The sequence below is a fragment of the Schistocerca gregaria genome, chromosome 2 (genome assembly GCF_023897955.1).
Source record: "Schistocerca gregaria isolate iqSchGreg1 chromosome 2, iqSchGreg1.2, whole genome shotgun sequence".
NCBI lineage: Eukaryota > Metazoa > Arthropoda > Insecta > Orthoptera > Acrididae > Schistocerca > Schistocerca gregaria.
The window spans coordinates 500,200,688-500,317,167 of NC_064921.1; the positions used below are offsets into that span (position 1 = coordinate 500,200,688).

General features: G+C 41.8%; 1 protein-coding gene across 2 annotated transcripts; it reads left to right on the forward strand.

The window, feature by feature from the left end:
• The first annotated feature begins 55,381 nt into the window (after positions 1-55,381).
• On the forward strand, positions 55,382-110,829 carry LOC126328321 (probable pseudouridine-5'-phosphatase). 2 transcript variants are annotated; one of them, XM_049996024.1, is made up of 4 exons: positions 55,382-55,637; positions 63,094-63,312; positions 103,185-103,417; positions 110,519-110,829. In XM_049996024.1, exons 1-4 carry the CDS (start codon positions 55,583-55,585, stop codon positions 110,690-110,692), a joined length of 681 nt encoding a protein of 226 aa, XP_049851981.1. In that variant the 5' UTR covers positions 55,382-55,582; the 3' UTR covers positions 110,693-110,829. The 2 variants fall into 2 exon arrangements, with proteins under 2 accessions (XP_049851981.1, XP_049851984.1); XM_049996027.1 differs by having other exon boundaries at positions 55,384-55,518.
• The last annotated feature ends 5,651 nt before the right edge of the window (positions 110,830-116,480 follow it).

Below are 116,480 nucleotides of genomic sequence, written 5' to 3' on the forward strand. Positions count from 1 at the left end.
CGAATCTACTGAGCTAAGATAACGGTTTTGATTACAGACGAAATTTAACATCGGTGTATGAGTGACTTGACAAATTTAAGCAAATACAAGGAATAGCAAATAGTCAGGCTGATTAGGGAAAAATTGATACAGAACGGGCATGGCACCAAAAGTGATCCAAATCAAAATTTAAAAAAAGAAAGATTTAACTTAAGTAGCTGTCATTAGTGCCGTAGAAGTGCTTCACACAAGGTAGCGGGACAGGGAGAATCCCTAATGCTGGCCAGTAATATCGTGCTGCCGAACTTGAAATTTAGGTCGGGCTAGCTGCACGGATACGCAGAAACAGTAGCTGACCCGTCAGGCGACACCAGATCGCTCGTAAAATAAGCATCATGCGACAAGAAGGTGCCTAGAAGCAGCAACAATTAGTACTACAACACACTTTCAAAAATAGCTGCCTGAGCAAGCAACCCACAATAACGTACAACAGCCGTCAAAGGGCGATTAACAGACTAAACTAAGAATTTCAAGGATAGTACAATTTAAGCACTGACGAGAACCAAGCTAGAGACATAGTTTAAATACATTTCAAATAAAAGTTCTGAACTTCCCTTCCGGATTGAAATCCTGGTTCTATTCATTATATAACGGTCAGATACCAGTACAACAGGGCCCACAGAACCAATTTGGCGCCGGCCGCTTTGGCCGAGCGGTTCTAGGCGCTGAAAACGCGCTGCCGCAACGGTCGCAGGTTCGAATCCTGCCTCGGGCATGGATGTCTGTGATGTCCTTAGGTGAGTTAGGTTTAAGTAGTTCTAAGTCTAGGGCACTGATGACCTCAGATATTAAGTCCCATAGTGCTCAGAACCATTTGAACCCAATCAGGCTGCAGGAACCAGGTAAGGAATCTCGCCTTACAGCACCCGAGTATGCCAACACAGAAAATGTCACGGGTTTCGGCAGCGCACAAAGTGTGCTAATAGATCTAGCCAGATCAGAATCTAATACGTAATTAAAAGAGCACATTAATCATAACTGTTCATGGTAGCACCAGTATCATCGGCGACCGCCGTCACATTCAAACCGCTTGCACAGAGGGTGACAGTAATAATGTTAGGCATTATTTGGCAAGTAGAAACACTATTAAGCGAGAAGGTTTGTTACGGCGAAAATAACTCCGATATCAGAGGTATCTTAAAACCAGACAGTAAAACACTGTCACCGCAATCGTTACACTTGGAAATCGCAACTAAGTTAATTTTCAGGAAATCAACACAGGGCGTGCAGCGAACACCTAGGAGACAGGCTCAGACTCTTCTACACTGAAAAGCCAAAGAAACTGGTTCACCTGCCTAATACCGTGTTGGGCCGTGGCATGGACTCGACTAATGTAGTGCAGGAGGGAATTGACACCATGAGCCCTGCAGGGCTGTCCATAAATCCGTAAGAGTACGAGAGGGTGGAGATCTCTTCTGCACAGCACGTTGCAAGGCATCACCTGTCAGAGTCGTATCTAGTCGTATCGTGGGCCCCATATCACTCTAACTGCACACGCCCCACACCATTACAGAGCCTCCAAGACCTTGAACAGTCCCCTTCTGACATACAGGGTCCATGGATTCATGAGGTTGTCTCCATACCTGTACACGTCCATTCGCTCGATACAATTTGAAACGGGACTTGTCCGATCAGGATACATGTTTCCAGTCATCAACGGTCCAATGTCGGTGTTGACGGACCCAGGCGAGGCGTAAAGCTTTGTGTCGTACAGTCATCAAGGCTCCGAAAGCCCCTATCGATGACGTTTCGTTGCATGGTTCGCACGCTTACACTTGTTGATGGCACAGTATTGAAATCCGAAGCAATTTGCAGGTTTGCACTTCCATCGTGTTGGAGAATTCTCTTCAGTCGTCGTTTGTTCTGTTCTTGCAGGATCTTTTTCCGGCGGCAGCGATGTCCAAGATTTGATGTTTTACCGGATTCCTGATATTCACGGTGCACTCGTGAAGTGATCGGACGCGAAAATCCCATACTTCGTCGCTGTGTCCTATAGCTTGTGCGCCGACTATAACACCATGTTCAAACTCACTTAAATCTTGATAACCTGCCATTGTAGCAGCACCAACCGACCTAACAATTGCGCCAGAAACTTGTTTTCTTATATAGTGGTGGCAGATCGCAGCGCGTATTTTGCCTTTTACATATTTCTGTATTTGAATAAGCATGCCTTTTCTAGTTTCTTTGGCGCTTCAGTGTATGTGATAAAGACCACGCTAACGGCGGTTCCAAACTTTCCGGAAGGCGCAAATTCACAACTTACGGAAGAATCACATAGAGCAGAGAATTAACAATAGAACCCGCTAACGCTGAAAACACACACACACACACACACACACACACACACACACAACACGGCTCGACAACAAGAAAGATGTACCCTTTCGCTAATCATAATCAAAGCCGTCCCCGTTGCAACGGTTCCCTCAGAGGAGTAAATCGCTGAAGACGCTGACCTCCGGCGCGTGACAATACACGTTTCTTCCGACCGACTTCTTTCATCCCCTTATCCGGTAACTGTCCGTTCCGCAATCGCCCGTCTGTCAATCATTCCAAACCAGAAGAGTGGCGCAAGAGCGCCGCCCGGCGACCAAACCAGAGATTCAATCAGATCACAGTCGTTACGAGCCGGACGGCTCAAGAATACGGTGTGAAGATGATGACGACACCTATCAATGCACTTGTGATAGAGGCTATTTACCATGCGATAGGCATCAAATAAACTGGTCATCAAACATGATAGACTGATTGACACTTTTTTACCAAAGCTGTCGATGCAATGCCTAACGAAATATATACTAATGGGCCTAGAAAGAAAGTTCAGCTTTACAGTTCCCTGAGGAGTTCCACTTTTTCCTTGTGTTCTCTAAGGTTCCACAAATTATTAGAAGATCGTCTGCAAAGGCCAAACAAATTATTGTTGCTTTCGATCTACCCAGCTTTATTTACTTACTAACTTTTTATTTTTCGTTCCCTATTAGCCCTTGTCTTATATCTGTTTCCAGAGTTCATTTCAATATAATGATTTGATACAATAATAATAATAATAATATTAGCTGCGCGTGATTAGCCGAGCGGTCTAAGGCGCTGCAGTCATGGACTGTGTGGCTGATCCCAGCGGAGGTTCGAGTCCTCCCTCTGGCATGCGTGTGTGTGTTTGTCTTTAGGATAATTTAGGTTTAGTAGTGTGTAAGCTTAGGGACTGATGACCTTGAGGTTCGAGTCCTCCCCCGGGATGCGTGTGTGTGTTTGTCCTTAGGATAATTTAGGTTTAGTAGTGTGTAAGCTTAGGGACTGATGACCTTGAGGTTCGAGTCCTCCCCCGGGATGAGTGTGTGTGTTTGTCCTTAGGATAATTTAGGTTTAGTAGTGTGTAAGCTTAGGGACTGATGACCTTGAGGTTCGAGTCCTCCCTCGGGCATGCGTGTGTGTGTTTGCCCTTAGGATAGTTTAGGTTTAGTAGTGTGTAAGCTTAGGGACTGATGACCTTAGCAGTTAAGTCCCATAAGATTTCACACACATTTGAACATTTTTTGAATAATATTAATTTCTTTCCAGCAGTGTTTATGACATCGTTTTGCCATAACTTCCAAGAAACTGGAGTTCCGAGAAATGCAGCATCTGGAAAACATGCCTCCGAAAATTGGGAGACTTACGTGATTGTGAAATGTAAAAGGTGTGGTCAGCAGAAGAGGAGAGAGGGGGGTGGGGGTGGATGATACTGTTTCTTTCAGCTGTTTCCGCTTACAATTGTGAATGTCAGTCTTTGATTTTATTCATAGTTGAGGATATTCCTCTTCCTGTCTTACCTTATTGCGCTTTTGCGGTTTGCTGGTTCTGCTAGTAGATTCACGAACTGCATCAGATCTGTCGTTGGCAGCAGGCACGCCCAGCCTGCGAATGGGTCCTGCGCGAGCCCTTGTGTAGTAACGTAAAAACAGTGACGAATTCATGGGTTCAATTATTCAATGCCATTGCTTTTATATCGCCTAGTATGATGTTGTAAATGCTGCTTGGACATGATGACGGTCCGTGGATTGAAACTGGCTAGTCAATAAGGAAATTTTATCAGCAGCTCTTGGCGGTAACTCACGGCGTTCGTCAGATATTTACAAGCCGTGGGGCACTACCTTCTGAGAATATGATGTTCTTGTCATGTATAGCTTAGATAGAACACTAAGATATGTTTCCTATGTGCGATAATACGTAATGTTGCAATAGTGTACTAATGCTGAAGTCTGTGTGTTAATTTGCAGAATCATTTGAAAGTAGCTGCAAATCTGAGCGCTTGCCCAAAAGGATATAAAATAACAAGAAAATTACGAAATCATTATCATTTAGACAAAGTCTCAGGTCAGTTAAGCACTGTAGCTGTTCAACCAGTAAGCGGCGTGACTGCTGGGTGAGTGGCATGTTTCTCGCTAACGAACATACTCATTAGTTCGTTCCGTCTCTGGCTCACAGCCACGCTCTTGTTGGTGCTGCCGCCTGAGAGAATCGGTCTCTTGCCAAAAGTATTTGACCACAAAAGTTTCCGTGACGTGACCTGAAACCCTCCGTTTACTAATGAAATGAAAGCTTTTCCGAGTGCCATACTGCGCTCAGATTTGAAAAACGAAAAAATACCCCTGAGCATTGAGACATAGGGAGCATCCAAGCTTGCATGTACTTCTGAAGGTCTCTGGGAAATCCCAACAGAGGCTTGACCACGTATCCACAACGGTCTCTGGCACCGTGCTTTAAGTATGCAAAGTTACTCTCCGGAGTGAAACTTCGCGTGCCTCACAGCCAAGAGAACGTCCCCAGGGCGCGGTGATTTATCAGGTCCGGCTCGAAAGGACTAAAATACTTGCCCCAATTAAAATCCGAATCACATAAAAATTCCTCTGAACTCTCGTATGAACAGGCCCTAGAATGATATGTTACACATTAGCCTCCGACGACTGCAACATCAGAACGAAGCCCGGTGAATTCAGGTTAACGTGGATGACAGAGGAACCAGATGCCTAAAGTTATATTATGTGCTCACACGATTCATTATTGAGCTCCTTGATGACATGATCAGCAGTTTACATTTGATAAACTACCTACTCCTGTGCTGTCTTTTAATCAAGATGTACAGGAACTCGGGCTGCAACAGGGCATTTATTTTTAACAGTTTTTGTGAAATAAAGGAGCACTAGATAAAACTACTTAAATATATAAAGAATCACCTTGTAGTATAAGCTAATATATCTTACTCGAAAATCACTCAAAACTGTATGTTATATATCTTTTACTTTTTTTCAAAGAAATACTTGCGTATTTCCTGTTCTGTCCTACCCAGGAGGCCAAATGGGTCAAAGCATTTTTTGTGAAAGCATTGCATAAACGTTGAAATTCTTAGGGCTATCAACTAGGACTCAAAAAGGATGACTATCAACAATTTAAACAAGGAACATGGGATCCTTAAAGAAATCGTTAACAACACGGTAATATTTTATTGTGTAACGTTCCCTGGCAGCACACACACTATTAATAAAATGAAATGACATTTAATTGTACTATTTACGCCGCTATGAAGCAATTCGTATGCACTGTAATTGTTTAACAAAAACTGTTATTTAATTTTGTGTAAAGGACGTTGGTTATTATTGTAATATTTTCTGTAATCATATTCTCAATGTATTTATGATTGTAATATTTCTATACTCATAATGTAATTACGAAATATGTTAATATCTGCGATGAAAAAATGTAAAATATAGCCACAGAGTAAAATAATGTAAGATTACAAAGAGACATTCACAATCAGCAATAATATAAAAAGCACTACATAATGTGCATTCTTGGTCGTCTTCCTCTAGAGCTGAGAGAGAGAGGAACCTGTGACGTAGCATTATATGAATGAGTAGAATTCGTTTGTCTGTATCTATCTTTAGCCGCCATTAGAGGAGAAATCATCAAGGTGTGTAATTTCAATTATTGTTATGGTCTAAATACATTATAATTTAACAAAATAGTGTATTACTAATGTAAATTAGCTTGCCCATGTCATCTATAATATTTCTTTAAAGAATTTTCAGCACTTTTAGCGATTATCGTTGGTGTTGCTGGGCTGTGCCGCGACCGAACGATTTGCAGCGGTGGCACATTTAAAAAATTGTTCCGCTATAAAATTAACCAAACCCGTAAATCAGGAGCAGGTAAAATTAGCAGTGAATTATGAAATATTTTTCTTTTACAGCGATCCTGAGGCTGACTGAATTTATTACTGGTTTTACATTTGTGCATTCATAGGCGGATAATTAACGTTGAAGTTGTTAATCTCTTGGTTCTTTCCATTTCTAAAGCAAATAACTTAAACGTATAGTGAAGTGTATTTTGTCAATGATAATCAAACGTTCAGGTCGGCTTGGCAATATTTTACCATTTTATGCTAACTCAGGCAGTCTTGTGTTCCATAGCTAACGCCGGGAAAGAATTCAGTAAATATTTAAAAACCCACTGCATCTAGAAAATGCGTGCCAAGGCCGAAATAAAGAAAAAATTAATTTAAATAAGTTTCAAATAAATGTTATTAATCAGTTAGTTTGAATTTATCAGCATGAGACGGTTGCTAAGGTTCACGTAATTTTAAATGTGCTTAATTCTGTCTAAATGAATTTTTATTACCACACGTAAATAAGGGGTTCTACAACAAAGTTCGTACTGAAAGTGTAAATAACATAAATATTTAAAGCCATTTCTTCCCCCCCCCCCCCCAATTTTTTCATCCATTCATTCACTTTTACATAATAATAAATATTTCATATCTTTTTTTTATCGTCAAAATTGCCATTGTAGCGTTACGCGTACATAGGATAGCTAATCGGGCGCCTAGAATTGCTACGACGCAGATGAATCTGTTGCACGGCTTAATGCTATCGGGCTCAGGTCAAAGGGCGCGCAGCGGACAGCCTGGGTAGTTACTCCTTCCGGTCATCCAGATGCAGAGGCAATGAGAGCGTCGCCGGAAACGGGTGAATCCCAGAGCTGAGAGTTGGGACGGCTGGTGCTCGCTTTGCCTTTGTGCAGAATATGCTCCAGAAAATGGTGGAGCACCAGACAATCTTTAAGATGACCAATTTACAGCTCTTTGAGATTTGACAATAACTCACATCAAATATTAATGCAAACATGAATCCATCTATGATCTCAGAAAAATGGGATAAATTCAATGATACAACAATATTTCAGTATCTTTAAAACTGCTGAAGTTAATGTTTCGCACTGAATAAATATTTATACAATGAAACTCTGAATTAAGAAATTTTAAACGCATTATGCGATTTCAACACACGTTAACACAGATGATAGCATTGCGCTATAGCTATCATGCTACGACCTGTATGTATTTTACTTATATATTTACAATGTCTTTTATATCTGTTTCATTTTCAAATATTTGTTACAACTTCGTATCCCCCACAGTTACACAGCAAATGAATGCAGCATGAATACTTCACATTTTGTCATACTTGTGTTTTTATTTAATGAATAGTTTACTATTGTGCCAGTAATTTTATTTAAATGTTGGTTGCAAGAGCTATTAAAAAACTGTGCTAATTGAAACATGGTCAATCGTGTGTGTTAGCGGACACCATAATTGAAAAGAGTGTAAGAACACACTTCTGTCAAGAATGCATGAATAACTGTTTAAGCAATTTTTAGCGACAATCTGCTGTCAGATAACGTAAGCGCACTTGCGCAAGAATGATCGCTTATTTGTTAATAAACAAACCTTTATTTATAAGTACTGTAAACTCTCTGAATGCGACAGAATGTTTATGACATTTCTTTATTTAAATATTCTTAAAATATGTTAGTTTAGTCTGGGAATTGTTCACGTCGAATCAAATCATGTCTGTAGAGCTTTAGAACGATGTATTTCTGGTGGGGATGGCCTTCAGCCAATGAGAGTCGGACAGAGGTGGAACACTGCTGGCGTCAAGTGGAGACTGAAACTTTTCGAATGAAGAGCTCAAGGGAGCGATTCTGGAGCACTTCATGTCGAGCTCTTGAAGATGGCAGACCTGCCTGAGATAAAGTGCGTAATTCGATCGTGTAGGTGATTGATTCTGGCCGGTGAACGGTCGCTACTAATCTTTAATTTTTGAAGACATTTTATATTTCGAGATGTCGGAATGCGCTCCAGAGTAGAACTAACTTTTGCCGCTTGATTAGCGGAACTAAGGACACACAGTATGAGTTACTATTCTTTGTATCGCTTGCGTCAGTTAACCAATCGTCATGTTGAACTGTGAACTGTTTCGAGTTGGTTGCTCAAATGGTTCAAATGGCTCTGAGCACTATGGGACTCAACTGCTGTGGTCATTAGTCCCCTAGAACTTAGAACAACTTAAACCTAACTAACCTAAGGACATCACACACATCCATGCCCGAGGCAGGATTCGAACCTGCGACCGTAGCAGTCGCACGGTTCCGGACTGCGCCCCTAGAACCACGAGACCACCGCGGCCGGCCTCGAGTTGGTGAATATTTCGTGTACTGTGATGTTTTCGAGAGCCTTTGATGGTAGTTTGGTTTGGGGATTTTCCTATCATTCTCGTATCGTCCTCAGCGTAATTTCACTGCATTTGATAAGGGTATTTTCTGTCAGCATTTTAACTGAATATCGTAGGGTCACTTACTGTTTATTTGAGATGTTCTTTCTTGAATAACCATCATTCAAACTAATTCTCTGTCTTCTAAATTAACTGCAGTGTTAGAATAAAACCCTTCTAATTAAATTAATCAGTTATCTTTTAAGAAACTTCCTGGCAGATTAAAACTGTGTGCCGGACCAAGACTCGAACTCGGGACCTTTGCCTTTCAGGGGCAAGTGCTCTACCAACCGAGCCACCCAAGCACGACTCACGACCCGCCCTCACAGCCTTACTTCTGCCAGTACCTCGTCTCCTACCTTCCGAACTTTACAGAAGCTCTCCTGCGAACCTTGCAGAACTAGCACTCCTGAAATAAAGGATATTGCGGAGATAAGGCTCATTCTGGAATTATCTTTTACTTTATATTCCTGCAATTCTGGCCAATACAAAGTCTGTTTGACTGCTGGATCACAGCTACAAGTTATCATTTGCACCGAATTAGCTCCGGGGCATGAAAGCCGAAATGCGCGGCTCGACGCTATGACTACATCGAGTTACTCTTTTTAAACAGCGCCTTGCACAGCTCCGGTCCCTAAGGTACGTGTAACCATTGGTAAAGAGCCAACTGGTTTGCTCGTATGGACTGCTGTTTGAAAAAGCAGCTGTACTCAGCAACAGTAAATGTTAGGTACTGTCGCACTATTTTGATAAATATACAGTTATTTTCAGTGCTAAACACCAAATTACTGTTTATGTTACTTATTGAATCCCATCGCTCATGCACCAAAGTAATTTCTGTCCTGCAAATAGACAACATAGGATACCTAGTAATAAATTCGATACTCAGTCCTGCCTAGCAAGCCAAGTTTCGCTGTCAAATCTGCGTGGTAAGCCATTTTTTGTGCTAGCTTATACACTAATTATCCGACAAAGACACGTTTCGTTGTTGGACTACAATGTGTCAGGCAGCAGTAGCCGGCCGGAACACAAGCAGCAACAGGGGAGTAACCGATTTTATGACTTTTACGAGTTCCTATATAGGAACGAATTTTATTATATCATCTGTGTGCTTTAATAGATTCGTTTCTTCAGTTCTGCGTGTGAATTTAATATCTAATAGCCACAGTTCTCTTGTTTTCGTTTGCGTCGGAAAGGAAATCGATTTTGTGACATATTACAAGTTCCTAACCAGGGGCAAATTATTTAGTTTCACCTGAGTGCTATCGTAGTTAGGTATTTTAATCGCTGCGTGTTAATCTAATTTATTAGACACAGTTCCTGCGTTTTCGTTAGGGTATACAATAGAGTTGCGCACCACGTGCCAATAGTCCGTTTATCTGCATAATTTAGTTTTCCATGATCTTTAGCATGGACAGAGACTGCGATTGCTGTGTGTAGAAGCGAGCCTAGTTGGTGACACTTCGCTCTCATCTTCAGGCTGTGATGGCTTCGGTTACACAGCTTGAGGCTGCAGTGGATGGGCACCACTGTTGTGGGCCCACCATGGGGATCCAACGGACGTCCAGCAGGTCAGAGTCCTCCGATCGGTCCTCACCGGTGGCAAACCCAGTTACTGCTAGCATTGAGGTTGACCCCTCACCTGTGGTCGAGTGGGAGGTCGCCCCAGGACATAGCAGGCGGCGATAGACTACCCAGGCGGCCACACGTAAGGTCTCTCCTGTTTGTCTGACAAACAGGTTCCAGGCGCTGTCTGTTGGTGACACTGTCGCTGAGCCAGAGGCTGTCGCCTGTCCTGTTTCAGAGGAAAGCACTCAGCCTGCAAGATCCGGACAGAGGGTGGGATTATTACTAGTTGGGAGCTCCAGCGTTAAGAGCGTTTTGGGGCCTCTTAGGGACATGGCTCCCAAGAAGGGAAAGAAAACCAATGTGCACTCCGTGTGCATATCGAGTGAAGTCTTTCCGCGTGTGGAACGGGTTCTCCCGGATGCCATGAAGAGCACAGGGTGCAGCAAACTGCAGGTGGTCGATCACTTCGGTACCAGTGATGATTGGATCAGAAGAGATTCTCTCTGGTTTCGAGCGGCTAACAGAAGTGGTAAAGGCTGCCAGTCTTGCTTGCAAGATGAAAGCAGAGCTGGCCATTTCCAGCATAGTCGACAGGACCGATTACGAACCTCTGGTACAGAGCCGAGCGGAGGCTCAGACGGTTCTCCGACCGTGTAGGCTGCAGACTCCTCAACTTGCGCCAAAGGGTGGTTGGGTTTTGGGTCCGGTTAACAGATTAGGTGTCCACTATACGCAGGAGGTGGCTACACGAGTAACAGGGGCTGTGTGGCGTGGACTGGCTGGTTTTTAGGTTAGATTGTCTCAGGAAAGCACAAGAAGGGCTTCAGACACAAGGGGTGCAGGCCGAACACCGGAAGAACATACATACAGGAACCATCGTTATAACAGCTGTAAATTGTCATAGCTGTGTTGAGAAAGTACCAAAGCTCCAAGCGCTTATAGAAAGCACTGATTCTCAAATCGTTATAGGCACTGAAAGCTGGCTAAAGTCGGATATTAGATCAGCCGTAATTTTTGCGAAGAACCGAACGGTGTTCCGAAAGGATAGGCTAAACACGGTTGACGGTGGCGTGAATGTTGCTGTTAGAAGTAGTTTATCTTGTTGCGAAATTGAAGTAGATAGTTCCTGTGAGTTTGTCTGGGGAGAGGCCATTGTTGGCAACTGGAAAAAATAATAATTGGATCCTTTTTCCGACCTCCCAATTCAAATGATACAGTTGCTGAAAGGTTTAAAGAAAACTTGAGTTTGATTTCAAACAAGTACCCGACTCATACGATTATAGTTGGTGGTGACGTTAATGTACCCTCGATATGTTGGCGAGAATACATGTTTAATTCCGGAAGTACACATAAAACATCATCTGAAATTGTGATAAACGCATTCTCTGAAAATTATTTAGAACAGTTAGTTCATGAGCCCACGTGAATAGTAAACTGTTGTGAAAACACACTTGACCTCTTAGCAACAGATAATTCTGAGTTAATAACGAGCATCAAAACGGATACAGGAATTAGTGAACACAGTGTTGTATTGAGACTGAATGTTGTAACCCCCAAATCCTCCAAAAATGAACGAAAAATATTCCTATTTAAAAAAGCAGATAAAAATTAACTTGATGTCTTCCTGAGAGACAATCTCCAATTCTTCCATATTAACGATATACGTGTAGACCAGATGTGGTTTGAATTCAGAGAAATAGTATCGGCAGCAATTAACTGATTTATACCAAATAAATTAACAAACGACGGAGCTGATTCTCCTTGGTACACAAAATGGGTCAGAACACTGTTGCAGGAACAACAAAAGAGACGTGGCAAATTTAAACAGACGCAAAATCCCCAAGATTGACGATCTTTTACAGAAGCTCGAAATAATACTAATACTTTTTTCAGTCATCTTTCCAGTGGTACGAGAATTAAACTGGGGTAGTTCTACTGGGTTTCCCTTTGTAAAGAGCTTTTACAAACGGAGTTAAGCATTTCAGCTTTTGCTTTGCTATCCTCAATTTCGGTTCCTGTCTCATTCGCTAGAGTCTGGACACTAACTTCGGTGACACTAAACACCTTTACATATGACCAGAATATTTTTGGGTTTTGTGAAATATCGTTGGACAATTTTTCTGCTACGGTAGTCATCGAAGGCATCATGGATTGCTCTCTTAACAGTCCAACGCGTTTCATTCAGCATATCGGTATCTATAGCCCTATGCTTTGTTTTACACCTATTACGCAGTAATCTCTGTTTCTTTGGAAGTTTCTTTACAGTGACCGTATACCATGGAGGTTCGCTCGCATTATGAACTGTTCTACTGGGTACAGAGGGCAGTGCGTACATCATTACTGCTACAACGGCGTCATGGTCACTAATACCAGTTTTGATGTCCTCAAAGAGGTCAGTTCTGTTTCCTGCTATTAGATCTTATATAAACTCCTGGAAATGGAAAAAAGAACACATTGTCACCGGTGTGTCAGACCCACCATACTTGCTCCGGACACTGCGAGAGGGCTGTACAAGCAATGATCACACGCATGGCACAGCGGACACACCAGGAACCGCGGTGTTGGCCGTCGAATGGCGTTAGCTGCGCAGCATTTGTGCACCGCCGCCGTCAGTGTCAGCCAGTTTGCCGTGGTATACGGAGCTCCATCGCAGTCTTTAACACTGGTAGCATGCCGCGACAGCGTGGACGTGAACCGTATGTGCAGTTGACGGACTTTGAGCGAGGGCGTATAGTGGGCATGCGGGAGGCCGGGTGGACGTACCACCGAATTGCTCAACACGTGGGGCGTGAGGTCTCCACAGTACATCGATGTTGTCGCCAGTGGTCGGCGGAAGGTGCACGTGCCCGTCGACCTGGGACCGGACCGCAGCGACACACGGATGCACGCCAAGACCGTAGGATCCTACGCAGTGCCGTAGGGGACCGCACCGCCACTTCCCAGCAAATTAGGGACACTGTTGCTCCTGGGGTATCGGCGAGGACCATTCGCAACCGTCTCCATGAAGCTGGGCTACGGTCCCGCACACCGTTAGGCCGTCTTCCGCTCACGCCCCAACATCGTGCAGCCCGCCTTCAGTGGTGTCGCGACAGGCGTGAATGGAGGGACGAATGGAGACGTGTCGTCCTCAGCGATGAGAGTCGCTTCTGCCTTGGTGCCAATGATGGTCGTATGCGTGTTTGGCGCCGTGCAGGTGAGCGCCACAATCAGGACTGCATACGACCGAGGCACACAGGGCCAACACCCGGCATCATGGTGTGGGGAGCGATCTCCTACACTGGCCGTACACCTCTGGTGATCGTCGAGGGGACACTGAATAGTGCACGGTACATCCAAACCGTCATAGAACCCATCGTTCTACCATTCCTAGACCGGCAAGGGAACTTGCAGTTCCAACAGGACAATGCACGTCCGCATGTATCCCGTGCCACCCAACGTGCTGTATAAGGTGTAAGTCAACTACCCTGGCCAGCAAGATCTCCGGATCTGTCCCCCATTGAGCATGTTTGGGACTGGATGAAGCGTCGTCTCACGCGGTCTCCACGTCCAGCACGAACTCTGGTCCAACTGAGGCGCCAGGTGGAAATGGCATGGCAAGCCGTCCCACAGGACTACATCCAGCATCTCTACGATCGTATCCATGGGAGAATAGCAGCCTACATTGCTGCGAAAGGTGGATATACACTGTACTAGTGCCGACATTGTGCATGCTCTGTTGCCTGTGTCTGTGTGCCTGTGGTTCTGTCAGTGTGATCATGTGATGTATCTGACCCCAGGAATATGTCAATAACGTTTCCTCTTCCTGGGACAATGAATTCACGGTGTTCTTATTTCAATTTTCAGGAGTCTATTTCCTTCTTGAGAGAGGTTCTTCCAAGAAGTTTTCAGAGAAGGCATTTAGTAATGTTTCACAGGATATCTTATCACGCCCATCACTAACGAAACTATAACTTTGTCAAGTAGCTGTTAGATGATTAAAGTCTCCACCGATGATTACAGTATGACTGGGTATTTTACGTAGACGTGAACTGATGTTTTCTCTAAAGTTTTCGGTTGCGTCAGGAGATGAGTATGGAGGGTGGTAGAAGGATCCATTATTATTATAAGCCTTCTCCTGATAATGAGTCCTGCCAAAACAATCTCACATGCAGCTTCAATTTCTGTCTTGGTGGATTCAGTTTCTTGTCTACTAGGACAAATAAACCACCCCCATTTCACATCCCCTATTCTTTCGATATACTCTTAAATTTTATCAAAAAATCTCATTGCTATCTACTTCGACCAGCTTACTGTACCTAGTATTATGTGAGATTCACTGCTTTTCATGAGTGCTTCAAACTCTGGCGCTTTGTTGCGAATGCTTCGGCAGTTTACTTTTAGGATTTTAATATTCTCGTTTGTGGGGGGCATTTCTTTCGAACTTATACTGATACTTTCGGGTTTCCTACAGATATCGTTAGATGGACTGGATGGAGACTCGCCAAATCCAAAAAACTGCACACATGGTCAGCTACCTGAGTAGCAACCTCTAATGTGTAGTGCACACCTGACCTATTTAGGGGGACCCTACAGTTCTCAACCTTATAGCACGAGTCCAGGAAGTCGAAGTCTAGTTTGTCACAGAACCTTAGAAGTCTGTGGTTCAATCATTCCACTCAGCTAAAAACGAAAGGGACATGATTACTTCTGGGGACAGTGCTGCAAATTGTGAGATTAGTTGGAACTTACGCGCTAGGCTGGTCTTCTCAACCCTCTCCGCCAGTCGCTGGAATGTCCTCAGAGCCCAGACGACAGGCATCGTTTGTTCCAATGGGCGCCACAATCTGCATTTGGTTTCACCCTGATCCTTCAGTGGCTGCTGCAACAGCCTCTTCAACATATTGAATGAGAATCCAGGCACATACACCGAGTGCACCTGGTGATCTTTCCTATCCCGTCCTGGCACCTCCCTAATGGGTATCATCATTCGGCGTCTGTTTGAACTACCAGCAATTAATTGACCCATACCCTTTTGCTTTTGCTTCCTCTTGATACCGGACGAAACAGGTTTGCTTGAAGCAGGAGAAATGAGTCCCACTGGTGCAGTTTGGGTTTCAGTGAATAACAGAACTTTAAACCTGTTGGTTATGGAGATCGGTACAACATTCTGAGTCCCCCCTATCCCCATTCGACCCGTACAGAACGCCCGGATCTACCATCGGCATGCCACTCGCAGTCAAGTGGGCGAGTAATGATAGATCCTGTACTTTCTGCAGAGGAAACAGGATCCACAGGCGAGGATAGTGCCTGAGGTACCCCTGGTACCGGTATCACAACACTCGCGTGGGGAAGATAAAATCCTGCTAACTTCATCACTGGGTTTTGAATTACGGGGACGTTCTAGGGTGGACGTTCCCTCCAGCCTTCTATCCTTTTAGGATATTAGACTGTTTTCTGTAAAATTGCCTTAAATGATTAATTATGTCATTTTTTGCTCCTAACACGCTTTTTTCCTCTTGAATTTCAGTATTCCTTTACAAAAATGAAAATGAAAGTAAAGTAATTTTAACGTCCGCTAAAACGTTCCATTAGAGTCATGTGATGTCTGTGACATCACTGACTAGCTCGCTGCTCATACTGTCATAATGTTAATTCACAGTGGTGTCTTGTTTTGGAATTTACGTTTCGGAAAATGGGTTACAAGTGATGTGTAGGGCAATTCTGTACAAATACGTCTACAAAAATTACTGAAAAGTTGTTTCTGAGTGTTCCAGAGAATGAGAAGATGCATAGAACATGGTAGCACTGTACCGGCAAATTGGGACCATGTCGATACTAAACTTAATCAAAAATACGTTGCTCTGTGAAGTTAAAATTAACTTATCTTCGAGATATGATCTCCGACTGTTACAACGAAGGATGGCGTCATTCAACGAAATTAAACTCCAAGTGAAAATTGTCGTTTAACGAGCTATTTCGCTAGCTCAGTTATCAGAGCGGCAAACCGTCGAATTTTATAAGACGATGTCCCTAGATCTCTGGCCCGAATCTAATCTGAAAGAACATTTTAACTTATTTGTAAAATGACTCGACAGTCCTCTCATACGAAAACCTAATCACATTTACAAAACTTTCTGGAGAGGAAACACGATCCACAGGCTAGGATAGTGCTTGAGGTACCCATGGTACCGATATCACAGGTACACAACCCTCAGAAGCTCTTCCAACACACCGATTCGCAACAGCTGCCAATCGCTTTACAGTAGTCAGGACGATTTCCAGCTACTTACGGACGTCAACCAACTCGTCCCGTGTTCGAGAACAGCATTCACAGCGGGGCTGCATTTTGGCTGGTGCAATGTATTGCAAGGCAGTGCAAAAATAACTTTAAATTAAGCCTGCTGATTATCTAGTAATCTGCTGAGCTAAAAAGCTGTTAATTTCCTATAAGAATTGAAACGAATACACGACGTGAGATATCTATTAAGGCAACACAAAAACCTGTGGTAAAAATTAGGCTACTAGTTTCCCAAAACGTTTTGAGATTAATTACAGTTGTTAGAAAACTCAACAACTGCGTTAATTTACGATAAATGCAGGCAGTATATATGGTTGCTCCTCTGTAGTGGAAAACTAGATGTAACACAATATGTTAGAACACCTGCTGCAGGAACTAAATCACAAACGTCAATTCACTACAAATTGCTCTTAGATTGTGCAAGGACAATGGTAGCTTCCGAAGATTCTCAAAAACGCACATTCATTTGCGTTGGTACTCAATGAAATTAACGACAAATGGTGATTTGCTACACAGACAACAGCGACTTGCATGTTTTAGTGCCAGTGTCAACTAAAATATTAAATGGCATTCTGTGATATTCAGCGATGAACCTTACTTCTATTTGTGGCGCTCAGATTGGCACCAACGTGGCCGTAGAATACGTGAAAAGTTACAGGAGGCAGCAGTTGTCAAAAACCATACCTGTCCAACTCCTGGAATTATGGTGTAGGGAGCTACTGGATTTGACAACATGACCGATTCGCTAATTTTTGAAAGGATGAGGCAAGAATGGTAAACTCTGTTGTCATACTTTTCATGACCATGGTAACAAATGGAATATTCCAGCAGGATAATGCCGTACTCCATGCCGTAGTTTGCGCAGGTGCCTCGAGGAATATCTGGATCATTAATTGGCCTCAGCATGTGTTTCAGACATTGGAAGAAATTCCTCAAGATAACATTTAGAAGCTCCGGTATCACAACGAATACAAAAGTGTATTCGTGGTGGGGGCCTCACCTCGTACTGCTGTTGATGGTAGACAGCATTTCTGAATGGAATGAAAGTTTAGGTATTTAATATGCATTATGTAATGAACATCTCCGCAGTAGTTTCACGAATATCGGACCGGTGCTTCATAGTGTAACACTTCCCTCTTCCGTCATTGTATGCGTACCGTCTCAAACCTATACCATTTGAAATATATTACAATAAAAAAGTCATTGACAGACCGGCTAATAGTAGTGTTGTTCTGAAGAAAAAGCTTAATCAAAGTCGCGAGGCGTCCGTACTAATGGCTTACATATAAAAGGTGTCCCAGGAGGAACGGTCAGTACTCAAGGCTATGACAGGAACGATCAGTCGAGGCAAGTGAGTCTAGTAAACGTGGACTCTAAAATGCATACTTTAAGAACCATGAGCGTGGCTTCATCTTCGATAATGTGATACAGATCTCTTCTACCGCAAGTTCTTTGCTTTCCATAGTTTCGGAGAAGGTAGTATGGCACAAAAAAAGAAAAGAAAATTGTCTTGTAAACATGGGCTTTAAAATGCATATCTTAAGAGCTATGAGCACTTTTTCAATAGAAGAAATGTGCTTCACATTAGGGAAGATGAATAAGTGCTCATAGCTATTAACATGTGCATTTTTAAAGCTCATTACTACAGTATCTTGTTCCTGTAATATGAACATCGTCGATTATGAATTTTGAATTTCAGTGTGGTGCTATACAGCAAAAGGTTGCCATTTGATATAGAATATATTTATGTATAAAGAAAGAATGCTGTGTGACTGAATAAGACAGAAAAGCAGAGACTATTATCAGAAAACACCGTCTCATGTAGTTCTATCTTTGATTATGAACTGCTGCCTCTGAAGACTGTGGCAACGTGAGGATTCCACAAGAATAAAAAGAGTTTAGTTGCTGTACGATCTATTGGGATATAACAATACAACGAAACAATTAAACTTACACAGAACAAAAACATAAATAAAGCTACAACAAGCCGGAGCATCCAGTGAAACAGGTTTCAAAAACCCTCCCTGGGGAATGACAGACTTTTCTAACAGCCTCTATTCGAGATTAGATACACTTTCGTCACAAGCTGATTGTCAACCACTGAAAACCCATATGGAAAGGCAATTACAGTAATCTTCTAGTGCGAGAATTTGGGGTGCCAGCTGCCAAAGATGATACAACTTACCTAGAACCATCATATGCCTATTTGAAATCGTGTATTCGTCAACTTAAATTGTGAATTTTTCAGCAGTGAAGGATTGTTGAAGCTGATGTCGCTACGTTATTGCCTCCCTTCACCTACATAGTTTCACACAGTTGCGATGGTTGCTTAGTGTTACATTTTTTACATCTGATCTCCCCCTTTTTTACTTCCTTGTGTTGGAAATGGTATGAACACAATATAAAGATACGACTCTTCTCATCTCATGACGCAGAACTGGGTAACGGTCATCTCACAATACGTCCTGCAAACTTGACGTCATTTTGACGTCACACGCATTATCGAAGACGGAAAAAGCTGTCTATCGACTTACGTGGTCGTACATTCCACAACACGTGAAGCAGATATGACGTTCAAAACAATAACATTCGCCCCAGTTAAAGTCAACTCGAGATTCCACTTTTTCTTTACTGTAGGGTACTTAAATCTCCAAGTTACGGTGTTTACTGGATACATATGTAAAGTTCTGCATTCATATGGACTGAGCTGTGCATAAAGGAGCAATTAAAGTGTTTGCAAGGATTAATTCTGAAACTTACTGAAACAGTTGTTCTGTTTTCCTTAACATGTCTTCATGAACCTCCCATGTGAAACGATTTGATTTACAAGCAAAAAACAAGCTGAAGCCATCCAGTACTGAACACATTTAACACAGATATTCAACATAGTTTTTTAAATTCGGTCAATAACATAAGTTTATTTGTAGAAACTCAGAAAACTATTGCTACTGAGTAGCCGCGCGGTCTAGGGAGTCTTGTCACTGTTGCGGCGGCTTCCCCCGTGGGATGATGATGACGACGTTTGATTTGTGGGGCGCTCAACTGCACGGTTTTCAGCGCACGTATAAATTCTCAACCTTTGATCAGTCCAATCCCGCCACTTTCATGAATGATAGTGAAATGATGAGGACAGCACAAATACCCAGTCATCTCGTAGCAAGTGAAAATCCCTGACCCCACCAGGAATCGAACCCTGAACACCGTGCTCGGGAAGTGAGAACGCGACCGCGGAACCACGAGCTACGGATCGCCCCGTCGGAAGTTCAAGTCCTCCCTCGGGCATGGGCGTGTGTGTGTGTGTGTGTTTTGTCCTTAGCGTAAGTTAGTTTAATCTAGATTAAGTAGTGTGTAAGCTTAGGGACCAATGACCTCAGCAGTTTGGTCCCACAGGAGCTCATCACAATTTTCCAAAAGGATTGGTAGCCATTCTAGCAGACGAATTAAAGCGGCAGCTCATTTAACTTACGTTCTATGAATAAATGCTGTTTCGCCGGACGCTGGTGGCTGAGCGGTTCTGGCGCTGCAGTCTGGTACCGCGCGACCGCTACGGTCGCAGGTTCGAATCCTGCCTCGGGCATGGATGTGTGTGTTGTCCTTAGGTTAGTTAAGTTTAAGTAGTTCTAAGTTCTAGGGGACTTATGACCTCAGCAGTTGAGTCCCATTGTGCTCAGAGCCATTTGAACCATTTTTGAAATGCTGTTTCATAACAACCGCACGTTGAGGATCTCTCGAAAACGAGGCGGTTTTGATAAAATTTCTTATAATAAAATAACGAAAAGCATCATATTGGTGGTTGAAAATGTACTTCAATTGAAGATATTCTCGTTTGACAGAGAAGAGACCTAAAAGAACTAGCTCGCAAATTGTCTTTTAAAATTTTGTAGTTGGTTGAAACTAAATTACATTTTTTATTCTTCTGCGAATATGTCAGTCTTTTCTATGCTTTTTGTTCTGAGTGGCAGTCTGTTTTACGAGATGACAGACGTGTTTTTAAAATTTACTCGGATCTGTTTCATGCTTAATTTGTAAATTATTGCCAATGACAACTCGCTCCTCGCTATAAGATCGAATATTACAACTCATGCTTCCATTTATTTACTAACGAAGTTACAGAATCTTTTAGAAAGGGGAAAAAATAGGAGGCAGGAAGATGTGAACCAGCAACCTTCCACTACACAATTCCACACTTTTTATTCTGCACCACAATGAAATTACGTTGGTTTAGACTCAATGCTGTAACTTAGCATAAAAGATTTAGCCGATGATTAATCAATATGTGATTTTTAATCATAATAATAATTGTAATAAATCGTACCAAGAACGACGTTTTCTTTTTACAAATCTTCGTTACCCTGTATGGCATCAAAATGACGTCATGTGTTCCGGAAGTCTTGTGAAATGAGCATGGTAATAAGAGTTACCCACACGGAACTCGTCAAAGAATAGTTATGTTTGCCAGACCAAACAAATTGCTTGTGGTGCTGAGATGCTATGCCACTTATGTTGTGAGTCGTAACCTTGTCCGTATCAGCATGATAGGAAGGTGTCGTCTGCTGTTCACTGCTGTCCACAGGTATTTTAAAGCGTTAATACTTGTATGTCATCGGATACTTTTGATCGTAATACTCATAACAGTAAGATATACTATTATATTTATTGGTTTATTAGAACTACGAAAAGGAATTAATTAATGTTATCTGATTTGAAGCCTGTAGATTTCGCCATGGGAGAATCTGTTTTGTTTGGTTACTTAGCAAATCCCTCTTTCATAAATTAAGGTTCTGCTTCAAGACAATATCTTAAAAGTCTTGCGGAGAACACTGTCATACTATGTTTATGGTTGGAGCGATTAATACAACATTTTTGTTCGATCCGTCTCCTGAATGTAGCTGGTGCGAGAACTGGCACTTAATCAACGCAGTATCACCAGACTGTTCAGTTGTATGCGTTTCCGCGTCAGATTTCGTCGTGACATCGAGGAAGATAACAAATTTCGCAGCATTCTATCTCAGACGGTAATTAGGTTTCTTAACGGAAGTAAGTGAAAATGTAGGTATTGGTGGAATTTCTTAATATAAATGCCTGAGAACTAAGTACAAGGCGGAATATGAAACATTGTGGACACTGTAGGTTCCAAGTCATATCAACATCTACATCTACATGGATACTCCGCAAATCACATTTAAGTGCCTGACAGAGGGTTCAAAGAACCACCTTCACGATGGTCTATTATTAAAATATCGTATAGCGCGCGGTAAGAATGAACACCTATATCTTTCCGCACGAGCTCTGATTTCCCTTATTTTATCATGGTGATTGTTCCTCCCTATGTAGGTCGATGTCAACAAAATACGAGTACTTTCGCATTCGGAGGAGAAAGTTGGTGACTGGAATTTCGTGAGAAGATTCCGTCGCAACGAAAAACGCCTTTCTTTTAATGATGTCCAGTCCAGATCCTATATCATTTCTGAGACACTCTCTCCCATATTTCGCTTGTCCTGCCAATAAAATGCAGTCTTTGGTTAGCCTTCCCCACAACATTTGCTATGTGTTTCTTTCAATTTAAGTTGTTCGTAGTTTTAATACCCAGGTATTTAGTTGAATTTCCAGCTTTTAGATGAGACTGATTTATCGTGTAACCGAAGTTTAACGAGTTCCTTTCAGCACTCAAGTGGATGACGCCACACTTTCCGTTATTTAGGGTCAACTGCCAATTCTCGCACCATTCAGATATCTTTTCTGAATCGTTTTGCAGTTTGTTTTGATCTCCTGGTGACTTTATTAGTCGAGAAGCGACCGCGTCATCTGCAAACAACCGAAGACGGCTGTTCAGATTGTCTCCCAAATCGGTTATACAGATAAGGAACAGCAAAGGGCCTATAACACTACCTTGTGGAACGCCAGAAATAACGTCTATTCTACTCGATGACTTTCCGTCAGTTATTACGAACCGTGACCTCTCTGACAGGAAATCACAAATTCAGTCACATAACTGAGACGATATTCCATAAGCACGCAATTTCACTAGGAGCCCCTTGTGTGGTACAGTGTCAAAAGCCTTCCGGAAATCCAAAAACGCGGAATCGATCTGAAATCCCTTGTCAATAGCACTCAACACTTCACGTGAATAAAGAGCTAGTTGTGTTTCACAAGAACGATGCTTTCTAAACCCATGTTGACAGTGTGTCAATAGACCGTTCTCTTCGAGGTAATTCATAATGTTCATACACAGCACATGTTCTAAAATCCTGCTGCATATCGATGTTAACGATATGGGCCTGCAATTTAGTGAATTACTCCTACTACCTTTCTTGAATATTGGTGTAACCTGTGCAACTTTCCAGTCGTTGGGAACGGATCATTCGTCGAGCGAACGGTTGTATATGATTGTTAAGTATGGAGCTAATGCATCAGCATACTCCGAAAGAAACCTAATTGGTATACAGTCTGGACCAGAAGACTTGCTTTTATTAAGTGATTTAAGTTGCTTCACTACTCCGAGGATATTTATCTCTACGTTACTCATATTGGCAGGTGTTCTCGATTCGAATTCTGGAATATTTACTTCGTCTTCTTTTGTGAAGGCATTTCGGAAGGCTGTGTTTAGTAACTCTGCTTTGGCAGCACTGTCTTCGATAGAATCTCCATTGTTATCGTGCACAGAAGGCATCGATTGTTTCTTGCCTCTAACATACTTCACATACGAATAGAATCTCTTTGGATTTTCTGCCAGGTTTCGAGACAAAGTTTCATTGTGGAAACTGTTACAGGCATCTCACATTGAAGTCCGCGCTCAATTTCGAGCTTCTGTAAAATTTCGCCAATCTTGGGGATTTTGCGTCTGTTTAAATTTGGCATGTTCGTTCGTTATTTCTGCACCAGTGTTCTAAACCGTTTTGGGTGCCCAGGAGGATCAGCTCCATGGTTTGTTAATTTATTTCGTATAAATCTCTCAATTGCTGCCGATACTATTTCTTTGAATTTAAGCCACATCTGGTCTACACTTATATTATTAATTTAGAATGAGTGGAGATTGTCTCTCAGGAAAGCGTCAAGTGAATTGTTATGTGCTTTTTTGAATAGGTATATTTTTCGCTTATTTTTATAGGATTTGGGAATTAAAATATTCAATCTCACTACGATAACCCTGTGTTCACTAATCCCTGAATCGGTTTTGATGTTCGTTATTAACTCAGGATTATTTGTTCCTAAGAGGTCAAGTCTGTTTTCACAACCGTTTACTATTCACGTGGGCTCACGAACTAACTGCTCGAAATTATTTTCAGAGAATGCGTTTAGCACAATTTCGGATGATATTGTATGCGTACCTTCGGAATTTACGTGTGTTTTCGCCTAACATATGGAAGGTATCCCCCCCCATGTATCATGGACCTTGCCGTTGGTGGGGAGGCTTGCGTGCCTCAGTGATACAGATAGCCGTACCGTAGGTTCAACCACAACGGAAGGGTATCTGTTGAGAGGCGAAACAAACGTGTGGTTCCTGAAGAGGGGCAGCAGCCTTTTCAGTAGTTGCAGGGGCAACAGTCTGGATGATTGACTGATCTGGCCTTGTAACAATAACCAAAACGGCCTTGCTGTGCTGGTACTGCGAACGGCTGAAAGCAAGGGGAAGCTACGGCCATAATTTTTCCCGAGGTCATGCAGCTTTACTGTATGATTAAATAATGATGGCATCCTCTTGGGTAAAATATTCCGGAGGTAAAATAGTCCCCCATTCGGATCTCCGAGCGGGGACTACTCAAGAGGATGTCGTTATCAGGAGAAAGAAAACTGGTGTTCTACAAATCAGAGCGTGGAATGTCAGATCCCTTAATCGGGCAGGTAGGTTAGAAAATTTAAAAAGGGAAATGGATAAGTTAAAGTTAGATATAGTGGGAATTAGTGAAGTTCGGTGGCAGGAGGAACAAGACTTTTGGTCAGGTGACTAGAGGGTTATAAACACAAAATCAAATAGGGGTAATGCAAGAGTAGGTTTAATAATGAATAGGAAAATAGGAATGCGGGTAAGCTACTACAAACAGCATAGTGAACGCATTATTGTGGCCAAGATAGATACGAAGCCCACACCTACTACAGTAGTACAAGTTTATATGCCAACTAGCTCTGCAGATGACAAAGAAATTGAAGAAATGTATGATCAAATCAAAGAAATTATTCAGATAGTGAAGGGAGATGAAAATTTAATAGTCATGGGTGACTGGAATTCGAGTCTAGGAAAAGGGAGAGAAGGAAACGTAGTAGGTGGATATGGATTGGGGCTAAGAAATGAAAGAGGAAGCCGCTTGGTAGAATTTTGCACAGAGCACAACTTAATCATAGCTAACACTTGGTTTAAGAATCATGAAAGAAAGTTGTATACATCGAAGAACCCTGGAGATACTAAAAGGTATCAGATAGATTATATAATGGTAAGACAGAGATTAAGGAACCAGGTTTTAAATTGTAAGACATTTCCAGGGGCAGATGTGGACTCTGACCACAATCTATTGGTTATGACCTGTAGATTAAAACTGAAGAAACTGCAAAAAGGTAGGAATTTAAGGAGATGGGACCTGGATAAACTGAAAGAACCAGTGGTTGTACAGAGTTTCAGGGAGAGCATAATGGAAAAATTGACAGGAATGGGGGAAAGAAATACAGTAGAAGAAGAATGGGCAGCTTTGAGGGATGAAGTAGTGAAGGCAGCAGAGGCTCAAGTAGGTAAAAAGACTAGGGCTAGTAGAAATCCTTGGGTAACAGAAGAAATATTGAATTTAATTGATGAAAGGAGAAAATATAAAAATGCAATAAATGAAGCAGACAAAAAGGAATACAAACGTCTCAAAAATGAGATCGACAGGAAATGCAAAATGGCTAAGCAAGGATGGCTAGAGGACAAATGTAAGAATGTAGAGGCTTATCTCACTAGGGGTAAGATAGATACTGCCTACAGGAAAATTAAAGAGACCTTTGGAGATAAGAGAACCACTTTTATGAAATCAAGAGCTCAGATGGAAACCCAGTTCTAAGCAAAGAAGGGAAAGCAGAAAGGTGGAAGGAGTATATAGAGGGTCCGTACAAGGGCGATATACTTGAGGACAATATTATGGAAATGGAAGAGGATTTAGATGAAGATGAAATGGGAGATATGATACTGCGTGAAGAGTTTGACAGAGCACTGAAAGACCTGAGTCGAAACAAGGCCCCGGGAGTAGACAACATTCCATTGGAACTACTAACGGCCTTGGGAGAGCCATTCCTGACTAAACTCTACCAGCTGGTGAGCAAGATGTATGAAACAGGCGAAATACCCTCAGACTTCAAGAAGAATATAATAATTCCAATCCCAAAGAAAACAGGTGTTGATAGATGTGAAAATTACCGAACCATCAGTTTAATAAGCCACAGCTGCAAAATACTAACACGAATTCTTTACAGACGAATGGAAAAACTAGTAGAAGCCCACCTCGGGGAAGATCAGTTTCGATTCCGTAGAAATACTGGAACACGTGAGGCAATACTGGCCCTACGACTTATCTTAGAAGAAAGATTAAGGAAAGGCAAACCTACGTTTCTAGCATTTGTAGACTTAGAGAAAGCTTTTGACAATGTTCACTGGAATACTCTCTTTCAAATTCTACAATTTGTACAGAAACCAGATGGCAGTTATAAGAGTCGAGGGACATGAAAGGGAAGCAGTGGTTGGGAAGGGAGTAAGACAGGGTTGTAGCCTCTCACCGATGTTATTCAATCTGTATATTGAGCAAGCTGTAAAGGAAACAAAAGAAAAATTCGGAGTAGGTATTAAAATCCATGGAGAAGAAATAAAAACTTTGAGGTTCGCTGATGACATTGTAATTCTATCAGAGACAGCAAAGGACTTGGAAGAGCAGTTGAATGGAATGGACAGTGTCTTGAAAGGAGGATATAAGATGAACATCAACAAAAGCAAAACGAGGATAATGGAATGTAGTCGAATGAAGTCGGGTGATGTTGAGGGTATTAGATTAGGAAATGAGACACTTAAAGTAGTAAAGGAGTTTTGCTATTTGGGGAGCAAAATAACTGATAATGGTCGAAGTAGAGAGGACATAAAATGTAGACTGGCAATGGCAAGGAAAGCGTTTCTGAAGAAGAGAAATTTGTTAACATCGAGTATAGATTTAAGTGTCAGGAAGACATTTCTGAAAGTATTTGTATGGAGTGTAGCCATGTATGGAAGTGAAACATGGACGATAAATAGTTTGGACAAGAAGAGAATAGAAGCTTTCGAAATGTGGTGCTACAGAAGAATGCTGAAGATTAGATGGGTAGATCACATAACTAATGAGGAAGTATTGAGTAGGATTGGGGAAAAGAGAAATTTGTGGTACAACTTGACGAGAAGAAGGGACCGGTTGGTAGGACATGTTCTGAGGCATCAAGGATCACCAATTTAGTATTGGAGGGCAGCGTGGAGGGTAAAAATCGTAGAGAGAGACCAAGAGATGAATACACTAAACAGATTCAGAAGGATGTAGGTTGCAGTAGGTACTGGGAGATGAAGAAGCTTGCACAGGATAGAGTAGCATGGAGAGCTGCATCAAACCGGTCTCAGGACTGAAGACCACAACAACAACAACAACAACGTGGAAGGTAAATTAAAGTCACCACCAACTATTATCGTATGAGTCAGGTACGTGTTTGAAATCAAAATTAAGTTTTCTTTGAACCTTTCAGCAACTGTATCATCAGAATTGGGAGGTCGGTAAAAGGATCCAACTATCATGTTATTCCGGTTGCCAACAATGACCTCTGCCCATACTAACTAACAGGAAGTATCTACTTCAATTTCGCTACAAGTTAAACTACTTCTGACAGCAACAAACACGCCACCGCCAACCGTGTCGACGTTGATGCCAGATGGGACCACTAATATTCATATTTCCTAAGGTTTTTATTGTATTAGACGCTGCGAAAATGTAATTCTTTGAACTATTCCATTGAATCGTGGAATTACTCTTAGTCGATGCTACGGCCAGTAGTAACGACAGAGGAGGAAAATTTTATATAGTCATTATTTCTCGCACGTTTTTTGTTGCAAATAAGATTACATAGACTTTTGAGGAATGCATGTCAATTACACTTCGTCACTTTGGTTTGAATCACAAAGGCATTCATTTTCGGAGTAACTCTGAGGCGGTCCACCTTGTCAGGGGCCGCAGCAATTAAGGTACTCCTGTTTGGTTTTGCTTTCAGTTAGGAGAGGTACAAAATCTCTGGCAAGAGTTAAATTATGTACCCCCTTTCCGCTCCCTCTCCTCCTACCTCCCCGCCCTCCTATATCCTTTATAGTTCATAGTCAATGTTCGACTATCCTGGTTAAGTTTCCCGTGCGTTTCCTAAACCTCTTTTGACGAATGACGAGATGGTTCAGCAGTGGTACGTCCACATTCGATTCCTCGCCGTATCTTCCTCCAACTGGGTGATTGCTCTGTCTCTGACGACCTCGCTCTCGACGATGCCTTAACCCTAGGTAAGATCACTGCGTGAGCAGACATTTATAGTAGGAAGAGTTCAGAACTCGGTCCCCGCGTGGTTCCGTTTAAAACTGATTGAGTAATTATCCTTAATGAATGTTACACCATTCGCAGTTCTCACGTACATAGTTAAACGTGTGTCGATATTGATAACAAAATTTCGATAAACAATAGAGGCCGAATCACCCAAAAATTGCAATCGTTTTATTTCGTGAACGATTCAGAAAATGGAAACCAAGTTTTCTTGAAATGGTAGCAGGCAGAGGGACACTAATTTGTTGTAGAGTAATGCACTTAACTCTTGTATCAAACGAGACACTGTAGCAACTATACTATGTTCTTTTTCTTTTTCTTTTTCTTTTTTAAAAAAAGAGCACTATTCTGTCTGACGGCATTCGAAAGTATTTGAAAAGACTAGTTCAGTGATACAACGCCTGTTGATGGTGAAATTGAAAAAAAAAAAAAGTGGTTCAAATGGCTCTGAACACTATGGGACTTAACATCTGAGTTCATCAGTCCCCTAGAACTTAGAACTACTTAAACCTAACTAACCTAAGGACATCACACACATCCATGCCCGGGGCAGGATTCGAACCTGCGACCGCAACGGTCGCGCGGTTGCAGACTGAAGCGCCTAGAAGCGCTCTGCCACGGAGGCGGGCGGTGACGTTGAAACTTTTGACAGATGTATCGGAGAAAAATATAAACTTGACAGGCAAGATGGACATAATCGGCTACGGTGATACAAGCTCCGCCAGATGGGGATATCATACCAAGCTATGTCGTTATACGCAGCAAGAGGATCTGATTGGGCTGTGCGGCTTGTCCCGGCGGAGGTTCAAGTCCTCCCTCGGGCATGGGTTTGTGTGTTTGTCCTTAGGATAATTTAGGTTAAGTAGCGTGTAAGCTTAGGGACTGATGACCTTAAAAGTAAAGTCCAATAAGATTTCACACAAATTTGAACATTTTGAGGATCTGATCAAAAGTACCCGGACACCTACTAGTGGACTTCTATATAGGGTGTGCCCGCCCTTTCGTCTTTCTGATGGCTTAAACTCTTCTGAGAACATTTTCAGTTATGTATCTGAATATTTATGGAGGAATGACAGCCCATTCTTCCTCAGAAACTTAAACTGATGTTTGGTGTCGGGGTCAGAAATGTGAGGCTTATGAGAGGCTGTTGGACCATTGTATCCTATGACGATGACGAATTCTTCTCGGGCTATCAGCCGAGTTGTGCGTCGTCTTGTCATACCGTTTCGATGCGTTTCGTACCCATCATCTTCTGGCGAAGTGAAGAAGATTATGGGTACGAAACTCATCGAAACGTTGCGACAAGACGACGCCACCACTCGGCTGATAATACGAGAAGAATTCATCATTGGAATGCGCTGAGGAAGACTGCAATCGCATATACCATTACACCCTATATATTTAACTCCATAAGCATAGTCACTGTCCTAGCTGGATTTCTGGTAGCACTTTGGAAATTACGAAAGGTTCACATCCGCTGATTACGTGCAATTTTTTACAGCCAACCTGTGCAATGATCGATGGTCCCAGTCCGTCAGTATATGATGACTTGGGCAGCTGTGTATACGGGTGGGCATGTATCTGGTGGACTTGTCTAATGGATCTGTTACTCAGGTGACATCCGATGATTCGTCCACGTTTACAGCCAGCCACAGAGCTCTCATGTCAGAGCCATGCTGCTGTTACTGTTTCTCAGCTAACAACTCATCAGTACTTCCTTTGTACTGGCAGGTTCGCATCTCGTGGCATCTAGCGGCTAGTTTAGCATTACAAGGAGCTGTCCGGGGAGTTTTGATCAGACGATGTAAGCCCACACTACTAAGATAAAACGTATTTCGTCTTGGTCCTGCTTTACATGACATAGATATAGGGTGAGATACAATCACAGGAAATGTATTCGCAGTTGCGAACATGAACTATCTTCTGCTGTATACTGGAATTACGACAGTGAAAATTTGTGCCGCACTTGAAATCGAACCCAGATTTTTCGCTTTAGGCGAACGATCGCCTGAACCACTTCGGCCATCCGATCACGAATGGCCATCAGACCCAATACTCGATATGTCGTCATCCATGTGTCACAACGTGCACTCGTACGTTACGTATATTCCTGTTAAGGAAGGACGTTGAGAGAGTCGAGAGCTTGGTATTCGCGAATAGATACGAAGTAGCAGTGCCTGTATTACACTACTGGCCATTAAAATTGCTACACCATTAAGATGACGTGCTACAGACGCGAAATTTAACCGACAGGAAGAAGATGCTGTGATATGCAAATGATTAGCTTTTCAGAGCATTCACACAAGGTTGGCGAAGGTGGCGACACCTACAACGTGTTGGCAAGAGGAACGTTTCTAACCGATTTCTCATACACAAACAGCAGTTGACCGGCGTTGCCTGGTGAAACGTTGTTGTGATGCCTCGTGTAAGGAGGAGAAATGCGTAGCCTATCGCGATTGCGGTTTATCGTATCGCGACATTGCTGTTCGCGTTGGTAGAGATCCAATGACTGATAGCAGAATATGGAATCGGTGGGTTCAGGAGGGTAATACGGAACGCTGTGCTAGATCCCAAAGGCCTCGTATCACTAGCATTCGAGATGACAGGCATCTTATCCGCATGGCTGTAACGGATAGTGCAACCACGATCCCTGAGTCAACAGATGGGGACGTTTGCAAGACAACCATCTGCACGAACACTTCGACGACGTTTGCAGCTGCATGGACTATCAGCTCGGAGACCATGGTTGCGGTTACCCTAGACGCTGCATCACAGACAGGAGCGCCTGCGATGGTGTACTCGACGATGAACATGAGTGCACGAATGACAAAACGTCATTTTTTCGGATGAATCCAGGTTCTGCTTACTGCATCATGATGGTCGCATCCGTGTTTGGCGACATCGCGGTAAACGCACATTGGAAGCGTGTATTTGTCATCGCCATACTGGCGTATCACCTGGCGTGACAGTATGGGGTGCCATTGGTTACACATCTCGGTCACTTCTTGTTCGCATTGACGGCACTTTGAACAGTGGACGTTACATTTCACATGTGTTACGACCCGTGGCTCTACCTTTCATTCGATTCCTGCGAAACCCTATATTTCGGCAGGATATTGCACGACCGCATGTTGCAAGTCCTGTGCGGGCCTTTCTGGATACAGAAAATGTTCGACTGCTGCCCTGGCCAGCACATTCTCCAGATCTCTCACCAATTGAAAACGTCTGGTTAGTGGTGGCCGAGCAACTGGCTCGTTACAATACGCCAGTCATTACTCTTGATGAACTGTGGTATCGTGTTGAAGCTGCATGGGCAGCTGTACCTGTACACGCCATCCAAGTTCTGTTTGACTCAATGCCCAGGCGTATCAAGGTCGTTATTACGGCCAGAGGTGGTTGTTCTGGGTACTGATTTCTCAGGATCCTTGCACCCAAACTGTGTGAAAATGTAATCACATGTCAGTTCTAGTATAATATATTTGTCCAATGAATACGCGTTTATCATCTGCATTTCTTCTTGCTGTAGCAATTTTAATAGCCAGCAGTGTATTATAAGAAGCACGATGCAATGTTTCTTCGTACATGTATGCGTGTACGTACGAGTGCAGGTAGTGACACACAGACGACGACATATGGAAGTTTTGGTCTTGCCATAATTCGTGCTCTGAAAGCCTAAGCGTTTAGGTGACCACTGGCATAAAGCGTTAATTCCGGGTTCGAGTCCCGGTCCGGCACAAATTTTCATTGCCGTGATTCCAGTACACAGCCGTAGGTGGTTCACATTCGCAACTGTGAATCCATTTCCTGTCTTTCTTGGTGGCTGTAGTCGCTTCAGTGCCTGTTTCTTCGAACATGTATACATCATACATCTTGATAACACCAGCACTGCTGTTTCGTATCAGATATAATTATTGCTTATGGAACTACATGCTAGATTTCTACCATAACAGAAGCTTGGGGAAAGTATCTCAGATGCTTACACATACTAATGTTTAAAGGAATAGCTTTTATAGAAAAAAGTAAACAGTGGAAAGGATCGATACAACCGAGGAGCCTGGCATGAGGGCACAATTTAGCGATGTTTACGCCACAGCTGCCGTTTCCGGCTTCATTGCCCCACAGTTTAGCACGTTTATCGGTGTACTGCGAAAGGTTTCAACAAGAACATTAGCAATTGTTATATCACTATATTCTTGTTGTCAAGAGCTTTCCAATGCCGTTAAAAAAGCACGTCTTTCGTTAAATAAAACCCACATCTACTTCAATATCTCGGTTGATAGAAGAGTTAAGAATGTTAACCATACAACAAAACTGAGTGCTGCCCCGCCTACTATTATCTACCGAAAAATTCATTTCTGTGTCCTGAACCGTTCACGAGATAAAAGGAGTGCAAGTTTCAGGTGATTCATTTTGTGTTGTAACGCTAGAGACGGAGGATTCCTCTAGAGAAATACCAATGTTCCAGTTATCTCATCTGCCACACTTCAGGAAAATAAAGAGCTCTATTGATTGAGAAACATTCATAGCCCATGAACGTATTGAAATTCATTTCCCACTGTTTGGTAACACGATGTCAATCTTATTCGCAAAGTAAAGGTACCAATTCCTTATATTCGCAGGGAATTGGTTTCCTGTTGATGCGAGTAAATATTATCTGTTCTCTGGATATAATCTTTCACTATTGCCAAAATTAATATAACAGGAACATAAGATCGGCGTGATAAACTCAGTATTGGTCTGCAACACTGACATTTGGAAGTGTGACTTGACAGCGTGAGCCAACACGACAAATTACAGGAGCAAGAAGAGGAACTTTATCACTATTTTAAACTGACAGTATGCGAATGAAGAAAGTGCGTAAGAAAAGGCCTGTGCTACATCCGTAGCAACGAAATTGTAGCAGAAGGGCAGAAATTACAGACAACTATCGTGTTCGTAACGATCAGCCTAGTTCACAGCAGGAAATAATAAAGTTTGCGGGTTATCGATGGCTTCCATCAATCATCCAATCCTCCGTTTGTTTGCGAACCACTGCATGGCCTCGTGATGAACGCACAGACCCACTGTTTCGCCAACAGCAGGCCCGGCCGGCGGAAGTTCTGATTTATTATTACTATTGTTTATTGTCTTTCGGAACGTTCCGATACAGCCATCTCAACACGGGAGTTTGTTTTGTTTTGGTAATTCAGAGTGTACATTAGTTTAAGTCGTACCCTGGTTACGAAGTTACATAGGCTTAACAAACGACAGATATCGTAATAAAACAAATTTTACATCCACAGAATACTGAAACGAGTAAACAAGTAAAAAATGAAACACCGGATGCTCAGAGGTAGTATGCTACAAGACTCCTACTGGTAACACAATAAAAAAATGATAAAACGCCACTGGTACACGTTTGGGACATTTCCAGTTCAATTTGTATTAATGACTATGTATCTAAATTGACTGTTAAAGATTCTCTTGGATGTCCTTGAAGAAGCGTTTGAAAAACTGCGGATAGATAACAGAATATTTGTGCATGTTTGTAAGGATCATCTAGGCAGAACATGAGAACAGTACGTAACAACCAGATCTACGTTTTACAGCCATGCGTATAAAAACACTTGTATTCAGACACATACATGTTGTTGTTGTTGTGGTCTTCAGTCCTGAGACTGGTTTGATGCAGCTCTCCATGCTACTCTATCCTGTGCAAGCCTCTTCATCTCCCAGTACCCACTACAACCAACACCTTCTGAATCTGCGTAGTGTAGTCATCTCTTGGTCTCCCTCTACGATTTTTACCCCACACGCTGCCCTCCAATACTAAACTGGTGATCCCTTGATGCCTCAGAACATGTCCTACCAACCGATCCCTTCTTTTGGTCAAGTTGTGCCACAAACTTCTCTTCTCCCCAATCCTATTCAATACTTGCTCATTAGTTATGTGATCTACCCATCTAATCTTCAGCATTTTTCTGTAGTACCACATTTCGAAAGCTTCTATTCTCTTCTTGTCCAAACTATTTATCGTCCATGTTTCACTTCCATACATAGCTACACTCCATACAAATACTTTCAGAAATGTCTTCCTGACACTTAAATCTATACTCGATGTTAACAAATTTCTCTTCTTCAGAAACGCTTTCCTTGCCATTGCCAGTCTACATTTTATGTCCTCTCAACTTCGACCATCATCAGTTATTTTGCTCCCCAAATAGCAAAACTCCTTTACTACTTTAAGTGTCTCATTTCCTAATCTAATACCCTCAACATCACCCGACTTAATTCGACTACATTTCATTATCCTCGTTTTGCTTTTGTTAATATTCATCTTATATCCTCCTTTCAAGACACTATCCATTCCGTTCAACTGCTCTTCCAAGTCCTTTGCTGTCTCTGACAGAATTACAATGTCATCGGCGAACCTCAAAGTTTTTATTTCTTCTCCATGGATTTTAATACCTACTCCGAATTTTTCTTTTGTTTCCTCCACTGATTCCTCAATATACAGATTGAATAACATCGGGGAAAGGCTACAACCCTGTCTCACTCCCTTCCCAACCACTGCTTCCCTTTCATGTCCCTCGACTCGTATTATTGCCATCTGGTTTCTGTTCAAATTGTAAATAGCCTTTCGCTCCCTGTATTTTACCCCTGCCACCTTCAGAATTTGAAAAAGAGTATTCCAGTCAACATCGTCAAAAGCTTTATCTAAGTCTACAAATGCTAGAAACGTAGGTTTGCCCTTCCTTAATCTAGCTTCTAAGATAAGTCGTAGGGTCAGTATTGCTCACGTGTTCCAACATTTCTACGGAATCCAAACTGATCTTCCCCGAGGTGGGCTTCTACTAGTTTTTCCATTCGTCTGTAAAGAATTCGCGTTAGCATTTTGCAGCTGTGGCTTATTAAACTGATGGTTCGGTAATTTTCACATCTGTCAACACCTGCTTTCTTTGGGATTGGAATTATTATATTCTTCTTGAAGTCTGAGGGTATTTCGCCTGTCTCATACATCTTGCTCACCAGATGGTAGAGTTTTGTCAGGACTGGCTCTCCCTAGTCCGTCAGTAGTTCCAATGGAATGTTGTCTACTCCGGGGGCCTTGTTTCGACTCAGGTCTTTCAGTGCTCTGTCAAACTCTTCACGTAGTATCGTATCTCCCATTTCATCTTCATCTACGTCCTCTTCCATTTCCATAATATTGTCCTCAAGTACGCCGCCACTGTATAGACCCTCTATATACTCCTTCCACCTTTCTGCTTTCCCTTCTTTGGTTATAACTGGTTTTCCATCTGAGCTCTTGATATTCATACAGGTTGTTCTCTTTTCTCCAAAGGTCTCTTTAATTTTGCTGTAGGCAGTATCTATCTTACCCCTAGTGAGATAAGCCTCTACATCCTTACATTTGTCCTCTAGCCATCCGTGCTTAGCCATTTTGCGCCTCCTGTCGATCTCATTTTTTAGACGTCTGTATTCCTTTTTGCCTGCATCATTTACTGCATTTCTATATTTTCTCCTTTCATCAATTAAATTCAATATTTCTTCTGTCATCCAAGGATTTCTACTAGTCCTCTTCTTTCTACCTACTTGATCCTCTTGTAAGTAAGCTGTTTACGTTTTCTTATTGGTAACGCCACGTAGCGCTCTGTATGAAAAATCACTGGCTGTGCTGTGCGCAGTCTGTGGCTAGTTTGCATTGTTGTCTGCCATTGTAGTGTCGGGCAGCGACAGCTGGATGCTAACAGCGCGTAGCGTTGCGCAGTTGGAGGTGAGCCGCCAGCAGTAGTGGACGTGGGGAGAGAGATGGCGGAGTTTTGAAATTTGTAAGAATTGGTGTCATGAAGTGCTATATATATTATGACTAGTGAGGTAAATACATTGTTTGTTCTCTATTAAAATCTTTCATTTGCTAACTGTGCCTATCAGTAGTTAGTGACTTCCGTAGTTTGAATCTTTTAGTTAGCTGGCTGTAGTGGCGTTCGCTGTATTGCAGTAGTTCGAGTAACGAAGATTTTTGTGAGGTAAGTGATTTGTGAAACATATAGGTTAATGTTAGTCAGGGCCATTCTTTCGTAGGGATTTTTGAAAGTCAGATTGCGTTGCGCTAAAAACTATTGTGTGTCAGTTTAAGCACAGTCGTGTACAGTTTTTCATAGGGGACGTTTCATATGTCGACCTTTAGCCGAGGATACCTCACTAGAATCTTCTGATTTTTTCCTTGTAGTTTGTGTAATTAGTGTAGCTTTTGTTTATTGCTGGCGCGTTTTCATAGAGAGAATTTCCTTTATAGTTGCAGTCTTTCATTGTTGTACAGTAAAATAGTTGTGGCATGCATGTAGTTTTGCACAAAGTATATCGCAGCTGCGTTTGCAATTAACTAGATATTATTTTCAGTGATATGTTAATGTGTTCTCTTATTTTTGCTTTTCAAATTGTGCTTTTTTGTGTTGTCGTGTGAAATATTGTGACAATAATGGCGTGTGAAAAACGTAATACTAGGCTCCAAAGTAAACTGAGAAATGACATTGAAGACGAAAGCAGTGTGTTAGCGCCACCATGTAATGAATTAACTAATGTTCAAAGTAGTAATTTGGTAATTGTGCATAGGGAAATGGAGTGGGTTGCAAATAATGGTGTAGGCAGTGAAACAATTAGTGAACAGGAAAGCGTTATCGATCGATCGGTCGGCAACAGCTCGCCTCAGGGTTCCGAAATGACAGGACACAATATTGCAAATACTGTAGATTCAGGTTTTGCGTCCTCACCGTTTTCTCAAATAAGTCAAGACACATTTTCTGTTTTTCAAACTGCGAATATTGCCGGTGCAAATGCATTGCCAAATAGGACTAAGGAACATGTTTCAGACATCAGTGCATTGTTATTACAATTAATGCAACAAATGGGACAAAAGCTTCAAAAGTTAGACACAATGGAACAAAATCTTCAAAAGTTAGACACAATGGAACAAAATCTTCAAAAGTTGGACACAATGGAACAACACCAGAGACAACAGTTAGACACAATGGAACAACACCAGAGACAACACTGCAAAAGCTTCAAAAGTTAGACACAATGGAACAAAATCTTCGGAAGTTAGACACCACACTCGAACAAACACTTGAAGATTTAACTACTGAGTTACATAACATTGAATCGAAATGTCAAAAAATCTGTAATGACGTAAAAACACAAATTTGTGAGCATTTTCAACCTATTTTTTCGCGGCATGAAAACGCATTACAGAATCATGAAGCAGCCATAAAAGAACTGCAAACTATTGTTCGTAAAAATCACGACACCTTGCAAGCTAAAATGGACTCAGTTGCATCCACCGATTCGGTTACGCAACTTGCAAGAACTCAGGAAAACTTAAAGGTCACAGTAGATTCGATTTCAACACAAATGGACACTCTGAAACTTGGTTCAGAAAACACACTGAGGAAATGTGTTCACTATCGGAGAAAGTAGCCGAACTTTCAGATCAGTTCACTAACTTATCTATAAAGGTAGATGATGATCTGAATGATACAGAAGAGTGCGAACAAATTAGGAAATTCAAACAAAATCAGAATCAAATTAATACACAACACCAAAGAGAAATCCGGGAAGTGCAAGATCAGCTGACACAGGTAATACAAGAATTACGTATTTCAGAGGACACTCTCGCTCCAACACGGGAACAGGAACTTAGAAATACGGAAAAGCCACAAAATAATAACACAGGGCATTTCGAAAATTATGAAAGAAATTGGCAAGGTACACCGAATTTCGAGATGGAACCGCCGACACGACGTAACAATGACCGATATGCTACCCGCTGACACGATGATTTTGACTATAAGCTGTTCATTACTGCACGTAAATTCAAAACATTTAAGAATTCTGGCAACGACATTCATCCACAAGCGTGGCTCCATCAATTCTCTCATTGTTTTCCTCCCAACTGGTCATTAGAGCACAGATTAGAATTTATGTGTGGCTACTTGGAGAATGAACCAGCTGTAAGAATGCGATCGGTCATTCACGATTGTCATAGTGAAGGAGAATTTTATCATGCCTTCCTCTCATCATATTGGTCTCAAGCCACGCAAGACCGAGTAAAACATAGCATCATGATGATGAAACACTTTGAACAATCTGGATTTTCCAGTCTTGTCAAATATTTTGAAGACATGTTGCATAAGAATCAATATCTTTCAAACCCATACAGCCCTTCAGAACTCATCCGCATTTGCTTCATGAAATTGCCGGAACATTTAAGGAATATTATTTTGGCAGGGCGTTGCAAAGACGACATTGAAGCTTTTCAGCGACTCTTACAAGAACTGGAAATTGACACTGACAATCACGGAACGCAAAAACAGAAGCACAATAATTACAGGTCATATCCGTCGCAATTCCGCGATGAAAGAAATAACAACTGGACACGACAAGGCTATTCTCACAACACAAATCGTGACGAAAACAGACACCACCCGTATGACAACCCCTGGCAGAATAATAGTTACAGAGGAAGATCGTATTTCCGTAGTAATGAACATGACAGAGACAATCACAGAAACAGACAATATGGGAACCAGGACTATTATTATTATCAAGGGAGACAGAAAAACTTCAGACGCAACGGTCCAGCGCGCAATTACGATTCAGGGAGTAATTCTCCACCACGTGGCCGACAAGAAAGAAACCATGGAATCTACCGATAAAATGACAGACCTGAATTGCATCATAACTGGCGGGATTCCTACAGGACAGGGCCCTCTCGGCAAGGTGAATTTGTAGAAGTTAGGTCTCCTAATCCCAGTAACGACACGCGCCAACAAAGAGATAACAGACAATGACTCGCACCGCAGGCAGCCACGTGCGCCGGCTGGCTGAGAGAAAAATAACCTTGAGAAAAACTCCAGTATTCTTAACCGATGTATACCACATGATAATTGCGTTGAGGTTGAAATTCTGCGTACTAGGAAGAGTAAAGGTTTAGACCACATTTCACATGTAAAACCGTTTATTGAAAGATAATCTGCTTTTTAACTTTGTCTTTGCCATAAAGCTGTTCACATCACGTCACTAGTATACATTGTCAGTCTTAGAATCTGTTAATATGCAACAATATTTGAAGTTAAATATCCAGTCTAGAACTTACGGAACATATTTAGACAGTATTTACGAGTGCATTGTTATTGTGAACAGACGACACAGTGTTGTTGTGTGTGTGTACATCCTTGCTTGTTAGTGGCACGATTACGTAACGACCATAAGGCTCACATACTTAAAACATTTACCAGTACTGCTAATGAGATTTTAATGCAACATTTTGGTTTACTTGAAAATACATTCTTTATTTGAAGTACTTTCTGTGAGATTAAAGATGACTTAGCATTTGGTTTCTGTGACAGCTACACGATTTTATCACGACTCTACTAATGAGTGACAATTTACAATGTTGCTTTTGTGGCGTATCTGTTTTATATCTGCACAGTTTTTCTGAATTATTCTGGAAAGTGAAACATGTTTTACTAGTAACTTTTGTGGTATAACTACAATGAGACAGCCTTTTCCGTAGCACAACAATACGTTACATTATAGTACTTTCTTGATCACGATAAGGTACGTAATAACTACGATATCTATACGCAAAGCATTTCACTTTTGTTTATCAAGAGGTAAGTACATTGACTTCTGTAGAACTTAGCTTTCGGAGGACGATAACTACGACACTTCCACAGAGATTATCTTACAACAAGACGCACAGTTTAGCGCTACAGTACACGTATTTGAGTGATTAATTTTGTACTTAAAACATTTATTTTTAAAGATGTTTGAAGTACAATGATACAAAGGTTTTCTGTGATACATTTCATTCCATTGCTGTAATCTGTAACACCTGAGGATATAATTACATTAATCCTCAGGGGGGTACACGCTTACTTTGTGTACCATGTGTATGGCAAGCACAAGAAGCCCTAGCTAATATGGTATTTGCTTATACAACTTTACACATCGGTACCATATTTCTCTAACACATAAATTACACAGATATCTGATTATTTAACTGAGAGAGACAAACATTTTTTTTTACTATGTCAGTGACAGATGTGTACGAAATTACACAACTGGATAGCTTTACACTTATGAAATTGTATTTTGTCTGTGCTGTGTGAACCCTTCATATTTTTCGGAACCATTGTGATACTATGAGAGCTTTGAATGATGTATTTGGTATGGGATCATGATTTTTAAACTACGTTTGAGGTAGATGACACTTTTGACATGACCAGAGAATTTTTTTTTTTAGGTTTTGAAATTATTGGAGGAAGCTACGAGGATTTTGAGATTTGACTGAGGTGTTAAGATATTATTACGATGACTATGTGCATTATGCTGCTGAGGTATGTTTATGATCAATAAGCTGATGCTATATGAGGAATTTGATTATGCTACTTATTCATTATGATGAAACATTGAAGAAGTGTCTACGAATATGTATATGTGTAATAAAGCAAGGAATAATGAGTAGTGGTTAGGGACTCTGGTTTGTGAAAAAGGATGTTGGAAACCGAGAATCGTACTTTAAGAGTTATGAAATGTGTGTATATGCGTGAATGTATCACTATGCTGGCGAAAATTTTTTTGGACACTATTCTATTTAAAGGATTTTGTTTCCACATATTTGTAACACAAATTCTTGACCTGTGAATTTTTTTTATATGAGACTGTCACTGTAGCGGAAACTACTGTCGTAATTTTTCAGTAAGAAAGGTAAGTGTCCACCTGCACGTAATGCGTCGTGGGCACCCAGCTGGGTGACAGCCACCTGGAAACAAGCCATTAGTGTGTGCCTTTCAGAGGCACAGGTGGAGAAAAAATAAAGAGGCCATTATCTTCGCTATTGACATCGCATCACATCGCAAAAACGACACGCTCATTACTTGGAAAGATATTTTCTTACTTCTGCATACCTGACAATGACAAGCGTCTTTCTACGAGAGTTGAGTGAATTTGTACTAACTTATGAAATGTCACATGACTGTTGAATGATATTTTTATGCTTTGCCTTTCATAGTCGCTTGTTTCATTTCATATATGTTTTCCAGCTGTGTTACAGCATTGGTTTTATAAAATAAAATTAAATGCATCCGCTAATGTGAAAACTTTCTGTCGACAGATCTATTAAATAATTATTTCATGATCCACATACTTCGAAAAAGGAGCTCTTGGAATGGAAAGAGCAATAAGAAGCGACTAATAACAGTAATTGTATATATAATTTTCTTTTAAAGTACTTGGTAATTTGTTGTAGCATTAGTTTTTGTGGTGCACCACTTGGACATAATTGCATAGACATTACGATGTGAATAGACATTGTCCTTATCTGCATTGTTGTCTTTAGTGTAACATTTTTTCTGCTTGAGCTTTGTCATGTTTAGGTATAAGTTATAGCATTTGCTGCTGCTGTTTGCCATTCATATTGCTACTGAATGTCACTTTGTATTACTAGGTTAAGCCGATTTTATTACTGATTTATTTTTCTTGTTTGCTGCGCATTGCCTTATATTAGTTGTAATATTGCTGCTTTTTTGCCAGTTTCCAGTTTTTTATCTACATCTACATCTACATCTATATGACTACTCTGCAATTCACATTTAAGTGCTTGGCAGAGGGTTCATCGAACCACAATCATACTATCTCTCTACTATTAAACTCCCAAACAGCGAGCGGGAAAAACGAACACCTAAACCTTTCTGTTCGAGCTCTGATTTCTCTTATTTTATTTTGATGATCATTCCTACCTATGTAGGTTGGGCTCAACAAAATATTTTCGCATTCGGAAGAGAAAGTTGGTGACTGAAATTTCGTAAAAAGGCTCGCCGCGACGAAAAACGTCTATGCTGTAATGACTTCCATCCCAACTCGTGTATCATATCTGCCACACTCTCTCCCCTATAACGCGATAATACAAAACGAGCTGCCCTTTTTTGCACCCTTTCGATGTCCTCCATCAATCCCACCTGGTAGGGATCCCACACCGCGCAGCAATATTCTAACAGAGGACGAACGAGTGTAGTGTAAGCTGTCTCTTTAGTGGACTTGTTGCATCTTCTAAGTGTCCTGCCAATGAAACGCAACCTCTGGCTCGCCTTCCCCACAATATTATCTATGTGGTCGTTCCAACTGAAGTTGTTCGTAATTTTAACACCCAGGTACTTAGTTGAATTGACAGCCTAGAGAATTGTACTATTTATCGAGTAATCGAATTCCAACGGATTTCTTTTGGAACTCATGTGGATCATCTCACACTTTTCGTTATTTAGCGTCAACTGCCACCTGACACACCATACAGCAATCTTTTCTAAATCGCTTTGCAGCTGATGCTGGTCTTCGGATGACCTTACTAGATGGTAAATTACAGCATCATCTGCGAACAACCTAAGAGAACTGCTCAGATTGTCACCCAGGTCATTTATATAGATCAGGAACAGTAGAGGTCCCAGGACGCTTCCCTGGGGAACATCTGATATCACTTCAGTTTTACTCGGTGATTTGCCGTCTATTACTACAAACTGCGACCTTCCTGACAGGAAATCACGAATCCAGTCGCACAACTGAGACGATACCCCATAGCTCCGCAGCTTGATTAGAAGTCGCTTGTGAGGAACGGTGTCAAAAGCTTTCCGGAAATCTAGAAATACGGAATCAACTTGAGATCCTCTGTCGATAGCGGCCATTACTTCGTGCGAATAAAGAGCTAGCTGCATTGCACAAGAGCAATGTTTTCTGAAGCCATGCTGATTACGTGTCAATAGATCGTTCCCTTCGAGGTGATTCATAATGTTTGAATACAGTATATGCTCCAAAACCCTACTGCAAACCGACGTCAATGTTATAGGTCTGTAGTTAAATGGATTACTCCTACTACCCTTCTTGAACACTGGTGCGACCTGCGCAATTTTCCAATCTGTAGGTACAGATCTATCGGTGAGCGAGTGGTTGTATATGAGTGCTAAGTAGGGAGCTATAGTATCAGCGTAATCTGAAAGGAACCTAATCGGTATACAATCTGGACCTGAAGACTTGCCCGTATCAAGCGATTTGAGTTGCTTCGCAACCCCTAAGGTATCTACTTCTAAGAAACGCATGCTAGCAGATGTTCGTGTTTCAAATTCTGGAATATTCCATTCGTCTTCCCTGGTGAAGGAATTTCGGAAAACTGCGTTCAATAACTCCGCTTTAGCGGCACAGTCGTCGATAACAGTACCATCGGCACTGCGCAGCGAAGGTATTGACTGCGTCTTGCCGCTTGTGTACTTTACATACGACCAGAATTTCTTCGGATTTTCTACCAAATTTCGAGACAATGTTTCGTTGTGGAACCTATTAAAGGCATCTCGCATCGAAGTACGTACCAAATTTCGCGCGTCTGTAAATTTTAGCCCATCTTCAGGATTTCGCGTTCTTCTGAACTTCGCATGCTTTTTCCGTTGCCTCTGCAACAGCGTTCGGACCTTTTTTGTGTACCATGGGGGATCCGTTCCATCTCTTACCAATTTATGAGGTATGAATATCTCAATTGCTGTTGCTACTATATCTTTGAATTTGAGCCACATCTCGTCTACATTCGCATAGTCAGTTCGGAAGGAATGGAAATTGTCTTTTAGGAAGGCTTCTAGTGGCACTTTATCCGCTTTTTTAAATAAAATTATTTTGCGTTTGTTTCTGATGGATTTGGAAGAAATGGTATTGAGCCTAGCTACAATGACCTTGTGATCACTAATCCCTGTATCAGTCATGATGCTCTCTATCAGCTCTGGATTGTTTGTGGCCAAGAGGTCAAGTGTGTTTTCGCAACCATTTACAATTCGCGTGGGTTCGTGGACTAACTGCTCGAAATAATTTTCGGAGAATGCATTTAGGACAATCTCGGAAGACGTTTTCTGCCTACCACCGGTTTTGAACAAGCATTTTTGCCAACATACCGAGGGTAGGTTGAAGTCCCCACCAACTATAACCGTATGAGTGGGGTATTTATTTGTTACGAGACTCAAACTTTCTCTGAACTGTTCCGCAACTGTATCATTGGAGTCTGGGGGTCAGTAGAAGGAGCCAATTATTAACTTAGTTCGGCTGTTAAGTATAACCTCCACCCACACCAATTCGCACGGTGTATCTACTTCGACTTCACTACAAGATAAACCACTACTGACAGACACTAACACTCCACCACCAATTCTCCCAAATCTATCTTTCCTGAACACCATCTGAGACTACGTAAAAATTTCTGCAGAACTTATTTCAGGCTTTAGCCAGCTTTCTGTACCTATAACGATATCAGCTTCTGTGCTTTCTATTAGCGCTTGAAGCTCAGGGACTTTTCCAGCGCAACTACAACAATTTACAACTATAATTCCGACTATTCCTTGATCCAAGCACGTCCTGTAATTGCCAAGCACCCTTTGACATTGCAGCCCATCCCGCACTTTCCCGAGGCCTTCTAGCCTAAAAAACCGCACAGTCCACGCCACACAGCCTCCGCTACCCGTGTAGCCGCCAGCTGAGTGTAGTGAACTCCTGACCTATTCAGCGGAACCCGAAACCCCACCACCCTATGGCGCAAGTCAAGGAATCTGCAGCCAATACGGTCGCAAAACCGTCTGAGCCTCTGATTACGACCCTCCACCCAGCTCTTCACCAAAGGTCCGCAGTCGGTTCTGTCAACGATGCTGCAGATGGTGAGCTCTGCCTTCATCTCGTAAGCAAGACCGGCAGCCTTCACCAAATCAGATAGCTGCTGGAATCCAGAGAGAATTTCCTCAGATCCAAAGTGACACACATCATTAGTGCCGACATGTGCCACCACCTGCAGCTGGCTGTTTGTGTAAATTTCTTTGTGCTGCTGCATTGCCTCGTCCCTTAGTTAAGCATCTGAGCTCAGTAGATTTAAGTTAACTTAAGAGGGGGTAGCCTATATAAGAGAATGAGTTGCGATGGATTTGAAGAAATGCACTGAGAGGTTATATGAGAAAAGTACAGAAAGCAAGTATAGATAGGACTTTTTGGAAATAATGAAGAACGAAGGGAGATCGCCGAGAAGTAAAGAAAGTTTTGTTTGTAAAGTACTGCAGTAAAACAAACCCTGCCCTTTCCTTGTGTTATCCCACTATGTGTTTGTGTACCCTTGTGTATTTATGTTCTTCCTGTCTTTATATGTTTAACTGATAAGACTTATGTTGTAGAATTTTTCTAATACTAAGCTAAATTCACTATGATGAGGAATACTGTTATCCTCAAGTATAATTTGCATGAATAACATGTTATTTACTTTGTAAAGATGTTTACACATTATTTATTCTGTTTTGTTCTAATGCTCATGTGTGAAGTTGATGTTTCATAAGTTATTCTGATCTTTTATGTATGTACTTATGTCGTAATTTTTGTAACATTGATGTATTTGCTATTTCAATTCTTTTGTCAAGCCTGTACTACTACAAATGTTATCTGTATTGTTATGTTCTTTAAAGATGTATTTTGTAAATTTGCTATTGTATTCTTATGTTATAAAATTGTAATTGACACCAGTTCATCAAATTAAGTAACTTGTAAATTACATTTCACTGCACACGTTTCTGTTGGTCATAGTATATGGACAATATGTGAGAAGTAGGGACTGATAGTGTTTGCATTAGTGTTAATAATTCAGTAAGGGACTGGATAACAGCATTGCTGGTTCTAAGGACATTTCAAAAACAATTTTTACGAGTGCACAAGTGGTGGTTATGGAGTTGCTATATTATCCGCAAGACGCTTCAATGGTGATTGTGTTCCTGCACAGTTGCAACAGATGGCTGCTGGCCATCTCTACAAGGACTGCAGTGGGTCTACACCTTTTTATGACTCACCAATACCATTATTTCTACAAGGACTGCATTTGGTCTGCACCTCTGGTGGCCCACCAATACCGTAATCTCTACCAGGACTACAATGGGTCTACTCTGTGTTGACCTACCTACCAATATTCTTTAAAACTTCGACTGACTCTGCTGTGGGTTTGCTCTGTTGTGGCCCATTACCTGTCTGCATGTCAAGAGTCAGCACTGTCTTTCCGTTGGAAGGACAATACTACTTCTTCAAGACTGCACGGAAATCCACTACTTCCAAGTGCAATTTCTTTTATTGCTCAGACTTCGAGAAAAACACTGCAATTTTACTTTGATGAACGATCAGGACTGTCTTTATGGACTGCGAGAAAATTTTAGCTTTTGACCAACATTGTATCAATAAGTGTGTGCATTTGATTTCTTTGCTATTGTAATCATAATTATGAAGAAAAATTTTCAAATCTGTATTGGCCACTGCCCAAAACAATTTGTAATTTTTTTTGTGGGGAGCATGGGGGCTGTGTAAGTAGGCTGTTTGCGTTTTCTTATTGGTAACGCCACGTAGCGCTCTAGTTTGCATTGTTGTCTGCCATTGTAGTGTCGGGCAGCGACAGCTGGATGCTAACAGTGCGTAGCATTGCGCAGTTGGAGGTGAGCCGCCAGCAATGGTGGACGTGGGGAGAGAGATGGCGGAGTTTTGAAATTTGTAAGAATTGGTGTCATGAACTGCTATATATATTATGACTAGTGAGGTAAATACATTGTTTGTTCTCTATTAAAATCTTTCATTTGCTAACTGTGCCTATCAGTAGTTAGTGACTTCGTAGTTTGAATCTTTTAGTTAGCTGGCTGTAGTGGCGCTCGCTGTATTGCAGTAGTTCGAGTAACCAAGATTTTTGGCGAGGTAAGTGATTTGTGAAAGGTATAGGTTAATGTTAGTCAGGGCCATTCTTTCGTAGGGATTTTTGAAAGTCAGATTGCGTTGCGCTAAAAACTATTGTGTGTCAGTTTAAGCACAGTCCTGTATAATTTTTCAAAGGGGACGTTTCACTCTTCTGCCTTCACTACTTCATCCCTCAAAGCTACCTATTCTTCTTCTACTGTATTTCTTTCCCCCATTCCTGTCAATTGCTCCCTTATGCTCTCTCTGAAACTCTGTACAACCTCTGGTTCTTTCAGTTTATCCAGGTCCCATCTCCTTAAATTCCTACCTTTTTGCAGTTTCTTCAGTTTTAATCTACAGGTCATAACCAATAGATTGTGGTCAGAGTCCACATCTGCCCCTGGAAATGTCTTACAATTTAAATCCTGGTTCCTAAATCTCTGTCTTACCATTATATAATCTATGTGAAACCTGTCAGTATCTCCAGGCTTCTCCCATGTATACAACCTTCTTTTATGATTCTTGAACCAAGTGTTACCTATGATTAAGTTGTGCTCTGTGCAAAATTCTACCAGGCGGCTTCCTCTTTCATTTCTTTGCCCCAGTTCATATTCACCTACTATGTTTCCTTCTCTCCCTTTTCCTACTACCGAATTCCAGTCACCCATGACTATTAAATTTTCACCTCCCTTCACTATCTGAATAATTTCTTTGATTTGATCATACATTTCTTCAATTTCTTCGTCATCTGCAGAGCTAGTTGGCATATAAACTTGTACTACTGTAGTAGGTGTGGGCTTCGTATCTATCTTGGCCACAATAATGTGTTCACTATGCTGTTTGTAGTAGCTTACCCGCATTCCTATTTTCCTATTCATTATTAAACCTACTCCTGCATTACCCCTACTTGATTTTCTGTTTATAACACTGAAGTCACCTGACCAGAAATCTTGTTCCTCCTGCCACCGAACTTCAGTAATTCCCACTATGTCTAACTTTAACCTATCCATTTCCCTTTTTAAATTTTCTAACCTACCTGCCCGATTAAGGGATCTGACATTCCACGCTCCGATCCGTAGAATGCCAGTTTTCTTTCTCCTGATAACTACATCCTCTTGAGTAGTCCCCGCCTGGAGATCCGAATGGGGGACTATTTTACCTCCGGAATATTTTACCCAAGAGGACTCCATCATTATTTAATCATACAGTAAAGCTGCACGCCCTCGGGAAAAATTACGGCCGTAGTTTCCCCTTGATTTCAGCCGTTCGCAGTACCAGCACAGCAAGGCCGTTTTGGTTATTGTTACAAGGCCAGATCAGTCAATCATCCAGACTGTTGCCCCTGCAACTACTGAAAAGGCTGCTGCCCCTCTTCAGGAACCACATGTTTGTCTCGCCTCTCAACAGATACCCTTTCATTGTGGTTGAACCTACGGTACGGCTATCTGTAACGCTGAGGCACGCAAGCCTTCCCATCAACGGCAAGGTCCATGGTTCATGGGCGGAGACACATACATATAGGAGGAATATAGTAGCATACACTTATAACCTGAGCGTTCTTCATCCTGTTGAATAACAAGTAGGAGGTTGGTTGATTCAGATGATACACATCCTTCGCACCTGCAGTCCGTCCTAGTATAGTATTATTCTAATGTCAGAAGGACTTTCCATGAAGAATCCACTCTAAGTTTCCATCAAGAGGCATTAATTATCATGGACCAGAAAAGAAAAACAATAACATTACTTTTTCTTGCAATGGCTGGAGTGACAACACTGTAATGTAAATTACAGACTTCTTTTCCTTAAATTTAGTGGCTTTCGAACCGCACCCATTCAACCATCTCAGTATTGGTATGACAATTATGACGATACGAACTTAAGGACGACTCAACATCCCGAGCGGTAGTAGTCTCCGACCAGGACGGAAATCGAACATGGGCCTCTTCGCTCAGCATTCCCCAGCGCTGACTGCGCAGCTACCGAGGCGGACGTTTCCAAACCTTAGCCGCGTGTGATATTCACAACTCCCTCACGACGTCCTAGGTTCGTGGCACGGCGTGGTAATGCGGTGGAGGTTGGCATGCATTTACTAATGAAGAAGAAGCGCTAAAAACCTTTGAACAACTATTACGAGCTTAGAAAACAGAACAGTGCCGCTAGTAAGAAAAAAATCTGAAATATCACTGTAGTATTAAAAGAGCCACAGTGCAAAGAAGAACGAGAATTATTCTGTCAGTCTTATTATTATCACATGACATTGCAGAAACCACACCCACACCCACCCACCCACACCCACCCACACCCACACACACACATACACACACACACACACACACACACACACACACACACACACACACATATATATATATATATATATATATATATATATATATATATAGGTTAATGTTCAAGTTCGACAACCAGGTTGCAGCACTCGGTGTCACTTTGCGCAAGTCTTTAAAACCTCCTTTGAAAGCGTGAAGTGGACGGTTTCCGACAATATGTCCTGCTGCTTGTTCCTCGGCAACACAGTCATCTGCGGCACTTTCAGAATAATCCCACTTCTTCAAGCTACATTGAAACGTCCCCTTGGAAAAAATTATACAAGACTGTGCTTAAACTGACACACAATATTTTTTGGCGCAACGCAATCTGACTTCCAAAAATCCCTACGAAAGAATGGCCCTGACTAACATTAACCTATACCTTTCACAAATCACTTACCTCGCCAAAAATCTTCGTTACTCAAGCTACTGCAATACAGCGAGCGCCACTACTGCCAGCTAAATAAAAGATTCAAACTACTGAAGGCACTAACTACTGATAGGCATAGTTAGCAAATGAAAGATTTTGATAGAGAACAAACAATGTATTTACCTTAATAGTCATAATATATATATCAGTTCATGACATCCAGTCTTACAAATTTCAAAACTCCGCCATCTCTCTCCCCACGTCCACCGCTGCTGGTGGCTCACCTCCAACTGCGCAACGCTACGGGCTGTTAGCATCCAGCTGCCGCTGCCCAACACTACAATGGCAGACAACAATGCAAACCAGCCACAGACTGCACACAGCACAGCCAGTGATTTTCTTACAGAGCGCTATGTGGCGTTGGCGTTACCAATAAAAAAACCTAAACAGCCTACTTACATAGCCCCCATGCTCCCCACAAAAAAAAATTACAAATTGTTTTGGGCAGTGGCCAATACAGATTTGAAATTTTTTTTCATAATTACAATAACAAAGAAATGAAATGCACACACTTATCGATACAATGTTGGTCAAAAGCTAAAATTTTCTCACAGTCCGTAAAGACAGTCCTGATCATTCATCAAAGTAAAATTGCAGTGTTTTTCTCAAAGTCTGAGTAGTAAAAGAAAATTCACATGGAAGTAGTGGATTTCCATGCAGTCTTGAAGAAGTAGTGTTGTGCTTTCAACGGAAAGACAGTGCTGACTCTTGACATGCAGACAGTTAATGGCAGACAACAATGCAAACCAGCCACAGACTGCACACAGCACAGCCAGTGATTTTCTTACAGAGCGCTACGTGGCGTTGGCGTTACCAATAAAAAAACCTAAACAACCTACTTACAACGTCTACACCTCACTTATCCTATTCGGATGCGTTGAGTCTCCAACACTCGCGCGGGGAAGATAAAATCCTACTAACTTCATCACTGGGTTTTGAATTACGGGGAAGTTCTAGGGTGGAAGTTCACTCCAACGTTGTTCTATCCTATTAGGATATTTGACTGTTTTCTGAAAATTGCCTTAAATGATTAATTATGTCATTTTTTGCTCCTAACATGCATTTTTCCTCTTGAATTTCAGTATACTTTTACAAAAACGGAAATCAAATTGAAGTAATCTGAACGTCCGCTGTCCGCGATCGTGGTCGTGTGGTAGCGTTCTCGCTTCCCGCACACGGATTCCCGGGTTCGATTCCCGGCGGGGTCAGCGATTTTCTCTGCCTCGTTATGACTGGGTGTTGTGTGCTGTCCTTAGGTTAGTTAGGTTTAAGTAGTTCTAAGTTGTAGGGGACTGATGACCATAGATGTTAAGCCCCATAGTGCTCAGAGCCATTTGAACCAGCCCTTGGTGGACTGATGAATACCACTCAGCAATTGGCTGAGGTGTGCAGCTCTGTGACAGTTTTAAATGCTCCCCAACAGCAGAAAATCTCATAGTCTTTCGATGCATAATCAAGGAGAGCAAGAAAAGGTGATGCCAAGCAATCCGGGAGTCTGTCAACAGCTTCACTTATTCTATGAAGTATGGGAAGCTATCAGGATGATATCTAGTAAATACAGTTGATTTCATATACTGCAGTGCTGAAACAGAGTGTCTCCAAACAACGCCTGGAGACATTGTCCAGACAATGACAGAGCGTTTTGCGGCGACCACTGTCACTGCTATGGGTCCTACAACCATCCATGCTCCATATGGGAGCTGGATTCGGCTCTGTCTGAGGCCTGTTATACTGCACCTGGTCACGACCAAATCCATACAGCATGCCACAGAATTTGCAAAAAGTGTCAAAGGAAACCTTCTTACAATATTTTAATTTGATTTGAGCAACAGGCCAGTTTCCCGAGTCGTGGTTGGAGCGAATTTTGAGGCATCTGTTCAAATCCGGAAAGCCGGAAAGGACCAAACGTGTCACAGAAGTTACTGGATCATCACGTTAATGTGATGTGTAGTGAACATTTTTGAGTGAATGGCCAACTGTCTTCTAGTTTGGATATTAGAGACCAAGAAGCTCCTTGACCGCTCCAAGTGGGGATTCAGTAGATGTCAGTCCACTGTTGACAACCTGATCTGGGTAGAGGCGAATATCTCGAAAGTTTTCCTGTACAAATAGCATTGTGTAAGTATATTCTTGAATATCAATAATATGTGCAATACTACTTGATGGCATATTAAGCTAGGACAGCTAAACCAATGGGGCTTCCATGGCCACTTCTCCATCTTCATTTGGTCTTACTTTAACAAGTGCATTTTAGGTACCGAGTTGGTCACGTGCTGCCGAACAGTTTTGAGCAGTCGAATGGTATTTCCCAAGGATGTGCTTTAAGTGTTACCCTCTTTACCACATTGATAAACAGTATAACGTCTGTTGTAAGCAGTCCTGTACAACGTTTCTTATTGGTGGACATTTTTGCAGTTTACTGTTCCTCTTCCAATACTGCAACTGGTACTCTTCAGTTGCAAACTTACAGTGAAGAGGTTAGAGTAACAGGTAAGTTTGTGTGTGTGTGTGTTAATTTTAATCATTCTTATTGTTCACTAACTTTACCTGACTTGCATATGAGTGGCACATTTTAAAGACTCAGTGAAATTTCTGAGACTCAGTTTCGATTTTAGGATGTCGTTGTTATCACATTTAATTACTTGAAGCCACGGGCACAGAAAGTACTGAATATCACAAAGTGCCTTAACCACAGGTCTTGGGAAGCGAACAGATCACGTCTGCTTCAGTTTTATAGGATTTTCGTGAGATAGCATTTAGATTAAAGGTGCGTGGTATATGGATCCGCTAAATATTCTTATCTGAAGGCTATTGACGCTATCCATCGTGAGAGAATCAGCCAGGCCACGATTGCTTATAGGACCAGCCTCATACCCAGTCTCTGTGCTGAGGATAGGAACCACCAATCAATCTGGTGGCAAATCTGCATTGTGCGTCAAGCATATAGCATCCTCATTGCTCCCAGTTCATCAGCATATCATATGTTTGTACTTCCTGATATGGAACAAACTTTTTCTCCAACTGCCCATGAGCAATAAGCCCATTTGGGATCCATGTGAAGTGTGTGCCACAGTCACTTGGTATGAGGCAAGTACAACTCATAATCTGGGGCTTGAATCGACTGCCATCTAATTTCAAGATTTATCTTTTAACTTTTATTTTTTGAATATTTATTTTAGTGATATTATTTTTCGTTTACTTAAATAGCTTATAATTAGAGCATGACACTGAAGATGTTAAGGAAGTATTTTTACTTTTAGTTATTTATAAATATAGATGTATTATTTTTACAGTGAAAATGTAATGTTTTATTTAAACTACATAAATTTTAGAAATGTTAACACTAAAAGTAATTTTAAATTTATTACGATCCAGGGGATGCTGTATTTGTTTTTGCTACATTATTTTGTGACACTTTAAATGCACAACACAACTATGTAGCTGTAGTCTTGGGTAGGTCTAAACAGGAGCATTCCGTTGGCTGTTTCGTTGTTTTCTCTGGCCATGTCATCAACTCACTGTCTTCGATTCAGAATTATGTGCAATCCTGAGGTTGCTGGAGCAGGTGAGATACTGTGAATGCTGAATTCCTGGTCTCTTTTGTCTTCCGAAGAGTCCTTAAATTCTGCAACGCTTGTATCCAGCAGGTAAAACAGTCCAAAATACCCAGAACGACCTTCTCCACCTATAAACGCTGGAGAAAGAAGTGTCTTTCTTCTGGGTACAAGGGCGGGTATTAGGCAGCCAAGGCGACACGTCCCAATCAACAAATAGCTCTGTGTGCCATTCCACTCACTGCATGCTCATCGCTGGTGTGGTGCAGAGTTATGCATCAGTGGGAAGAAGAGTGGCTGGAAGTTACAGAGAATAAGCTACATCTAGAAAAGTGTACAACTCAGCCGTATCCTACCTCCTTCCGGCCATGCAGACAAGATGAGATCCTTCTCAATCATTTTCGCATAGTACACAGCCATGTAACGAATGTCTTCTTGCTCCGGCAACAGGACGCTCCAGTATGTGGTGTTTGTGCCATAAAAATCATGGTGTGTCTACTTCACGATAAATCTAAGCATCATGGTGATAGTATTCTCTCTTCAGTCACTGCTAGAAAAAGTGTGTTCAGTGCTCTCAATAATCAGCCCAATGATAAAATGCAACAACCACTATCTCTCAACCGAAAAATTGAAACATTTTATATTTCCCTTTCCATGTGTTACAATAGGGATCTGTGAGAGATTTTGTTGAATAGGCGAAAGGACACGCGAATCAAGGAGGTTAGCAAGTATCATTGCCTGAAGTACGCACTGTGATCTCTAGCTACAATGCTCTACCTGTCAGAATGCCTGGAAAAAAATTTCATCTAACATAAAACACCAGTAGATTCGTCTTAGAGAAAGCCTAACTGGACAACTTTATGACTTACGTGTATTTGAGAGAGACCAGTTGACGAAGCTAATTGTATGAAAGATACTGAAAGACGGACAAGTTTCTGATTCCACATAGGTCAAGTACAGCTGGGAACATTGTACAATCGCCAGTTAAAATGTGTTGTTGCTGCTGCTGTAACAGATTTGCTTAGAAAGAGAAACAGATCTAATTCAAAAGAAATATGAAGGGAGAAACGAGATCGGTGAACAAGGAGAAGAGAAAGCACATGCCCAGATACTGGAAGAAACAGAAACGAAGATGTGAACTCTTGCATAATTTTTTGCCAGTGTCTCACGATGATTTTCATTTTTTGGTGAAATTGGTTGTGGTATAACAGTTATGACACAGAAAGGAAAAAATGCACATTAAGTGTAGCATTGTTTCAACCCTTTTTACACAGCTAGAAAACCCTAACTTCAGAGAATCAAAAATTTTCTGCGCCTATTTTTCAACTTCGTCAGAGCCATCATCACTCCATCCTGATTCATTTTTCTGACTTGCTAATTCATTTGACATCGCAGATTTTGTAGTTTTCTGCTTACTTCCTCAACATTTGTTTCTAAGAACTGTAATAGTTTCAAAAGCTTTTCGTTCTCTGTCGCTTTGCTTTTTTGAATAAATATACCGCAACTCTAGATGCATTTCAAACAAACTACATGTTTAGTCTGTGTTGCGTACAAAACTTGTCAAATCTCCAAAGTATTTCGGTGAAACATTTGTAGAGCGCCAAGTCTACTTGCAAACTGACTAAAAAAATTAGGCTGCTTTCGCTAAAGTGATGGAACGATGTGCTACTGCCCATAGATTTACCACTGTGGCAACGGCGTTAAACTGTCTCGACTCTCTCATCGGTGATACACGGGTAGACTCCCCAGAGAACTCTACCTAGAGCAACTCATCGGGTACACCCAGTGTACTGGCACCTTTACAAATGAAGGGACGGCAGGAATACATGTGAGACCTATAACTGAAGGTTTGCAGTTTCTAGTGTGTGTACGGTGCCGAAGTGCTTATTCGCGTTTCACTGGTTATTTGTGACAACTTGTGAATGGACTTTTAGTACGACCAATCAAAAACGATAAAATTAATATTAGTAGCAGTTATGATTAACGACGCATGGAAGTCATAATTGTAAATTCTAGTCAGGTTTTCTACGTTTTTCAGCACACAACGTGTCATGATAACTCGAATTTATAGAATGGTTTCCAATCGATTAACGTAAAATATTTCCGGCGTTTTGCAATTATCAGAGCAATTATATAGTCTACAAGAAGGTTGCCAGACACCACACTTCAATATTTTATTGAACAGTGACAGATCACGCATTTTTCATGCATATTGATATATTATTAAAACAAACGTCACCACAACATAGATCTGTCCGATCGTGCTGAGTTTGTAGTCACTTTATATCTTTGCACAAGGTTGGTATTACTGTTGAACATATGTGATAAGTAGAGCCAAATTTAATTCCACGAGCTGTAACCGTGTCGATATATTGACACGCAACATGCAGGACTTGCTCGTTAATACATTGATCCGTAGCATTCTGATATTTGTTCCGCAGGTCAGTTGCGTTGCGGGCATTGCCACTGGTTATTTACGGAAAGCTACCAAGGCCGCAAGAATCTATGGGGTTCCAACCAGTAACACATTGTATTTTCGATTTGGATGGACTTCTACTTGGTAATTGTTATCAAATAACTAAGTCTACGTAATTTGCGTGTCATTTACAGTCTTTACTACAATAAATTCGAGAGCTGCTGATAAAACAAGTTTTTCTGAACAGGCGTCTACGTGATCTCGCTAAATGTGTAACCTTTACATAATTCTCACTATTATGTGCATAAAATACCGATCGAACTATATGCCGAGAACTGATATAACTATGGAATTTAGGTGTCAAAAACTAACATACATACCAGCTACCAGCGTTATATTGAAAGCGTTTTTCAACGGCACGAATATGACTCAAAGTTACGATAGATTAAACTGCCCATTTAATAAAACCATGACGAGGAGATCATAGAGACGCAAAAATAATTTTCATATAGACTTTGCGACCTTGTCTAGTATACAGAATCGGATAATGTACTGTGGTGGAAAGATAATAAACAGGCTTCTTTCCAGAATAAACCAAAAAAATTGGGAATGTATAGGCTACCAATTCAAAGGGAAAGTAAAAGCAGCATACTTCATCAACTAAACTTTCTTCAAGTTACCAGTATGTACATTGAAGTGACGAAGGAACAAATGTTCACTTATACCTCATGTTGCAACAGTCCAGAATCAAGTACATGATCTCGTTTGTTATTGCCCCTCCCCCCACTAGTCAGAATATGGGCCACAGTGTGTAGCACATTTTTGTGGAGCTAGTCCAGATTTTTTTTATGTTCTTGTAACATTGTACAAATTGTTTGCGGTAGCAACCTTCATTTTTAATGTCGCTGAGAAATACTGAAGTCTCATTCTTTGGGTGATTCAAAAACCTTGGTCTAAAGGAATGTTATACTTTCATAATTTATGTTGCACATTTTATTGTGTTAAAAAGCTAGCTAAATTAATAGGAGATGTTGAAGCAAGAATATTAAGTCTCTTGACATAAAAGTATGAGAAATATTTGAGTAAGCCTACTTAAATAATGCAGACCCAATCTGTATTGCAGACGTTTTGTGTATATTTTCAAAAGAGGCCAAACATGATATGTTGGTCGTAGAAGTTTAATGGTATGTTTTTGGGTTGTCACATATTTAGCTTGTTAGAAATGAAACTATAGTACTTGACCTTACTTCCCAACAGTTTAAGTTTCTTGTGATAGCTATTTTATTTGAACGTGTAGAATATGAAAAACCAATGACGTATTCCTTAAAGAAAAAGTCTATGAAACTCAGCTTCTTCAACACAGGCATTTCACAAAATGACGACTCAAACAAGAACAAACACAGAAATGCTTGTATATCTATTTAAATAGTACATGTCATTTTGTTTATAATAAGCTATTGTAAGATTGATTGGTATTCAGAAGAAGTGTCCATAAGTGGGCTAGTGTCCAAAACTAGTCTTGACCCTGTGTGTGTGAGTAGCACTAAGCAAGATAGTGATAGTTTATTGTTAATGTGGTGTAAATATATAGTTTCTGTTATATCCTAGTTTTTTTATTTTTTCATTTTTTTTTATTTTTTAAATGTGTACCTTGACTCATTCCTCATCCCTGAAAGTTATCCTTATTGCTGAGATCTACAGAACTCAAGGAATGAGAATGTGGACATGCTGGAAAAACAGAAGCAGATATGTATTATAAGGAACTGATGCATTAACGATCTTTTCACAGCTGCTGAGTGAAATGGTGCCAAAGGATACTTAAGTAAATATTATTAATAAGACTCAACCTATTCTCATTTGGAAATAATGCAACACTTATCAAAAATATGCAAAAGTAAACAACCTTATGTGTGTACAATGAGTGAGTGTAGCTATGTCAGAAGGGACTAGATAGTATGCATTTGTTTCACACCCAATTAGTGGGGTTGGTATTCAATTATATTAGTGGAAAATACTGAGGTTTACAATTGTGGTTGGAAACTAAATGCCTTATCTTTGACTGTGCCAGATGCTAAGTTTTAATTTATAATTTTCACAGTAAAGCTTCCAAAAGGATGATGAATTGCAGACAAGAATTTGTTTGTATCAGTGTGGTAAATTAAAGTGATGTCCAGTTTTAGCTCATTGTGTGTGTGTGTGTGTGAGAGAGAGAGAGAGAGAGAGAGAGAGAGAGAGAGAGAGAGAGAGAGAGAGAGAGAGAGAGAGAGAGAGAGAGAGATTGATCCTTTACTTTTTCAGTTATTTACGGTTACCTGTTATATTGATATTATGAGTTTAAGTTTCTGCTAAATAAATTCAGATGAATACCATGAAGACCTAAATATCACCAAATATTTATCCGCACAGAGACATTTGTGTTGTTGAATGTAAAATCATCAACTTTTATTTTATTTAATCCTAGTGATTGCTGGATGTAATACATACCAGCCTGTATTTTCACTATTGTGTGTTCTGATGGAAGAAGTATCATCTACGGGTGTCTTTCTGTGTTTGTCCAAATGGTCTAATTTTATATTTCAATCACAATTCTCTTAGACCATCAGATGACAAAGAGTTCTGTGCTGTTGAAGAGGTGATAACAAAATACTAGAACTCTCAGTTTTCATCATATTCAGAATACAGTCCCCCCCCCCCCCCCCCCCCACTCATAAAACAAGAACCATTACTTGTACTTAGAAAAATTGCTGTGTCAGAAGCCAAATCTTCATCCAGAATACTCGTCAGTTGACTAAAAGATGTTTGGACCCCACACACTTTTACTTGTCTCCTAAGCAGAGAGTGCTGGAAGCAGTAGTGTGCAATCAGCTCGTATGTTATTGGATCCTGAGACAAGCTGCTCCTGTCGCCTCCTCCTCCTCCTCCTCCTCCTCCTCCTCCCCCTCCCCCTCCCCCTCCCCCTCCCCCTCCCCCTCCCACCCACCCCACCCCTCACCATCTCCCAGAGCAGACAGCCTTTAGATTATAAAAATAATGTTATGGTGCAATGTTTTGCAGAATTGGATGGCAAATTGTTAGAAGGACCAGGTACAGCCTTCTTGCTCATTTTTGAAAATAATAATCATTAAACATGACATTTTACATGTTTCAACACTATTCACAATGAGTATTTATTGCAAAGTGCACACTAAAGTTGACAGCATGTGTAAACATTCCAGAGCGGCTTTGAGTTAGCCAGTTTGCACCAATCACAGAGGGATATAAGGTATGTGCAACCTGTATGGGATGAGATACAGTGTTTGTTTGACGGTTAAACCCAGCTATCCTAAAATGGCTGCCAATTGTGTTGCCCTGTTGCCACTGGAGTGAAAGAAAACTGTGACATCTATTGCCAGTCAGTGTTGGGACATTTCTAGCAAGAACCTTGTGGATGTGCCTGCTTATTTACATAGTGTAGGTGCAATGTAACAGTATGCTGTGGTTAATCAGTCATTAATGGTAATTCGTTTATTATTTGTTTAGTCATCCAGGGGTCATCTCAAAAATTTACTGGTTTTGTCGTAATATAGTGAAAATAAACTGCTCAAGATAAGCATACTCACAGAATATATAAGTATGTTTTTATGAGGGTAGAGCATTTGGTTGGCTGTGGCCTTTTAAGAAACAATCCCAGCATTTACACAAAATGATTTAGGAAAACCTACATCAGGGTGTCCAGACAGGACAAACTCCTTCCAGAGTCTTCAATGTCAACTGGACAAGGGGTTCATGCTAGAGATTTTCAGATCTGGTGAAACTTAATGGGAATGTTCCACAATGTATTGGATGGTTATGTACAAAGTTACAACGTGATATCTCCTTCGGTTCCATTTGTACAGTGTGCTGTAGGGAGAGGTCCCGAAGTTTGCACCATCTACATGCATGCCATTGCACCAAGAGAAAAGTCACTAGTTCAAGCCCCCCTGCTTTAAACAAAATCAGAGTAAGCAAAGATTCCAGTGCTGCTACAGCATTCATGGTTAATGAATTTAAAGCAGATGAAGAAATTCCATTTGTTTCAACTACAATGTTAAGATCCAGGCAGAATGTTGCATGTATGTATGATAATGGTTGGTGATAAGAAATGTATGTGATGGTGATGGTGGTGGTGGTGGTCTTCAGTCCAGAGACTGTAGCTCTCCATGCTAGTCCATCCTGTGCAAGCTCCTTCATCTTCAAGTAACTACTGCAAACTACAGTCTTCTGAATCTGCTTAGTGTGTTAATCTCTTAGTCTCTCTCTAAGTTTTTTCTGCTCCATGCTTCCCACCAATACTAAATGGGTGATTCCTTGATGCCTCAGAACGTGTCCTACCAACCGATCCCTTCTTCTAGTCAAGTTGTGCCACAAACTTCTCTTCTCCCTAATCCTATTCAATACCTCCTCATTAGTGATGTGATCTACCCATAGCACCTCATTTCAAAAGCTTCTATTCTCTTCTTGTCCAAACTATTTATCGTCCATGTTTCACTTCCATACATGGCTACACTCCATACAAATACTTTCAGAAACGACTTCCTGACACTTAAATCTATACTCGATGTTAACAAATTTCTCTTTTTCAGAAACGCTTTCCTTGCCATTGCCAGCCTACATTTTATATGTTCTCTACTTCGACCACCATCAGTTATTTTGCTCCCCAAATAGCAAAACTCCTTTACTACTTCAAGTGTCTCATTTCCTAATCTAATACCCTCAACATCACCCGACTTAATTCGACTACATTCCATTATCCTCGTTTTGCTTTTGTTGATATTCATCTTATATCTTCCTTTCAAGACACTGTCCATTCCATTCAACTGCTCCTCTAAGTCCTTTGCTGTCTCTGACAGAATTACAATGTCATGAGCGAACCTCAAAGTTTTTGTTTCTTCTTCATGGATTTCAATACCTACTCCGAATTTTTCTTTTGTTTCCTTTACTGCTTGCTCAATATACAGATTGAATAGCACCAGGGAGAGGCTGCAACCCTGTCTCACTCCCTTCTGAGCCACTGCTTCCCTACACACACCTCGACTCTTATAACTACCATCTGGTTTCTGCACAAATTGTAAATAGCCTTTTGCTCCCTGTATTTCACCCCTGCCACCTTTAGAATTTGAAAGAGAGTATTCCAGTGAACATTGTCAAAAGCTTTCTCTAAGTCTACAAATGCTAGAAACGTAGGTTTGCCTTTCCTTAATCTTTCTTCTAAGATAAGTCGTAGGGCCAGTATTGCCTCACGTGTTCCAGTATTTCTACGGAATCGAAACTGATCTTCCCCGAGGTGGGCTTCTACTAGTTTTTCCATTCGTCTGTAAAGAATTCGTGTTAGTATTTTGCAGCTGTGGCTTATTAAACTGATGGTTCGGTAATTTTCACATCTGTCAACACCTGCTTTCTTTGGGATTGGAATTATTATATTCCTCTTGAAGTTTGAGGGTATTTCACCTGTCTCATACATCTTGCTCACCAGATGGTAGAGTTTTGTCAGGACTGGCTCTCCCTAGTCCGTCAGTAGTTCTAATGGGATGTTGTCTACTCCCGGGGCCTTGGTTCGACTTAGGTCTTTCAGTGCTCTGTCAAGCTCATCACGCAGTATCATATTCCCCATTGCATCTTTGTCTACATCCTCTTCCATTTCCTTATATTGCACTCAAGTACATCGCCCTTGTATAGACCCTCTATATACTCCTTCCACCTTTCTGCTTTCCCTTCTTTGCTTAGAATTGGGTTTCCATCTGAGCTATTGATATTCATACAAGTGGTTCTCTTTTCTCCAAAGGTCTCTTTAATTTTCCTGTAGGCAGTATCTATCTTACCCCTAGTGAGATAAGCCTCTACATCCTTACATTTGTCCTCTAGCCATCCTTGCTTAGCCATTTTGCATTTCCTGTCGATCTCATTTTTGGGATGTTTGTATTCCTTTTTGCCTGCTTCATTTACTGCACTTTTATATTTTCTCCTTTCATCAATTAAAATCAATATTTCTTCTGTTACCCAAGGATTTCTACTAGCCCTAGTCTTTTTACCTACTTGAGCCTCTGCTGCCTTCACTACTTCATCCCTCAAAGCTGCCCATTCTTCTTCTACTGTATTTCTTTCCCCCATTCCTGTCAATTTTTCCATTATGCTCTCCCTGAAACTCTGTACAACCACTGGTTCTTTCAGTTTATCCAGGTCCCATCTCCTTAAATTCACAGCTTTTTGCAGTTTCTTCAGTTTTAATCTACAGTTCGTAACCAATAGATTGAGGTCAGAGTCCACCTCTGCCCTTGGAAATGTCTTACAATTTAAAACCTGGTTCCTTAATCTCTGTCTTACCATTATATAATCTATCTGATACCTTCTAGTATCTCCAGGATTCTTCCATGTATACAACATTCTTTTATGATTCTTGAACCAACTGTTAGCTATGATTTAAGTTTTACTCTGTGCAAAATTCTACCAGACGGCTTCCTCTTTCAATTCTTAGCCTCAATCCATATTCACGTACTATGTTTCCTTCTCTCCCTTTTCCTACTCCCGAATTACAGTCACCCATGACTATTAAATTTTCTTCTTCCTTCGCTACCTGAATAATTTCTTTTATCTCATCATACATTTCATCAGTTTCTTCATCTGCAGAAGGAATGTGTTTAAGGTGATGGTTATATTTTTCTATCTTTGGTCACAATTTGTTTTTAACAAGAATTTGTTGTTAGGACGCCATAAACAAAAGTAAACTTTTAGTGAGTTTTTAATATGTTGATTTATGTTATTTTTGTCGGATTTAGAGACATTTGACTTCTTGATTCTTATCATTTCTTGAATTTTGGGTGCTACTGTCAGTTGTATTTTTACCATTCAATAAGATATTATTGCCACATCATATGAGAAGTCACTTGCATGCTGACTGTACAGCCTTTGAAGCTTTATTTTTATTATTTTAGAGATTCGTATTAGGCTTGAGACATTATATGCCAGGCTTGTTTCGTCACATCACATGCAGTTTGCATTTGATAACTTGTTTAAAGCTTTTTCAAGCTGGAGTTTTATTACAAGACCATGATATCATTTTATCTGTTTTATTGCAAAATTATACATATACTTTGATCCATGACCCACTTACCTGCTTCTGAGTTACTGCTCAATAGGCTATGTTTGTGACTTTTGTACAGTCCTGATATATTTTTGGCAAATTACAGTAATACACATAAGAGTGAGGCAACTTGGTATTGACTTCAGACCTATTTCCATGCTTTTTTTAAACTCTGTTGTGGACTTACACTTCTTTTGTCAGTCAGAGGATACTATAAATGTGCTACCAATGGGAATGTTTAATACTACTAGTTCAAATTACCACCCGCATAGTGGAAGACTGTAATGTAGATAAATCATGTGCTTGTAAGTACGAAACAACACAATACAAATTCTGTCACGCCCATTATTATACTACATTGAAATTAAATAATGGTATTTAACTATGAAGCTTCTTTCTCTGCTCTTTGCAGGTACAGTGTTGAGATGATTTGTATCTTTAATTTTACACACATATTTTTCTTAATATGTTTTGTTATGTATAAGCTTATTATGTTTTCTGCAGATACTGAATCAACATATTTGAAATTATATACGGCTATTGCCGCGAAATATAATAAGGAATACCCATGGTCTGTTCGCATGAAACTAATGGGTACGTTGGAAAGAGATTCGGCAAAAATTATGGTTGAAGATCTTGGTTTGCCCATAACAGTGGATGAATTTTTGTCACAACAAAATGCTGGTCTTCAGAATGTTCTTCCAGAAGTCGACCTTCTGCCAGGTAGTCATTAGAGCTCTGTACTAATTTAAAATATTATAATGACAAAACCCTGTCCGGAATACTTTCCTGCTCCTCTCCCCATGTAACCAATTTCAGCCAGCCGGTGTGGCCGTGCGGTTCTAGGCGCTTCAGTCTGGAACCGCTTGACTGCTACGGTCGCAGGTTCGAATCCTGCCTCGGGAATGGATGTGTGTGATGTCCTTAGGTTAGCTAGGTTTAAGTAGTTCTAAGTTCTAGGGGACTGGTGACCACAGAGTTAAGTCCCATAGTGCTCAGAGCCGTTTGAACCATTTTGAACCTATTTCAGACTGTAATAAGACGTCTTCAGATCCAAACAAAAGGAGAAAGAAGAAAAAAGGTCAATAGTGCAAAAATAATAGTCATGTGACACAAGACCAATGAAGCCATCAGTGTTAGACAATAACATACTGCACAACATCCATAGTTTGTGTTTCGTTGTATAACTATAAACATTGTTGGCCAACATCGTCAGTTACCAAACAAAAGCACTGTTCCAACAGAAATTTTTGAAATTATGGTTTAAATTTTTTTTAGCTTCTAATAACTGTGTGATGCAGACTGGCAGTCTGTTGTAAAGTGTAATACCACTATGGCTTCCATGCATCTGTATGTCTGTTCTTTTTGTTCGCTAAGTATATAGTGGTGTGCTTTTCGGGTATTACAGCTGCTAAAGTCTGCTTTCCTCTGGAAATCTGGAAGGTTGACGATATAAGAAACGTGTCTCTGGAAATCTGGAAGGTTGACGATATATGAAACGTGTGTGTGTGTGTGTGTGTGTGTGTGTGTGTGTGTGTGTGTGTGTGTGTGTGTGTGTGTGTGTGTGTGTGTGTGTGTGTAATTCAGGAGGCGGCTTTTTGGCCAAAATCTTACTTTTTTGTAGTCATTTTGTTGTGCCTGTCTGTAACTCAACATTTCCATTATAAGGTGAGTAGCAATCAGTCCTTTTCATAATATTGTCATAGCAACAAAGGTGATAGATAAGGTAATGTAGCTTCTGACATCTCTGCCCATGATATGACATTCTAAATATACTCCATGCATACTACAAGAGAAAAGTCTTACCTAACGACAGTCTTAAATTAAATCAACTGCAGTTCACTGTGAAAGACTATTCTTGTACACCATGGAAGGCTGTGCGCCATGAGCAGGCATTATATGGTACAGTCTGAGAATTCAGTCATGGATTTACTGCCCTATTTAATGCCCTTCACAACAAATGGTGTCCCTCAGGATTAAAAGTAAAGAGAGCCACTCTCTTCCGGTTGCCTGTAGAACTATGTCAGATACATCAACGAAAACAATCAGTTTTTGTAAATATAATGGGATAAGTAAAAAAATTTACTCACTGAGTTGCAGCAAGAGAAAATGCGCATAAAAGTTAAGGAAATGTATAAGCTTTCCAAGCCAGTGACCCTTCATCTGTCAGAAGGATTGAAGGGGCAGGAACAGGGATGGAGGAAAAGGACTGGTAAGGTTCAGAAAATAGGAAGAGTTAATGGAAAAGTCAGCGAGAACACTGTGTCAGAGGAGATCAACCAGACAGGATGAGAAGGAATGACTGGTTAATGGAGAAAACTGGAGAGTTTAAAGGTGGAAGATAGGGTAATAAGCACGACAAAGCTTACTGAGAAAAATGCATACAATAGTTAGTAAGAGTGGGAAACAAAGTGGAAGACAGATCAGAAAATAAAAGATGTAGAAAACTAAAAGGGAGTGAAGAGAGGGACAGTTACTGAAAGGAAAGTTGAAACCAAAGAAATTAATGTAAATTAGGGACAGATGGGTGGCGAGAACCAAGGACAAGTTGTAACACCAGTTCCCACCTACGTAGTTCTGAGAAACTGCTGTTTGGGGGGGGGGGGGGGGATATCCAGTTTTCGGGTGTGGTAAAACAGGCACCAGCATCATGACTGTCATGTTGTAGATCATGCTCTGCAACAGGATACTGTGTGTTGCCCATGTCACACCCACAATCTATGCCCAGTCATCCTAACTGATAACATGGTGATAATAATACCAATGTAGAAGGCCAAACCATTTTTTTTAAATGTAACAGCTGGTATATGAGATATCTTTTCACATATGAATCTCTGTTTGGTATGCCAGTTGCAGGGCTGGTATAGGTGGTGGTAGGAGGGTGCATAGGGCAAGTCTTACAGTGGAGACACTCACAAGGGTAAGAGCCATAGAATAGGACTTAAGGATCATAGAGTCTGACCAGTATGTTGTGGAGTTTGAGAGGGGCAGGGGAGGATGATGTAATGGAAAGCTATGCTAGGTATGGTAGGCAAAATGTCAGAGTAGACATCATTTCAGGGCATAATTTTTGGAAGTCATAGCCTTGTCGAAGTAGCTAATTAATACATTCAAGACCATGATAGTATTCGGACAGTACTGAATAGCAAGAGGTGTTCTCCCAAATTATTTTTTGGAGGGATCAGTAGCACCAGGTTTTAATGTGGTGCCTGGAAAATCTGCCTTTGAATTAAGCTGACAGGGTAATTTCGTCTGGTGAAGGCTAACGTGAGAATGGGGGCATTTTGCTGTAAAAGGTTTGCATCTGAACAAATGTGTTTGCCTTGAATGCCTGCTGTATGGCAGGGAAAGGATGGCATCAAAGATGTCATTGATGTCACTAACCAGGGGCTGAAGGCCAATGGATCCCAGAAAAGCCATCTACAAGCAACCCATTAAAATATTTCCATAGGAAAGAAGCCATTTTTGTTTCTGGTTGTGCCCCGGTTCTATTTATATGTCTGCTTCTCAAAGGTAAAGTAACTGTTCATAAGTAAGAAGAGGATTAAGGTGAGCAAGAAGGACATCATAGGTTTTCGATCAGTTGTGCACTGGTTGAGGTAATGTTCAACATCAGATGGACATTGTACATGGGGAATATGGTATAGAGTGGTGACAAGCAAGGTGTGTGGTGAGAGTGGAACGAGCACAGATTTCAGATGATATAGGAAATGGTTGTTGTCTGTAACATAGGAGGGGAGGCTTCAGGCTGTACATTGCAGGTGTTGATCAACTAAGGCAGGTATTAGTCCAGTGGTGCTTTGAAGCCAGCAACTATGAGGCAGCTAGAGTGATTGGTTTGTGGATCTTAAGAATAAGGTAAAAGGTGGGAGTATGTGGTTTGGGTGGGATAAGAAGTTATATGGACCTGAGATTTTACGGAGGAACTGTAAGTTACTTTTTATCACATGGATGAGATCTTGATGGCAGATGCTGTATATAGAATTGTCAGAAAGCTGGTATACACCTGTACTTATTATATACTCCCACTGGTCAAGAATCACAGTCTTAGATCCCTTGTCCACTGCGAGAACGATGATGGACTCATCAGTTTTTAGGGAACAAAGAGTCTGGAGTTCTGCAGAGGACAGTTTAGGGTCATACTGCAGGGACCTGAGAAATGATTGTGAAACCGTGCTGGATATTGGGACTTCTTGGAAAGCTGGGAAGGGATGATTCTGTGGTGGTGGTGGTGGTGGTGGTATATGAAGTTGGGCTTTTGGCTGGAACTGGTCAAGGCAGAGTTCAATGTCAGGTTTGCTGTTGAAAAGGTTTTGACATTGGGTCCCAAAGTAATATTTCCAGTTGACAAGACATATGAAGGAAACTAGGTCCTTAACCAAAGCAACTTGATTAAATGCTGGTTTGTGGCAGGAGGGGAGAGGGTCTTAGATCAGAGGTTTAGAACACTGTACCGCCATGACTGGTTCTTGTGATCACTGGTTACCACAGCTCAAGGAAGCAAGGCACTTGTGAAGGCTGGAGGATGTTAAGAAGGTTGACCAAGCTTGGTTTGTTGGAGAGAAGTGGTGGTTGATGGTGCAGCTAGCTGTTCATGGAGCTGTTGAGGGGCAAGAATGGAAACACCACTTTTGATGTCTAGGAAAACGTACATAGCTTTTTTAGGTGAAGCCTAGCATGTTGTTGCAGTTTGAAGTTGGCTTGGTGGATCATACTTTCCAAATAAATGTGAGGGGCAGATGATTGCAGGATTTTGTAGGAGAGAAGTCTTGTGGTGAGGGAATTGGCAGATGAATCATATAAGTCACTGATGAGGTGGGTAAGTGCAAGACACTGCCATATTTGAAACTGTGAAAGGTGCTGGTGTAGAGTGCATTTATATCCAGAAACAGGAACTTTCAGTGTTAGGCCTTTTGGGGTAACTCCCAGGGGACAAGCGCGTTTCAAGTCAAGTCAAGGTCTGGGTATAATATGTGATGATATTCATCACAATGAGTTTTAGGCCACAGTAGGGTACAACAGACTCTTAGCAAAGAAAATAAATGTAGGTATTTTCCAAAAGAGAGATGGAAGAAGAGAGCCTTGCTGCTAGGTAGTAGCTGTGGGAGGTGTGTAGGTCAGATGTCAGATGACATATTACGAACAGGATATCAGGTCACAAGTATTGTGAAACCGAGTACTAACCTTAGTCAGGTGACAAAGACATAGGGAGTTGTATAAAGATTTTGGCGAAGAAGATCAGGTTATTGCAGTAGGTGGAGCAGTGGGCAGCCTGGCTTATGACAGAAATTACAGCAATAAGTGTGATCTGGATGAAAAACGAATAGCAACTACACACACACTTTAGAGATTCATGGATGTTCTGTGGTGCCATGACTAGTCCTAGGTTAACATTGCAGTGGGCATTGTGGTCACTGAGTTGAGCGGGCTCCTGCTGACTGTATTGAAATACCATACAAATGCAGTGCCTGTTGCTACAGTTTGGAGATGAGAATATACTAGATATGGTCTACATCTGAATAGGAGAGACTAAGATAGGTCAGCTGAGCTTCTTGCAGAAAAATGTACAGAGGGCTACCATTACAAAAAGCAAGATCCCTGTGGTTAGTGATGTCGCAGGGGTACCTTTTGTATGTAAGAATCAGGATTCAGCAGCCTGATGTAAAAGAAGTCAGAATAACAGTAGAGATCCACAAAATACTTAAGAATGCACAGAAAAGTAAGGTTAACTTATATCATTAGAATACTAGAGGATTGAATAATAAAGTAGAAAACTTCTTGCCTGTTTTGAAAATTTAATGAGCTCTCAAAAGATAAGACATCCTGTGCCTATCAGAGCACCACGTGACCACATGGTTAGTTTAGATACAGCAGCATACTCGTGCAGAACTACTATGGGAAAACGAGTAGATGTTACCTATATTAAGACAGAACACAAGTTCAAAAACATGGAGACCAGTAGATTTTGTAGTGATCAGCATGTAGAAGTTTGTGCTTGTGAATTAATACTGGAAAAATAGTTCTTTTAATTGTAATTGTAGGTAGGTCCCCACGGAAAGTTTGAACTATTTATCAGGATGTGGATTCCTTACTGTGTTCAGTGTCTGACACCAGCAAGCAGTTAAGAGTTCGTGGTGACTTCAATGTAGACTTTCTTAAGGATAGTAACAGGAAAATAAGTCCAGGTAAATGTTAGTAGGACTCGTACACCAAGGGTTCTGAACAAACTTAATATTGTTACAAACTTAATTATGTATACAGATTGTTCATTCATCCTGGGAATCTAGAAATGTGATAATTATTGCATGTTATTGGTACTGATACAGGCAAGATATACGTCTACCCGTTTCTAAGAAAAGGTTATCTTAAGAGGAGAACAGACAGACAGTTGGATAATAAATAACAAACAAAATGCTTTTTGCATAATACAATTACAAATTTTTAAATTTTTCCTTTGTTTACTCAGTGAAACTCTGCTTCTTGCCAAATATGATGATTCTAGGTGAATGGGAAATACCATGTAAGTTTTGATGAGTGAGTTTGCGACTATCAAAATACATGATGTAAATGGCTGTCCTTTGATTGCACTGGCTTGCAGGTTTACATTTATTACATTACCAAGGGACTATAGATTTTGGTATGCAACAAAAATTTAAAAGTTTCGTCATGATACATCTACTCATTCCTGAGAAAAAGGGTTTTTAAGAGTCAGACAGACAGATGGACGGACAAAAAAGTGATCCTATAAGAGTTCTGTTTTTACCGTTTGAGGTAAGGAGCCCTAACAATCTGGGAACCTTATTTAGATCCTACAAATTCCAGCTCAGCTATTAACCTTCCAACAAGGGTGGATAAAGAAAGTAAAACTGTAATTGACAATGATTTCTTTGGTGAAGCTCTGAACAATAAAATAACTGTTTACTCAGTAACAAATGCTCTCTATGACCATAATTCACAGCTATTTATGATTAATAAGATGCATTACAGTGTGGATACTGCTCTGTGGAAATCGGTTAGAATAATTAACGACTCTGGGACAAGTGTTCTTACGAATAGTTTACAGGAGATGACCTAGAATGAAATTTATTGTGAACCAAGTGCTAAAATTAAATGTTATCTTTTTCATGATAAAAATTCATATCAATATTTGAAAATAGCTTTCAGCAGATGCTAATCAAGAAAGACGGAAACAGCCATGTGAAAAAAACAATGGATCACTTTAGGGATTAAAGTATGTCTTGAAAGACAAAGGGAAATTATCTGTTGGCAAGAATGATGAGAGATGCTGGAGTAGTTGCACATTACAAAAAATATTCAAAACTTCTAGCAAAAGCTTTAAAAAATTTAGTAATTCCGACAACAGACTTACGGCTGTATGGAATGTACTGAAATTAGAGACAGGATAACCAGCCACAGAATAGCCCATCATCGCTATTGAACTGAATGGAAGGGTTGTAAATGATGAGTTACAGTTAGCAAATGTATTTAATAATCTTTTCTTAAATATAGTAGAAAGTACAGGGACAAACCAAACAGTTCAAGTAAAATATCATGCCAGTTTGTTGAAAAAGCAAATCTTATAAAACTCAAACATATGAATACATCACGAACTACTTCTGAAATTAAGAAAATTGTATATTCTCTCTGTTGTGACTCGCCGATCTTTCAAAGTGCCGCCGCGCAGTTACGCGCATCCTCTATATGTGACGCAGCCTGCCAGCCATGCAGCAGCCGCGCCACCTAAGCGGCCAAGCAGCCAGTGGCTGCCAGACTTGGACTCAGTGCTGATTTGAATGTTACCGTGTTCACATTTCTTGCTTTGTCAGCTTGCTCTGTGACTTACATGTTTTGTGTCATTTTTGAAATATATGTGTTCAACTTGACATTATAACAATTGGCAATGAGGTAGTGGATTTTTCCTTTTCATCGTTTACCCACAGGTTTCCATGGATACTTTAGAGCAACTATTGCAAGATCTCATTGAACAACAAACGCTTCTCACATTGGTGATTCATGATTTCAGTGCGGCATCCATTGCAGGCCGTTTCTCATCGTTGTATATACCTCCTTTTCCTCCTTACAACGAGACGACGGAAGACTGGTCTGATTACTAAAAACGTCTTCGACAGCACTTCTTGGATTTTTATGTCACGGATGAACAAACATGTAAGTCTCTGTTCCTTTCATGGATTTCACCTCAAATGTATCGATTGTTGTCGCAATTGGCTCCTTTGAAAGATCCTGGGTCTTTGTCCTTTGCTGAAATGTGCTCACTTCTGTCCGTATATTTTCATAAGCAAATGCATGTGGTGGCCTCTCGTGTTGCCTTTTATTGTTGTCAAAAACAACCGAATCAATCCTATCGCACCTGGGCTGCTGAGCTTCATGGCCTCAGTCGAAAGTGTCAATTTGTTACTGACGATCACAAAGAATCCTATGCAGATTCCATGGTACTGGGTGCTATTACACAGTCGGCGGCCGACAAAGAAGTGAGGCAACGTGCCCTTCAGTTGGCAAATCCGACTCTAGATGAAGTCCTATCCATCGCAGAGTCTTTTGAAATTCCTCGCGCAGCTGGAGCACAAATAGAGGTGTGGGGTGACATCGGTGAAATACAACCTCTGTGCGCTGTTGACGATACGTGTGGCGTGTCCCCGCTGGCCGATGTGTCCGCAGTACACTCCCACGCGCAGCCTCGGCCTAACCGTAAACAGACCTCTCAGAAACTGCAGCAAAACCGCCGGCAACTTCCTTCATGTCCGCAGTGTTTTATGAAACATTCACGCGAGGATTGTCCCAGCGTTGGGCCATGTGTCACAATTGCAAAAAGAAGGGTCATGTGTCTTCCGTTTGCAAATCCGACCGCATACATGATGTTCATGACTGTGACACTGATTCTGCTTCTGTGTTGTCTGTCAGTTGCACTTCTTCCCTTTCAGGGAAGTTATTCCTCACAGTCCAAATCCTTGGTCGGGATGTTCGCATGCAGGTGGATACTGGTTCTGCTGCCACTATCATTAATTCTCGGACATATTCAGTTGGGTTCTCCATTCCTATCACCTGTCACTCGGTAATTACGGACATACAATAAACAGAAGATTTCTCTCTTGGGGCAATTTAATGCTGAGGTATCTTACAAATCCGTCGTTCACACTTTTCCCATATTTGTGGTCGACCAGAGTAACGCAGAAAATCTTTGGTTTCGATGCCTTTCACGTTTTTGTGTTCTCCATAGATGACTCTGTCGATGTCGTCTCTGATGCTATTCCTTATGTTCAATTGGATTCCTGGTCGATGACATTTTTGACACTTTTTTTTTCCTGGGTTAGGCCATGCAAACAACTTTAAAACAACTTTAAAGCTCATATCACACTCAAACCCATTGCTCGACCTAAGTTTTTTCGGTCTCGGCCCTTTCCTGTTGCCCTTCGTGATCGGGTAAAATGGGAGCTGGATCGTCTCACTACTTCAGGAGTCTTGCTTTTTGCCACTTCCAGTGAATGGTCCTCTCCTGTCGTTGTTGTTGCTGAGCCCAATGGTGATATTCGTCTCTGTGGTGATTTTAAAGCCACTGCAAATGCGCAATGCCTCATCGACACTTACCCTATGCCCCGACCTGAAGAATTGTTCACTAAACTTGCGGGAGGCCAGTATTTTTCCTTATGGATCCTAATTTTATCTTGGTACAGACCACAAACCACTTGATTCCTTGTTTCATCCATCAACGTCGCTTCCTGACGAGGCTGCACACCGTCTCCAGCGTTGGGCTCTTTACTTGTCTCGTTTCAATTATGAGATTTATTTCCGGCCAACGGCTCAACATGCAAATGCTGATCCACTGTCTCGCCTTCCCATGGGTCCTGATCTGGCATTCGATAGGGACAAACTTTTGTGTTTCCACCTGGATGTTGCCAAGCAGCGGGTTGTGAACGGGTTCCCCATCACCGGGGACCGGCTGGCGGCTGCAATGGGTTCTGACCCTACCCTCTCCCGGGTTTTACGCTGTATTCAGAAGGGTTGGCCAACTCGTCTGTCAGCTAAGACTTCTGATCCGTTGCGGAACTACTACGCTTTGCATTACCGCCTCACGGCTAGGGATGGTGTTATCCCCCTTTCCACTGAAAATGCTTCGCCGTGTGTTGTGGTACCTGTGTCTTTGTGTGCTTCGGTCTTGGGCCTCCTTCACCAAGGGGACTGGGGTGTGTCTCGCACAAAATCTCTGGCACGCCGTCATGTGTACTGGCCCAGCATCGACTCTGAAATCGCACACATGGTCACTGCCTGCGGCCCTTGTGTGTCACAGGCCGCCACCCCAAAGTCATCTTTGTCACCGTGGCCTTCGCCTGAGAAGCCCTGGGAGCATATTCATGCTGACTTTAAAGGACCTTTTTTAGGTACTAATTGGCTACTCGTAATTGATGCCTACTCTAACTTTCCTATCATTGTCCATTGTACGTCGCCTACCACTGCAGCGACCACAAGTGCTCTCGACCGCATTTTCTCTTTGGAAGGCTTTCCCTCTACTCTTGTCACTGATAATGGTTTGCAATTTGCCTCTTCCAAATTCGTGGATTTTTGTGCTCGTCATGGTGTCATGTATTTCACGGCCCCTCCGTTCCATCCATAGTCAAACAGTGAGGCTGAACGAATGGTCCGCACATTTCAGGCTCAGATGAGGAAACTCCTGACTTCTTCTGCTGCTGATGATGCGCTTCTCCAATTTCTGGCTTCTTCCTATCACACCCCCATGGGCAACCACAGTCCGGCTGAGCTCTTTCATGGCCGACAGCCCCGCACGCTACTATCTTCTGTGGCCTTCCACCTCACGGCCGTGGGTGCCTTCGCTTGGCCGGTTCACCGCCAGCGACCTTGTATGGGTACGGGGATATGGCAGGTGGCCAAAATGGAGTCTGGGCCGCATCTTGAGAGACCGTGGTCGATGCCTGTATGAAATTTAGACAGACACGGGTGTTGGAGTACATCATTCCGACCAGCTTCGGCCTCATGTGCCGGCAACGCCTGTTCCGAATGCCGCTACACCACCTTTGGCTCTCCCTGATGCTCGGGATCTTGGCATCTCTCATTACTTACAACGCAGCCCTCTCACCGTCATCTCGGTGCCAGCACAAGAACGTCCGCCACCAGGAGATGTGCCCATGCAGGAACCGGATGACCACCATCTGTTGGAGCAACTCTACTTGCCTCCTTCTCCTATGGACGCAGACACATCGCAGATGTCTCCTGTTATATCAACCAGACTTGCCACAATGGGCAGAACAAAGTAAGAGCATATGGACTATCAGACCAATTGTGTGATTGGATTGAGGAGTTCCTAGAAAACAGAATGCAGCATGTCATTCTCAATGGAGAGAAGTCTTCCGAAGTAAGAGTGATTTCAGTTGTGCCGCAGGGGAGTGTCATAGGACCGTTTCTATTCACAATATACATAAATGACCTGGCGGATGACATCGGAAGTTCACTGAGGCTTTTTGCAGATGATGCTGTGGTGTATCGAGAGGTTGCAACAATGGAAAATTGTACTGAAATGCAGGAGGATCTGCACCGAATTGACGCATGGTGCAGGGAATGGCAACTGAATCTCAATGTAGACAAGTGTAATGTGCTGCGGATACATAGAAAGGTGGATCCCTTATTATTTAGCTACAAAATAGCAGGTCAGCAACTGGAAGCAGTTAATTCCATAAATTATCTGGGAGTACGCATTAGGAGTGACTTAAAATGGAATGATCGTATAAAATTAATCATCAGTAAAACATATGCCAGGCTGAGATTCATTGGAAGAATCCTAAGGAAATGCAATCCGAAAACAAAGGAAGTAGGTTACAGTACGCTTGTTCGCCCACTACTTGAATACTGCTCAGCAGTGTGGGATTCGTACCAGATAAGGTTGATAGAAGGGATAGAGAAGATCCAACGGAGAGCGGCGTGCTTTGTTACAGGATCATTTAGTAATTGCGAAAGCGTTACGGAGATGATAGATAAACTCCAGTGGAAGACTCTGCAAGAGAGACGCTCAGTAACTCGGTACGGGCTTTTGTCGAAGTTTTGAGAACATACCTTCACTGAAGAGTCAAGCAGTATATTGCGCCCTCCTACGTATATCTTGTGAAGAGTCCATGAGGATAAAATCAGAGAGATTAGAGCCCACACAGAAGCATACCGACAATCCTCCTTTCCACGAACAATACGAGACTTGAATAGAAGGGAGAACTGATAGAGGTGCTCAGGGTACCCTCCGCCACACACTGTCAGGTGGCTTGCGGAGTATGGATGTAGATGTAGATGTAGATTGGTGCATGGGGCCCCAGCAGATTCGACCCCTACGTTTCCTGTCATCTTGACCCTTTATCATCGGGGACACTTCCGTCCGTATGGGAAGCCACCTCCTCGAGACTTTACGGCCAGTCAAAAAAACCTATGGATGTTAGCAATCTACAGGCCACCTCCATCAAGACTAGCGCAAAAAATTCAAAGGGGGGAAAAGTGTTGTGACTCGCCGATCTTTCAAAGTGCCGCTGCGCAGTTACGCGCATCCTCTACGTGCGGTGCTGCCTGCCAGCCATGCAGCAGCTGTGCCACCTAATCTGCCAAGCAGACAGCGGCCGCCAGACTTGGACTCAGTGCTGATTTGAATGTTACGGTGTTCACATGTCTTACTTTGTCAACTTGCTCTGTGACTCACATGTGTTGTGTCGTTTTTGAAATATGTGTGTTCAACTTGATGTTATAACACTCTCAAAAATAAAAGTTCATATGGTTTTTATGGTATTTCCAATAGAGTACTAAGATTTTTTGCAAACCCCTTTTGAAGAAAGGTGGTAGAAAATATGTTAATAACTACCGACGTACTTCACTTTTGACATAATTTTCCAAAATTTTTTCTATGAAAGCCCGTATCAATGTGGGCCTTCGCCTCTGAAAGCCCGTATCAATGATGCTTCATTGAATGATTTGCATGGTGACACTTCTTGATGGCCCACCATTGAAATCTGCAGCAATTTGCGTAACGGTTGCACTTCTGTCACATTAAACAATTTTCTTCAGTCGTCGTTGGTCCTGTTCTTGCAGGATCTTTTGGAGATTTGATGTTGTACTGGATTCCTGATATTCATGGTATGCTTGTGAAATGTCATACGGGAAGATCCCCACTTCATGTCTACCTTGGATATGCTGTCTCTCATCACTCATGCGCCGACGATAACACCACATACAAACTCACTTAAATCTTGATATCCTGCCATTGTAGCAGCAGTAACTGATCTAACAATTGTGCCAGACATTTGTTGTCTTACATAGATGTTGCCAACCTCAGGACAGAGTTCTGTCTGTTTAAATAACTCTGTATTTGAATACGCATGCCTATACCAGTTTCTTTGGCTCTTCAGTGTATTGTGTTATCTGCTGCATGTTTCAGAACCTTTGGTATATGGTTTCTTTGACAGCCTGTTAATCATAACTCTTGAAACATTTTGTTGAGTTATGTGAACATTTCTGTAATCTGTGTTGAATATTACCAAGCTAAAAAGAGTGAACAAGTACTTATATCACAACAAACACACTACTGTACCTTTTGTCTTACTCTATCACTGGCTGACTCTCCCTGACTTGACTTTACCATTTTTTTTTCTTCCACATCTCTGGAACACTCAAATTCGCCTGAGTTTACTTGTAAGCGATACGTACATTTGAAACATTGTTTCGTCTGCATTTCGTAGTTTCCATGGCGTGACACAAACTCAGTCTTGCAGCTGCAGTTATAATCCACATACAGGTATATACATACATGTGCGGTGCTTGAGATAAATTATGTGATGTACTGCTCCAGGGATTTTAATTGGAAACATTTACTGGCAAACCCAGATTAATTCTCTGCACTGCTACCCTATCAATCACTCTAAAAAAAAGGATTACCAGACTCACGTGGGCCTTTGGGGTATGGTTAAACTTCTCACAACTACAAAATCAATAATTAAAAGCCCTTTAGCTATCCAACTTCTTTCAGGAAATTTCCAAGATCCAACAACTGAACTGGAAATTATATGTTCATCTACATCCAACAGGACACTAACAACTCTCACCAATATCATCACAACAATGAAACAGTAATGAAGTTCAAAGTCAATAGGGAAAGAGTCACCCAAAACATTGCTCTTGTTTTAGTGCAGAAACAAATGAAATTTATTGACATTAATTAACTCTAGCCAAGTTTGTTCCTTTTATTCAATATCATCTCCAGCTAGCTAATAACTCCATACTCTACACTGAGATATCGCCTTTTACCGAACAAGTTGATACCCACTGATCCTGAACAGAACTCTTTGCCTGCACAAGGAAATGCACTGTGGAATGCTTTATAGACTTTTCATATTTGACAAGTAACCTAATTGATTGCAGATCATCATACATTCCAGACTTACTCTAACTACTCTAAAAAACAAACTCCACCACACAGGGCTCTTGACTTGTCACCTCAGTCCCATGAGGGCTGATTCTCTGCTTTCACCAATTCCAAAACCTCTCAACAAAATTATTTAACTTATAAGCCTTTCATGTAGTTAAAATCTGGGGCAGAATGTAGGCATTCCTGTTGGCCATTTCCAACACACACCAATAGAACTCAATAAAGAGCAGCTACTGGCTATTTCCCAAAGGCTCTGAGGAAAAATTGGCGGAACTCATTCATCCTGGGAAACAGTTTGTTTTGCTCCGACCACTATCCATTTGGGATGATTAGGGGAAAATCGGCCATTATCTTCAGGATGAACAGTAATTACCTTCCCCCTGAAAGCAGAAAATGGCTGTGGTGACCACAGTATCACACGAGACTAATACTACCCAGATGTGGCCAAAAATGAGATTTTAAACATTATGCTGTGCGAAAATTACTTAACATGATGGACTATCATTACTGTCATACCAAATGCTCATGAGCACAATAATAATAATAATAATAATAATAATAATAATACACAGTCCCTGATACACTTGCACAAGGAATAACTTATCTGAAACCTACAGATCAAACAGACACAGCAAACTCAGCAAAATATCGCCCCATAACATGCCTACCAACAATATACAAAATATTAACTTCAGTCATTACACAGAAATTAATGACACACACAACACACAACAAAATTATAAATGAAGAACAAAAAGGCTGCTGCAGAGGAGCACGAGGATGTAAAGAGCAACTGATAATAGACGCAGAGGTGACATATCAAGCTAAAACCAAAGAAAGGTCACTACACTACGCATACATTGATTACCAAAAAGCTTTTGATAGTGTACCCCATTCATGGTTACTACAAATATTGGAAATATACAGAGTAGATCCTAAATTGATACAGTTTCTAAACGTAGTAATGAAAAATTGGAAAACCACACTTAATATCCCAAAAAAAAAAAAAAAAAAAAAAAATCAATTAATATCACACCACAGCCAATACATAGTAAGTGTGGAATATACCAAGGGAACTCATTAAGTCCTTTCTGGTTCTGCCTTGCTCTGAACCCACTATCCAATATGCTAAATGATACAAATTATGGATATAATATTACTGGAACATACCAACACAAAATCACACATTTGCTATACATGGATGACCTGAAACTACTGGCAGCAACAAATCAACAGCTCAACCAATTACTAAAGATAACAGAAGTATTCAGCTGAACAGGAAAATGTAAGAAAAATAGCATAGTCAAGGGAAAACACACTAAAGAAGAAGATTACTTATTGGATGACCACAGTGACTGCATAGAAGTGATGGAAAAAACAGATGCCTATAAATATCTAGGACACAGGCAAAAAATAGGAATAGATAATACAAATATTAAAGAAGAACTAAAAGAAAAATATAGACGAGGACTAACAAAAATACTGAAAACAGATTTGACAGCAAGAAACAAGACAAAAGCTATAAATACTTACGCTATACCAATATTGACCTACTCATTTCGAGTATTGAAATGGAGTAACACAGAACTAGAAGCACTCAATACACTTACACGATCACAATCCTACAAATATAGAATACATCACATACATTCAGCAACAGAAAGATTCACATTAAACAGAAAGGAAGGAGGAAGGGGATTTATCGACATAAAAAAACCTACATTATGGACAGGTAGACAATTTAAGAAAATTCTTTATAGAATGAGCAGAAACTAGCAAAATACACAAAGCAATCACTCATATAAATACATCAGCTACACCTTTACAATTTCATAACCACTTCTATAACCCTTTAGATCACATAACATCAACAGATACGAAGAAAGTAAATTGGAAAAAGAAAACACTACATGTCAAGCACCCGTATCATCTAACACAGCCACACGTCGATTAAGACGCATCCAACACGTGGCTAAGAAGAGGCGATATGTACAGTGAGACGAAAGGATTCATGATTGCAGTACAAGATCAAACAATAAACACTAGATATTACAGCAAGCATATTATTAAAGATCCCAATACCACAACAGATAAATGCAGACTTTACAAAAACAAATAGAAACAGTAGATCACATCACAAACGGAAGTACAATACTAGCAAATACAGAATATACCAGATGACATGACAATGCAGCAAAAATAATACATCAACAACTTGCCATACAACATAAACTAATAAAACAACACGTTCCCACATACAAGTATGCACCACAAAATGTACTGGAGAATGATGAATACAAATTATACTGGAACAGAACCATTATAACAGATAAAACACCACCACATACTCACCAATAAAAAGAAGAAATTAACACTACTAATCGAAATATCCATACCCAATACAACAAATATATAGAAGAAAACAGGAGAAAAAATTGAAAAATACATGCAACTGGCTGAGGAAGTCAAGGACGTGTGGCATCAGGATAAAGTTGACATTATACCAATTATACTATCAACTACAGGAGTCATACCACACAATATGCACCAGTACATCAACGCAATACAGCTACATCCAAACGTATATATACAACTACAGAAATCTGTAATTATTGATACATGTTCAATTACCCAAAAGTTCCTAAATTCAATGTAACATATACCGTACAGTTAAAGGGAAGTCACGCTTGATCAAGGTCCGTGTCACATTCCATTTTTAACCAGACATAACGTCTGAGAAAGGAAAGAAATTGTAATAATAAAAATAATAACAGTAATGATAGTAACAATAGTACCTCTCTGTGCTGTGCATATTGCATTATTAACTTGTTATATACTCAGTTTAAATTTCTTGATCAGATGATAAATATTATACTTGATCTTATTTGATAATGCAGATGCATACAAACTTTGTCAGTCTTCATTAGCTGCATGAAAGTCAGCTTCAGTTCCATAGCTACATTTGTAGTTGTTCAGAGTCTGATATCTCCTAAAACTATGCTTTATTTGCTTTCATGTAAAACTATTTGATATGAGCCATTTATGAATATAATTTATTATAGTCACAATTGCATCATACATGAAGTTTACCCCCTGTTTATGATGATCATTTACTTGGCAAACGTGTACCCCTAGGAATAACTAAACAAAGCCACGTGGGATTAGCCGAGCAGTCTTAGGCGCTGCAGTCACGGACTGTGCAGCTGGTCTCGGCGGAGGTTCGAGTCCTCTCTTTTGTGTGTGTGTGTGTGTGTGTGTGTGTGTGTGTGTGTATGTGTGTGTGGGCGCGGACGCGGGCACGCGCATCCCTAGGATAATTTAGGTTAAGTAGTGTGTAAACTTAGGGACTGATGACCTTAGCAGTTAAATCCCATAAGATTTCACACACATTTTTTCAGTTTAGTTTTTTTTTTTTTTTTAACTAAACAAATTTTTGGGCCAAGTGTTGTGCACTTATCTACATTCAGAACAAGAATAGTTAAAACAGCCTGACAGATTTTTGGTCAAGGTGTTGTGCATGTGTAAACTATCCAAACAAGAACAACTGGAACAGTCTGACAAATGCTCTGAAAATTGTTAAGTGAATTGTGTTGTCTAATTGGTATTTGTGACAGGTCTAAAACAGATTTTATTTTGAGAACCAGTAAGCAGACAAATCATTATTATTATTATTATTATTATTATTATTATTATTATTATTATTATTATTTTGACTGATTCATTTTTACACTGACAGTTCATGTTATAAGTGAGTAGAACATGAGGCCCAGTGGTTGAATCTTAACTGATGCTGTACTTAATATTTTTCTTTACCTGTGTCTATTATGGAAACCTGTGCTTCATGTAAGTTCCAGATGAGGCCATATTACAAGGTCAGTTCAAAAAATTCTGGAACACTTTTCCACAAAATTTTTCTACACTTCTCTTTCACTTATTGCGCACTGGCTCCTTTTAAATACTCACCTCCGCAAATAATAAAACACTCCCACTGCTGTTCCCACTTCTGGAAGCAGTCTTGGTAAGCCTCTTCATCTGCAGATTTTCTTTTATCTTTCCTGTCATTGCAAATCTTCGTCCTTTCAGTAGGGCTTTTAACTTCAGAAATAGAAAAACTCCTGCAGGAACAAGGTCTGGAGAGCGTGGAGAATAAGGCGTCACAATAATTTTGTTTTTTGTGCAATAAGCTAATCTTGACTCATGAGCTGTGCGACAACATTGGCAGCAACATGATGCATTCTAGACGCTGTGTCAGGCTATCATGACATGATCCAACTGAAATGTTACGTTCTTCTGTGTTCTTTCGGACAGTCAGCCTTAAATTGGTATGCACACTTTCATTGACTTTACTGACATGAGCGTTGTTACTAGACATCGAAGGGCATCCTGAACAAGGCTCATCTTGAACTTCTGTCCGGCCATTTTTAAACTTTGTAAACACTTTGTAACACTGAGTACAGCTTAAGCACTCTTCATCATAGGCTTCCTGCATCATTTTGTGTGTGTCTGTAAAGCCATTATTGAGTTTCGTGCAAAATTTAATGCTCCTTTAACTCTGCCATCTCGAAATTCCCAAAGTGTGTGTTACAATGCTCTATACAGCACTAAACAATAACTAACAGACATACAACAGGGAAACTCGTGGCAGTCACACATTAAACTCAGGCGTGTGCAGGTATGCCAACCACATTTTGCTCCAGCACATCATTGGCATGAAATTACAAATGTTCTGGAATTTTTTGAACAGACTTTGAATGTCAGATCTCTATTTATCTTTAAAAACGATTGTGGTTTAAGTGGGAAGCACTCACAAACCTACATGAAAATGCCCCTTGAAAGGATGCTGTTGTTTAATTTACATTAGAAAAATTTTAATATGGCTAAAAATGGGTTGTTCTGAAGCTGCTCCTTCATGAAACTGAGATTGTGACATGTGTTTACTCAGCCATCACATTCTGTTAATCCCATAATGCAGGAGAGCCTTCCGGGATGTGCAGTGAGTCAAATTATTCATTAACAGACAAAAGCTGGCATTGCACTCAATTTCTATTAAGTACACCATCAATCAATTATGACTACTGCTGATCTACTTACACAGATAATTACTTTGTACTTATTAGGAGCACAGAAACTGTTTTGGAAAAGAAGTGACTGCTCATCCTCTTCTTCTACTCAACTGCTGTTTTTATTTTCTATTTTATAACTGCACTGCTTTCAGGGACTACTGTCAACTAAGTAAATTGGAAAAGTTTGAAACTCATTTTCTATGACAATTAGTGTTGGCCAGTATTTACATCACTATGCTCTACTAGTCTGACAAAGTATTGGTGGAGTTTCCAGTAAAATACTGTTTTTCAATGGCGTTTTGTTCAGTGTGCTCATGATTCTTATCACTAGCAATCATTTCAAATACATTAAAGTAAAAAACGCAGGAACAATAAAGAATAAAAAATTGGTCAAAAGCTGAGAAACTGACAGTTACATGCAGTACTAAGGTTTTAACAGTGAAAGCTGGCCAAATCACTCCTCATCTGCAATATATTATCTGGAAATTAGAGCTCACACAGAAAGATATAGGTGTTGGTTTTTTCCATGTGCTGTACAATTTTGCAATTATAGAGAATTATTGTCAAGGTAGTTCGATGAACCCTCTGCCAGGGACTTAAATGTCATTTGCAGAATATCCATGTAGATGTAGATGTTACCAGTCTACATAAATGGGAATGAGCATTCAGTATTCACTCGTGTCTCAACATGGTTTTATTGTTATTCAGTGATTTTAATGGGAAAAGTTGATGATATTTAACATACTGTTTTCAATGTAAAGAGAAGTTTTATAGGTCAACTAAGGTGCAGTAATTAGTGTCTGCTTTTGCTTGAATAGCTCTAAAGCTTTTTTACATGTTCCATTCACTGTTTTCTTTGTTCAGTTTCTTATTCACTGTACAAAATGCATGATTTTGGCTTTACTGATTATAGGAAATTTAGGTAAATATGAGTGTTTAATTTAAGTGTATTACTTGGTTTCTACTAGCTACCTAGATGGATGAAAGTAGAATTATAAAATCTTATTGATTGCAAAATAATTATAAGAAGTGACCCTTGCCTTCTTAAAGGGACTGTCACAACATTCACGTGACATTGTTTAGGGATATTGTGGAAAACCAGCCCAGGATGGCTGGATGGTGATTTGAACCGTGCACCTTTTGCGTAAGTCCACCTTCTTAACTGCCATACAACTTTGCTCACTTAATGGATCTATGTTTAGGTAAGTGTAATTCTTTTTATGGATGGAGTTATGTGCTTTTCTCATTTTAATGTATATAATCTTTTCCGTGTCTTAAGGGAGACTTGGATCCAAGGTTCTTGGAGGAACAAATTTAACGGTGTAGTAAGTTTGCAGCTGCCAGTTGTGTTACGTACGTCTCTCCCCTGTTCTTACATCTACATCTACATGACTACTCTGCAATTCACATTTAAGTGCTTGGCAGAGGGTTCATCGAACCACAATCATACTATCTCTCTACTATTCCACTCCCGAACAGCGAGCGGGAAAAACGAACACCTAAACCTTTCTGTTCGAGCTCTGATTTCTCTTATTTTATTTTGATGATCATTCCTACCTATGTAGGTTGTGCTCAACAAAATATTTTCGCATTCGGAAGAGAAAGTTGGTGACTGAAATTTCGTAAAAAGGTCTCGCCGCGACGAAAAACGTCTATGCTGTAATGACTTCCATCCCAACTCGTGTATCATATCTGCCACACTCTCTCCCCTATAACGCGATAATACAAAACGAGCTGCCCTTCTTTGCACCCTCTCGATGTCCTCCGTCAATCCCACCTGGTAAGGATCCCACACCGCGCAGCAATATTCTAACAGAGGACGAACGAGTGTAGTGTAAGCTGTCTCTTTAGTGGACTTGTTGCATCTTCTAAGTGTCCTGCCAATGAAACGCAACCTTTGGCTTGCCTTCCCGACAATATTATCTATGTGGTCCTTCCAACTGAAGTTGTTCGTAATTTTAACACCCAGGTACTTAGTTGAATTGACAGCCTTGAGAATTGTACTATTTATCGAGTAATCGAATTCCAACGGATTTCTTTTGGAACTCATGTGGATCATCTCACACTTTTCGTTATTTAGCGTCAACTGCCACCTGACACACCATACAGCAATCTTTTCTAAATCGCTTTGCAGCTGATACTGGTCTTCGGATGACCTTACTAGATGGTAAATTACAGCATCATCTGCGAACAACCTAAGAGAACTGCTCAGATTGTCACCCAGGTCATTTATATAGATCAGGAACAGTAGAGGTCCCAGGACGCTTCCCTGGGGAACACCAGATATCACTTCAGTTTTACTCGATGATTTGCCGTCTATTACTACAAACTGCGACCTTCCTGATAGGAAATCACGAATCCAGTTGCACAACTGAGACGATACCCCATAGCTCCGCAGCTTGATTAGAAGTCGCTTGTGAGGAACGGTGTCAAAAGCTTTCCGGAAATCTAGAAATACGGAATCAACTTGAGATCCCCTGTCGATAGCGGCCATTACTTCGTGCGAATAAAGAGCTAGCTGCGTTGCACAAGAGCGATGTTTTCTGAAGCCATGCTGATTACGTGTCAATAGATCGTTCCCTTCGAGGTGATTCATAATGTTTGAATACAGTATATGCTCCAAAACCCTACTGCAAACCGACGTCAATGATATAGGTCTGTAGTTAAATGGATTACTCCTACTACCCTTCTTGAACACTGGTGCGACCTGCGCAATTTTCCAATCTGTAGGTACAGATCTATCAGTGAGCGAGCGGTTGTATATGAGTGCTAAGTAGGGAGCTATAGTATCAGCGTAATCTGAAAGGAACCTAATCGGTATACAATCTGGACCTGAAGACTTGCCCGTATCAAGCGATTTGAGTTGCTTCGCAACCCCTAAGGTATCTACTTCTAAGAAACTCATGCTAGCAGATGTTCGTGTTTCAAATTCTGGAATATTCCATTCGTCTTCCCTGGTGAAGGAATTTCGGAAAACTGCGTTCAATAACTCCGCTTTAGCGGCACAGTCGTCGATAACAGTACCATCGGCACTGCGCAGCGAAGGTATTGACTGCGTCTTGCCGCTTGTGTACTTTACATACGACCAGAATTTCTTCGGATTTTCTACCAAATTTCGAGACAATGTTTCGTTGTGGAACCTATTAAAGGCATCTCGCATCGAAGTAAGTGCCAAATTTCGCGCGTCTGTAAATTTTAGCCCATCTTCAGGATTTCGCGTTCTTCTGAACTTCGCATGCTTTTTCCGTTGCCTCTGCAACAGCGTTCGGACCTTTTTTGTGTACCACGGGGGATCCGTTCCATCTCTTACCAATTTATGAGGTATGAATATCTCAATTGCTGTTGCTACTATATCTTTGAATTTGAGCCACATCTCGTCTACATTCGCATAGTCAGTTTGGAAGGAATGGAAATTGTCTTTTAGGAAGGCTTCTAGTGGCACTTTATCCGCTTTTTTAAATAAAATTATTTTGCGTTTGTTTCTGATGGATTTGGAAGAAATGGTATTGAGCCTAGCTACAATGACCTTGTGATCACTAATCCCTGTATCAGTCATGATGCTCTCTATCAGCTCTGGATTGTTTGTGGCCAAGAGGTCAAGTGTGTTTTCGCAACCATTTACAATTCGCGTGGGTTCGTGGACTAACTGCTCTAAATAATTTTCGGAGAATGCATTAAGGACAATCTCGGAAGACGTTTTCTGCCTACCACCGGTTTTGAACAAGTATTTTTGCCAACATACCGAGGGTAGGTTGAAGTCCCCACCAACTATAACCGTATGAGTGGGGTATTTATTTGTTACGAGACTCAAACTTTCTCTGAACTGTTCCGCAACTGTATCATCGGAGTCCGGGGGTCGGTAGAAGGAGCCAATTATTAACTTAATTCGGCTGTTAAGTATAACCTCCACCCACACCAATTCGCACGGAGTATCTACTTCGACTTCACTACAAGATAAACCACTACTGACAGACACCAACACTCCACCACCAATTCTGCCTAATCTATCTTTCCTGAACACCGTCTGAGACTTCGTAAAAATTTCTGCAGAACTTATTTCAGGCTTTAGCCAGCTTTCTGTACCTATAACGATATCAGCTTCTGTGCTTTCTATTAGCGCTTGAAGCTCAGGGACTTTTCCAGCGCAACTACAACAGTTTACAACTATAATTCCGACTGTTCCTTGATCCAAGCACGTCCTGTAATTGCCAAGCACCCTTTGACATTGCAGCCCATCCCTCACTTTCCCGAGGCCTTCTAACCTAAAAAACCGCCCAGTCCACGCCACACAGCCTCCGCTACCTGTGTAGCCGCCAGCTGAGTGTAGTGAACTCCTGACCTATTCAACGGAACCCGAAACCCCACCACCCTATGGCGCAAGTCAAGGAATCTGCAGCCAATACGGTCGCAAAACCGTCTGAGCCTCTGATTCAGACCCTCCACCCGGCTCTGCACCAAAGGTCCGCAGTCGGTTCTGTCAACGATGCTGCAGATGGTGAGCTCTGCCTTCATCTCGTAAGCAAGACCGGCAGCCTTCACCAAATCAGATAGCTGCTGGAATCCAGAGAGAATTTCCTCAGATCCAAAGCGACACACGTCATTAGTGCCGACATGTGCCACCACCTGCAGCTGGCTGCACCCTGTGCTCTTCATGGCATCCGGAAGGACCCTTTCCACATCAGGAATGACTCCTCCCGGAATGCACACGGAGTGCACACTGGATTTCTTCCCCTCCTTAGCCGCCATATCCCTAAGAGGCCCCATTACTCGCCTAACATTGGAGCTCCCAACTACCAGTAAGCCCAACCTCTGCGATTGCCCGGACCTTGAAGGCTGAGAATGATCCTCTGAAACAGGGCAGGCAGCTGCATCTGGCTCAGCCAGAGACAGTGCCTGAAACCGGTTTGTCAGACGCACCGGGGAGGCTTTCTGGTCAGCCTCCGGGGACGCCTTTCGCTGCCTGCCACGCCTTGGAACGACCTCCCAATCAACCACAGGCGAGGGCTCAGCCCCACTGCGGGCAGCAACCGGGGCAACCACAGCGGCAGACCGATCTGGGGACAGACGGGATGAGGTTGACATCCCCGTGATACCCGAGTCCGGCTCCCCACAGTGGTGCCCATTGGCAACAGCCTCAAGCTGTGCGACCGAAGTCAGCGCCGATTGCAGCTGTGAGCGAAGGGATGCCAAGTCAGCCCTCATCCGAACACAGCAATCGCAGTCCCTGTCCATTCTAATCGATGTTTAACAACAGTTACTGAAACACGAGTCCGTGCCTAGATAACGAAAGCGGAACACACAAAGAATGTATCAACTAACCTGTACAAATGCCTAACGACTGCGCTACAATCTGCTGAATTTACGATTACAGTAACTAAAACTCGAAATTGCACCTCCTATACGAAACTCTCACGCAATTTAAATAAGAATCTGCGAAGTAAACACTAAAGCGCGATGCTACAACTGTCAAATACTATAATACGCCCGAAATATATGAATTAAACAATGCAAGTACCCAAAAACACGCAAAGAAATTAATTAAACTATCTAACAAATAAGTAAGCTAGGGTTATACGACTTGCTGCTGCAGCTGCTTATCCAACGGCGGCGGGGAACACACTGACTGGCCAACAGACACTGGCCGTTCACAACAAAAACAGAAGACAGACGACTACGCGAATTTGCACTATTCAGGTACTGAGGCACGATGCTACAACCCTCAAATACTATAATACGCCCGAAATATATGAATTAAACAATGCAAGTACCCAAAAACACGCAAAGAAATTAATTAAACTATCTAACAAATAAGTAAGCTAGGGTTATACGACTTGCTGCAGCAGCTGCTTATCCAACGGCGGCAGGGAGCACACTGACTCTTCTTATTAGACAGTATCAGAGAATTAGCGAATTGTTGCTTACGTCTGTGTGTTCATTTGTGGACAATCAATTACTAGTTCCATGCCAGCAAGTTTTCAAAATTATGAGGTTAACAAAATGAACAGAGATACTACACTTTCAGAAAGTGTACGTGCTACAGAAGTGTTTCATGTTACATGACAATAGACAGACATAATGTTATCAACATTGATGGAAAAGGAGAGATGCATTTGTGACCATGCTGTTAAACTTAGAAGAAAATAATCAAGAATATAAAAAAGTTGTATGTTTCCTCCAAGTGGTAAATTGTGATGAATATCCTGCTTAAAGGTGAAAAGAATGTGTTTAGTCTTCATAAAATTTAATAGAACCTTGTGTCTGTTTCATATCCGTATGAGGGTTGCATCTCCTTCTGCAACCAGACTTCAGGGAAAGATCTTTGAAACAATCCCATAAAATTCTGATCCTGTATAAAATTTCTTAGCAAAACAAAAGCACACTATACATTGATGAATTCAATGTATACAGCAGAATATCACATAAATAATTCTGCTTTTAAAAGTTACTTTAAGCAAGCAAATCGTACTGTACCATCACTCTTGACACTACCAAAGAAACATGCAAAATGGTGCTGTGTGAAAGAATTTGATGCTGGTGAAAATTAATAACATTCTAAAAATATTGTGTAACATTAGTAACTTTTTGCTTTTATTTATGATAAATTGCTTGTGCAGTGAACAGACTGACACAGCTAGAACAAAATAAACCAGAGTAAAGAAAAGATCAACCGCCTTTGGTATTCAGAAACATATTCTTGGTTTGAATACGATAATTCCAGATATTTATCAGGAACAAAGAAATTGTTAAGTGTGTCTCCAAGAAATGTATGAGACGCAGTTATTACGGGAGAAAGGGTTATGAGGAGGGGATGGGGTAATATGGTTTGTCATTCTTCTTTGATGAAAGAGGTCGGTTTCATAGATGAGCTACAAGCACCAACATGTGGTTTACAAGCTTTTTTTAGTGTTCGAACTTCATCTGTTTTCTTATGCCATCTCCATTCCAACACCATCTCTCAACTTACATCCAGATTAGACAGTTTATAGCAGTTTTCACACCTATCCATTTTTTCTTGTCTTCATTTTTCTGTGTTTTATATGAACCAATGAGATGTTGGATCCTGAAAGTCTAGACTCTGAAGTTAGTCAGATAAAGTTACGTTTATATTTCCTATTGTTACACTTCTAACACTGAACCTGCACCCATAAAGAAGTTGAAATATTCTATGAAACATACCGATCGTGAGAATTTTGCTGTTCAGACAGTGACAACTTGTCTTCATGCACATTTGTTTAAATTTTATTTTAAACTAAAAATAGTATATCTAAATTAATTGGTAATGCTTACGTATTTGGATAAGACTGAAGACAAAAGAAAAGCATTAGAAACCAGCTGCTTATGGTCTGTCAAGTGTCATTACTTATACCTGTTACTTCACATTGTGTGTGTGTGTATGTGTGTGTGTGTGTGTGTGTGTGTTGTTTGTTTGTTTGTTTGTTTGTTTGTTTTGGTCCTTGGTCGAAGTATTTCATTCAATTTCGCTGTATGGAAACATTCAGTGTCATTGTTAGTCGTACTGATTATTTACAAGTTCTCACATTCTGGATGACTGCTTATGATATTTACCCTTTTACATTGCTAGAAGTTTTGTAGTTAAATAGCTGTTTCTTTAAAAGTTTGATTTCAGCATATTAGTGCAAAATTGTCAGTCCTTGTGGTCTAGTGGTAAATAGTAATTAGCAAGACAGAAACTTGTTGGGACTGGGGATTGATGTTTCACTGGGTTGACTGTAGTGAGGAAGCCAGTTAAATGTCAGATGAGGCCATCCCATGGAGTTGTAGGTTACCTAAGGTACACAAGCTGACCTGTGCGATGATCAGTATGTTTGAAAATGAACATAGTCTGTACATTGCAATCGCAGTGTAGATATTTTTATTGTTCCAAGACGACCAGTTACCACAGTCTTATGTTCCCACCATATGATCTTGTGGAACTTGTCATGAAATTGCCATGTTACATTACATGAACTTAAAGCATAAAATGCATTCTACACACACACACACACACACACACACACACACACACACACACACACACACACACTTATATATATAAAAATCCAATTGATAAACTGCACATAGTTCATAAAAGGCAAACAGATGATAAAATCCGTGCATGATTTTATCATGTCTGTGCATTTTATCAACTGAATTTTTATGGGGATGTGTATGTGGGTAATGCCTTTTATGCTTTAACTTCATGTATGGTATCATTGCAATTTTATAACAAGTTCTATAAGATTACGTGATGGCAGCTTAAGACCATGAAAAGCAGTCATCTTGGAACAATAAAAGTGTCTATACTGTGATTGCAGCATACGAAGTGTGTTCACTTTCATAGAGTTGTGCCCTTCAGGCACAATAAGAAATGGCATATTTTGAACTATGTAGGTTAAAGAGGGAAACGGAAAATGGGAGGTGGTAAAGAGTGACTAGTAATAAGCAAAGGGAGAAAACGTCAGAAATCTCATTTCAAATTCCAGTTTGCAATCAGTTTGACATGTTACTTGAAATAGGAGAAGAGCCTGTACCAGTTTGTGATCAAAGTAGGACGCAGCAGTCTCATAGCAAGGCCAGGTCAGTAGAAAAGTCAATTAGAAAGAAAACATGTGCTGTTAGGTAGCAGTCATGGTAGAAGTGTAGGCTGAATGGTACGTAAAATGCTAGCTGTAGATTACCACGTCACAGGCACTGTGAAATATAATGTGAAGTTTAGATAGGTGTCAGACAATTAAGGGGCTTGGTGCAGACATTTTGATGACAAGGATCAGCTACTTATTGTAGAAGGAGCAGGAAATTTACTCACTAACAACTTAAGAGTGTTGTATTACAAGTGATGTGGAGGAACTACAAGCAACAACATCAGACACTTTTGTGGGCTTTTTGGAGATTTTTCAGTGGATTGCTTTTGACTGAAACGAAGTCTCACATCTTTGCTGTACCTGTTCATGCAGTTGGGAGATGGGTTTCACAAAACATGGCCTGCACCTGAATAAGAGGAGAGGACAGATTAGTTTGAGGATATTGCAGAAAGTGTAAGGGGGCCACGGCCACATGAAGCCGGGACCCTGTGGTTACTGAATTGAGGGACACTTTTTTTTTTAGATTAAAGTCTAGTCATAGACAGGCAGTCTGGAAAGATGCTGGAATAGAACAAGACCATAATTAATTTAACAATTTCCAGAAAAGGAAAATTAGTTTGTTTCATCAGAACATTAGGGGATAAAAAGGGAGGTAGCTGATGGTCTTATATTTATAGAAGATGTGAAAAAAATCTAAAATGATGGACTTTCTGTGCCTCTCTGAACACCGTATAACCACAAGGATAGAAAAGTTAAACATAAGTGATAATAGTCTAGCCCATCTTCATTTACGGTGAACATGGAAAAGGAGGAGTTGCAACGTATATTAAAGATGGACAGAAAGTCAAAAATATTTACCCTAGCAGTTTCTGCATAGAACAGAAACTAGAAGTATGTGCATGTGGGTTGTTATGGCAAAATACTTCTGTTGTAATTGTAACAGTCTAAGATTGCCTCTAGGAAACTTTAATCTATTTATGAGAGATCTAGATGCATTGATCTACCTGTCAGACAAGAAGAAACAGTAGTTCGTGGAGATTTTGATGTAAATTTCTTAAAAGGCATGGGCAAAAAAAGGAAACAATGATTATTTGATTGTTGCAGTCTAATTTCAGTGGTTAATTGTCCATCTCATGTGGCAAGATAGTTGGATCCTGATTGGTAACATTTTTATAGACAGTGCTCAGGTTGAAACAATTTGTGTGTACCCTATTGTTAATGGAATGTCTGATAATTCTACTGCCAAGTTCAATTTATTCTCTGGTAAATTTGTGTTAATAAAGTGGCTTTCCTTAAAAGTTATCCAGAAAATTCATTAAAAAAAGCAGTAAGCCATGGCTAGCTAAGGAATTAAACTTACATGAGTAAGATGGAGAGGGAAATTTATATAACACCAGAAAAGTCTGACATTACTTACATAGTATAAAAAATACTGCTGTAAGGAAAGTCGTTAAAAAGTCAGAAGTATGCATGTTCCGAAAGAAATTAATAATGCTTGTAGTAAGATTAAAACTGTATGGGATTTTGTCAAACAAGAGACAGAACAACCAGTCAGTGAACAAGATATAATAACAATTGTCTATTTAACTACAGTTGACTTCTGTAGAAGTCCACTGTAATTGGGCCCTGCAGTGGTGGACTGCTGTAGAAGCTTGTTAGGAAAGAGACATTTACTTTCCATGTTAAATGTTTTGCTAAGCTAAACTGTTGTGGAAGTAATTCCTTGGTGCTATTTAGTGTGCTTCCTAGAAATTTGTAGTGCAGTATCTGGCCACTACATATTGTGGGCATTCACTTAGCATTGTGGTACATACAATGGATTTTTGGCATTCAGTTAACAGTACGGTGTGAGCAGGCACTCATTTGTTGTTGACATGCACTATTTGTATTGTCTCCTTGCTTGGCTGTAGACACATTATTTTTCATTTCCGCATCAGGAGATGCCATCACAACTCTAATTGAGCCATATTTGCAGAAGGGGTGTATATTATTTTGTAACAATTGGTCCACAAGCCCAGTACTCTTCTCTTGGCTGTATGAATGGGCAACTAATGTGTGTGGTATAGCGTGGCACAACAGAAGATGTGCCAAAAATGTCAGAGAACTTGCAGAAAGAGCAACTGACATTCAAGTCTATTTCAAGGCTAATGTTGTCAATGATATGATGTGACCGTTGTCAACTCTTCATTTAGCAGACATGCAAGAGACATCTAAAAAGGACTACAGAATAGGTGCGAAATGTGTAAAACCTTCGGTTGTAATTGATTATAACAAACCAAAGCGAATCATTGACTGAACTCATATGCTCAGGAAAAGCACCAAATCGTACCAAAAAATCTTCTTCCTCCTAATAGACATGTTGTGGTTCAATGTGTTTTGTCTGTACCAACTGTCACCTGGCAAAAAGCCGTATGTGAATTTCCACTTGATTCAGGAAATGTTGGTAAAACAATGTCAACAGAAGTAGTCCACATGGGGGTTGTAGCTAAATTAATGTCCCACAAAGGATGACTCTGGACTTCATCTTCCTGAACAACTGCCAGAGTATGCAACATTGTTGTTTGCAAGAAAAAATACAACAAATGAAAGCAGCTTTTAAGGTCTGCAAGCAAACACTGTGAGAATTCCCGTTTTGTATGTATTGTGAAGCCGAAGCCATATTCTCTGGCACGAGTATGTAAGTTAGATCAATGTCGCATGTATAAATATTATTCCTATATCTGTTTGTAAAAACCAAAGATAAGCAGCAGATTGTTTTGTTTATTTCAGCATTGTTAACTAGTACATAATTATGTGAACAATGTGTGTAATATTACTGCAGTAACTGCATTCATTTCTGCCCTGTTGATTCATGAATAGTGTTTATAATACACTTATTGTTTGCTTGAAATGGAAACAAAAAGAAAATAATGTTCATTTCTGTAAATGGTGAGATTTCTTACGTAGCGCTTTGTACAATGTGAGAAATGTGTTACCTGATGCTGATTCAGCAATAATAAAAGGTGTGTAGTATGTAATGTAGCTGTTTATTATTTTCAAATAGAAGCCATCCAAGTAAGCACTAGAATTACATATATTTCCGTTGTACCATTGATTTCACAAAAAACAGGCAAAGTGTAATTTCGCTACCTTTCCTTTTTCCACTGTGGCATCAATGCAGGTATAAAATAAACTTTGTGTGCCATTATAATTGTGCACATACAATGATAAATGTAACGTATAACAGAAATATTAAATGTCATTAATGTGAAAAACTAGAAAATAGTGAAAATGTCAGTGATTATGGTGGTCATAATTGCCAACATTTAATTAGACAGTACATGCTAAAGAACTGCCTGTTCATGATGCCTGGCTGGTCAGCCACACCGCCCACCAACCAAGTCACTCATTACACTCTCGGTGCCTTTTGTTGAAGTGTTAAACTAAATTAAAATATTGTGACTGATAGTTCACAAGTTTCAAGTACTTTTAACAATCACTTTCCAAATGTAGCAGCAAGGTTAGAATTATATAGTTTAGTTGAAGTAGAAAGAGTATATATTAAGATGTCATTCCACAAAACTTTAAGCAACGAGAAGTAGCACAAACATCCTTCACTAAAATTAATAAATTATAAAATTTCTGAAAAAACAAAAACTCATGTAGTGTTGGGTTTTCAAACAGAATTCTGAAAAGTAGTTGTAACTAATTAAGTAAAGTCATCAGGGATATACATGTAATGCATAACTAGTGCAGGGAATTTTTCCGGACATGTTAAAATATGCATTTGGTGAGTGTTGTTATAAGAAAGGTGAAATGAAAGATTTAAATAATTATCGTCCAATATCCTTACGGACATCTTTTCCAAAACATTAGAAAAAGTAATGTACTCGAGAGCAGGCTCACATTAAAGCAGAAACAGTTTACTTAGTGTATCACAGTTTAGATTCCAGGAGCATTATTCAACTATGAATGCTGTTTACACATTCACCCATCAAATATTATAAGCCATAAATAATTAAATATTGCTAATTGGAATTTTTTGTAAGCTTTCCAAGGTATTTGATTGTGTAGATCATATTACACACTTAGAGAAACTTAAGTTTTATGGAGTTTATTGTTTTACACACAACTTGTTTGAACCACACTTAACAAACAGAATGGAAAAAGTTGTGCCGTATAACTCAAACAATGTTGGCAGGAGAAAGAATTTTAGTGACTGGGAAGAAATCATGAAGGGAATCCCACAAGGTTCAGTTTTGGGTCCACTCCTATTCCTTATACACACGGTGAACCCGGAGGAATGTCACATAATTTGAGAGCTGATTCTGCATGTGAAAATATACCCAAGAAGTACTGTGAACATGTATCTAATTTTTGATTGTTACAGAAGTGGTGTGGGTTGAAGTCTATACGCATCCATGAATGAATGATATGAATACAAGTGTCAATATTATTTACCAAAATGCTATGTAGGTGCTGTGGTGGACAGAATAATGGTGGGACAGATGACTGACTCATCCCACAAGAAGTCCCCATCCATCTTGATGCACTAGTCAATGCGTTGGAGGGTGTATTGTGTTGCACATCAAACATCATCTCAGCAGACTTTAATGCGGGCAACAGGATTGGTGATACGATCGATAAGTTCTTCACATATATTCATCTCTGTAGCATATGCATCTCCCTTTAACCAACCCCATAAATAGAAGTTGGTTGGTTGATTTGGGAAGGGGCCAAACAGCAAGGCCATCAATATAAACAGAAGTCCAATGGGATTAGGTTGGGTGATCTGGCAAGTCAGGTAATGGGTCCACCATGCCAATCCACCATTGAGAAAAAGCCTTGTTCAAATACTGGGATACTTGTCTGGTCCAGTGCATTGGTGATCCATCATGTTACAGTTAAATTTGCCGTTGTTGCTCTCATGTTACGTCTTCGATAAGTGTAGGTAGGTATTCTATCAGCAAAGGTGCATGTGCTGCAGCTGTCATACTATTTGGCAGAAAAACAGACCTTATCACCAGGTCGTCAATCGCACCACACTAGACGTTCACTGAGAGCCTAACTTGGAATATTGTTTCCCTAGTGTCATGTGGGTTCTCCTTCACCCATGTATGAGCATTGCAGGTGTTCATGATATCACGGTGTGTAAATGTAGCCTCGTAATTAAATAAAATGTATTGCATGATGTGTCTGTGTGCACCCAACCATTTCCTAAATGGTTGTCTGCCTACTGAGTCACCTGGGTGCAGATGTTGCATAGGCTGCACATGGTATCGGTACAAGCACTTGGAATGTAACGTACCCCTACTCGCGTTTGTGGAATATCGAGCTGATAGCTAATGCGTCATTTTCTGGTGGCAGATCTCCATTGTGCCATTGCAATAATGTTGTATGTTTCGTCAACTGACTGGACGGATTCACATTTGATGTTACATGTATGCTGGGTAGTGTTCTGGATTCATGCAATGTTTGAAAAACCTAAGAAATTCCCTGACGCAGTGGATTCATCAATCAGGGAAGAGTATGTGGTATTTTGTCACAGTCACATGAGCACTGCCATTACAGTACCCGTACACAAGTAACATGTCTGCATATTCTTCTTGGATGAATGTATGTGCCATGTTGTATTCATGGACACAATGAACTTGCTCAATTAAACAATACTCAAGCATGAGACTGACACGGCCTCATGACTACTCACTCATCCAACCCAAAATTATACAATGGGTACCCTTGCAGCTGTTGCCTTACTGTGACTCCAAAGTGCTACCATCTGTTGGAGAACTGCCACATGTCTTGTAGGATGGATCAGTTATCCATCCTTCCATTACTCTGTCCACAGCAGCACCTGCACAGCATTTCAATAAGTAAAATTGACACTTGTCTTCATATACATTTGTGGATGCATGTAGCCTTCAATCAGCTCCACTTCGGTAATGACTGAAAACTGAGCACACATTCACAGGACTTTTTTTAAGTTAATTTTCACATTCAGTGTCACCTCCTCCTTCCCACTCCTCCTCTCTAACACTATCGCCCTCTCTCCCTCCTAGTCTCCCTCGCCCGGTCCTCCTTCGCCCCCTCCTCCCTCGCCCCCTCCTCCCTCGCCCCTCCTCCCTCGCCCCCTCCTCCCTCGCCCCCTCCTCCCTCGCCCCCTCCTCCCTCGCCCCCTCCTCCCTCGCCACCTCCTCCCTCGCCCCCCTCCTCCCTCGCCCCCTCCTCCCTCGCCCCCTCCTCCCTCGCCCCCTCCTCCCTCGCCCCCTCCTCCCTCGCCCCCTCCTCCTTCGCCCCCTCCTCCTTCGCCCCCTCCTCCTTCGCCCCCTCCTCCTTCGCCCCCTCCTCCTTCGCCCCCTCCTCCCTCGCCCCCTCCTCCCTCGCCCCCTCCTCCCTCGCCCCCTCCTCCCTCGCCCCCTCCTCCCTCGCCCCCTCCTCCCTCGCCCCCTCCTCCCTCGCCCCCTCCTCCCTCGCCCCCTCCTCCCTCGCCCCCTCCTCCCTCGCCCCCTCCTCCCTCGCCCCCTCCTCCCTCGCCCCCTCCTCCCTCGCCCCCTCCTCCCTCGCCCCCTCCTCCCTCGCCCCCTCCTCCCTCGCCCCCTCCTCCCTCGCCCCCTCCTCCCTCGCCCCCTCCTCCCTCGCCCCCTCCTCCCTCGCCCCCTCCTCCCACGCCCCCTCCTCCCTCGCTCCCCTCCTCCCTCGCCCCCCTCCTCCACGCCCCCCTCCTCCCTCGCCCCCCTCCTCCCTCGCCCCCCTCCTCCCTCACCCCCTTCCTCCCTCACCCCCTTCCTCCCTCGGCCCCTTCCTCCCTCGGCCCCCTCCTCCCTCGGCCCCCTCCTCCCTCGGCCCCCTCCTCCCTCGGCCCCCTCCTCCCTCGGCCCCCTCCTCCCTCGGCCCCCTCCTCCCTCGGCCCCCTCCTCCCTCGGCCCCCTCCTCCCTCGGCCCCCTCCTCCCTCGGCCCCCTCCTCCCTCGGCCCCCTCCTCCCTCGGCCCCCTCCTCCCTCGGCCCCCTCCTCCCTCGGCCCCCTCCTCCCTCGGCCCCCTCCTCCCTCGCCCCCCTCCTCCCTTCCCTCTATCATCCCTTCCCCCTATCATCCCTACCCCCCTCTCATCCCTACCCCCCTCTCATCCCTACCCCCCTCTCATCCCTACCCCCCTCTCATCCCTACCCCCCTCTCATCCCTACCCCCCTCTCATCCCTACCCCCCTCTCATCCCTTCCCCCCTCTCATCCTTCCCCCCTCTCATCCTTTCCCCCTCTCATCCTTTCCCCCTCTCCTCCCTTCCCCCTCTCCACCCTCCCTCCCTTTCCTCCCTCTCTCCCTCATCTCTCTGTCCGCACCCTCCCCTCTGCCCACTCCCTCCCCGCTGCCCACTCCCTCCCCTCTGACCACTTCCCTAACTCTGTCCCTCCCTCCCCTCTGTCCCTCCCACCCCTCTGTCCCTCCCACCCCTCTGTCCCTCCCACACTATCTCCCTCCCCCTCTCCACTCCCACTTATCCTCTCCCCCACTTATCCTCTCCCCCACTCATCCTCTCCCCCACTCATCCTCTCCCACACTCATCCTCTCCCCCACTCATCCTCTCCCCCACTCATCCTCTCCCCCACTCATCCTCTCCCCCACTCATCCTCTCCCCCACTCATCCTCTCCCCCACTCATCCTCTCCCCCACTCATCCTCTCCCCCACTCATGCTCTCCCCCACTCATGCTCTCCCCCACTCATGCTCTCCCCCACTCATCCTCTCCCCCACTCATCCTCTCCCCCACTCATCCTCTCCCCACTCCTCCTCTCTCCCACTCCTCCTCTCTCCCACTCCTCCTCTCTCCCACTCCTCCTCTCTCCCACTCCTCCTCTCTCCCACTCCTCCTCTCTCCCACTCCTCCTCTCTCCCACTCCTCCTCTCTCCCACTCCTCCTCTCTCCCACTCCTCCTCTCTCCCACTCCTCCTCTCTCCCACTCCTCCTCTCTCCCACTCCTCCTCTCTCCCACTCCTCCTCTCTCCCACTCCTCCTCTCTCCCACTCCTCCTCTCTCCCACTCCTCCTCTCTCCCACTCCTCCTCTCTCCCACTCCTCCTCTCTCCCACTCCTCCTCTCTCCCACTCCTCCTCTCTCCCACTCCTCCTCTCTCCCACTCCTCCTCTCTCCCACTCCTCCTCTCTCCCACTCCTCCTCTCTCCCACTCCTCCTCTCTCCCACTCCTCCTCTCTCCCACTCCTCCTCTCTCCCACTCCTCCTCTCTCCCACTCCTCCTCTCTCCCACTCCTCCTCTCTCCCACTCCTCCTCTCTCCCACTCCTCCTCTCTCCCACTCTTCCTCTCTCCCACTCTTCCTCTCTCCCACTCTTCCTCTCTCCCACTCCTCATCTCTCCCATGCCCTCTCTCCTTCCCCCCTCTCCCACTAACTTCTCTCCTTGCCCGCTCTCCCACTAACCTCTCTCCTTCCCCCCTCTCCCACTAACCTCTCTCCTTCCCCTCTCTGCCTCTCCTCCTCTCTGCCTCTCCCCCTCTCTGACCCACCCCCTCTCTGCCTCTCCCCCTCTCTGACCCACCCCCTCTCTGCCCCTCCCCCTCTCTGACCCACCCCCTCTCTGCCCCTCCCTGCCCCTCCCCCTCTCTGCCCCTCTGCCTCTCCCCCCATCTCTCTGCCCCTCTGCCTCTCTGCCTCTCCCCCCATCTCTCTGCCTCTCCCCCCATCTCTCTGCCTCTCCCCCCATCTCTCTGCCTCTCCCCCCATCTCTCTGCCTCTCCCCCCATCTCTCTGCCTCTCCCCCCATCTCTCTGCCTCTCCCCCCATCTCTCTGCCTCTCCCCCCATCTCTCTGCCTCTCCCCCCATCTCTCTGCCTCTCTCCCCATCTCTCTGCCTCTCCCACCATCTCTCTACCTCTCCCCCCATCTCTCTACCTCTCCCCCCATCTCTCTACCTCTCCCCCCATCTCTCTGCCCCTCGCCCCCCCTCTCTCTGCCCCTCGCCCCCCCTCTCTCTGCCCCTCGCCCCCCCTCTCTCTGCCCCTCGCCCCCCCTCTCTCTGCCCCTCGCCCCCCCTCTCTCTGCCCCTCGCCCCCCTCTCTCTGCCCCTCGCCCCCCCTCTCTCTGCCCCTCGCCCCCCCTCTCTCTGCCCCTCGCCCCCCCTCTCTCTGCCCCTCGCCCCCCCTCTCTCTGCCCCTCGCCCCCCTCTCTCTGCCCCTCGCCCCCCCTCTCTCTGCCCCTCGCCCCCCCTCTCTCTGCCCCTCGCCCCCCCTCTCTCTGCCCCTCGACCCCCCTCTCTCTGCCCCTCGCCCCCCCTCTCTCTGCCCCTCGGCCCCCCTCTCTCTGCCCCTCGCCCCCCCTCTCTCTGCCTCTCGCCGCCCCTCTCTGTGCCGCTCGCCGCCCCTCTCTGTGCCGCTCGCCGCCCCTCTCTGTGCCGCTCGCCGCCCCTCTCTGTGCCGCTCGCCGCCCCTCTCTGTGCCGCTCGCCGCCCCTCTCTGTGCCGCTCGCCGCCCCTCTCTGTGCCGCTCGCCGCCCCTCTCTGTGCCGCTCGCCGCCCCTCTCTGTGCCGCTCGCCCCCCCTCTCTGCCGCTCGCCCCCCCTCTTTGCCCCCTCGCCCTACCTCTTTGCCCCCTCACCCTACCTCTCTGCCCCCTCACCCTACCTCTCTGCCCCCTCGCCCCCCCTCTCTGCCCCCTCGTCCCCCCTCTCTGCCCCCTCGCCCCCCTAGGCCACATCCCTCTCGTGGTCATCCCGCACCCCCTCTTCAGTTTCCCCCATTTCTATCTCCCCCACTCATGTCTCCCAATTCCTCGTTGCCCCCCTCTCTGCCCCTCTGCCTCTCCCCCCATCTCTCTGCCCCTCTGCCTCTCTGCCTCTCCCCCCATCTCTCTGCCTCTCCCCCCATCTCTCTGCCTCTCTCCCCATCTCTCTGCCTCTCTCCCCATCTCTCTGCCTCTCCCCCCATCTCTCTGCCTCTCCCCCCATCTCTCTGCCTCTCCCCCCATCTCTCTACCTCTCCCCCCATCTCTCTGCCCCTCCCCCCATCTCTCTGCCCCTCGCCCCCCCTCTCTCTGCCCCTCGCCCCCCCTCTCTCTGCCCCTCGCCCCCCCTCTCTCTGCCCCTCGCCCCCCCTCTCTCTGCCCCTCGCCCCCCCTCTCTCTGCCCCTCGCCCCCCCTCTCTCTGCCCCTCGCCCCCCCTCTCTCTGCCCCTCGCCCCCCCTCTCTCTGCCCCTCGCCCCCCCTCTCTCTGCTGCTCGCCGCCCCTCTCTGTGCCGCTCGCCGCCCCTCTCTGTGCCGCTCGCCGCCCCTCTCTGTGCCGCTCGCCGCCCCTCTCTGTGCCGCTCGCCGCCCCTCTCTGTGCCGCTCGCCGCCCCTCTCTGTGCCGCTCGCCGCCCCTCTCTGTGCCGCTCGCCGCCCCTCTCTCTGTCGCTCTCCCCCCCTCTCTGCCGCTCGCCCTCCTCTTTGCCCCCTCGCCCTACCTCTTTGCCCCCTCACCCTACCTCTCTGCCCCCTCGCCCCCCCTCTCTGCCCCCTCGTCCCCCCTCTCTGCCCCCTCGCCCCCCTAGGCCACATCCCTCTCGTGGTCATCCCGCACCCCCTCTTCAGTTTCCCCCATTTCTATCTCCCCCACTCATGTCTCCCAATTCCTCGTTGCCCCCCTCTCCACTTCCCCCTATCCCTCTCCCCTCTCGGCCTTTCCCCTTCTCCCATCCACTCTCGCTCTCTCCCCTTCTCCTACTCCCCTGATCCCCCTCCCCTTGTTCCCCTCTCCACTTTTCCCTGTCCCCGACCCCCTTTCCCCTACCTCTCGCCCCCCTGCCCTTCTCCCCTTCCTCTCTCCCCTCTACCCCTCCTCTTTTCTCCTACCTCTCGCCTCTTGGTCTTCTCCCCTCCCTCTGACCCCCGGCCTCTCCCCCCCACCCTCTCTCTCCCCCCCACCCTCTCCCCCCGCCCTCTCTCTCCCCGGGCCTCTCTCGCCTCGGCCTCTCCCCTTCTCCCTCCCCTTCTTCTCCCCGTCTGTGACACAGCACCCCATCTATATGGTGAGTAGCAACTTTTCATTCATAATATTGTTGATATAATACATTGAACACCAATTGCAATTTTTAAAGTTGCAGGAAAATTGTAAACATCATAAGTTTGACCCCGATTAGTAACATCCCATGAATCAACAGGACCGAAAAGAATAGTGATGTGGTGGTTGTTTTGCGGTTGCAGTGTAGTGGCAATGTGAACAGTTGGATGTGCTTCAATTTTGCTAAAGTAATGGCCTCCAGCCTTTCATGGGGAACATGTTTGTCAAGAATTAGACTGGATTTTCAATACTTTGATTGGTGTGCTTTATTAGATGTTCCAATCAGTTGATGAACATCGGAGTTTGCAGGCATGCCTTATCTCTGACCACCATGACACATTGTAGTGGACCACCCTGAAGCAATTGACAGTTCACTCTTTTCTTGCATGGAAAGGTGGAATGTAGTGCCAAAGTGCATCTGTGACTCGTGCATCATTGACAGTTTGCCACTTCTCAGCTGCAATAATTTTGGCCACTTCCCTTTTTCCCTTTGGGTGCAATGTATAAAGGAAGTTTGGGACCATCTGGACACAAACTTCATCCACATTTTTGTATTTTATTGGGGACAAACTTAAAAATTTTTTCAAAGCTGTCCCTGACTTGTCAAAGTATTGGATAAACTGAACCCTGTCGAAAGTGATGGCCATAGTGATGTCAGTTTTTTACTGAACTCATAGACAAAGCCAATTCCTCTTTATAAATTCAAAGGTGAAATACTTGTCAGCAAGATGACGTAGTTTGTTTTCCTCTGTGCATTTAAAAAGCCAAAACCTTAGAGATTTAAGAGTGAGACCATAAAATCTCTGGTCCAGAGCAACACAGTGACTCATCAACTCCTCCTCATGATCTTCAGTAAAAGTTGCTTGAAATCATCCAAGTTTGACACCTCCCCCTTTCTTCAGTTGTTCCCACTCTTTGTGGTATCTTGTTGAAATGTTATTTTGGAAAAGGAAGAGTTTATTTCATAAGTAGGAAATAACAGCCTCCTTGTAAGCATTTTCACATTTTGTGTGCAGTATTGTTTCCATACAACACTTTTCTCAGTACTGTATCCCTGTTGTGTATGTTACATGTGATAAGTAAATCAGCATATTTTATATCCAGAATGAACTTTCAGTCTGCAGCAGAGTATGCCCTGTTTTTAAGCTTCCTGGCAGATTAAAACTGTGTGCTTTACCGGGACTTTTGTGGGCAAGTCCTCTATGGACTGAGCTATCCAAGTGTGACTCATGAGCCACCACCCTTGCAGCCTTACTTATGCCATTACCCCAGGGGGATTAACACTCCTGGAAGCTAGAAATTGCGGAAATACTCTACAGGGGAGTGTGTGCTGATTTGAAATTTCCTGGCAGATTAAAACTGTATATTGAATGTGGACTCGAACCTGGGACCTTTGGCTAGGTCACAGGTTTGAGTCCCAGTCCAGCACAAAGTTTTAATTTGCCAGAAAGTCCCAAGACAATGTATATTAGTTGTGTTGTGTATGATTATAAAAACTACATTACAGGAGCTGAGAGGCTTATACGTCATCTGCATAAATCCAAAATACCAATTGCTGTTGCAACAAGCAGTGGAGAAGATAGTTACAATCTTAAAATAACTCGTCACAAATCAATTATGAGCATGTTCCATCACATAGTGTGTGGGAGTTCAGACACAGAAGTTAAAAAAGGAAAGCCAGCGCCAGACATATATCTTATCTGTGCTTCAAGATTTGCTGAGAAACCAAAGCCGCAAAAGGTAATTAATTTGTAGACAAATATGTCATGTAAATCTTGTGATGATTGAAATTTTCCATGAATGTGAAATATTGTTTCAGTGCTGCTACATAGGCAGAAAAGACTCTTCACTTTGTGCCCATATGGTGGAGCCACTATTTATCAGTCATTGTCTATTTCAGATTTTTAACTTTACAGCCAAATTTGTTGATGGAAAACAGTTATCTGTGTACAGATAAAAATTTTGCTTGCATGCATTTTCCCCTACTGTGCTAATAAGGATAGGGCTTCATAGTCTCATCGTCAAAACTTTCTGATTTGTAGGAGTGGCAAATGAGTTCTTATTTTTTTAAATATGTGTCTTCTATCAATTTCCATAATCTGTGTGTATGGTTAATTTATGGAAAATGTCTGTGCAATGAAATAAAACCTCAGTCTGAAACTTAGATGGCAATGAAAAGTTGATATGAAAATTATGTGGATATCTCTTATTGAGGTGGTTTAAATGTTTTAACTTTTACTGTAGAATCACACTGAAATTTCTGAGATTCTGGTCCATTGTGACATTCCAAAAAGTAACATGTAGATGAGATCTGATCTAGACTGCAGTTGCAGTTTTCAGTAATATGTGACTGTTAAAAATACAGAAAGAATTGCATTCTCTAACTCACACAGTGTTCTCTTGATTTAAACCATGAAGGCATGAGAAACTCTCATGATTCTTTGTAATTTCAGAGGAGGTTGAGCCTTAAGAGTGATTGTGATTGACATTTGGAACTTGTCCTCCTCCAAAATCAGTGGTATTTCATTGGCTCAGCTATTCAGAAAATAAAGTAATTTTACTGAAGATGAAATTCTGACTCAGCATCAAGTAAGAAATGCTATTAATGATAACATGTGGTGTCTTCAAAGAATGATAGAAGTGGACACTTTTTACCCCAACAGCATACTCAAGTAATCTCTAAGTAGAATCAACAGCAATGTTCTGTATCTCCCAAACAGTCTTCATCCATTGCAAGGCTTGCATAACTATTACAGGCTGTAGTAATATACCTTCTGTTGTGAAGCCGTCTTGTAGTCAACCTGTTTGACACATGCAGTTCTATTGTTATAAATTATAAGTTTTGTAGTGCTTCCCTTCTAAAGCTGTTGAACTGTTAACAGCTCACCTGTCACATATGGGTGTGCCTATGACAGTATTCTTGTAACAAAACTATCCTAATATATAGTGCAAGAGTACAGCATATAGTAAATATAAGACACCATGTAGATTGGGGTACATTAGTAAGTAGGGATGATAAAGTAATTGCAGTTATTAAATAGCACCATAATGCTTGGAAATTGATTTAAAGAATGTGTCTTTCACTTTGTACAGAACCTAAGTGAATCAAAAATGAAAGCAAATGGGACAATTGAGTGTAGATTACTGAGGTTTCTTTTCAGTGTTCGAGTAGAGACAACAGTGCTACATGAAATATCAATAATACACTGGTGCTCAGAATTAAAGCAACAAACCAGTATTTCCCTGTCTTGTGTCTCATTCATGATAGAATTGTACCAACAGTCAACAGGTGTACGTACGGTCATGTCCTGGCAGTAGATCAACAGACAACCACACCAATGGTGATATCAGGGCACCTATCAAACGGGATAGTGTTTGCTAGGTAGTCCCACAACCACAATTGCTGTTTGCACAGTCACAGACTGCACAGTATGGCACAGAGAAGACATCTACCAGAATCTCTGTAGTGGAGGGCCATGGGAAGAATGGAAGCTGGTCAGTCACAAACTGATGTTTCCCAATGGCTTACTATGAATTGTTCTGTTGTTTTTTGGATGTGGCAACAGTTTAGAGAGATCAAAACTGTATCCCAAAGACCAGGGCAGGGCTGACCACATGTAACATCAAAAAGGGAGAACCATTATTTGGCTGTAAGCAAGCCGTGAAATACTAAGACTGTACCTCGCAGCATTCACCGGACATGTTATAGCGAGGCAAATGGTGTATAGAAGGCTTTGCCAGAGTGGCCTTTATTGTCAGAGACCTGTTGTATGTGTACCTCTGATGTGTCTTCACAGAAGGGGATGTCTAGAGTGGAGCCGTTCACGTGCCACCTGGACTGTCAAACAGTTGGCCAATGTTCTTTTCACATGAGTCCTGATTTGGTCTTTATAGTGATTATCAATGGATTTGCATCTGGAAGGGACTTGAAACATGATTTCAGGTCCCAACTGTTGGGAAAGAGACTAATGTCGAGGATGATCTCTAATGGTGTGGGCAGTGATTATGTTCACCACTCAAACACTCCTTCGTGAAACTGGATGGTTAAATTGGAAAGGTTGAACTGCTGTCAGATATGGAGACAAGATCTTGGGACCTGATGTGTGGTTGTTGCAAGGTGCTATGGGATTCCCAGACTTTGTATTGCTGCCTCAATATGAGATTGATGACACCATTTACAGCATGTTCCATCATTTGTCAGGCCTGTATTGTTGTCAGAGGTGGTCATACCCCATACTGAGCGCATTAACCAGTTGTGTGTGTAAATTTGTTAAGTCGGGAAAAAATGAAGAAATTTTTTGTCTGCTGTTATGCACGTTGCAGTTATTTATGTTCTGTACTCTTTATACTGTTTCTACTTTACTGTCACCTGATTATACTATTTGTGGCAAAATAAATGCAACCTTGCAAAATCTCAGTTTGTTGCTCTAATTTTGGACACCAGTGCAGTTTGATTTCTTGGAGTACAGGAAGTGCTTGCACTCTAAAGCTTTAGATGAGGTACTTCAGATACGCATCAGTTATTGGAAACTAGATTTGTTGTGACAAACCATACTTTTTGAGCCTCTACATTCTTAGCTTTGGATTTTGAATATATTGATGAAATTGTTTTTGTGGTCAGTGGTAAGTTCCTATGGGACCAAATTGCTGAGGTCATTGGTTGATGAAATTGTTGCTCCAGTGAACATACTCATACAAAGGACTTTCAAATTGAGAAAAAAGGCCTGCATGTTGATCAGACTGGATTGATACTAGTCTTTGTCATACATCTGATGGTGGATGAAATATTTGCTACTGGAAGTAATTTGTAGAGGAAATGTGGTGACTGTGTAAGTAAGCCTTACACTGAGGTGACAAAATTCATTGGATAGCAGTAAGTACATATGCAGGTGGCGGTTGTATTGTGTACACAAGGTACAAAATGGGTGGCACTGTAATTTTTACTCAGATGATTCATGTGAAAGCTTTCCAGTATGATTAGGGCTGCACGATGTGAATTAACAGACTTTGAATGCGGAATGGTAGTCGGAGCTGGACAAATGGGACATTCCATTTCATAAATCGTTACTGACATCGATATTCCGAGATCCACAGTGTCAAGAGTGTACTGAGAACACCACATTTCAGCATTACCTTTACTATGGCAGCGCAATGGATGACGTCCTTCACTTAACAACAGAGAGCAGTGGCATTTGAGTACAGTTGTCAATGCTTACATACAGGCAACAGTGCCTGAAACAACTACATAAATCAATGTGGAGCTACGACAATTGTATCCATTAGGAGAGTGTGGTGAAATTTGGTGTTAATGGGCTATGGCAGGGGATGACCGACCAGAGTGCCTTCGCTAACAGCACAACATTGCCCACAGGGCCTCTCCTGCACTCATGTCCATATCAGTTTAACCCTAGGTGATTGGAAAACTGTGACCTGGTCAAATGAGCCCTGATTTCTGTTTGTAAAAGCAGATGGTAGGGTTTGAGTGTGGCACAGACCCCATGAAACCAAGTTGCCACCAGGGCACTGCACAAGCTGGTAGTGGCTCCATAATGGTGTTAGCTGTCTTTACATGGAATTGACTGGGTCCACTGGTCAAACTGAACTGATCATTAACTAGAAATGGTTATATTTGGCAACTTGGAGACCATTTGCAGCCATTCGTGGATTTCATGTTCCTAAACAATGATTGAATTTTTATGGATGACACTGCACCATGTCGCCAGGCCACAATTGTTCTCAATTCGTAAAGAACATTCTGGACAATTTGTGAGAGTGGTTTGGCCACCCATATTGCCCAACATGAATCCCATCAAACATTTATTGGACATAGTTGAGAGGTCACTTCATGCACAAAATTATGCACCATAACACTTTAACAATTCTGAACAGCTATAGAGGCAGGTATGGCTCAAAATTTCTGCATGAGCCTTCCAACAAATTGTTGAGTCCATGCCATGTCAAGTTTCTAAAGTATGGTGGGCAAAATGAAGTCTGACACGATATTAGGCAGTATCTCATGACTTTTGTCGCCTCAGTATAGAAAAATATGAACCAAGTAGAATAGTTAAAGATTTAAAAGATAAACTGCTGAGCCGAAACATTATGACCACTGCCCACCATAAGACTGAATGCCACCTAGTGGCATTGTGGGCAAGTCACACACCAAGAGAAGTGTATAAGCGAAATAAGGTGCGTGAAGACTTGTTATGGCCCAGCACCTTGCAAGAAAAATTTGTGTGCCACTGTCATAACATCTGTGGAATAAGATTGAAGGATGGTGAAAACCACCCATGCCACACATAACAAGAAAGTGACCAGAAATGACTTATATACCACTTACTTTTTGTGCTGCAAATTCCTAAAATCTGCCCTATGATTGAATGTAATAAGCAGTCTTGAACAAAACAGGCTCACCCACGAATAGAAAACACCAGCCTTGTAAAAATAAATTTTTATTTCTTTACATGTTATTCTAGCAACTTTAGGTCAAGGTGACCAGTCAGATTCATTGTATTGTATTTCAATAAGCTTTTGATTTAATACTGATCTAGCAGCTACTACAGAAAATAAATTAATATTTGATATGCAGCCACATTCACATCTTAAATAGTGTGTCCTCCAAAGATATGTAAGTTTTTTCATATGTTCCCCAGGGAAGTCTAAAGGATTAATGCTATTGTAAATAAAATAGAATGAAACTTCCACATGGGAAAAATAGAAAGAAACTTTGGACTCACAGTGAAGAACAACTCCAGAATTTCCTCTCCAACCTCAACTCCTTTGGTTCCATCAGATTCACCTGGTCCTACTCCAAATCCCATGCCACTTTCCTTGACGTTGACCTCCATCTGTCCAATGGCCAGCTTCACACATCCGTCCACATCAAACCCACCAACAAGCAACAGTACCTCCATTATGACAGCTGCCACCCATTCCATATCAAATGGTCCCTTCCCTACAGCCTAGGCCTTCGTGGCAAATGAATCTGCTCCAGTCCTGAATCCCTGGACCATTACACCAACAACCTGAAAACAGCTTTCGCATCCCGCAACTACCCTCCCGACCTGGTACAGAAGCAGATAACCAGCGCCAATTCCTCGTCCCCTCAAACCCAGAACCTCTCACAGAAGAACCCCAAAAGGGGCCCACTTGTGACAGGATACTGCCCGGGACTGGATCAGACTGAATGTGGCTCTCCAGCAGGGATAAGACTTCCTAAAATCCTGCCCCGAAATGAGATCCATCCTTCATGAAATCCTCCCCACTCCACCAAGAGTGTCTTTCCGCCGTCCACCTAACCTTTGTAACCTCTTGGTTCATCCCTATGAAATCCCCAAACCACCTTCCCTACCCTCTGGCTCCTACCCTTGCAACCGCCCCCGGTGTAAAACCTGTCCTATGCACCCTCCCACCACCACCTACTCCAGTCCTGTAACCCGGAAGGTGTACACGATCAAAGGCAGACTCACGTGTGAATGCACCCAAGTGATTTACCAACTGACCTGCCTACACTGTGATGCTTTCTATGTGGGAATGACCAGCAACAAACTGTCCATTCACATGAATGGACACTGGCAGACAGTGTTTGTTGGTAATGAGGATCACCCTGTGGCTAAACATGCCTTGGTGCACGGCCAGCACATCTTGGCACAGTGTTACACCGTCCGAGTTATCTGGATACTTCCCACCAACACCAACCTATCCGAACTCCGGAGATGGGGGGGCGCGCGCGCGAGTATATACCTATCCTATTTTCCCCCTAAGGTAAGTCTTTCCACTCCCGGGATTGGAATGACTCCTTACCCTCTCCCTTAAAACCCACATCCTTTCATCTTTCCTTTTCCTTCCCTCTTTCCTGACGAAGCAGCCGCCGGTTGCGAAAGCCCGAAATTCTGTGTGTGTGTTTGTGTGTTTTATTCATTGTGCCTATCTACTGGCGCTTTCCCGCTTGGTAAGTCTTGGAATCTTTGGATTAATGCTATTGATACACATGTTGTTTTCTTTGACATCAGACATTTTACTATGTTTAACTTCAATGAAGTGTTATCTGCTAAAACAATTTTTCAAATAAAATTGAAGATAGCATACACCTCCCATAATCTGTTAATATTGTTAGAAATCCTTCTTGTTTCCTATTTATGACATCAGTTTAATTACAAGAGTAAAGGAAGTAAGGAAGGAAAATTAGGGTGCAACATTCAGTGATAGTAGGCTTACAAGAGACAGAACACAATTTTGAATTAGGCAATGATATTAAGAGAAATTGGCCACGTTCTTTCCAAAGGAAAGATCCTGTTGTTTACTTTAAGTGATTTGGGGAAACCTTGGAAAACATAAATCTTTATTGGCAAATAGGGATTTTAATGCTATTTCTCATGAAGGCAAGTCCCATATTTCATACATTGTGCTACCTTATTTGATAACTACAGAATTCACGAGTTCATGTTCAATTGTAGATATAAGTGCAATGTAATAATGACAAACAGGTAAGTGTATGGGGTCCAGGACAGTGATTTATTGAGGGAGAGACAAATTGTGCATGAAGATGGGGAGTGAAAATATTGATTTGACAGAAAATTGCTGCAAAATCTATCTTGTACATAAATGAAGACACTGTCACACCAAAACTATTGACATTATGAGAATAATAGTCTGATACTAGAGCACAAAAAGAGTTATAAGCAGCTTCATTTCTCCACCCTACATGTGGTCTTAGTAAAAAATTCTCTGCTTTTCTGTGACTGAATTTGTGGGTCAACCATTTTTCTTGTTATTACTAAGATTCAGTTTGTGAGTATTTTGAAGAATTTTCTGGATTAGCTATTCATTTTGTTGTTACAGTGCCTCGTTTTTGAAGATTCACCAAATGGAGTGAAAGCTGCACGTGCTGCTGGAATGCAGGTTGTAATGGTTCCAGATGAACGAGCTACTGATAATGAGACGAAGGAAGCTACAATTGTTCTTCGAAGCTTAGAAGATTTTAAACCAGAACTGTTTGGTATTGCTCCATTTTAAAATACATGGTAAATTAGTCTCCTGAGACTACGCGATATGGTGCTTTTATGCAGTTGTAATTTTGGAATTTATAAAAATAATTATACTAAATGGAGAGTTGTAGCTCTAGCTCTAAATAAAATTCTGCTGCTAAAGTTAGTTCAATTTCTGTGAATTTGAATAATTGCTTCCTTTATTTAACATTCCATGATAGTGTTAAGACGAATACAAATTGAAACTATTATAACTACTACTACTACTACTACTAATACTACCACCACCACCACTTATGTGATTTGTAATGTCATTTCAGACTAGTAAAGTCTCAAATACATAGTTAATGATTTAACTTGCCAGTATGATGCCTATGGCTTTGAAGATTTCATTTTGTGTTAAATAACTTGAGAATAGTTGGGTACAGCACTAAAATAATTACAACATAAAAGCAGTAATGACTTTAATGTGTGGCTCCAATAGTAGGACAGCTGCTGAAGTTTCATCATAATTCAGCAACAGCATTTTTGGTAGCAAAAAAAGTTATACTTTTGTAGCTAAATTAAATTCAATAAAGATTACAAGAAACTAAAAATGTTCCATGACTAAACAAAGTGCAAAAAAAGCTGTCCAGTTGTGTCATTTCTTCGGTTAATTGATCCATAGACAGAGTTCTCAACCACCATACACGGATAAAATAACACAATTACTTTACTTTTTATATTTCATGACACAAGTCAAGGAATTTGATTAAGCCTGTTGACTGGGGCAGTTTCGAGTAACCAACCCACTCACCTAAATTGGAGAAGTATATTTTGTGATAGAGTAACATCTGACCAAAATTAATTTAGCCAGACCACTTGAGAAGACAGTGCTCTGAGTCACTGTGTACTATCAAAAGGTGGCCATCACATATGATAATTATAATCAGTCTTCATCTATAGAAATAAAAGAAATTATTACTTAGACCTTTACTATTTGTTCTTCAGTTGAACTACTTTAGTGTTCAACTGGTGAAGGCTTTTATCACCCTACACCAATGGTTCACATCCGCTCTGAGACCATTACATGTTCTTGTACCCCCACCCTACCCCTCCCTGCATCATCAACAACAACAACATTAGTGGCTTTTTAAACATTGAAAAGAAAAGGAGTTTTTTAACACTTTCATTTTTAAAATGGTGAAAGATAAATGGCTGTTTAGGTTTTCTAGGTGTTTTAATAAACCACAAATCAATAAGTCAATGAGAAAATTGGTACTGCTTGGTTCTAATAACCTTTTATTATACAGCGTGTATCAGAAATAATCATCCAGTTTGGCATGTATGTATTTCCAAAACTAATAAACATATACAATGAATTTTGCTTTTTTTAAGTGTTCAATATGCCTCTCTTGAGATGCATGACACATGTCAGTGTGGTATTCAAATTGTTCCCACACTGCAGTGAGCATTCTTTTGTTACTGCTTTGACAGCTGCTGTTATGCAATGCCTCAGTTCATTCATTGTTGTTGGTAATAGAGGCATGTAAACAGAGTAATTTATAAAGCCCCACAAGATATAATCACATACAGTCAGGTCTGGTGACCTTGGAGGTCAGTAATGTAAGATTGAATCATTTGGTCCAGTGCGAGCAATCCATTGTTCAGTAATCCTTTGATTTCAAAATTCCCACACTTCCAGATCCCAATGCTGCGGTGCCCCATCCTGTTGGTAAATGAAGTCGTTTGAATCAGTCTCCCACTGTGGGGAAGGAAAGTTCTCAAGCATATCAAGATATGTGCTTCCTGGCAAAGAGAAATGGACCATACACCTTTTCCCATGAAACTGTATAGAACACGTTAAATTTTGGAGAGTCCCTCTCATGTTGTACAACCTCATATGCTTGCTCTGTACCCCATGTTGTCACATTATAACAATTCAACTTTCCATTTAAATGGAATATTGCCTTGTCGCTATACATTAAGCATGAAAGAGAAAGAAAACTTATTACCCTCCATTGTGACAAGAACGAAATTACGGAACTCCACACACTGTACTTTGCCACCTTCATGAAGAGCTTGCAGTAGCTGAAGTTTGTATAGTTTCATGTGTACACGTTGATGCAACACACGACAGATGTTGGGGGCATGTTGAGTTGTCGTGCTGAATAGTGAATGGATTTTTGCAGACTCCTTGTAAAACTATGGCGGATGCGTTCAACATCTGTATCGGACAGTCTGGGATGGCTGGTGATTTGCCTTTACACAAACAACCTGTTTCTCAGAATTGTTCATGCTGTCGTGTAGTGCTCTCAGCTGTAGGAGGATCCACACCATACCTACTACGAAAATCACACTGAGCAGTTATCACTGACCTGCACTGGGCATAACAGAGAACACAATATGTTTTCTGCTGTCCCTACACCAATCTTACTAGAACTGAAGTGGTCACACACTGCTACTACCGAGCAGGAACCATGTAAAACTCAAGGTTTGCTCTTTTCAACAATATGTTGTTCATGCACACATATATCAAAAACATATAATTATGAAATTTCCTGGCAGATTAAAACTGTGTGCCCGACCGAGACTTGAACTCGGGACCTTTGCCTTTCGCGGGCAAGTGCTCTACCATCTGAGCTACCGAAGCACGACTCACGCCCGGTACTCACAGCTGCTTTACTTCTGCCAGTATCCGTCTCCTACCTTCCAAACTTTACAGAAGCTCTCCTGCGAAACTTGCAGAACTAGCACTCCTGAAAGAAAGGATATTGCGGAGACGTGGCTTAGCCACAGCCCCATACATATGAGATGACGAGTTGCAGACAGGCACAACAAAAAGACTGTTACATACTAAACTTTGGCAAAGCCTTATTAAGAAAAGAAAGGAAAATCCAAACATATTCACACATGACCACTATCTCCGGCTGCTCTGTTGATATTCATCACTTAATAAATAGTAATGATCTTTTCAAAATAGTGTTGTGACTGAAACACAATGACACCCCCTTCTATTTACCCCTCAGAAAATTTGATTTTGCTCCTCAGGGGGTGATTACCCACGGACTGAAAACCACTGTTCTTCACAGTAGTCATCCTCACTGTGTAATTTATGAATGTTTTTTCTTTGAGGAGATTTGGGGGTCGGGGAGGGGGGGGGGGTGTTCTTGAACCAGGTTCCCTCAGCCACATGAGACCAAATGAGGAGCTACTTGAATAAAGAAGCAGTGGCATCATTAGGCCTCATCTGCTGGTGATAACTGCTGGAGGGATTGGCAATGTACTGATCACATGATCCACGATCACAGAGCGCTCCTTGTATTATGATATTTTTTGTTTGCTTTCTGAGTTGGCAGTTTCATTTTTTGGACAAATACTTTAACCACTGACCTTGTTCTGTGCTCCAAGGAGTGACAGTGTATGTGCTCACCCAACTAGATTGAGGTTCTGTTGCCAAGTTTGAATCCAGGGATCACTCAATGTTTCGGGCGACTTACAGCTTCTCATTGTATATCAGCTCAAATGGCTGATGTGGCTGCTAAAACCTTAATGAGCTGCGTGACAGATTCCAGAGCTTGATTAAACTGGAACCTCCATCTTTGTTTATAAGGTTTCCTGATGTCCTTTCAGAAAGACTCCATAATTATGATTTCTCAGAAACTTGAAGCCTACACCAAAGCACTTGCCGTGTCATATCTTGTTTTGTAATTATACTCCACACAGTACTTGATGAGAAAAAATATTTGAGTGGCTTGTTTCAGCCAGGTGGCCTTCCTCAGCCTCCTCACCCTCTCAAATTCCATTATATATTGAATATTAGGATGGACAGAATTTTGGTATTCCAAGAACTGTGACAGCTCATTCTGTCCCCTCGTTCTCATATCTGGCCGCTTTCCCTCATCAAAAGGTCTGAGTGATATGACTCTTCTTCTCACTCTCTCACTCTTACCATTATGAGGAAGAAACGAACAGTCCTCAAAGCTAAGAATAGTTTTCTTTTTAAATTTTTTAGTGTGTCTGCTGGTGATACTGGAATTTTGCACCCTGAAGGTAAGTACGTACCACTAAGTCTGTACCTTGCAATTTTGTAATCATACTCTTACACATTTACTTAATGCAAATGACTAGACTTTCCCTGCTTCTCCTAGTGTGTAGATGAGTTGCCATTTGTGATGCATTAACAATAAAGCAAAGCTTGTTACTTGCTTTACTTACCGTAATAACTTCTGCTGCAATTCCTAAGAGTTCACATTGTTACTTTTAGTCACCTGTATTTCATCTGTTATTTATTGTGTAATCACATTATTTGATATTTATTAGACCCAGATGGCTAGTATCTCCCTATTTTAGAACAATTTGTTAGTTTTGTGTGATGCGGAAATGAGAGTTTGTGCATGTGTTTAACTTTCCTCAGAATAACACTTTGTTTTAAGTAACTGTTATTTCCCGATAGAAATGCCAGTAGTGAGAAATAGAGTTCATTTTAGTATTTAGATAATTTGTGGGCATCACTGTGAGCCCAGTTATTGTGTTCTGTGAGGATACAGTTGTCTTTATCCTCTTTTTTAAAAAAAAAAAAACTGTGGTAGTCTGACTAGATGGTTTATGATCACTGCAAATATCTCCTTCGTATATCATGTCCTGTGAACATTGATGTGAAGATAGGCAACCCACAACATATAAAAAGGTTAAACAGTTTTTCATTACTGTAACTGTTGCTGTCAAATGTGAGTTCATCATTTTAATTATATGTTTTATGTATGTATCAGGTGCTCAGTTGAAATAAGCAGTTCACATAATATGCAAAAACTGGTGATTTCTCAAACTAGGAAACAATCAAGAATGGGATGCCATAAGGTTCGGACTTGGGTCCTCTGCTGTTCTTAATATATGTTAATGACTTGCCATTCTATATTCACAGAGATGCAAAACTGGTACTTCTTGCCAATGATACAAGTATAGCTATCACACCCAACAGACAAGAATTAACTGGTGAAATTGTAAACGATGTTTTTCAGAAAATTATTAAGTGGTTCTCTGCAAATGGGCTCTCATTAAACTTTGACAAAACACAGTATATACAGTTCCACACAGTAAATGGAATGACACCATTAATATATATAGACTTCAATCAGAAATCAGTAGCTAAGGTAGAATACTCAAAGTTTCTAGGTGTATGCATTGATGAGGGGGTTGAACTGGGAAAAACCCGCTGAGGATCTGCTGAAATGTTTGAGTTCAGCAACTTATGCTATTAGGGTCATTGCAAATTTTGGCGATATACATCTCAGTAAATTAGCTTACCATGCCTATTTTCATTCTCTGCTTTCATATGGCATCATATTCTGGGGTAACTCATCGTTGAGTAAAAAGGTGTTCATTGCACAAAAGCGTGTAATGAGAATAATGGCTGGAGCTCATCCAAAATCATCCTGCAGACACTTATTTAAAGAGCTAGAGATCTTCACTGTTGCCTCATAATATATATATTCACTTATGAAATTTGTTATTAACAATCCAAACGAATTCAAAAGTAATAGCAGTGTACATGACTACAACACTAGGAGAAAGGATGATCTTCATTACTCAAGGTTAAATCTAACTTTGGCTCAGAAGGGGGTAAATTATGCTGCCACAAAAGTCTTTGGTCACTTACCTAATAGCATCAAAAGTCTGACAGATAGCCATATAGCATTTAAAAGGAAATTAAATGTATTTCTGAATGGCAACTCCTTTTACTCATTAGATGAATTTTTGGATACAGTAAGTGGGTAATTTCCCCAACCCCACAATATTAAAAATATTAAGTGTCATGTCATATTTTGTGGAATGTA

Bases quoted from the DNA above. Each gene is read 5' to 3' on its own strand.
- LOC126328321 (XM_049996024.1), top strand. From the start codon at position 55,583: ATGGGGTTCCAACCAGTAACACATTGTATTTTCGATTTGGATGGACTT. The intron at 55,638-63,093 runs GTAATTGTTATC...TGTTTTCTGCAG, and splicing joins TTTGGATGGACTTCTACTTG to ATACTGAATCAACATATTTG. The intron at 63,313-103,184 runs GTAGTCATTAGA...ACTACATTACAG, and splicing joins AGAAGTCGACCTTCTGCCAG to GAGCTGAGAGGCTTATACGT.